This window comes from Cherax quadricarinatus, chromosome 1 (assembly GCF_038502225.1).
Source record: "Cherax quadricarinatus isolate ZL_2023a chromosome 1, ASM3850222v1, whole genome shotgun sequence".
Lineage (NCBI taxonomy): Eukaryota > Metazoa > Arthropoda > Malacostraca > Decapoda > Parastacidae > Cherax > Cherax quadricarinatus.
The window spans coordinates 17,939,336-18,066,636 of NC_091292.1; the positions used below are offsets into that span (position 1 = coordinate 17,939,336).

At 39.8% G+C, this 127,301-nt stretch overlaps 2 protein-coding genes across 4 annotated transcripts in view; one reads left to right on the forward strand and one right to left on the reverse strand.

The window, feature by feature from the left end:
* The window catches only part of LOC128687518 (protein hu-li tai shao), a gene marked incomplete at its 3' end in the record, with an annotated part of 303,546 nt that extends 290,832 nt beyond the window's left edge, over positions 1-12,714 (reverse strand). The window contains 1 exon segment of the mRNA XM_070100411.1: positions 12,549-12,714.
* Positions 12,715-25,605: 12,891 nt separating this feature from the next.
* On the forward strand, positions 25,606-121,104 carry LOC128687501 (WD repeat-containing protein 3; the record flags this gene model as incomplete). Of its 3 annotated transcripts, XM_070100534.1 has the most annotated exon segments (9): positions 25,648-25,991; positions 49,504-49,705; positions 63,513-63,672; positions 90,661-90,755; positions 104,822-104,992; positions 116,141-116,237; positions 116,349-116,476; positions 118,615-118,808; positions 120,870-121,104. In XM_070100534.1, coding segments are annotated over 8 exon segments (1,248 nt in total), but the record flags the coding sequence as incomplete, so codon positions are not given.
* Positions 121,105-127,301: the final 6,197 nt, after the last annotated feature.

Genomic DNA, 127,301 nt, shown 5'->3' on the forward strand with positions numbered 1-127,301 from the left:
CATGTTGCCCTGGGTTGTGTAACTGATGGGTTTCTAGATGGGTGGTGATCTTGCTTCTTAGGACTCTTTCAAAGATTTTTATGATATGGGATGTTAGTGCTATCGGTCTGTAGTTCTTTGCTGTTGCTTTACTGCCCCCTTTGTGGAGTGGGGCTATGTCTGTTGTTTTTAGTAACTGTGGGACGACCCCCGTGTCCATGCTCCCTTTCCACAGGATGGTAAAGGCAGGTGAACAGGAAAAAATGCCTGGAACTAGTGCTCATATTGGTGAATTTAAGGCCAGCAAAGGTTGGTTTGAGAGATTTCAAAAATTGTAGTGGCATACACAGTGTGATAAGACATGGCGAAGCTGAAAAATTCCATCTCCAACAAGTGTTCAACTGTGACGAAACAGGCCTGTTCTGGAAGAAAATGCCAAACAGGACCTACATTACTCAGGAGGAAAAGGCACTCCCAGGACACAAGCCTATGAAAGACAGGCTAACTCTCATGTTTTGTTGTAATGCTAGTGGGGATTGCTAAGTGAAGCCTTTACTCATGTATTAATCTGAAAATCCCAGTGTGTTCAAGAAAAAAAGTGTCTCATCACTCATCAATACTCTTCAATAAAGGTAAGTGTCATTTTAGTATTTATTTATGTATTTATTGTGCATGTCTCTGTTTTATGTGTAGGACTATGTATACATTTCATGTAAAAAAAAAACTTTTTTTAATACTTTTGGCTCTGGAAGGGGATTAATTGGATTTCCATTATTTCTTATGGAGAAAATTAATTCGGCTAATGATAAAATCGGTTAAGGCCAAGCTCTCTGGAACGGATTAAAATCGTTACCCGAGGGTTCACTGTATTGTAGGAAGCTAGAATAAATGAAATATGGGTATAATTGAAAACTGCTGTATTAGCAAAAAGTGAGAAAATGGGCCCCACCTGTATATACTTGCTGGTAGTTAAATGGCCAGTTTGTGCTAAATCAGAAGAACAAAGTGTACTAACAAAATAGCCAGAAAATAGGCAAGAGCCATGCAACTGGCCTAAAATAGGCCTCAAATTGGGTGAAATTGCCTATGCATAAATTGCCTCCAGACCCTCAAATTCATATCTGTAATTCCATAAGCTTTCCATCAAATTTTGAATTTTTTGTTTCATCTTTAGGGACAAAAAAAAAAAATCATAACTATCCTAGAAAAAACCTTCAGGCTCATGTACCTTGCTAGGACTATGTCCAAATACACAGTCATTCTCAATGAATGAATTTTACTGCATATCTTAATAGTGTATCTTATGTACTTACATATTAAATACTATCTCCTCACATTCTGTAAGAATACAGGTAGCTAGTTTCACTGGTATTGTAATTTTATTAGAGATTTATTTTGAATTAACAGAATAATCTTCATGCAATTTAAGTGTTTTTATTCCAAAGTAACTTCTGATTTTATCTGCTTCATATATATACATTTGTTTAATATTCATTAACCCTTAAACTGTCCAAACGTATATCTACGTTCACGTGTGTAGCTCTCCAATCTTTATTTTCTCCATTTGAAAGCACGTAAAAAAAAAAAACAGAGATCTATACTTGGAACATTACACACATGAACATAGATCTACATTTGGACAGTTTAAGGGATAACCCTTTGACTTTCAGTCGTATATATACGTCTTACGAGCCACCATGTTTGACGTATATATACTCAAATTCTAGCGCCTTCAAATAATGCAGGAGAAAGCTGGTAGGCCCGCATGCGAGAGAATGGGTCTGTGTGGTCAGTGTGCACCATATACAAAAAATCCTGCAGCATGCAGCACATGAGAAAAAAAAAACTGACCATTTTTTTTAATTAAGATGCCGACTTTGTGGTCTATTTTTGTATAGTATTTATGGTTGTATTCTCGTTTTCTCTGTCTCATTTGATAGAATGGAAAACATATAATAGAAATAGAGGTGATTTTGACTGGTTTTACTAGAAAAAGAACCTTAAAATGGAGTTCAAAGTAGGGGAAATGTTTGATTTTTGTCGATGTTCGAAAGTAAACAAATGATGTCATTTTCCAATAAATGTCCAAGTAACCACTCTAATATGCAGTCATGAATGGGTTGACATTATTTGTACAATTACAATATTGCAGTAGTCTGCATAACAGTAAATCTTCAATTTTTTGTTTGAATAAAAATTAAAAACAGAAAGCAAGAGTAATATCAAAGGGGTCTGGAGACATGACTGATGAACAAAGAAAATGTTATTTTAAAGCCAGGAATGTCTGCATTGTTCATTCTGGACCTTATTTTCAAATTGTTATATTTTTTAATTTTCATGAAATTGGCCAAATTGCAAATTTCTGACAACGTTATTGGGTAGTTGAAATCAGTAAATTGTGATGTAGTTCAGCTGGGCTTGTGAGGTCTCTGGGGAGACCTAATTATATGGTCACACCTTGCCTTGGCAAAAGTCTGTCAGCCACGCCTTTTCAGCTTAAGACCGAGGTCTTTTGTTCTGGACAGCATCAGACCTCGGTGTCAGGTTCAAAACACATGGTGCACACCCCATTGTGGGGGGTGCTCTCGGAACAATATAAGCCCAAGGAACAACTGAGGAAGGAGACTTCGAGCAGAGTTGCTGCTGTGTGCATAGCTCAGGAGGAGCTGCTGCTGGGGTGCAGGGCTCTGGAGAAGGCTGCTGAAGTCTCGGGAGGAGACTGTTGGAGACATTGGGCAGAGTACTGGTTTGAAGCAGTACTCGTGCTGTGTAGGTCTTGAGACCTGTGGCTTAGTTCCTGTGGTGAACTGTCCTCTGAACTATATTGTAAGTTATGTTCATTTTGGTCAAGTTGACTGTATTCCCTGTCTCGCTGCTTATACACACCACCCCATTTATCTAAACACAATAATGTACTCCTGTTCCCAAATATATTATTGTACAAAGATTTAATAATAAACTGTGAGTAGAATAGTAATATTCACTGTCCCCGTTATTGTATTTCTATTTGCTCTTTTATTCATTATTTTATTTCAAGTAGTGAGAGGGTGAGTAGGGTGGTGGGTAGAGTAATGAGAGGTGAAGATGTAGTCACCAGTGACCTCACATTACCTACCTCAGCTAATCATCTCTCCTACCACCTCGCCTGCCTACCAACTCCCTACGTTTACTCCCATATTCCCCAAAATTCGTTACGTTCCAATACCCCCCTACATGACAAAATGGGTAGTTTCTTGTACTCAATCGATAGAAAAAATGGAGTTCTAAAGAAATAGCTATGAGTTTGGTCGACTGGAACCATGGAATAAACCAAAAATAGGGCTCAAAGTGGGCGAAATTGCCGATCTGTAAATATTGCCGAGGTTGCTAACTTCGCGAGAGCGTAATTCCATCAATTTTCCATCAAATTTCGTTCTTTTGGTGTCATTACAATCGGGAAAAGGTTCTCTATCATTTCATAAGAATTTTTTTTTTTTTAGGGGGGGGGGATTTTGAGACACCAGGAGACACCTCAGAATTGGGGGTTGCGACAGTCAAGGGGTTAAATCTATTTTATTGTTGAAATTGTCTTGTATAGTCCTCCACACAAAAAACATTTAATCAATCAATTAAAACTAAGAGCTAAACCAATACAGGTCATTAAGGTTTAAGCTTGTTCAAATAAGATGTGTGTAAGAAAAAAAGATAGCCCCCATGAATGTAACTCAAGTTGGCTTATTGTCAGTGACAAATATCTACCATTCTTAGCACTTTCCCCTCTGTACACCTGAAAATAAAAATGAAATCTCAGAAATCAATAATTATACATCAGTAGCCAAATAAATTACGTAATACTGAAGTCCCGAGTGACATGGTCCTTGAAAACTAAAAAAGTTAAACCTGGGTCCTAACGAGCTGTATTCAATGGTTCTTTAGGAATGTAAAGAGGAGCTTAGCAAACCATTAGCTAAACTCAAGAAATCACTACAAACTAGTTCAATGGAAAACAACAAATGTGATGCCTATTTATAAAACAGAAGATACATCCTAGCCTTTAATTGCAAAAGCAATTCAAAGCCACGTTGAAAAAGTAGAATTTAATGAATGAATCACGAGACTTTTATAAAAGGAAATTCTTGCCTTACAAATTTAATATTAACCTTTTCTACCAATATACTGAGGTGGTAGACCATGATAAAGAACAAAATACTGTGCATATGGACTACAGTAACATAAGGCTTGTAAAGGAGTTCCACAGAGACAAAGAAACTAACAGCATATGGTATAGGAGACATTATCTCTTGAATCGAGGTATGGTTCACTGAAAAGCAACAGTTTGCATAAGTGGGGAGAAATAAGAACAGTAAGCTTTTATAAACAGTGTGCCACAATGATCACACTGGGCCTCTTGTTCACAACATATTAACAAAATAGATCAGAGAATAAACAGCACCATAAACAAGCTTGCCAATGACACTAAAATAGGCATTCAAATTTCTGATATCACTAATGGATGCTTTGGATAGACTCATGCTGTGGTTGGAGAAGTGGCAAATACAATTTACTGCAGCAAATTTAAGGTTCTAATCCTTGGGTAGTGTAGATTTTAGCTATACTGAAAGCAAAAGACTCAAGTTCTGTCTAGCAGCAGTCTAAAACCAAGAATTACTGTATCGAACAGCCGAGTTGGGTACTCCTAGCAGAAGAGTATACCAGTTAGTAATTCCACAGTCACTAGTGAATGTAGCCTTACAGCTAGTTCACGATGTACCAGGTGTTGCACACCCTGGTATGGATCGTTCAGTAAAACAAGCCAGATTGAAATACTTTTGGCCTCGTATGGCAACTGATATTTCTGAGTATGTTAAGAAATGTAGTGTCTGCATGCAACATAAAGGTAATGCTAATGGTCCTAATCCAATCCAAGTATATCCAACTACTAGCGAACCGTGGGAAAGAGTTGCGCTAGATTTGTTAACTAATTTCCAATGTTCCCTCCAAGGTAACAAACATCTGTGTGTTATGGTAGACCATTTCACCAGATATTGTGAGTTAGTTCCTATTGCAGATAAGACTGCCGAGACAGTAGCTAAAGCGTTTAAAGAACGCATTATCTGCAGGCATACCACCCCTAAGTCACTAGTAACAGATAATGGAGGTGAATTCTTAATGAGATTCTTGAAAATTTGTGCACCTTGTACAAGATCTCTAAATCCACCATTGTTCCTCATCATCCTGCCAGCAATGGGTTAGCGGAACGAACCAATAAGAAAGTACTTGATGTCTTGAGAGCCACTATCAATCCCAACAGTGAAACTTGGGATGAAGTTATACCTGATGTGCAGTGTGCTATAAATTCTGCTTACAATGTTTCTATAAGTGACACTCCACATTATGCATTGTACGGTGTAGATAAACGTTTGCCTTATGAGTTGTTATATTCTAATCCGAAACCAAATTACAACCCTGATGATTTCATAGCAACTCGTACCAGCTTAGCTCAAAGTGTTTTTAGAAGAATCCGTGAAACACTTTATAAATCAACAGCTGAATTTACAAGAGTCGCAAACACTCGTGCAAAGCCGTCCAAAATCAAAGTAGGTTCGAGAGTTATGCTGATTAACTTTAACAAAACGTCCAGAGAGGTTAAACAAACACAAGTCTGAGAGGTTAAACAAACACAAGTGGAAGAAGCTTGATCAAAAGTTTGTTGGTCCTTATCGAGTAGTTGAACATATCACTGGTAATAAGTATAAGGTTAGAGAGATTAGTACTGGTCAGTATAAAGAATCGCATTTAGATCATATGAAGTTAGTATGTGATGATAATGATGTTCCAACCCAGACTAATGTGACAGACTAACAATCCTCCTGATCCTGTACTCTCTTCCTCTGATACTCAGTCAGACGATCAACCTGAATGTCGTTATTCCCTACGTACACGACAGGTATTGAGAAATCCTCAAGTATCATTTGTAACTTCCAATTCAGATTTGCCTCAAATACAGCATGAGTTAGCCAATGCCACAGAGTTTGATCCTCCCAGAGATGACACCCATTCTGCATATGTCAATCTCACCCTAGCAGAGTTGGGGTTAAATGTAAATAACCTGTATAGATGAATAATTACAGTATCAACTTATCAGTATTCAAGAATTTTTTTTTGTGTTCATGTTCTCTCCGCATTCTGAGAGTTAACAGTCTAGATTTGAGTGCACCGAATCTGCCTTTCTGTTAAACCTTTCTTTGTATATATTCCTCCCTCAGAATCCGTAGATCACATGAATACAGATCGATCGATCAAATTTTTTTTTATCACTTCTATTGTGTAATCTCAACGTTGAGTTTTAAGTTGTGCTATATTATACCTTGTATTGCATTACAGTTTCAGTTACGTAAGCTTCCATTCCAATGTTCTACTTATGTATGTTATAATGTTTAATTGTTGTGTACTTTGACATTGTATAGAATCAGCCCAAGCCGTACACCTGCCATCTCTAGTTTGTATTAGTTGTAGGGAAACAAGTGTAGTCAAAGATAAGATAAAACCAATATTGCAAACTAGAAATACCGCAGGAAATAGCAAACAAGAGGACTCCAATAGCAATAGTGAGGATAAATTACCAAAAACAACTGGTGGGAGCTCCATTGTTGGTGCTAGGGAGGATAGGAGTAAGACAGGGAAACATGCACCAACAGGGAATACAGTCACAGAAACCCAAGGCAAACGGAAACCAAGCCTGTGCACATACTATGCACTTGGTATCTGCTGGCATGGGAAATCTGGAAAAACAGATGGGACATGCAACTATGACCACCCTAGAAAATGTCATGCCCATATGACAACAGGAAAATGCAAACTCCCTTCCTGTAAGCTTTTTCACCCTGAAATGTGTACCTCTTCAGTACAGGAAAGACTGTGCTATAACTTAAATTGCCAGGCATACCATCTAAAGGGGACAAAAAGATACAAAACATCCAGGCCATGGGAAAACCTGGGTAGCCACAGCCACTCAAGAGGGAGAGGTTTTTTAGTGCCAGGAAGGAAAAAAAACTGGCAGGAAATGGCAGAAATCGTACACCAAATCCAGTCATTCCTGGAGTGGAACCACAGTCGATGGCCTCCACTCCAAACCAACAGATACAGATACTAATGCCGGAAAAAAAATCCCCCCCCAGTACCAACAATACCACCAGTCCGATAACATTCTTCTTTGCAAATATACAGGGTCTAAAGCCAGCAACAAACAACAAAATACCTTTCATCCGTGGACTGCTTGCAGAGGCAAAGGCAATGTTCGCGGCTTTCACTGAGACCCACATAAAGGATCACTTGGACAACGAAATATGGATCCCAGGTTACAACCTATACAGATGTGACAGAGTGAACAGGCAAAAGGGGGGGGTTGGCCTGTACATTGCAGAGTCACTTGTTTGCACAGAACTGCTTAATGCCTCAAATGACGTAGTGGAAGTTTTAGCAGTAAAGGTCGAGAACCAAAACCTAGTCATTGTGGTAGTCTACAAGCCTCCGGATGCAACATCCCAGCAATTCCAGGAACAGCTGTTAAAAATTGACCACTGTCTGGAAAATCTTCCAGCTCCTGCACCCAACATCTTGCTCCTGGGGGATTTCAACTTAAGGCACCTAAAATGGAGGAATATAGCAAATAATATTGTTGCAGTAATAACACCAGGAGGCAGCTCTGATGAAAACTCACACTCACACGAGCTTTTAAATCTCTGCACAAAATTCAATTTAAACCAGCAAATAATAGAGCCTATTAGACTGGAGAATACACTAGACCTCATCTTCACTAACAATGATGATCTGATAAGAAATGTCACCATATCAAAAACAATATACTCAGATCACAACATAATTGAGGTTCAGACATGTATGCGTGGAGCCCCAGACCGACAAAATGAGACTAGTCACGAGGGAGCATTCACCAAATTCAACTTCAATAACAAAAACATAAAGTGGGACCAAGTAAACCAAGTCCTAACCGATATAAGCTGGGAAGATATACTAAGCAACACAGACCCAAACTTATGCCTAGAACAGATTAACTCGGTGGCACTCGATGTATGCACAAGGCTTATTCCTCTAAGAAAAAGGAGGAGTAGATGTGAAATAGAAAGAGACAGGCGCTCCCTTTACAGGCGACGGAAAAGAATAACAGAGCGGCTAAAAGAGGTCAATATATCTGAAATGCGCAGGGAGACACTGGTCAGAGAAATAGCAAGCATCGAACTTAAGCTAAAAGAATCCTTTAGGAGTCAGGAATCGCGGGAAGAACTAAAAGCCATAAATGAAATCGAAAGAAACCCAAAGTATTTCTTCTCCTATGCCAAATCAAAATCAAGAACAACGTCCAGTATTGGGCCCCTACTTAAACAAGATGGGTCCTACACAGATGACAACAAGGAAATGAGTGAGCTACTCAAGTCCCAATATGACTCAGTTTTTAGCAAGCCGCTAACCAGACTGAGAGTCGAAGATCAAAATGAATTTTTTATGAGAGAGCCACAAAATTTGATTAACACAAGCCTATCCGATGTTATCCTGACGCCAAATGACTTCGAACAGGCGATAAATGACATGCCCATGCACTCTGCCCCAGGGCCAGACTCATGGAACTCTGTGTTCATCAAGAACTGCAAGAAGCCCCTATCACGAGCCTTTTCCATCCTATGGAGAGGGAGCATGGACACGGGGGTCGTCCCTCAGTTACTAAAAACAACAGACATAGCCCCACTCCACAAAGGGGGCAGTAAAGCAACAGCAAAGAACTACAGACCAATAGCACTAACATCCCATATCATAAAAATCTTTGAAAGGGTCCTAAGAAGCAAGATCACCACCCATCTAGAAACCCATCAGTTACACAACCCAGGGCAACATGGGTTTAGAACAGGTCGCTCCTGTCTGTCTCAACTACTGGATCACTACGACAAGGTCCTAAATGCACTAGAAGACAAAAAGAATGCAGATGTAATATATACAGACTTTGCAAAAGCCTTCGACAAGTGTGACCATGGCGTAATAGCGCACAAAATGCGCGCTAAAGGAATAACAGGAAAAGTCGGTCGATGGATCTATAATTTCCTCACTAACAGAACACAGAGAGTAGTCGTCAACAGAGTAAAGTCCGAGGCAGCTACGGTGAAAAGCTCTGTTCCACAAGGCACAGTACTAGCTCCCATCTTGTTCCTCATCCTCATATCCGACATAGACAAGGATGTCAGCCACAGCACCGTGTCTTCCTTTGCAGATGACACCCGAATCTGCATGACAGTGTCTTCCATTGCAGACACTGCAAGGCTCCAGGCGGACATCAACCAAATCTTTCAGTGGGCTGCAGAAAACAATATGAAGTTCAACGATGAGAAATTTCAATTACTCAGATATGGTAAACATGAGGAAATTAAATCTTCATCAGAGTACAAAACAAATTCTGGCCACAAAATAGAGCGAAACACCAACGTCAAAGACCTGGGAGTGATTATGTCGGAGGATCTCACCTTCAAGGACCATAACATTGTATCAATTGCATCTGCTAGAAAAATGACAGGATGGATAATGAGAACCTTCAAAACTAGGGAGGCCAAGCCCATGATGACACTCTTCAGGTCACTTGTTCTATCTAGGCTGGAATATTGCTGCACTCTAACAGCACCTTTCAAGACAGGTGAAATTGCCGACCTAGAAAATGTACAGAGAACTTTCACGGCGCGCATAACGGAGATAAAACACCTCAATTACTGGGAGCGCTTGAGGTTTCTAAACCTGTATTCCCTGGAACGCAGGAGGGAGAGATACATGATTATATACACCTGGAAAATCCTAGAGGGACTAGTACCGAACTTGCACACGAAAATCACTCACTACGAAAGCAAAAGACTTGGCAGACGATGCACCATCCCCCCAATGAAAAGCAGGGGTGTCACTAGCACGTTAAGAGACCATACAATAAGTGTCAGGGGCCCGAGACTGTTCAACTGCCTCCCAGCACACATAAGGGGGATTACCAACAGACCCCTGGCAGTCTTCAAGCTGGCATTGGACAAGCACCTAAAGTCAGTTCCTGATCAGCCGGGCTGTGGCTCGTACGTTGGTTTGCGTGCAGCCAGCAGCAACAGCCTGGTTGATCAGGCGCTGATCCACCAGGAGGCCTGGTCACAGACCGGGCCGCGGGGGCGTTGACCCCCGAAACTCTCTCCAGGTAAACTCCAGGTATGTCGGGACGACATACGTTAGCGTCGCCGAGCTCTCAGTAGTAGTAACCAGTTACCAGTAACCAGTGTACCGGTGGTTGACTCACTGCCAACCGTCTCTGCCTGAGTCACTGTCTGAACTCATATTGTGCTGACCTAGCACTATTCAAAGACCCCCTCACATATGGGTACTGTGGGCGGCCAGTCAGTCAGTCATACGAGAGTGAGCAGAGAGATAGGCAGGCTGTCGGGCGCACCCCACATTATCTGTAATTATACGTACTACCAGCCTACGCGAGTATTATTTTACCCAATCCACGTGTTCGAACTCCCACATGATAAAAAAGCTAATATAATTCTTGGCTTTCTTATCACGAAGCAAAACAAATCCAATAAATTTAAATCTAAAAATGATATAGGGATGCACTGGTTTAACAGTAGCACTTAAAGAAGAGTGGAATAAACTCCATAAATATCACTGAACGTTCTCACTGCAGTGAGCACTGACTGCCTACATCACTTAATCAAAAAAAAAATATATACAAATTACAGTAACAAAAAAAATTAATAAAAGCAATGAACAAACAACAAAGACTGCCATATCAAGTTAAAATAACAAGCATCAGTGAAAAATCCCATCAAATTATTTATGTGCCTTCAGGACCTGGAGGTCATGAAGGCACCCCAGCAACTATAAAAGCCATGACAAAGGTGGAAAGGCCCAAACCATGGGCAACATACAATAATGTTCCAGTCAGCGGAACATCACAAACTACACAAAAGGGACAGGAGCATCTGCAAACAGGTAGCTATGGGTCAGGCAAGTGCCCCCAATGAGAACCCTGGGTGTGAACTAGACCTGTCTCACAAACCGGTAGGTCTACTGCGTGACCCAATGTCCTTATGTAAGTTTATTTAGGTACTGGTACACAATTACAGTTGCACAAGTTTAAGTGAATACAATTGTCATAGATAGTACCATGTGCTTAAATTACCTAAGAGAAGCCAAAACAGTTAAACAAAGTGACTTATTTCCATATTTGCATTAAGCATATTATTATAATTATTGTTATTTTATATTATATTATATTATTATTATATTATATTATTATTACACATTATATTACATATTATTATTATGTATTATATTATGATGTAATATATTATTATTATTATTATTATTATTATTATTATTATTATTATTATTCAGAGGGCTGAGAAAGGGTTATTGAGGTGGTTCGGACATGTACAGAGGATGGAACGAAATAGAATGACAGTATAAATCTGTAGTAGAGGGAAGGTGGGGTAGGGATCGGTCTAGGAAAACTTGGAGGGAGGGGGTAAAGGTTTTGTGTGCGAGGGGCTTGGACTTCTAGCAAGCATGCATGAGCATATTTGATACGAGTGAATGGAGACAAATGGTTTTTTAGGACTTGACGTGTTGTTGGAGTGTGACCATGGTAACATTTATGAAGGGATTCAGTGAAACCGGCAGGCCGGACTCGAGTCCTGGAGATGTGAAGTACAGTGCCTGCACTCTGAAGGAGGGTCATTAATGTTGCAGTTTTATAACTGTAGTGTAAGAGCATGTATGCTTCTGGCAAGACAATGGAATGAATGATGAAAGTTTATCTTTTATGGGCCACCCTGCCTTAGTGGGAAATGGTCAATGTATTAATAAAAAAATCATTATTATTATTATTATATGCATTTCCAAGATTATTATTATAATCAAAAAGAAGTGCTAAACCATAAGGGCTATACAGCGCTGCTGCATTCGCAAGTTTTAAACAGATTTTATGCTGGAAGCACATAAATGTATGGAAATGCAAGGCAATTCATAGTTTTACAGAAATTAATACTTTATTAGTATTATCATCATTATTACGATCATAACTGAGCACTAAACCCACTAAGGTCATGCAACAATTATCATTATCATCTGGGAGGAAGCGCTGAGACTGTATGGGTCACAGAGCATATAGCGAATGGGGGAAGAGTTAAATCTAGGGATGAGGACAAATCTAATTCCTTGACTGAAGAGCCCTTCACCAGGAAGCAGGAACCACCTTTAAGGGTACAAGTGGTTATCAAAGGGTAGTTATTATAGTAGCCGGGTGGCTTCCCCCGACACACCCCCACGGGGACTCCGGCCACAAAATGGAGCTCACACATCCTTCACCACTGCCTCCCCACAAAACCAGCAGGTCCTCTCTCCCTCTCCTTTATGTGTATTAGAGAGGATTAGCCACTGGGTAGTAGGGGTGAGTTGAGGGCATGTGGGTGTATAGTGAGGGTGTGACTATGACACGCCCAGCTCCACCACCCCCGCCCACCTCCCTCTCTCACTCACTCATCTCTCACACTTACCTCTCACTAGCTGCACCAAGATACTAGCTGCCAGGGAACAAGGTGCGTTGCACGTTATGAGAGTATTTACATAAACATTGATGTTAACAACAGCAACAACAGCAGCTACAGCACCACAGCAGCCCTCACAGCAGCAGTGTCAAGCAGCTATGACACGCACCTCCACCTCCTTCCCTGCTGCTGCTCTTATACTTTTTTCATTTTCCATACCTCAACACTTTTATACTAACCTTTACCTTAACAATAAACATTAAAGTAATATACCATAAAACAACCACTTCTAACAAAATTGTATTAAATGTTATCTGAAATGCATAGCGCTTTATTTCATTCAATTATTTAATAATTTAGATGTGAAAGTGTCTGAAAATTTATGTATCGTTAACTTCTAAATATATAATAATGAGCAATTGTAATACATCGTCCTCAAGTTACTATGCTTTGTAGTCTCAATATAAATGAAAACTATATCTTACAAATCTGATTGCAAACTCAACTTTGCTCTGTTGTCTTTTTCATATACATGTTCATATATCTGAAGAGAAGCATTTTTTGAAGGGCAAATTTATTTATTTATTTATTTATTATTATTTACACATGATACAAGGTTGTACAAAGAAATATAGTGGTTGGGTGTACATGCCAAAAAGCCCCTTGTATGCAGAGCATTATGGGCAGGCTGAAAATTAACTTAAGATTAACTAAGCAATGATATATTCAGTGGTAAAATTACAGTAAATAAATTAAAACATGAAGAACAAATGAGTATTTCAAATAAGAAGCTTTATAGTTGTACAAATTTGTAGCACAATAATTTATAATATAATCGGTCAAATCGAATAAAATCAATGATTTGTAGTGCAGAAACAGGTCATATGGCCATTAGATGAGTTACTGTACATTCAAGAGAATGGAGTATTCTATTACCTGGACCTGGAGTTTACCTGGAGAGAGTTCCGGGGGCCAACGCCCCCGCGGCCCGGTCTGTGACCAGGCCTCCTGGTGGATCAGAGCCTGATCAACCAGGCTGCTACTGCTGGCTGCACGCAAACCAACGTACGAGCCACAGCCCGGCTGATCCGGAACTGACTTTAGGTGCTTGTCCAGTGCCAGCTTGAAGACTGCCAGGGGTCTGTTGGTAATCCCCCTTATGTGTGCTGGGAGGCAGTTGAACAGTCTTGGGCCCCTGACACTTATTGTATGGTCTCTTAACGTGCTAGTGACACCCCTGCTTTTCATTGGGGGGATGGTGCATCGTCTGCCAAGTCTTTTGCTTTCGTAGTGAGTGATTTTCGTGTGCAAGTTCGGTACTAGTCCCTCTAGGATTTTTATGATATGGGATGTTAGTGCTTTTGGTCTGTAGTTATTTGCTGTTGCTTTACTGCCCCCTTTGTGGAGTGGGGCTATGTCTGTTGTTTTTAGTAACTGTGGGACGACCCCCGTGTCCATGCTCCCTCTCCATAGGATGGAAAAGGCTCGTGATAGAGGCTTCTTGCAGTTCTTGATGAACACAGAGTTCCATGAGTCTGGCCCTGGGGCAGAGTACATGGGCATGTCATTTATCGCCTGTTCGAAGTCATTTGGCGTCAGGATAACATCGGATAGGCTTGTGTTAATCAAATTTTGTGGCTCTGTCATAAAAAATTCATTTTGATCTTCGACTCTCAGTCTGGTTAGCGGCTTGCTAAAAACTGAGTCATATTGGGACTTGAGTAGCTCCCTCATTTCCTTGCTGTCATCTGTGTAGGACCCATCTTGTTTAAGTAGGGGCCCAATACTGGACGTTGTTCTCGATTTTGATTTGGCATAGGAGAAGAAATACTTTGGGTTTCTTTCGATTTCATTTATGGCTTTTAGTTCTTCCCGCGATTCCTGACTCCTAAAGGATTCTTTTAGCTTAAGTTCGATGCTTGCTATTTCTCTGACCAGTGTCTCCCTACGCATTTCAGATATATTGACCTCTTTTAGCCGCTCTGTTATTCTTTTCCGTCGCCTGTAAAGGGAGCGCCTGTCTCTTTCTGTTTTACATCTACTCCTCCTTTTTCTTAGAGGAATAAGCCTTGTGCATACATCGAGTGCCACCGAGTTAATCTGTTCTAGGCATAAGTTGGGGTCTGTGTTGCTTAGTATATCTTCCCAGCTTATATCGGTTAGGACTTGGTTCCTAAAACTGTATTCCCTGGAACGCAGGCGGGAGAGATACATGATTATATACACCTGGAAAATCCTAGAGGGACTAGTACCGAACTTGCACACGAAAATCGCTCACTACGAAAGCAAAAGACTTGGCAGACGATGCAACATCCCCCCAATGAAAAGCAGGGGTGTCACTAGCACGTTAAGAGACCATACAATAAGTGTCAGGGGCCCGAGATTGTTCAACTACCTCCCAGCATACATAAGGTGGATTACCAACAGACCCCTGGCAGTCTTCAAGCTGGCACTGGACAAGCATCTAAAGTCGGTTCCTGACCAGCCGGGCTGTGGCTCGTACGTTGGTTTGCGTGCAGCCAGCAGCAACAGCCTGGTTGATCAGGCTCTGATCCACCAGGAGGCCTGGTCACAGACCGGGCCGCGGGGGCGTTGACCCCCGGAACTCTCTCCAGGTAAACTCCAGGTAAACTCTCACCAACCTTTTCACTTTGATGTTATCCACCTGTTGCACTGTCAATAAAAATCTTAACATATCTTCACAAACCTGCAGGTCCTTACCACTCCACCATTTACGTGCCTCCTCCATAACTTTTCCTATGTTAGCTCCCCTCACACCCCCTTCCCTAATATACCTCCGCTTGATATATATAGCCATTACTCTCTGTCCTAAAGGCATCAAATCTAAGCCCCCTCTTTGAACATCCGTCATAACTACCTCCTTACTTAACCATGCCCTCCCAAATCCCCACACAAACTTTAGCACCCTCCTCTGCATTTCCACAATGTCCTGTACTTCTAAGGGAAAAACCTCTGCCTCCCCCCCCCCATACCTTGCTATAGACAAGTGAATTTACCACCACTACCCTCTGATGTAAAGTTAGGTCCCTCGCATTTAAACCTCCCAGTCCACCTAATGCCTTACCCGTGACAGACTCCGAATTTACCCTTCTGCAGGCCTGCATCCCCTCCATATACCATATTACACATACCCTGATTCTATCAACCACTGTCCATCCTAACCCCAACCCCAAGCATCCCCCTATCCAATTACCCACCTCTGGAGTTTACCTGGAGAGAGTTCCGGGGGTCAACGCCCCCGCGGCCCGGTCTGTGACCAGGCCTCCTGGTGGATCAGAGCCTGATCAACCAGGCTGTTGCTGCTGGCTGCACGCAAACCAACGTACGAGCCACAGCCCGGCTGATCAGGAACTGACTTTAGGTCGTCCCTCAGTTACTAAAAACAACAGACATAGCCCCACTCCACAAAGGGGGCAGTAAAGCAACAGCAAAGAACTACAGACCAATAGCACTAACATCCCATATCATAAAAATCTTTGAAAGGGTCCTAAGAAGCAAGATCACCACCCATCTAGAAACCCATCAGTTACACAACCAAGGGCAACATGGGTTTAGAACAGGTCGCTCCTGTCTGTCTCAACTACTGGATCACTACGACAAGGTCCTAAATGCACTAGAAGACAAAAAGAATGCAGATGTAATATATACAGACTTTGCAAAAGCCTTCGACAAGTGTGACCATGGCGTAATAGCGCACAAAATGCGCGCTAAAGGAATAACAGGAAAAGTCGGTCGATGGATCTATAATTTCCTCACTAACAGAACACAGAGAGTAGTCGTCAACAGAGTAAAGTCCGCGGCAGCTACGGTGAAAAGCTCTGTTCCACAAGGCACAGTACTAGCTCCCATCTTGTTCCTCATCCTCATATCCGACATAGACAAGGATGTCAGCCACAGCACCGTGTCTTCCTTTGCAGATGACACCCGAATCTGCATGACAGTGTCTTCCATTGCAGACACTGCAAGGCTCCAGGCGGACATCAACCAAATCTTTCAGTGGGCTGCAGAAAACAATATGAAGTTCAACGATGAGAAATTTCAATTACTCAGATATGGTAAACATGAGGAAATTAAATCTTCATCAGAGTACAAAACAAATTCTGGCCACAAAATAGAGCGGAACACCAACGTCAAAGACCTGGGAGTGATTATGTCGGAGGATCTCACCTTCAAGGACCATAACATTGTATCAATCGCATCTGCTAGAAAAATGACAGGATGGATAATGAGAACCTTCAAAACTAGGGAGGCCAAGCCCATGATGACACTCTTCAGGTCACTTGTTCTATCTAGGCTGGAATATTGCTGCACTCTAACAGCACCTTTCAAGGCAGGTGAAATTGCCGACCTAGAAAATGTACAGAGAACTTTCACGGCGCGCATAACGGAGATAAAACACCTCAATTACTGGGAGCGCTTGAGGTTTCTAAACCTGTATTCCCTGGAACGCAGGAGGGAGAGATACATGATTATATACACCTGGAAAATCCTAGAGGGACTAGTACCGAACTTGCACACGAAAATCACTCACTACGAAAGCAAAAGACTTGGCAGACGATGCACCATCCCCCCAATGAAAAGCAGGGGTGTCACTAGCACGTTAAGAGACCATACAATAAGTGTCAGGGGCCCGAGACTATTCAACTGCCTCCCAGCACACATAAGGGGGATTACCAACAGACCCCTGGCAGTCTTCAAGCTGGCACTGGACAAGCACCTAAAGTCAGTTCCTGATCAGCCGGGCTGTGGCTCATACGTTGGTTTGCGTGCAGCCAGCAGCAACAGCCTGGTTGATCAGGCGCTGATCCACCAGGAGGCCTGGTCACAGACCGGGCCGCGGGGGCATTGACCCCCGAAACTCTCTCCAGGTAAACTCCAGGTGCTTGTCCAGTGCCAGCTTGAAGACTGCCAGGGGTCTGTTGGTAATCCCTCTTATGTGTGCTGGGAGGCAGTTGAACAGTCTCGGGCCCCTGACACTTATTGTATGGTCTCTTAACGTGCTAGTGACACCCCTGCTTTTCATTGGGGGGATGGTGCATCGTCTGCCAAGTCTTTTGCTTTCGTAGTGAGTGATTTTCGTGTGCAAGTTCGGTACTAGTCCCTCTAGGATTTTCCAGGTGTATATAATCATGTATCTCTCCCTCCTGCGTTCCAGGGAATACAGGTTTAGGAACCTCAAGCGCTCCCAGTAATTGAGGTGTTTTATCTCCGTTATGTGCGCCGTGAAAGTTCTCTGTACATTTTCTAGGTCGGCAATTTCACCTGCCTTGAAAGGTGCTGTTAGTGTGCAGCAATATTCCAGCCTAGATAGAACAAGTGACCTGAAGAGTGTCATCATGGGCTTGGCCTCCCTAGTTTTGAAGATTCTCATTATCCATCCTGTCATTTTTCTAGCAGATGCGATTGATACAATGTTATGGTCCTTGAAGGTGAGATCCTCCGACATAATCACTCCCAGGTCTTTAACGTTGGTGTTTCGCTCTATTTTGTGGCCAGAATTTGTTTTGTACTCTGATGAAGATTTAATTTCCTCATGTTTACCATATCTGAGTAATTGAAATTTCTCATCGTTGAACTTCATATTGTTTTCTGCAGCCCACTGAAAGATTTGGTTGATGTCCACCTGGAGCCTTGCAGTGTCTGCAATGGAAGACACTGTCATGCAGATTCGGGTGTCATCTGCAAAGGAAGACACGGTGCTGTGGCTGACACCCTTGTCTATGTCGGATATGAGGATGAGGAACAAGATGGGAGCGAGTACTGTGCCTTGTGGAACAGAGCTTTTCACCGTAGCTGCCTCGGACTTTACTCTGTTGACGACTACTCTCTGTGTTCTGTTAGTGAGGAAATTATAGATCCATCGACCGACTTTTCCTGTTATTCCTTTAGCACGCATTTTGTGCGCTATTACGCCATGGTCACACTTGTCGAAGGCTTTTGCAAAGTCTGTATATATTACATCTGCATTCTTTTTGTCTTCTAGTGCATTTAGGACCTTGTCGTAGTGATCCAATAGTTGAGACAGACAGGAGCGACCTGTTCTAAACCCATGTTGCCCTTGGTTGTGTAACTGATGGGTTTCTAGATGGGTGGTGATCTTGCTTCTTAGGACCCTTTCAAAGATTTTTATGATATGGGATGTTAGTGCTATTGGTCTGTAGTTCTTTGCTGTTGCTTTACTGCCCCCTTTGTGGAGTGGGGCTATGTCTGTTGTTTTTAGTAACTGTGGGACGACCCCCGTGTCCATGCTCCCTCTCCATAGGATGGAAAAGGCTCGTGATAGGGACTTCTTGCAGTTCTTGATGAGTCTGGCCCTGGGGCAGAGTGCATGGGCATGTCATTTATCGCCTGTTCGAAGTCATTTGGCGTCAGGATAACATCGGATAGGCTTGTGTTAATCAAATTTTTTGGCTCTGTCATAAAAAATTCATTTTGATCTTCGACTCTCAGTCTTGTTTGCGGCTTGCTAAAAACTGAGTCATATTGGGACTTGAGTAGCTCACTCATTTCCTTGCTGTCATCTGTGTAGGACCCATCTTGTTTAAGTAGGGGCCCAATACTGGACGTTGTTCTCGACTTTGATTTGGCATAGGAGAAGAAATACTTTGGGTTTCTTTCGATTTCATTTATGGCTTTTAGTTCTTCCCGCGATTCCTGACTCCTATAAGATTCCTTTAGCTTGAGTTCGATGCTTGCTATTTCTCTGCAGGTCAGGGAATTTTGCAAGGGGTAGCCGTGCATCCAACGTATGATTGGGGGGTTATTTGGAAGGATTTTAGTAAGTTTAGGATACCGGCTAGGGTAAGAGAATTAGTGTTCCGTTTCATCATGGGGATTCTGGCCTTCAAGGAGGTGTTAAGACGTATGGGGTTGGTGGAAGAGGCTTTTTGTCAGTTTTGTGATGTTGAAACGGCGTTTCATGTGGTCTTTTTTTGTCCCTCCTTGGAGGGGGTGAGATCATGGATGGGTGGGGTTATCAGATTGTTGGGGGGGGGGGACGTTTGCCGCTTTTATGGGCTTTACTATTAGATGTAAGGGGAGTGCCTAGGGACGTGGGGCGGGCTATAATGTATGTCATAGTAGATTATCTGTATATCTCATGGGGAATGAGGGAATTAAGGGGTGATGCGAGGATAAAAGCGTTGGCGGCTAGATTCTATAGGAGAAAGTGTAGGAATATGCTGGTTTATGGGGCGTCCTGGGAAAAAAGTTTTCCGGAAGGTTATAGGAACCTCACTGTGGGTTCCCTTTGTCAGGGTACCTGAGAATGGGCAAAGGGTGGTCTCCTTCTGGGGGAATGTAAAGGGGGGTGGGGGGGGTTGTGTTTGACGCTGGATATTTTGTGGTGTGTAAGAGGAAGGTAGTGGCAGTTTGGTATGGATGGTAAGCTATGTTTCACGGGAATGTTTGTCATAATGAGATATAAGAGTAGCTTACAAGGTTAACTTTTCTAAACCTGATGGTTATGTTCACTGTGTAAGAAATCTTCCTTGTGCATGGGGCTCAACAACAATTAACCATCTCAGACCACTAATTACCCAACAAAAGGCTGCAGTTAGAATGATAACAAATTCTCACTACAGGCAGCACACTCCACCAATATTCAATACACTAAACCTACTCACCATACAAAACATCCATACTTATTACTGCACCTATTACATACATAGAACACTTAACTCTGATATTAACCCTCCCCTCAAACATCTCCTTGCCAACCTCAACAGAACACATGACCATAACACAAGGCACAGATCACTCTTTGATGTTCCTCGTGTCCATCTCACACTATGCAAAAACTCAATGCACATAAAAGGCCCTAAAATCTGGAATTCATTACCTGTAAATATAAAAGAAACACAACCTGTTTATAAATTCAAGTCTCTTCTCAAAGATTACTTACTCACCCAAAACCAAATAAATACTGAATAACTGAACATTATAAATTGTATATCTTAAATGTTTCTCACAATTATATCACATAAATGCTAAACCTAAAACCCAATCTAACTTATTATTTTTTAAATACACTACCTAACAGAATCACTACCTAACTGAATGCAACCATATGACCTGTCTTTGTAATACTCACTTGTGCTTTATAGTTATCTGTTTACATTAATGTTTTATCACTGATTTCATCATTGCTTAGTAGCAGCGCTGTATAGTCCTTGTGGCTTAGCGCTTCTTTTTGATTATAATAATAATAATAATCATTGCTTAGTTAATCTTAAGTTAATTTTAAGCCAGCACGTAATGCTATGCATAGTATAAGTGGCTTTGGCATACTGCTCTTATCTGTATTTTTTTTGTACCTCTGTATGTGTGCACAAATTGGAAATAAATAAATAAATAAATAAATAAATAAATAAATAGCCAGGATACCGAGCCCTTAGGATCTCAGGTTTAAGTAATCAGATATGGTAAGTTGGTTTCAACAAATTTTTCTGAGGTACATTTGGGACGGACAAGATACAGCGGCCCTTATACTTACTACTTGTCTTGTATTATGTTTAACTTTAATTGTTCGTTGGAGGTTCTGTGGTAATTCTTAAGAGTATGTATAGGTCTCGGGTCTATACCATGTTTATTATGGGGTTTATACCTAAATTTTTTGTGGACAAGAGTTTCGGTTTATATACATATGTGGGAGGTTTAATTTCTGTGTAGGGTTTGGTATTTAAACCCTTTTGATGTGCTGAGTTTTATAATATTGTGAAAGCTTGTATTGGGGTTTATTTTATTTTATTATTTTATGTTACATGTATGTTGTTCTGTTTTCTGCACAAGAATTATTGTACTTGATGGTCTAACATTTTAATAATATTAAAATACTGTTTTTCCATGGTTATTGTGTATAAGGAATCATACGTTCCTTCAGAATCCCTATTGGTTAGGCTATAATGTAACAACTTTAATCAATACTCTGTACCCTGTCATAGCGGGTATGTTCGGGTGTTGTGTCTGTTTTATAGCTGTTATGGTAGCTTTAGTAAGGGTCTTTTTACTTTACTGACATGATTTGTGTTGTATATATATTGTGTGTTAAAGGTGGTTATGGCTTTAGTCATGTGTTACAACTTTACCTTTAGTAACCTTGTGATGTTGTGCATTGTATGTTGTTTATTGTTGTAATAGGTTATGACAAGTACTTTTTATTTTGTAAAAATTTTCTTTTGGTGTTTCTTTGGTCACATTTTGCGTGGCGGTGCCTATAAATGATTAATACTTAGTGAGTCTTATTTTAGCGTGTACTGTTTGCAGGGCTTAATACACAAAGATACTCTTAAACACTGTTCATCAGCTCTCACCAAAGTAATAAAAAAAGCCAAACAACTATACTACTCCAGTAGATTCACAGACACTAGAGGAGATATAAAAAAAGACCTGGAAAACACTCTCTCAGATTCTAGGGACCCACAAACTGAGAAAAACCAAGAATATTGTCCTAACTAAACCTAATGAAACACCACTACATCCCACTGACACAGCTAACAAGATAAACGACTTCTTCTCAAACATAGGATCTAATCTCGCCAGTAAAATCCCACATTGCACACGAAAATCACTCACTACGAAAGCCTTGGCACCAACTAGCACGTAGAGACCATACAATAAGTGTCAGGGGCCCGAGACTGTTCCCCTATAAGGGGGATTACCAACAGACCCCTGGCAGTCTTCAAGCTGGCACTGGACAAACACCTAAAGCAGTTCCTGAGGGACTACCTAGATGGTAATTGACCCCCGAAACTCCTCTAATTCCTTCTATCTTGCACCAACTGAGCCCACGGAAGTCATTGGGATCATAAAGTCACTTAAAAATAACTCGGGGAATCTGTCTCATGTCCCACCATTACTGTACAAGCGAGCGGCCCATGTCCTTTCGCATGCTATTTCATTACTTTTTAACAAGTCAATAGAGACTAGCACCTTCCCGAAACTACTCAAGATGGCAAGGGTTACACCAATACATAAAGGTGGTGACCCTACAGACTTAAACAACTATAGGCCAATATCTAACTTACCATTGCTATCCAAAATCTTTGAGAAACTCGTGTACAAGAGACTGTATTCATTTATAACGGCTCAAAACATACTCAACCCCTGCCAGTTTGGATTCAGGAAAAATAAAAGCACTAATGATGCAATCATAAAAATGCTAGATCTGCTTTACACAGCATTGGAAAATAAGGAATATCCACTAGGAATTTTTATTGACCTAAGAAAAGCTTTTGACACAGTAAACCACCAAATCCTACTCCACAAACTTGACCACTACGGTATAAGAGGCCATGCGCTTGCTTATTTCAAATCTTACATTACTAATAGGTATCAGTACGTCACCATTAAAGACACAGCATCAGCAACACGGCCACTTGATACTGGAGTTCCGCAGGGAAGTGTCCTTGGTCCCCTGCTCTTCCTCATATACATCAATGACCTTCCAAACGTATCCCAACACCTGAAACCCATTCTCTTTGCTGATGACACGACTTACGTCATCTCTCACCCTAATCTTGCCACCCTCAACACCATTGTGAATGAGGAGCTGATTAAAATATCGACTTGGATGACAGCCAATAAACTTACGCTTAACACTGACAAAACTTACTATATTATGTTTGGTAGCAGAGCAGGAGATGCACAAATTAACATTAAGATTGACAACACTCTAATTACCAGAAATAATGGGGGAAAATTCCTAGGCTTATACCTTGACAACAACCTGAATTTCAGCACCCATATCCAGCATATAGCCAAAAAAGTATCCAAAACGGTTGGGATCCTCTCCAAGATACGATACTACGTGCCGCAAAATGCCCTTCTCACACTATACCACTCACTTATTTATCCATACCTCACCTATGCTATTTGTGCTTGGGGATCAACTGCAGCAACACACCTAAAGCCAATAATAACCCAACAAAAAGCTGCAGTAAGAATAATCACTAAATCCCATCCCTGGCAGCACACCCCCCCACTCTTCAAAGATCTAAACTTACTCCCAGTTCAGTACATCCACACTTACTACTGTGCAATCTATATCTACAGGGCCTTAAACTCTAATATCAACCTTGACCTAAAACGCTTTCTTGATAGTTGTGACAGAACCCACAGGCATAACACCAGACACAAACATCTCTATGACATTCCCCGTGTCCGACTAAACCTTTACAAAAATTCAATGTATGTCAAAGGCCCTAAAATCTGGAATACCCTACCTGAGAACTCTAGAACTGCAGACACATTCATCACCTTCAAAACTACCATTAGAAAACATCTTATCTCCCTGATACACCCCGTCAACTAACTACACGAATACCACCTGGTGGTTCACACTTACACTCGCTCACTCATTTGACCATAAACAGAAATATTAATCTCAGTCTTAAAATAATGAATCCTGTGATACTCCAATACTGAAACTATATACTGTGCCAAAACAAAAGCATTCACATTGCTAAACTCATAAACTAGTATTTAGTCACTTAGCCATAATACCAACTTACCTCATAATTTGTAATATTTTACAATTAAGAATAAAACTAAGTATGCCCGAAATGCCTAGCCATGCTAAGCGTTCTAGTGGTACACTCTGTAATCACAATTTTACTACATGTAAACCAAACAATAACCAAATTTCTGTAAACTCAGCATTGTAATCCTTATAGAGAATAACAGGATGTTGTTATAATACTTGTTACCTACAGGAATAACCTGGTACTAGTAGCGTAAAAGATTTTTTTTTTGTATTCATGTACTCTAATTAACTTGCTCAGCTATCAAAACTTGGGAGTCCAGTCCCTGTACCCATTATATTCCTCTGTAATCTTTTGACTACCGCCCACAGGATGGGGATGGGGTGCATAATAAACATATTAAACTAAAAAAGAAAGGGAGGAGAATGATTTTTTATTTTTTTTTAGCGAGCACACATGTAAATAACTCTTTTTACTTTAAGAGATAAGATAAGATAAGATTTCGTTCGGATTTTTAACCCCGGAGGGTTAGCCACCCAGGATAACCCAAGAAAGTCAGTGCGTCATCGAGGACTGTCTAACTTATTTCCATTGGGGTCCTTAATCTTGTTCCCCAGGATGCGACCCACACCAGTCGACTAACACCCAGGTACCTATTTGCTGCTAGGTGAACAGGACAACAGGTGTAAGGAAACGTGTCGAAATGTTTCCACCCGCCGGGAATCGAACCCGGGCCCTCCGTGTGTGAAACGGGAGCTTTAGCCACCAGGCCACCGGGCCTATAATAATAAGATATCTCCTACATTGTATAATAATAAGGTATTAAAAGGACCCCAATGGAAATAAGTCACTTTTTTTGGTTATACTAGGTTCTCTACATATATGCTGCTATGTATGATAATCTATGTAACTGTATTTATGTATACCTGAATAAACTTACTGAATGAATATTAAAATGGTATAAAATACCGACAGATTGTTAGGTAAGACACATATGCAACAGTTAGGTATCTTTATTTCGAAACGTTTCGCCTACACAGTAGGCTTCTTCAGTCGAGTACAGCAAAGTTGATAGAAGCAGAAGATACTTGAAGACGATGTAATCAGTCCATCACCCTTAAAGTTTTGAGGTGGTCAGTCCCTCAGTCTGGAGAAGAGCATTGTTCCGTTGTCTGAAACAATATGAAGTTGAAGTGACAGGATGGAGCCTTATATAGTGCCAGGAGGTGAGACGTAGGTTGCTTTGGGAGGGCAGGTCCCTCTCAAACCCAGCCGTTCTCACTAGTAGAGGTTGTCGAAGTTGATGGTCTGTACCAAGATACCCTTGTGTTGCAGTGTCTGACAGAATGAATATTAAAATGGTATAAAATACCGACAGATTGTTAGGTAAGACACATATGCAACATATGCTGTACTCGACTGAAGAAGCCTACTGTGTAGGCGAAACGTTTCGAAATAAAGATACCTAACTGTTGCATATGTGTCTTACCTAACAAACTTACTGAAGATCAGGAGTTGAGATAATGAGTCCCTCAGCCTGGAGTCGATGACCATCGACTCCAGGGAGGGACTTGTTACCTCAAATTCCTTCTGATCTTCACCACTCTTCTTTGTATTGAAATAATGAAGGCATCATGTGGTGAAACGTTTTTTTCATAAAGATTACCAAGTGTTGCACATGTCTAATTGATCAAGGACGGTAGTGTTGACACGGCTCCTCGAGACACAGTCTCTTACACCCAGCAACACGAGTCAACGTGGTTGCTTGGATCCCAAAATATTAAACGCTGTCACAATATTTACGTCTTGTTAATGAAGAAGAGGACCTCAACCACACTGCTGGCACCATAAAGAAGGAATAAATGCATATTTCGTGTATCGTAAAGGAGAATATACATTCAGTTCACCAGACGCCAAGAACACGTGCCACATCTTGGACATTTCTTCATGTGTAAGTTAAAATGAGAGAAAATTTATCTGGGAACCCCACCCTTGGGAGTAACTAACTTATTCAGGTACAGTTACACAAATACAGTTGCATAAATTATCATACATAGCGGTATATTTGTAGGTTACCTAGGATAAAAAAAAAAGGGGGGTTTTTGATTCAAGAAATTGGATCTGCCCTTCTCTTCCTTTGACAGAATACTCTGAATATATTATTGTATTTCTTTTGTAATAATCTTGCTGCATCTTCATTTGTGTTCAGTCACTCCACAAGCTTTACTTAATAGTAAGTAAATAAATGTATTTTGGTACAGGTGAATAATAATAATAATAATAATAATCTTTATTTACTACAGGTACATGTACAAGGTATACAGTCCTAGCTGACAACAATAACATACTACTACATAGAAAGCCACTTGTTATGCTGAGCATCTCGGGCAAATTAGGTCAGTGTCCCAGGATGCGACCCACACCAGTCGACTAACACCCAGGTACCCATTTTACTGATGGGTGAACATAGACAACAGGTGGAAAGAAACACGCCCAATGTTTCTACTCTGGCTGGGAATCGAACCCAAGCCCTCGCTGTGTGAAGCGAGAGCTTTAACCACCAGGCCACCAGAGCCCTTGATCTAATATAATAATAATATCTATTTACTACAAGTACATATACAAGGTATACAGGTCTAGCTGACATCAGTGACATACTACAATACAGAAAAACCCTTTATGCTGAGCACTTCGGGCAAATTAGGTCAGTTTTATCCCAGGATGCTACCCACACCAGTTGACTAACACCCAGGTACCCATTTTAAACTGATGGGTGAACATGGACAGGGACAGCAGGTGTCTTAGAGAAACACGTCCCTAATGTTTTCAAGCCATACCGGAGAAGATTTGAACCCCGGAGTTTGTGTGGGGCTACTGGGGGAGAGGGTCGTCCACCTCATATTTATTTATTTATTTATTTATTTATTTATTTATTAACAATTTGAGCACACATACAGAGGTACAAAAAAATACAGATAAGAGCAGCATGCCAAAGCCACTTATACTATGCATAGCATTATGGGCTGGCTTAAAATTAACTTAAGATTAACTAAGCAATGATGAAATCAGTGATAAAACATTAATGTAAACAGATTACTATAAAGCACAAGTGAGTATTACAAAGACAGGTCATATGGTTGCATGCATTGTTGTACATTCAGTCGTATGGAGTATTCTGTTAGGTAGTGTATTTAAAAAATAATAAAGTTAGATTTTGCTAATTTTATTTCGCTATTTCGTGATATCTTTTTTGTTCCCATATACTTCGTCATCAAGTGTTTCCTCAGAGTTTTGTACACCTGGGTTTTTGTAACGTCCGAAGAGGCTTTTCAGGTAGAAGGCACTGGGCCGAAGAATTTGTCTAAGGAAGTTTGCACCGTTTTTCTCTTCTCGTCATTTATAAGACGGTAGCATGAAATATAATTGTTAACACCAGTTGAAACCTTTGAGAATCTCTTGATATTGGGGTCCTGAAGCTCAAACATACAGAGACCTCTCTATAAAAGAAAATGCCTTGGCCATCATTTTTGTCTCAAACTTTTTAGAAGGAACAGCTTCATCTTGATCCTCTTGCTCTTCCTTACGCTGCATCTCTTCCAGCTCCATCAAATCTTCATTTGTCAGCTCCGTTGACTTCGGTGCTGCCTGGCATGGGTTGCGGCATAATGTTGTACCACTCAGAAGGTGTGCAACTCAAAATTCAGATTTGCAGAAGTATTGCAACTGAAACTAAATTACCAACTAATTACCAACTCTCCGATGTCATCAACAACTTCCAAGACCATAATGACCAACATTACCTATCTGATGCTGTTGTAGTTAATAGCAACCATCTCCCACCTACAGTCACCCAAGAGACATGCATGGAGGCCACCCTACAGCTTATCAAGGACCACCTTCACCTAAACATACGTAGTGATGATGTCAAAGATTGCAAACTGATGGACTACCAGTCTGGGAAAAAACAGTTCTATTAAAATCCAACACCAGCTTGCAAAGAAATAGCCTGTTAAAAACATCCATATCTATGAAATCTGAGGTATATGTTAATGAGTGCCTTACCAAAACAAGGCAAAACCTCCTTTATTGACTAAGAAAATTACACCACAACCAAAAAATCCATCAGTGTTTTGTGAGGGACAGTAAAATTGCAGTTAGGAAAGAACCCACTGGGAAGAGGTACTTCATCTCTACAGAATATGAACTAAAAAAATTCCTTAGTGAGGCTGGTTTAACTGACTCAGAATAAAGTGCAATTTATTTATTTATTTTATTTTATTTAGTAATTTGAGCATACATACAGAGGTACAAAAAAATACAGGTAAGAGCAGCATGCCAAAGCCACTTATATGCATAGCATTACGGGCTGGCTTAAAATTAACTTAAGATTAACTAAGCAATGATGAAATCAGTGATAAAACATTATTGTAAACAGATAACTATAAAGCACAAATGAGTATTACAAAGACAGGTCATATGGTTGCATGCATTGCTGTACATTCAGTTGAATGGAGTATTCTGTTAGGTAGTGTATTTAAAAATAATATAGTTAGATTGGGTTTTAGGTTTAACATTTATGTGATACCCACCATCCACAAATAGTATTATGAACTACTCTGTAACTGTTATATACTGTTATTTATTTATTTATTTATTTATTTATTTATTTATTTATTAACAATTTGAGCACACATACAGAGGTACAAAAAAATACAGATAAGAGCAGCATGCCAAAGCCACTTATACTATGCATAGCATTATGGGCTGGCTTAAAATTAACTTAAGATTAACTAAGCAATGATGAAATCAGTGATAAAACATTAATGTAAACAGATTACTATAAAGCACAAGTGAGTATTACAAAGACAGGTCATATGGTTGCATGCATTGTTGTACATTCAGTCGTATGGAGTATTCTGTTAGGTAGTGTATTTAAAAAATAATAAAGTTAGATTGGGTTTTAGGTTTAACATTTATGTGATATAATTGTGAGAAACATTTAAGATATACAATTTATAAGGTTCAGTTATTCAGTATTTATTTGGTTTTGGGTGAGTAAGTGATCTTTGAGAAGAGACTTGAATTTATAAACAGGTAGTGTTTCTTTTATATTTACAGGTAATGAATTCCAGATTTTAGGGCCTTTTATGTGCATTGAGTTTTTGCATAGTGTGAGATGGACACGAGGAACATCAAAGAGTGATCTGTGCCTTGTGTTATGGTCATGTGTTCTGTTGAGGTTGGCAAGGAGATGTTTGAGGGGAGGGTTAATATCAGAGTTAAGTGTTCTATGTATGTAATAGGTGCAGTAATAAGTATGGATGTTTTGTATGGTGAGTAGGTTTAGTGTATTGAATATTGGTGGAGTGTGCTGCCTGTAGTGAGAATTTGTTATCATTCTAACTGCAGCCTTTTGTTGGGTAATTAGTGGTCTGAGATGGTTAATTGTTGTTGAGCCCCATGCACAAATTCCATAGGTGAGATAGGGGTAAATAAGAGAGTGATAAAGGGCCAGGAGGGCTGACTGTGGAACATAGTACCGTATCTTCGATAGTATGCCTACAGTCTTGGAAATTTTCTTAGAAATTTGTTGTATATGTGTATGAAATTTGAGTCTATTATCCTTAACCCTTAAACGGTCCAAACAGATCGACGTTCAAATTCGTAATGCTACAAAAGTAGATCTACCTTTTTTTACATATTTTCAAATATAACAAAAAAAAAATGTAGATAAAAGTTTTTTTACATGTTTTCACATGTAAAACAACAAAAAAAGATCTACATTTTTTTACATGCTTTCAGATGTTGAAAAAACGTATATATACGTTTGGACCATTTAAGGGTTAAATTCTAATACCTTAATACTACTTTTGTATTTCACTCTTGTATTCATTTACCACTCTACCTTGTAGTCTTAATTATTTTTAATCACTACAAAATTTTTCTTTATTATTTCTACTACTTTTTTGTGTAATTGTAATTTACCATATCATTGCCCTATTTTATTTTATACTTTTTTTTAAAATCTGTTGCCAAATATTCCAATTTACAATCTTTTATATCTGTTATTAATATCTGTTGTTTACCATCTTATCATATCACTGCTGAAATCCATTTACTTTTTAATTTAAAATTGCACATTTTATTCTACTGTCGGTTATTGCCAAATATTCCCATTTACAGTTTATAAATACCTGTTGTTTACCATCTTATAATTATAGCACTGCAAAAACTCACATAGTCTTTAAATTAGAACTGTGCACATATTATTCTACTATCTATTGTAAACAACTTATGTTAACTTTAGTGCAATTACAGGTCACAGTCTTGTGCTACATTATTTTATAATTTTATCTTAATAGTTTATACCTAGTTAATGCTCTAGTTCATTTTAGATTAATACATAGTCAACACTAAGTTCATTATGTTTATTAGTTTCTACACTACTTTACCAGCATATATTAGCTATCTACTTGTCCAAACATCCCCCTAATACAGATATCAGTACTGTAACTCGACACACTATACGTGATATAAAAAAGTACCATTTAACCAAAATGACGAATAATCTCATCGACCCAGATCTAAACCTATACGTATAATCTTACTCCCAATCAAATTTTAATGGATAGCAACTGCCTCTGTTACACAGCATCACAAGCCAACAATGTCCTAAAAATATTACAGTTCTTAACTACAATATCAGGTCCCTAAGCAAACACTATGATAACCTCCTGGCACTCCTTGATTCCTTGAAGACAACCTTCTCCTGTATTATTCTTACTGAAACCTGGCTTAAGCAGGACACAATAGATATCTACTCACTACCAGGATACACAGCAATCCACAACTGCAGACCATACCAAGCTGGAGGTGGTATTGCAATCTATTACTCTAATAAACTATCTTGTTATAACACTACTTGCTATAGTGATGAATGTGGAGAATATATTTTTGCAAATTTTACTGCAAAAAACCTCAAGACTCCTATGACAATCAGTGCCATTTACCGAATGCCTCATACAAAAATCCCAAATTTTAGCAATAAATTAAAGACACTAATAACATACAACCAAATGAACAAGCACCATCTTCTCTTAGCTGGAAACTTCAGCATCAACCTTGGCCTAACAGATGATCAGCCTGTAACTGATTTCATCAACAATATGAACAACACGCTTCTCATACCAACTATTACTAACCAACCAGGCTGACTGAGACAGGTGCAACCATAATTGACCATATATGGACCAATATACTAGCCCCCTTTAACCCCTTGACTGTTGAACCCCAAATCCTGAGGTGTCTTCTCGTGTCAAAAAATAATAATAATAATAAAAAAAAAAAAATTTTCTCATGAAATGATAGAGAATCTTTTCCTTATGGTAATGACACCAAAAGAACGAAATTTGATGGAAACCTTAAGGAATTACGCTCTCGCGAAGTTAGCGGCCTTAGCGATATTTACAAATCGGCGATTTTGTCCACTTTGAGCCCTATTTTCAGCTAATTCCATTGTTCCAGTCGACCAAACTCATAGCTATTTCTTTAGAACTCCATTTGTTCTATCGATTGAGTACAAGAAACTGCCCATTTACCGATTTCAACTACCCAATAACGTGGTCAGAAATTTTCAATTTGGCCAATTTCATGCAAATTAAAAAAATATGCCAATTTCAAGATAGGGTCCAGAATGAACAATGCAGACACTCCTGGCTCAAAAATAACATTTTCTTTGTTTATCAGTCACATCTCCAGGCCCCTCTGATATTACTCTTGCTTTCTATTTTGAATTTTTATTCAAACAAAAAATAGAAGATTTACGGTTATGCAGACTACTGCAATATTGTAATAATTATATAAATAATGTCAACCCATTTGTGACTGCACATTAGAATGGCTAGTTGGATGTTTATTGGACAATGACATCATTTGTTTACTTTTGAACATCTGCAAAAATCAAACATTTCCCCTACTTTGAGCTCCATTTCAAGGTTCTTTTCATAGTAAAACCAATCAAAATCACCTCTATTTCTATATTATGTTTTCCATTCTATCAAATGAGACCAAGAAAACGAGAATACACCCATAAAACTATAGGAAAATGCACCACAAAGTCGGCGTTTTAATCCAAAAAAACGATCGGAGTTTTTTTTTTCTCGTTATGCACTGCATGGTGCACACTGACTACACAGACCCATTTTCTCACATGTGGGCCTACCAGCTTTCTCCTGCTTGATTTAAAGCTGCCAGAATTTTTGAGTATACTGTATATACTTCAAACATGGTGGCTTGTAAGACGTATATATATGACCGAAAAAGTCAAAGGGTTAAATCAGGGATAATCACAGACAGCACCACAGGAATACATCAAAGTTTCTTTTAGACTCCATGATGAGGTCTCAATAAGTAACTTCACAGCAGAGCTAGGGATGGTTGACTGCCCTACAGAATTCTCCAATGCCAATGGTATCGATGACTGGATAGACATACAGTGGACCCCCGGTTATTGGCCGGTTCAGTTATTGGCCAACTCGGTTATCGGCCAGTTTTTTGGCGCCCGGTTATCGGCCAGTTTTTTGGCGCCCGGTTATCGGCCATTTGGGAGGCATCCATCTGCCGGCTGGGGCCGCTTGCAATTCAGTTTGGCTTTGTCTCTGGGCGAGTGAGGAAGCTTCTGCTCATTCATCCAAACATTTTGCTATAATCCATTGTTTTTGGGGGTTATTGATCGAGTACAACTGCAAAATAAGCAACCATGGGCCGAAAGAAACACCTTACATAGTATATGAAAACATGCAATGTTTATATGTGATGTATATTTAATAATAATCACTCGTACATTTAATGTCTTATTTTACGTTAATATAGACATTTTCATTAATCCATCTATTATATCTTCTTCAAAATTGTATAAGAAACATGTTACATATCATGTAGCATATAAACATGCAATGTTTATATGTTATCAAGTGGAAAGTGGGATGGAGAGTAAACATTACGTTTTCTCTGATGCAGCGTTAGGGAAAACTGTGATAGAGAAAACTGAATCTGGCGACTGGTGCAGTAACTGCCCTTCATATGCATTTGTTTACAATTCTTGGCTTGAATTATTCATTACTTCTCCCTTTGTTTATGATGGCATGTAAAGGTAATTGTTAGAAATTATTAAACTCGGTGAACATGGTAATAATATGGCTGTGTAGTGTAAAAATATGTCTGTGTATTGTAATATAGCTGTGTAGTGTAGCCCGGGGGGGGAGGATCACATACGTGTACTGTGCCTACATCTACTGCTACCTACGCTGACTTCCTACAAATAAATACTACTCACCTCTTGCCCTACATTAAGACTACAAATATTTTAAGATTAGTAATGAATGTACTGTAGCAGTAAATTACAGATTAAAGAGGTGTGTGCAATGTGGACTAGGGTGCAAGCTTTTGTAGAGAAACACCACCCTGACCAAGGTGAAACAAGCCATATCTGCAACATGTTCAGTGACAAAACCCTGTCCCACTTCAGGGAAATCTTAGAGAGACACCAGAAACAGACCTCTATGGACAGATTTGTTGTGAGACAGGGGTCCAGTGACTCTCAAGTTGGTCCTAGTAGCATTAAAATTCAAAGAAGGGAAGCAACCCCAGAGAAGGCTTTGCTATCTGAAGTCTTTATGGAGGGGGATTCCCCTTCTAAACACTAACTCCTCCCTCTTTCCTCTTCCCTATCTTACAGAAGCCAGCATTAGCCTTCAATAAAGGTATGTAAAACTTACATAATTGTTAAAAAAAATTATTTTTTTGTAAATATTTTTTTCTGGAACGGATTAATTGTATTTCCATTAATTCTTATGGGAAATATTAATTTGGTTTTCGGCCATTTCGGTTATCAGCCGACCTTCTGGAATGGATTACGGCCGATAACCGAGGGTCCACTGTATTTCTTAATAAATTACCTAGAATATAGTAAGTAAGTAAGTAAGTAAAGTAAGTAAATTTATTCAGGTATACACAATACATACATATAATAAACATTGTCCCATGAAAACAAAACATCAGTATGAAAAGCAATATAGACAGGGCTTAACCCTTTGAGGGTTTCGGCCGTACTAGTACGGCTTACGACCCAGGGTTTTTGACGTATGTACTAGTACGCCTAAATTCTAGCGCCCTCAAATCTAGTGGGAGAAAGCTGGTAGGCCTACATATGAAAGAATGGGTCTATGTGGTCAGTGTGCACAGTTTAAAAAAAATCCTGCAGCACACAGTGCATAATGAGAAAAAAAAAACTTTGACCGTTTTTTTGGAATAAAACAGCGAATTTGCACTGTATTTTCGTATGGTATTTATTGTTGTATTCTAGTTTTCTTGGTCTCATTTTATAGAATGGAAGACATATTACAGAAATTGAGATGATTTTGACTGGTTTGACAATGAAAAGTACCTTGAAATTGAGCTCAAAGTAGCAGAAATGTTCGATTTTTACCAAAGTTCAAAAGTAAACAAATCGTGCCAAGCATCCAATACACGTCAACTGGTGAGTCTAATATTCTTTCATAAGTGCGCCAATATTATTTATACCATTTTTTACACTAATGCAGTAGTCGGCATAACAGTAAATCTTCTATTTTTTGTGAGAATAAAAATTCAAAGTGGAAAGCAAAAGAATGTAAGAGGGGCCTTGAGATGTGACTAATGAACAGAGGAAATGTCATTTTAGTGCCAGGAATGTCTTTCTTGTTTATTCTGGACCCTATTCGGAAATTGGCATCTTTTGAAATTTGTATGAAATTGGCAAAATTGCTAAATTCTGACCACTGTACTGGATAGTTGAAATTGGTAAATGGGTGGTTTCTTGCACTCATTCGATAGAAAAAATGGAGTTCTAGCGAAATATTCATGTTTTTTGTCGACTAGTACAGTGGAATTGACCGAAAATGGGGCTCACAGTGGGCAAAATCGCTGATGCGTAAACATCGCCGAGACTGCTAACTTCGCGAGAGCATAATTCCGTAAGTTTTCCATCAAATTTCATACTTTTGGTGTCATTATGATCGGGAAAAGATTCTCTATCTTTTCATGAGAAAAAAATTATTTTTTTTTTAAATTTGGCCGACCCTGAGAACGAGTCTCGGAGAGGGCCAGACTAATAAGAAAGGCCAAGCAATTGTACAATTCCAGCAGATTCACCAAAACAAGAGGAGATATAAAAAAGACCTGGAAAACACACTCAGATTATGGACATCCACAAACTAAAAAAAACTAGGGATGTTGTCCTACCTAAACTGAATGAAACAGAACTACAGCCAATTGATACAGTAACAAGATAAATGACTTCTCAGCCATAGGATCAAATCTCACCAGTAAAATCCCGGGTACCAATGCCCGAGCAAGTGATTACTTAGATGGGAATTTCCCAACCTCCTCCTATCTTGCACCTACCGAGCCCACTGAAGTCACCGTGATTATCAAGTCACTTAAAAATAAATCGGGGAATCTGTCTCAAGTCCCACCATTATTGTACAAGCGAGCGGCTCATGTCCTTTTGCCTGCTATTTCATTACTTTTTAACAAATCACTAGAAACTAGCACTTTCCTGACACTACTCAAGACAGCAAGGGTTACACCAATACACAAAGGTGGTGACCCCACAGATGTAAATAACTACTGGCCAATATCAGACTTACCATTGCTATCCAAAATCTTCGAGAAACTCGTGCACAAGAGATTATATTCGTTTATAACAGCACAAAGCATTCTCAACCCCTGCCAATTTGGCTTCAGAAAAATCGAAAGCACAAACGATTCTATTGTAAAAATGCTAGAGCTGCTTTACACAGCACTGGAAAATAAGGAATACCCATTAGGACTTTATTGACCTAAGGAAAGCTTTTGATACAGTACACAAACTTGACCATTATGATATAAGAGGCCATGCACTTACATATTTCAAATCCTACCTTATTAACAGGTATCAATATGTCTCCATTAACCCTTTCGGGGTTTCCGACGTACTAGTATGGCTTACGCGCCAGGGTTTTTGACGTACTAGTAGCATAAATTCTAGCGCCCTCAAATCTAGCAAGAGAAAGCTGGTAGGCCTACATATGAAAGAATGGGTCTTTGTGGTCAGTGTGCGCAGTATAAAAAAAATCCTGCAGCACACAGTGCGTAATGAGAAAAAAAAAACTTTGACCGTGTTTTTGGTTTAAAACAGCGACTTTGCACTGTATTTTCATATGGTATTTATGGTTGTATTCTAGTTTTCCTGGTCTTATTTTATAGAATGGAAGACATATTACAGAAATTGAGATCATTTTGATTGGTTTCACAATGAAAGTATACCTTGAAATTGAGCTCAAAGTAGCAGAAATGTTCGATTTTTGCCAAAGTTTAAAAGTAAACAAATCATGCCACGCGTCCAATACACGTCAACTGGTGAATCTATTTTTTGTGAGAATAAAAATTCAAAGTGGAAAGCAAAATAAATGTAAGAGGGGCATGGGGATGTGACTAATGAACAGAGGAAATGTTATTTTAGTGCCAGGAATGTCTTTCTTGTTTATTCTGGACCCTATTTGGAAATTGGCATCATTTGAAATTTGTGTGAAATTGGCAAAATTGCTAAATTCTGACCACTTTATTGGATAGTTGAAATCGGTTAATGGGTGGTTTCTTGTACTCATTCAATAGAAAAAACGGAGTTCTAGCAAAATAGTTATGATTTTTGTCGACTAGTACACTGGAATTGGCCGAAAATAGGGCTCAAAGTGGGCAAAATATCCGATGCGTAAACATCGTCGAAACCCCTAACTTTGCGAGAGCATAATTCCGTAAATTTTCGATCAAATTTCGTACTTTTGGTGTCATTATGATCGGGAAAAGATTCTCTATCTTTTCGCAAGAAAAAATAATTTTTTTTTTTTTGAAATTTTGGCGACCCTGAGAATAAGTCTGTGAGAGGGCCTGGCGACCCTCAAAGGGTTAAGGACACAACCTCATCAACATGACCAATTGATACTGGAGTGCCACAGGTAAGTGTCCTTGGTCCTCTACTCTTCCTCTTATACATCAATGATCTTCCCAACATATCACAACACATGAAACCAGTTCTCTTTGCTGATGACTCTACTTATGTCATCTCCCACCCAAATCTTGCATCACTCAACACCATTGTTAATAAAGAGCTACTAAAAATATCAACCTGGATGACTGCCAATAAACTTACACGTAGTTTTGACAAAACCTGTATTATGTTTGGTAACAGAGCAGGTGTTACACAACTGAACATTATGATTGACAACACTCTTATTGCTAAACATAATGAGGGCAAATTCCTGGGCCTACATCTCGACAGCAACCTGAAATTTAGCACCCATATCCAACACATAACAAAAAAGTATCCAAAACAGTTGGGATCCTCTCTAGGATGCATTACTACATACCACAATCAGCCCTACTCACACAATACTATTCACTCATCTATCCCTACCTCACCTATGTCAATAGTACTTGGGGATCAACAGCAGCAACCCACCTAAAGCCAATAATCCAACAAAAAGCCATGGTAAGAATTATCATGCAATCCAATTCTAGGCAAACCCCATCCCCCCCCCCACTCTTCAAAGATCTAAACTTACTCACTGTACAGAACATCCACACTTACTACTGTGCAACCTACATTTACAGAACCATAAATTACAATACATAACCCTGAACTAAAACACTTTCTTGATAGTTGTGACAAAACCCATAGGCACAATACCAGACACAAAAATCTCTATGATATTCCCCGTGTTCGACTAAATCTATACAAAAATTCAGTGTACATAAAAGGGCCTAAAATCTGGAACTCCCTGCCTGAAAACTCTAGTAATGCGTTATGCGACTCAACCACCATTTTCAAAACTGCTGTTAAAAAACATCTTATCTCTCTAACACCTCCCCCACCGTCAGCTGACTACATGAAAACCACCTATTCTCTTACTTGTATCATGCACACATCCAAAACAAATAGACTTACTCTCGATATCTGTGATTCCCCCTAATTTACACTTACACTCTCAAAAATGACTGTAAACATAAATTTCTGAATATAGCTAGTCATAAGTTTGCCTGAAATACTCCAATATAGAAGCTTTAATAGAAACTGTATATCATGCAAAAAACCATTCTCATTACTAAATTTACAAATTGTTATATTCTTAAATGTTTTGAACTTCCTCACTATTGTAAATCGATTTAATCACTACAGTTATTTAACTTTAATATCAGTATGCTCCATAACCTTTGTCGATATAAAGTAAGAATTAGGATTAGTCTGCCCAAAATGCCTAGGCATGCTAGTGGCCTTCTTTGCAATTAATATTTTATAATATGTAAACCACACATTGTAATTAATATTTCACAATATGTAAACCCCACATTGTAATCTTTATAGAGAAATAAACATTTCAGTTTTGATTTCGATGTCTTATACACATACACGTAAAATACTATCTCGTTACATTCTGTAATAATACTGGTAACTAGTTTCACTCTTGTAATCTTTATTAGATTTTTATACTGAATTGGCAGAATAATCTTAATATAGTAAAATCTAGGTGTTATGATTTTTTCTCTCATATATATTTGCTTAAGATTCATGTAATCTTTTTATTTTGAAAATCATTATTGTCTTCTATACATATATATAAAATACTCTAGTCCTTCTAGCTGTAAGTTAGGCTCAAGCTTTCCCAAAATACTCTGTATACTTAAGGGGCTTTCCATGTAAGAGATGTAATGTCATCCAATTTTGTACAACAATTTATTGTGGAAATAAATTGATTGATTGTCCTTAGCCACTGCATGACCCCTACAATATTAGCTAGTGCTTCCTTTTGAATGTAAAAGTTACACTTCTTTGCAATATTGAAATATAAGGAGTTAGTCAATTCACATACTGAGTGCACATGGTTTGATCCCTGGCATGGGTGGAAACGTTGGGTATGTTTCCATACACCTGCGGTCCCTGTTCACCTAGCAGCAAGTAAGTACCTATTGTTGGTCAACAGGTGTAGGTCTCATCCTGGAGGACAAGATTAAAGGATCCCAGTGGAATTAAGACAGACAGTCCCTGGTGATGCACTAACTTTATTAGGTTATCCTGGGTAGCTAATCCTACGGGTTAAAAATATGAACATATCTTAATTCCTTCACTAGAGAAGGGATGTGAGTGCTAGTGAATGGCTCTCGATCAAAAGATTTTGGACTACGTTCCTCTACCTCAGACCAAATTTGGTTACCTCCTTTTCCTTAGGTACTGTATGATCTCTCTAGGTACTTCCCCATGAATGTAATAATTGTAGTAGGGTGTCAGTGCCCATTTGCATTCTTATCCAGAAAATACAACATAATCTTCACAAATGTTGAAGGGTACATCTCTCTGGTTCTGTATATTGTATTCTGTATATACCTATCGAGTTTAACACTTAATTTGATAAAATATTAAAGATTAAAAAAGTATTTATACGTTGTATTTAAGTCAAGTTTGGTAGGAGTACCATTGTTAAATTTCAACTTTCATTATTGCAAATAACTTTACCCTTTTCTTATATAGGCATTTTCTCAGTTTATTTTGCTTTTATTGTTAACCCTTTCAGGGTCCAAAGGCCAAATTTCAAAGTGCACACCAGTGTCCAAGAATTTTCAAAAAAATCATTTTATTTTTTCTTATGATATGGTAGAAAATCTTTTTCTGAAGGTAATAAAACAAAAAGTACAAAATTTGATGGAAAATTGACGAAATTATGCTCTCGTGAATTTTGATGTGTTAGCAATATTTACGCATCAACGATTTTGCCGACTTTGACTCCCATTTTAGGCCAATTACATTATTCCAGTCAACCAAATTCTTAGCTATTTCATTACTATTACTTCTATTCTATCGATTGAGCACAAGAAATCACCAAGTCAACTGTTTCAACTACAAAGTAAAGTGATCGGAAATTGGTAATTTGGCCAATTTAATGCAAAGTTCAAAATATTCTAATTTCAAAATAGGGTCCAGAATAAACAATGCAGGCATTCCTGGACCTAAGCTAACATTTCCTCGGTTCATTAGTTATGTTTTCAGGCTTTACAAATGAATTCCATTTTGATTTTTTATTCACATAATGAATTTTTATTCAAACCAAAAAATAGAAGATTTGTTGTTATGCAGTACTGTAATACGTAATTGTATAAATAATATCATCACATTTGTGAACGTATATTAGACCCACCAGCTGGCGTGTATTAGATGTGTGGGATCATTTGTTTACTCTTGAACATCGACAAAAATTTAACATTTCTGCTATTTTGAACTCAGTTAGATTATGTATTGGTAGATAAAAGACTGTTGAGTAGACTTCAGGATGTACATGTTTATAGAGGGGCCACAGATATATCAGATCACTTTCTAGTTGTAGCTACACTGAGAGTAAAAGGTAGATGGGATAAAAGGAGAATAGAAGCATCAGGGAAGAGAGAGGTGAAGGTTTATAAACTAAAAGAGGAGGCAGTTAGGGTAAGATAAAAACAGCTATTGGAGGATAGATGGGCTAATGAGAGCATAGGCAATGGGGTCGAAGAGGTATGGGGTAGGTTTAAAAATGTAGTGTTAGAGTGTTCAGCAGAAGTTTGTGGTTACAGGAAAGTGGGTGCGGGAGGGAAGAGGAGCGATTGGTGGAATGATGATGTAAAGAGAGTAGTAAGGGAGAAAAAGTTAGCATATGAGAAGTTTTTACAAAGTAGAAGTGATGCAAGGAGGGAAGAGTATATGGAGAAAAAGAGAGAGGTTAAGAGAGTGGTGAAGCAATGTAAAAAGAGAGCAAATGAGAGAGTGGGTGAGATGTTATCAACAAATTTTGTTGAAAATAAGAAAAAGTTTTGGAGTGAGATTAACAAGTTAAGGAAGCCTAGAGAACAAATGGATTTGTCAGTTAAAAATAGGAGAGGAGAGTTATTAAATGGAGTGTTAGAGGTATTGGGAAGATGGAGGGAATATTTTGAGGAATTGTTAAATGTTGATGAAGATAGGGAAGCTGTGATTTCGTGTATAGGGCAAGGAGGAATAATATCTTGTAGGAGTGAGGAAGAGCCAGTTGTGAGTGTGGGGGAAGTTCGTGAGGGCAGTAGGTAAAATGAAAGGGGGTAAGGCAGCCGGGATTGGTGGGATAAAGATAGAAATGTTAAAAGCAGGTGGGGATATAGTTTTGGAGTGGTTGGTGCAATTATTTAATAAATGTATGGAAGAGGGTAAGGTACCTAGGGATTGGCAGAGAGCATGCATAGTTCCTTTGTATAAAGGCAAAGGGGACAAAAGAGAGTGCAAAAATTATAGGGGGATAAGGGAGCGCACAGGAGTAACATATCGACTTCTTTATTTTTCAACCGATTATGTTCATTTTTGGTGTACTATTAGAAGCTTATATCAAATATCCTGTGCTGAAGTTTCAATCATATCGGCCAAAAAGGAAATGAAATATGCAAAATTTACGAAAAATTGCATTTGGCAGGGGAGTCCTTCTCAGTGGTACTTGGAAAAGTGGTTTTGACACTTGCTGCTGATAAAACACCTCTAATTCCATCACTGTAAGTGTACCTATTCTAAAATAAACCTTATCTTCATGCTAAAAAAAAATAAGTTTCATAACTTTTTTGACATATTGGAAGATGTCGGTCTTGTTGCCCACATAAATCTAAAAATATTTGGGATAGTTCAGAAAGGTACACTCCACCTTGTAAAGCAATCATTCTCCTATGTTTGTTGTGAAAATCAAGTCAATTCAATCATAAATAAAGATGGAGTGCCCCTAAATAGGTAAATAAGTTACTTTCGAGATATAGGCCGAAGCGCGCGGCACCCCAGCTGCCTGGGAAATAATTTTTTTCCCCAAAAAATTCGCTTTATTTTACACTTTTTGCGTGACCTACGAGTGTTTATTACAGTTAACCATTGTAAATTCGTTTTCTCTCATCACTTGTAAGAGATAACGAAACTTCAGAGGATACACCGATAGAAATTTTTCCCTCTTGGGCATCATATTATGCTATATATTATTTTTTACGGTGTGCTTTTTATGTTTATATGCTATTACGTATTATATTGCATTATGTCATAATAGATCAATTGTGATAGATAAATAAGCCTTATAATTGATATTAGCGTGGGTATGGAATATTTATGGAATATTTTGTTGGCTGGAGGTGTCGGCCATTTTGGGTACTATACCCAGGGTACCTGACTGGTTACTTGACCATATAGCTCCACCCGCTCGGGCATGATCTCAGACAGTGAATTTGTATTATATTAGACATAAAGATATAAGAAAACGATAAAAATAACAAGGGGGAAAAACGTAAACAAAGCCGCGTCAGCGCTTCTTACACAGTATGACGCGTCAGCGCTGTCACCATGCCTGTTATAAATGGCTGTAATTCCTTTTAGAAACATCGTACAAGGATAATAATTATACCAGAGTGTAGCCAGAAAGTTCAGCTATTTTTTGGTAACAATAACTCCATTTTCATATTTTTTCGAATTGTTTTTTGCTCCGCGCGCGTGAACCTGAGCGCTGAGTGCAAAAATTATAGGGGGATAAGTCTGTTGAGTATACCTGGTAAAGTGTATGGTAGAGTTATTATTGAAAGAATTAAGAGTAAGATGGAGAATAGGGTAGCAGATGAACAAGGAGGCCTTAGGAAAGGTAGGGGGTGTGTGGACCAGGTGTTTACAGTGAAACATATAAGTGAACAGTATTTAGATAAGGCTAAAGAGGTCTTTGTGGCATTTATGGATTTGGAAAAGGCGTGTGACAGGGTGGATAGGGGGGCAATGTGGCAGATGTTGCAGGTGTATGGTGTAGGAGGTAGGTTACTGAAAGCAGTGAAGAGTTTTTACGAGGATAGTGAGGCTCAAGTTAGAGTATGTAGGAAAGAGGGAAATTATTTCCCAGTAAAAGTAGGGCTTAGACAAGGATGTGTGATGTCAGCGTGGTTGTTTAATATATTTATAGATGGGGTTGTAAGAGAAGTAAATGCGAGGGTCTTGGCAAGAGGCGTGGAGTTAAAAGATAAAGAATCACACACAAAGTGGGAGTTGTCACAGTTGCTCTTTGCTGATGACACTGTGAAGAGAAGTTGCAGAGATTGGTGGATGAATTTGGTAGGGTGTGCAAAAGAAGAAAATTAAAAGTGAATACAGGAAAGAGTAAGGTTATGAGGATAACAAAAAGATTAGGTGATGAAAGACTGGATATCAGATTGGAGGGAGAGAGTATGGAGGAGGTGAATGTATTCAGATATTTGGGAGTGGACGTGTCAGCGGATGGGTCTATGAAAGATGAGGTGAATCATAGAATTGATGAGGGGAAAAGGGTGAGTGGTGCACTTAGGAGTCTGTGGAGACAAAGAACTTTGTCCTTGGAGGCAAAGAGGGGAATGTATGAGAGTATAGTTTTACCAACGCTCTTATATGGGTGTGAAGCATGGGTGATGAATATTGCAGCGAGGAGAAGGCTGGAGGCAGTGGAGATGTCATGTCTGAGGGCAATGTGTGGTGTGAATATAATGCAGAGAATTCGTAGTTTGGAAGTTAGGAGGAGGTGCGGGATTACCAAAACTGTTGTCCAGAGGGCTGAGGAAGGGTTGTTGAGGTGGTTTGGACATGTAGAGAGAATGGAGCGAAACAGAATGACTTCAAGAGTGTATCAGTCTGTAGTGGAAGGAAGGCGGAGTAGGGGTCGGCCTAGGAAAGGTTGGAGGGAGGGGGTAAAGGAGGTTTTGTGTGCGAGGGGCTTGGACTTCCAGCAGGCATGATAGGAGTGAATGGAGACAAATGGTTTTTAATACTTGACGTGCTGTTGGAGTGTGAGCAAAGTAACATTTATGAAGGGATTCAGGGAAACCGGCAGGCCGGACTGAGTCCTGGAGATGGGAAGTACAGTGGACCCCCGCATAACGATTACCTCCGAATGCGACCAATTATGTAAGTGTATTTATGTAAGTGCATTTGTACGTGTATGTTTGGGGGTCTGAAATGGACTAATCTATTTCACAATATTTCTTATGGGAACAAATTCGGTCAGTACTGGCACCTGAACATACTTCTGGAGTGAAAAAATATCGTTAACCGGGGGTCCACTGTACAGTGCCTGCACTCTGAAGGAGGGGTGTTAATGTTGCAGCTTAAAAACTAGTGTAAAGCACCCTTCTAGCAAGACAGTGATGGAGTGAATGATGGTGAAAGTTTTTCTTTTTCGGGCTATCCTGCCTTGGTGGGAATCGGCCAGTGTGATAATAAAATAAAAATTGCAACCCATTTCCATTATTAAATCCAATCAAAATCATCTCTATTTCTGTAATATATCTTCCATTCTATCAAATGAGACCAAGAAATTGCAAATACAGTGGAACCTCTACTTGTGAGCGTGTCCACGTGCGAGTTTTTCCAAATACGATCAGTCGATGGGTCAGTTGTTTGCTTCCATACGCGAGCAAAATTTCCACAAGCGAGCAGACCTCAAGGTAGGTTCCTTGACACTGGTGAGGGGCTCTTGCTCTTGATCTTGGGAATTGTATCTCATTTGTTTGTTGGACTATCTTATTGAAACTTGGGCAATGTATGATGGAAAGATGCTTCTTAACGTACACCAAAAATGAAAGAAATCTAAGCATAAATAATGGAGTTCACTTCTCAGCAATTAGCCACCCCTTAGTGGTAATTTCGAATGGTTTTTATGGTTGTATTCTCGTTTTTTTGGTCTCATTTGATAGAATGGAAGATATATTACAGAAATAGATATGATTTTGATTGCTTTCACAACGAAAAGTGCCTTGAAATTGAGCTCAACCTAGGAGAAATGGTCCATTGCTTGGCTGTTTCAGTGTAAACAAATAACGTCACTGTCCATTCCAATATGCAGTCGTGAATGGTTTGACATATTTATACAATTATTGCAATAAGGAATAACGGTAAATCTTATATTTTTTGTGTGAATAAAAATTACAAATAATTTGTATAATAATAATAATATGTATAATAATAATATGAATAATAACAATACATATAATAATAATAATAATAATAATAGTATAATACAATAAAAATAATAATAATAATAATATAATATGTATAATAATACTACATATATAATAATAATGTACTACATATAATAATTATAATAATAGACGGCTTCAAAAGGCCGTCACTAGATGGCAGTGTTTACCACATCAAAGAGGGAACGGCTGTGGCCGCCTCCACCTGTTACATAATGACATATTTTATTCATTCTAGAGTATATATTGTGTTTCTATGTTATTTATATTGTCTGTTATGTCATATTAGATGAGCTGTGGTATATAAATAAGCCGTATAGATGATATTAGTGAAATTATTCATGAAGTATTTTGCCCGATTTCCAGACAAACTCTCGTCCACCGCCGACACTGCCCATACCACTACATGAATGACATATTTTATTCATTCTAGAGTATATATATCATGTTTCTATGTTATTCATATTGTTTGTTATGTCATACTAGATGAACTGTGATAGATAAATAAGCCGTATAGATGATATTAGCAAAATTATTCATGAAGTATTTTGCCCGGTGTCCAGACAAACTCTCCTCCACTGTTGACACCGCCCATACCACTACATGAATGACATATTTTATTAATTTTAGAGTATATACCAGGTTTCTATGTTATTTATTTTGTTTATTATGTCATATTAGATGAAGTGAGATAGATAAATAACCCGTAGAGTTGATATTAGCGAAATTATTGAAGTACGCACAGAATTCCACTGGAACGGATTATGTAATTGCATTTCAGTTAATTTAAATGAGGAAAATTGACTCTGCAAACGAGCAAATCCAGTTGCGAGCAAGGCCATGGAATGGATTAAACTCACAAGTAGAGGTTCCACTGTACAACTATAAAAAACATACGAAAAAACGGTGCAAAGTCACTGTTTTAATCGAAAATTACGGTCTCATTTTGTTTTCTCTCATTATGCACTGTGTGCTGCAGGATTTGTTTTATGTGGTGCACACATACCACATAGATGTATTCTCTCATATCTAGGCCCAAATTTATTACTCACAGCTTATCAGAGTGAGCTGAGCTCATGGCGTAGATCTACGGTTTGGACCCTCAACGTATAGCCGAAGATCTACGGCATGGACCCTCAAAGGGTTAATAATCATGTCTGTTTTTTGTTGTAACTAATACATAGGCTGCTAATACATGTACTGTACATGTATTTAGGTATTAGAAGTACCCAGTGAAAATAAGCCACTGACTTTTTTGGGGGGTTGTCCTAGCTAATGTGCATATAGAGAAAAGAACAAGAAGACACAGTACCATGACTGGAACAATACACAAATAACCTGCACATAGGAGAGAGAAGCTATGATGACATTTCGGTCCTACTTGGACCAAATTAGTCCAAGTTGGACCAAAATGTTATCATCACTTTTCTCCTGTGTGCAGGTTATTTGTGTAGTGTACATATAAATTATCACATAAAACAATTGTAATCATCCAAAATTGTGTAATTCTATCCAAATGAACTTGCTTGCATATTAAAATATATAAATCATGCCACATTTGTTTGACCATTTATACATTGTAACCAAAATCTATTCTGTAAGAATAGTAAAACAAACTATACAGTACTGTATTAGCATTTTTGGGCTAAAGTTTACAACTACAGCCTCTGCTCACTTAGTGACATACTTGTTTACTAATGACTCAAACTTAAGACAGTCTCTCTGACCAGTATGCATACCTAAATAATGTATGTTAACCCTTTGATTGTTTCGGTCGTATATATACATCTTATGAGCCAATGTGTTTGACGTATATATACTCAATAATTCTAGCGGATTCAAATCAAGCAGGAGAAAGCTGGTAGGCCCACATGTGAGAAAATGGGTCTGTGTGGTCAGTGTGTGCAGTATAAAAAAAATCCTGCTGCACGCAGTGCATAATGAGAAAAAAAAAATCCGACCCTGTTTTTGGACTAAAACCCCAACTTTGAGGTGTATTTTTGTATAGTTTTCATGGTTATATTCTCATAGTCACATTTGATAGAATGGAAAACATATTATAGAAATGGAGGTGATTTTTGATTGGTTTTACTACAAAAAGACCTTGAAATGGAGCTCGAAGTAGGGGAAATGTTTGATTTTTGATGTTCATTGTCCAATAAATGTCCAGCTAGCCATTCTAACATGCAGTCATGAATGGGATGATGTTATTTATACAATTATTACAATATTGCAGTAATCTACATAAAAGTAAATCTTCTATTTTTTGTTTGAATAAAAATTCAAAATAGAAAGCAAGAATAATATCAGAGGGGCCTGGAGATGTGACTGATGAACAAAGAAAGTTTTATTTTAGAGCCAGGAATGTGTGCATTGTTCATTCTGGACCCTATTTTGAAATTGGCATATTATTTAATTTGCATGAAATTGGGCAAATTGCCAAATTCTGACCACTTTATTGGGTAGTTGAAATCGATAAATGGGCAGTTTCTTGTACTCAGTGGATAGAACAAATGGAGTTCTAAAGAAATAGCTATGAGTTTGGTCGACTGGAACAATGGAATTAGCTGAAAATAGGGCTCAAAATGGGCGAAATGGCAGATTCGTAAATATCGCTGAGGACGCTAACTTCGCAACAGCTTAATTCCATAAGTTTTCCATAAAATTTGTTACTTTTGGTGTCATTACCATCGGGAAAAGATTCTCTATCATTTCAAAAGGAAATTTTTTTTTTTTTTTTCAAATATTTTACGACACCGGGAGACGCCTCAGGATTTGGGGTTGCGACAGTCAAAGGGTTAAAGCTGATTTCTTCTATTCTGTTTATTGCAATATGTATGCAGAACACTTCTGTATAAACATTTAACCCTTTCGGGGTTTCGGCTGTACTAGTACGGCTTATACACCAGGGTTTTTGACGTACTAGTATACTCATAAATTCTAGCACCCTCAAATCTAGCAAGAGAAAGCTGGTAGGCCTACATATGAAAGAATGGGTCTATGTGGTCAGTGTGCACAGTATAAAAAAAATCCTGCAGCAAACAGTTCATAATGAGAAAAAAAAACTTTGACCGTGTTTTTGGTTTAAAACAGCGACTTTGCACTGTATTTTTGTATGGTATTTATTGTTGTATTCTAGTTTTCCTGGTCTCCTTGTATAGAATGGAAGACATTACAGAAATTGAGATGATTTTGACTGGTTTTACAATGAAAAGTACCTTGAAATTGAGCTCAAAGTAGCAGAAATGTTCGATTTTTACTAAAGTTCAAAAGTAAACAAATCATGCTAAGCGTCCAATACACGTCAACTGGTGAGTCTAATATTCTTTCACAAGTGCGCTGCTATTATTTATACCATTTCTACACTAATGCAGTAGTCTGCATAACAGTAAATCTTAATTTTTTTGTGAGAATAAAAAATCAAAGTGGAAAGCAAAAGAAATGTAAGAGGGGCCTAGGGACATGACTAATGAACAGAGGAAATGTTATTTTAGTGCCAGGAATGTCTTTCTTGTTTATTCTGGACCCTATTTGGAAATTGGCATCTTTTGAAATTTGTGTGAAATTGGCAAAATTGCTAAATTCTGACCACTTTATTGATTGGATAGTTGAAATTCTGTAAATGGGTGGTTTCTTGTACTCATTCAATAGAAAAAAAGGAGTTCTAGCAAAATATTTATGATTTTTGTAGACTAGTACACTGGAATTAGGCGAAAATAGGGCTCAAAGTGGGCAAAATCGCCGATGCGTAAACATCGTCTAGACCGCTAACTTCCCAAGAGCATAATTCCGTAAGTTTTCCATCAAATTTCATACTTTTGGTGTCATTATGATCGGGAAAAGATTTTCTATATTTTCATAAGAAAAAAATAATTTTTTTTTTTTAAATTTTGGCGACCATGAGAACAAGTCTCTGAGAGGGGCTGGCGACCCCCAAAGGGTTAAAAATATACCAGATATGTTATAAATGGTGCAAAGGTGTTATTAAAACAATATCAGAGCTGGTTGACACAAACCCACTACCATTATAGTATGCTCCTCACTTAGCGACGACTCCGTTTACCAACGTGGTCTTAGGAATGGAACTCTGTCATTAGTGAGGAGAGGCAGTACTATTGAGGAGAGGCTGTACTACTCAGCAGAACTTGGGCATTTGTCTACTTTTTGCAACATGTACAACCAATGTATGCCACTATGTACACAACAAAATATTATCTCTACAGAAAAACAAATTTAATATTGTACAGTTCAAACTACAATTAATGGCTGATGTCTGCTGAGTAGATATTGTGTACTTTTACCCATTTCTGTAACAGCAGTATATGTTATCATTGCTCTATTTAACTACTGTTTTAATTTCATTTTTATCAATTTTTTTTCAGGTAGTATAAGATTTTTTCATAAGGCTTTACCATCATGGTCAAAACAACTCAGTACCTGCGTTATGTGCCTGGGTCAGTATTTGGACTGGTTGGCACCGGCAGATGTGTGCGGTTTGTCACTAGGTTCAGCCAGACAGCAAAGTATGTGGCAGTTCCTGCTTGTGAGCGTGTCCTTGTTTGGGATATTAGAAGAGCTACTAAGGTATATAATTATATTTGTTATGTGTGATAAAGCTTACAGTATCACTATTGTATTATTCCCTTCAAGGAGGTGTTATGATGTAGGTGAAAGGCTCTTGAGCTAAAGAATTGGAGCTGCTACTCCCTTTCCTTGGCAGGAAACTGATTGCTTCCCATTGCCCTGGCACTGTATGAATGTAGTAATAATAATAATGCTGCATACTGTATATACTATTCTGCATATAAAATAAAGCTTACATTTACAGTGGAACTTCGGTATGCGACCTTAATTCATTCCAGAAGGCTGTTCGAGTGCCGCTCCGTTTGAGTATCGAACAAGTTCTTCCCAACCAGTTTTCTGTTTGGTTGGCTGTTATCACTAATCATAGTAGGCTCCATGGTGACTTATTTACACAAATAATACAAAAAACACCAAAAAATGTGAAGAAATGCGAAATAGTTTACAGTGAAGTTCTGGCAAGTCGTATTTGTTTGGTCAAGTGCCGAGCTTTGTTTGAGTAGGGAGCTGGTTGTATGCTGAGGTTCTACTGTATACTCATACTTAGGATATGATTACTAAAATCTAAGCTGTGCAGTAGTTGCACTTTTGATTCTCAAGTTTTAACTTTCAGTGGCTCTCGTGTAGAATTACGTCATTGAGGCCAGAGTCCCAGAATGTAGTTGTGTGCCATGAGCTCAGCTCATTTACACAAGCTGTGAACTGTAACTTTTGGCCTAGATATAAGAGAACAGGTCTGTGTGGTGAGTGTGCAGAGTATAAAAAAAAATCCTACCCCTAAGTGGTGAATGATGGGAAAAGCAAAACCTTGAAAATGTGTTTAGTTTAAAATAGCCACTTTGAGTGTTTTTTAGGATGGATTTTATGGTTTTATTGGTGATTTCTTGGTGTCATTTGATAGAATGTAAGACATAATACTGAAATACAACATGAATTTGGTTGGTTTCAGGACCAGCAACAGGGTGGCTGACCAAGCAGTCAACAGAGAAGCCTGGTTACAGGATGTGCTGCGAGAGTAGGAAAACTCTTGAAACTGGTCATTGGTAAACTATTTACAGGCATGTTAGCCATCAGCATAGCAGTAGGTAGAATATTTGTATTCAGATATTAGTGCCAGGAAAAAAGACCCCCCCCCATACCATCAATATGATAACATTCATCTTTGCAAATATAGAGCCTAAAGCCAGCAGTGAGCAACAAAACACCTTTCATCCATGGACTTCTTACAGAGCCACATGCAATATTCATGATTTTCACTGAGACCCACGTAAAGGATCACTTTGACAATGAAATATGGATCCCGGGTTATAACCTATTCAGATTCGACAGTGAACAGGCAACAGGGGGAGCGGGGGGGATGCGGCCTGTATGTCAGTCACTGATATGCTCGGAACTACTAAACACCTCAAATGATGATGATGATGTTTTGTTAGTAAAGATCAAGAACCAAAACCTGGTCATTGTGGTTGTATACAAAGCCTCCGGAGGCAACTTCCCAACAATTTCAGGAACAGCTTTTGAAAATAGACCACTGTCTGGAAAATCTCCCAGTTCTTGCCCCAAACATCTTGCTCCTGGGGGAATTCAACTTAAGGCACTTAAAATGGAGGAATGTAGCAAATAATGCTGTAGCAGAGACAACCCCAGGGGGCAGCTCAGATGAAAACTTGCACACGTGAGCTTTTAAATCTCTGCTCCAAATTCACCTTAAACCAGCAAATAATAGAGCCAACAATATTGGAGAATACACTGGACCTCATCTTCACTAACAATGATGATCTGATTTGAAATACAGTGGAACCTCAACCAATGATATTAATCCGTTACAGAGAGCTTGTTGTTAGTTGAATTTCTTGTTAGTCAAGTTAATTTTCCCCATAAGAAATAATGGAAATGCAATTAATCTGTTCCAGACACCCAAAAGTATGAATTTTTTTTTTTCACATGCAATATACATTTTCCTACACAGAAAAAGGATACATGCACAATAAATACACGTACTGTACTAAATGAAGAATAAGTGACACTTACCTTTATTGAAGATTTAGTGATGTGTGATGAGATGGGAGGAGGGGAGATGGAGGTGTATTTTGGAAAGGGAATTTCCTTCCATAAGGACTTTAGGTACCAAGTCCTTTTCTGGGCTTACTTCCCTTCTTTCTTTAATGGCACTGGGAACAACTGAGAGTCACTGGACCTCCGTTGCACCAAAAATCTTTCAGTAGAGCTCTATACCTCACGTTCTTTTAAGATTTTCTTAATATGGGCCACAACGTTGTCATTGTAAAAGTCACCAGCACGGCTTGCAGTAGCTGTGTCAGGGTGATTTTCATCCATAAAGGTTTGCACGTCAACCCACTTTGCACAAATTTCCTCAATCTTTGAAGAAGGCAACTTCCTTCATTTCTCTCTCCCCTCCTCTGAAGCAATTTCCTTAGTTGTGTCCTTTTCCTGTTGCAGATGCTCTTGCAGCTCATCAGTGGTTAGTTTTTCATTGTCGTCCTCCACCAACTCTTCCACATCCTCCCCACTAACCTTCAACCCCATGGACTTCCCCAATGCCACAATAGATTCCACAACTGGCATAGGCTTCTCAGGGTTAGCCCCAAGCCCTTCAAAATCCCTCTCTTCTACACATTCTGACCACAGTTTCCTCCAAGCAGAGTTTAAGGTCCTGTTAGTCACTCCCTTCCAAGCCTTGCCTATAAGGTTTATGCAATTGAGGATACTAAAGTGATCTTTCCAAAAGTCTCTTAGGGTCAGTTGAGTGTCTGAGGTCACTTCAAAGCACTTTTGAAACATTGCTTTGGTGTACAGTTTTTTGAAATTTGAAATGACCTGCTGGTCCATGGGCTGGAGGAGAGGAGTGGTATTAGGAGGCTAGAATTTCACTTTGATAAAACTCAAGTCCTCTGAAGGATGAGCAGGAGCATTGTCTAATACCAGGAGGCACTTAAGGTCCAGTTTATTTTCCAGGAGGTAATTTTTCACAGTAGGGCCAAACACATGATAAAACCAATCATAGAAAATGTCCCTAGTGACCCATGCCTTCCACATCACACACAAATTAGCCTTGACATTGTTTTTCTTGAAAACACTGGGAGTTTGAGTGATACACAAGTAGAGGCTTCACTCTGCAATCCCCACTAGCATTACTACACAACATTAAAGTAACCCTGTCCTTCATAGGCTTGTGTCCTGGGAGTGCTTTTTTCTCCTGTGTAATGTAGGTCCTGTTTGACATTTTATTCCAAAACAGGCCTGTTTCGTTACAATTAAACACTTGTTGGGGTTTTAATCCTTCAGCCTCTATGTACTCCTTGAATTCCTGCACATATTTTTTAGCCGCTTTTTGGTCCGAACTGGTAGCCTCACCATGCCTTACCACACTGTGTATGCCACTACGATTCTTAAACCAACCTTTGCTGGCCTTAAATTCACTCACATCACCGCTAGTTGCAACTGCCTTGCCTTTTCACATATGATTGATTGAGAGATGCTATCTCCTGATATCTGTTTTACGTTTATCCACACCAATAACAGTCTCTCAACATCTTCGAGTACTTGCGATCTGTGTTTTGAAAACATACTTGCACCTTTCGCAATAACAGCTTCCTTGATTTCCTTTCTGTTGGCAAAGATAGCAGCGATGGTTGATTGGGGTTTGTTATACAACCTGGCCAGCTCGGAGACACACACTCCAGTTTTATACTTTGTGATTATCTTCATTTCAATTGTAATTCTCACCCTTTTTACCACAGGGTTGGCACTAGAAGCTTTCTTTGGTCCCATGGTGGCTTATTAAGCAGTTACAAGCACTAAAAACACTGGACTAATACAAAATGTACCGAATGTATGCGTGGAAGCAACCACACTGGCTCGTAAACATTGGCACACTAACTGAAGGCAGGGCAGCTAAGGTGCAGTCAGGCCACAAGGCCGCGTGGATGCTTTCGGGACGAATGATGTTAGTCAGGTTTTTCATCATTGGTCGGGCCAAAAATTTTACGCTAAAACGCTTTGTTAGTCGATTTTATCGTTAGATGATGCCTTCGTTGGTTGAGGGTCCACTCTATTACCATATCAAAACAATGTACTCAGATCACAACATAATAGAGGTTTAGACATGTATGTGCGAGGCCCCAGACCAACAAAATGTCATCAGTCATGAGGAAGCCTTCACCAAATTCAGCTTAAGTAAGAAAAACATAAGGTGGGACCAAGTCAGCCAGGTCCTAAATGATATAAACTGGGTAAGTATCCTAAGCAACATGGATCCAAACCTATGTCTAGAAAAAATTAACTTAAAACTTAAAGGAATATGCTCAAGGCATATTCCTTTAAGGAAAAGGAAGAGAAGATGTAAACTAGAAAGAGAAAGGCTCTTCTGTACAGGTGAAGACGAAGAATAAGAGTGTGGCTAAAAGAGGCCAGTATATCTAATACGAAGGAAGGCACTGGTCAGAGAAATAGCAAGCATTGAACTTAAGCTAAAGGAATCTTACAGGAGTCGAGAAACACTGGAAGAACTAGAGGCTATAAATGAAATTGAAAGAAACCCAAAATATTTCTTTTCTTATGCCAAATCTAAGTCGAGAATAGCATCCAGTATTGGGCCCCTACTTAGATGAGATGGGTCCTGCACAGATGACAGCAAGAAAATGAGTGAGCTACTCAAGTCTCATTATGACTCGGTTTTTAATGAGCCACTAACCAGCCTGAGAGTCGAAGACCTAAATGAATTTTTTATGAGCAAAACACAGAATTTGGTAGATTTAAACCTATCTGATATTATCCTGACACCAAATGACTTTGAAAAGGCAATAAATGACATGCCCATGCACTCTGCCCCAGGCCCAGACTCTGGAAACTCTGTGCTCATCAAGAACTACAAAAAACCTCTATCATGTGCTTTTAACATCCTAATGAGAGGGAGCATGGACAAGGGTTGCAGCAGCACAGCTGCTAAAAACAACAGACAGCCCCACTCCACAAAAGGGGCAGTAAAGCAATAGCAAAGAACTACAGACCAATATCACTTCTTCTTATGACCAGAGCTTTGGTAAGATGGGTAAGGATAGAAATCTTGGAAAAGGGTGGGAGGGGGGAGAGAGGTAGGATATAAAAGATAAGTGGCCCAACCACTTTGGTGTAATTTAAAAAGTGTATGTGGAATAATATAATATTCTTGAAGGGGTATAATACTAACCCATCAGTGTCACATAGATATAACAGATATATAAGTACATGACTCTGAATTGGTAGTAAATATACAAGTTGCAATTGCTTTTTTTTTTTTTGCACAACGGATATTTAACCCTTTGACTGTTTTCGACGTATAAATACGTCTTACGAGCCAATGTTTCTGACGTATATATACTCAATAATTCTAGCGGCTTCAAATCAAGTGGGAGAAAGCTGGTAGGCCCACATGTGAGAGAATGGGTCTGTGTGGTCAGTGTGCACCACATAAAAAAAATCCTGCAGCACACATTGCGTAATGAGAAAAAAAAAACTGATCGTTTTTTTGGAATAAAACGCCGACTTTGAGGTGTATTTTCGTATAGTATTTATCGTTGTATTCACGTTTTCATGGTCTTAGGTGATAAAATGGAAAACATATTACAGAAATAGAGATGATTTTCATTACTTTTACGATGAAAACGACCTTGAAACTGAGCTCAAAGTAGCGGAAATGTTCGATTTTTACCAATGTTCAAGAGTAAATAAATCACACCACACGTCCAATACACGTCAACTGGGGAGTCTAATATTCTTTCACTAGTCCACTGATATTATTTATACCATTTTTACAATAATGCAGTCGTCTGCATAACAGTAAATTTTGTATTTTTTTGTATGAATAAAAAATCAAAATAGAAAGCAATAATAATATAAGAGGGGCCTAGAGATGTGACTAATGAACAGAGCATATGTTATTTTAGTGCCACGAATGTCTACCTTGTTTATTCTGGACCCTATTTTGAAATTGGCATCTTTTTTATTTTGCGTGAAATTGGCCAAATTGCCAATTTCTGACCACCATATTGGGTAGTCCAAATTAGTAAATGGGAGGTTTCTTGTACTCAGCTGATAGATAAAATGGAGTTCTAAAGAAATAGCTATGAGTTTGGTCAACTGGAACAATTGAATTGGCTGAAAATAGGGCTCAAAGTCGGCGAAATCGCCGATTCGCATATGTCGCCGAGACCGCTAACTTCGCGGGAGCATAATTCCACGAGTTTTCGACCAAATTTCGAACTTTTGGTGTCATTACCATCGGGAAAAGATTCTCTATCATTTCATAAGAAAAAATAATTTTTTTTTTTTTCAAAAATTGAGCGACATAGAATGACAGTTTCAGAGAGGGGCCTGAAACAGTCAAAGGGTTAAACGACAATGAAGGCAAAAATTTTCTGGCTAGTTTATAAAGAATTACTTGATACAATAGCTTCTTACAAGGTGGTGTCCCGCCATAGTAAATGTAGCATAATTTTAACAGTAGAATATTATACAAGAGGTCTCCCTAATTGGGGGTGATGATTTTCTTAGTAAACATAGAAGGGTTCTGGTGTTACCCAATCATCTTCATTTGCAGGGAGGTTGCTCAATATCATTGGTCGATGGTAATCGTCTTTATGGATAAAACGACGGACCCTCTGTGGGAGAGTCATTCTTTGAGCCCTGTGAGGAGGAGTATTGATGATATAATCCGTGGTATTTTCAACTTGGAGAGGATGTTCTCTATCTGGCATGTAGGTTCTTGCATTGCATAGAGTTGTTTCTTCTTCAGGGTGTCAAGGCATACATTTAAGGCAGTTATATCTTGTTGTACATGTAAATCTGCCATTTTAACTCTGTCTCTCCTCCTGGTGCCCGTAATGAAGCGGAGAGCTCTATTCTGCACCCGTTGCAACCATAGCATATTGGTCTTTGTTGTTAATGACATTGGGACACATGGGTATTCGAGTACGTATAGGTCTTATTATCATTTTATACAGATGTTTTTTGACATGTGGAGGGGCTTGATTAAATCTAAAGAGACTGTTAAGACCGGCTTTGGCTACGTTGATCTTTTTATTTACATGAGATGTTGAATGGAGTAGCCTGTCTATTTCATATCCCAAGATCTTGTTGGGGTTTGGGATGGCTACAGGTGTACCTCTGATGGAGATACCCCCTTTATCTTCGATGGTTGATGCAAAACATCTTATCGTGCTAACAAGGACTTTGTCAGGATTAGTTGTAATTCTCCATTTCTTTTCCCAATTAGATGTTCGACGAAGTTCAATATTCATTTTTTCTATGACTCTCATACTTGTATTTTCCTGTTACCGGAGTTGATGAGACGACATGGATAACATCATCTGCAAATTACGTTATAATTGTATCATTAAACTCTGGTTGAGGAAGGTCATTCACATAAATGTTGAATAGAATTGGACTAAGACAAGAACCTTGTGGGACACCAGCTGTTGGTATAAAAGGCTCTGTCGACTTGCCGTGAAAGGTGGGAATGATTTTTCTTTGAGTTAAGAAGTTATATATTAATCTGAGAAAGGTCCAGTTATGGTCTGGTAGGTCAATAAGTTTGTATAAAAGACCATCATGCCATAAGCTGTCAAAAGCTTTATGAACATCTCTGGTGGCAATTAGGGCAAGATTGCCCTGATGTTTTAGACTTGCTACAGTATTGAAAATAATATTTATTGCATTATGGGTACCTCTATGTGTTCTCAAGCCAAATTGTTTTTCAGTAAAAAGGTGATTAAACTCCATATAGTAGTTCAGTCTGTTGGAAATGATCTTCTCAAGAACTTTTCCAGTGACTTCAAGTAAAGATATAGGTCTATAGTTCTTTGGTTGATGGATGTCTTTATTGGGCTTAGCAAGAAAGATCATCCTAGCAGTCTTAAAAACAACTGGAAAATGTCCTGAGGCCAAGATGGCATTAAAGATATTAACCAAAGACTGTTTGCAATTTCTGGGTAGGAACTTTTTGGTTTCATTGTTACTCCAGAGAGACCAGGGGCTCTGTTTCGCATTCTTCCAATAATCTGACTCATCTTGAGTAATGTAATAGGTCTAGTAAGCGGGTGGGCATCTTCAAGAGTTGATGTATCGATGGAAGGTAGTGGTTCTAGATCATCTAAGTTCTCATCTCTCCATTCATTTACCAACTGATAGTGATTATTGTTAAATCGACGACTGTTATTGTGGGAGAGAATTTTCTCCCATACATCACCCATCAAATTAGCCTGGTCCTGTGGATCATCAAGTTTAATCTCGACATCTTCATCATCCTCGTCAGTGAAGGTATGAATTAGGTAGTTAGGAGCCTTGTGCTTTGCCCCTAAAAGTTGTCAGATCTTACTCCAAAATTTTGCTGGCTTACGTTTATACTGATTAGCTTGGAGAACTAGCAATTTCCATAAGTCATGTTTGTGATGACTAATCATGTTAATTAATTCTTGCCTTAATCTGTGCAGTGTAGCTACTGGTGGTTGTCGCGTTTGAAGATGCCTTCGACATTCTGTTTGATAACTTCTCAAAGCGTCTTTAATTTCCCTCGTAGGTTTATATTGTTGGTAATCTTTGTGGAAGCTAATTGGCAAGTTGCATTAGTAGCATCAATTATTCGATTGGGAAGGGACCTGATTGCATCGTCAATTGCAGTGGAAGGTAGATTTTCCAGCGACACAATTTCATCGTCACCCAGAAATGCCCTGAAGGGGTCAAATCCTAGGGTGTTGAGATTGGGCTTAGGAGGTACAGGTATTCTAAATGGAGAAGTTTGTAGTTGTATTAAAACCGGGATATGGCCAGAACCTACGTTTCCACCAGGAGAGATACGACAATGAAAGAGGTCACAGTCTGTTTGTCAGGACTATATCTGGTGTCCCTGGATGAGGACCAAAATACGATTTAAAGAATGGGCCTTGAAATGATAAGTTTCTGGCTGTCATGATATTAAATAGTTGTTTTCCTTTCAAGTCACCCAGTGGAATACCAGCTCCACAGTTAAAGAGGGCAGGGTGATGAGCATTAAAATCTCCCACTAGAATTGTTGGAATATTTTTGCTTAATATCCTATGTAGAGGAATTGACTCTATATATTGTTGTCTTGGGGGAAAATATCCAGTTCCTATCACTAGTTGGCCATGAGACGTCATCATTTCTATTGCAAGAATGTTATATTCATCAACATGAATATTTTTAAATGCATAGCTTAATTTAACTAAGTTGGCTACGCCACTATAGGGTCCTCTCGATTTCTCCACAGTAGAGTAACCACGTAATTTAATACGTTGATCAACTCTTGCAGCTGTCTCATTCAAGAGTATAACATCGGGATTGTAATTATGTAGTTCAACTTCAAGGAAGTAACGGTTATTAAAGAAATATTGAACATTAAGTTGGAAAATTGTAATCCCCATTATTTCTTGCACTTCGCACATGTACTGCGGTCTGAACGCCTGCAAGTAATGTCATGTTTGGTATCCACACTATCCCTGCTGGACTCGTCAAGGGGAGGAGGGAAATTCTGCGTAGTTGCTTGTGTATTAAAAGTGTCATCATCCTCACTAGAATTGGTAATATTAACAGAATCATTAGTCATCATCATAAAACTGAGGCGTGATAGTCCCAGTTTCAGGAAGCAGAGGCTCGTGAGAGTTAATGGGAGACTGTGGAGGCTCCAAGGGAAAATTTGGTAGGCCAGGTGAATTACCCTGGGAAAGTTCCTGTTCAACAGGATCAGCTGCAATAGCGGAAGAATAAGCACCAATCTCTGGGGCATCGTTGGGGTCAGGTATTGACTCATCGGGTTGAGGGGAGTTGACAAACTGGGTATGCGAGATGGGTGATCCCTGGACAAGGGATGACTTAGGCTTATTTGTAGAAGTAGAGTAGGGTACATACTTCTTGTTATGAGAAGGCTGGGCCATAATAACCTTAACATTATCTGGGATAGTAATGGGAGTGATCCCATTAGCCATTAACAAATCATTTAAAATCTTAGAGCAGAGTTGAATGTCACCACCTGCTATGTCCTTGGCCATCATATACATTAGTTGCGCTCTCGTCATATCTCCGGCTGAGGATACCTGAGACATGGGAGATGAGACTGAACCTTGTTGTTGTGTTTGCGTATGTTGTAGGTGAGGGTTAGATTGGGGCACTCCAAGAGGGGCAGAATTCCAAACATTGGAACCAGTGGGAGGGACCTGAGGAGTCCCACTAGATCCAGGCAAAGCTGGGAAGGAAGTTTGGGACATTGTTGGAGGTGCCTTGGGAGTGTTCTTCTTAGAATTGGACAGTTTCTTAGCTTCAAGAATTTTCTGCATTTCCTTTTTCCTCTCGGGACAGATAGCAGAAACAGCATGATGTTTACCATTGCAGAGGACACATTTGGGTTTAGTTTTGTTATTACAATCTTTAAAAGAATGTTGCCCAGAGCATATGCTGCAAATCAGTGCTTGGGTACTGCATTTGTTGGTGGTATGACCAAATGCGTAACATTTGTAACATTGTGTAATACTGACAAACCCGCTCAAGAGATATTTGGTCAGGTGTACATCTGGTGCCAAAACATTTGAAGCCATTTTGACACACTAGTTTGGCTTCTTCAGGTGTCTCAAGTATTAACTTTAATGTTTCCTGGTTGTTGCCAGGTTTAGAAAATTTATGTGCTTGGACAGCATGAAATTCTGAATTCTCTGCATTAACGTCAGCAAGAAGTTCATTCACTGTGCTGTCTCTCATGATGCTGTTAATTCTGGCAACAAACACAGTTCGCTGAGCTTGATAGCTTTCAGGTGCAATTGGATGGATACCAAAAGTCTTCAATTTGTCCAGGACGTCCTGCTTAAGTAGTTGAAGTAACTTCTTCTTCAGAAGAGAGGAGAAGTACTACCCCAGCGAGAGTTGTAAAAACATCCACTGGAGCAACAGTTGAATTCGAGCAAATACGTGCTAGAATTTCTTTCACCGACTTTTGGTTGCCATCAACATGTAATCTTACTCTTATCTGTGCCATGATGTCCAGGAAGGTACATCTGGCACAGAAGTAGCTTTACAAAAAGTGGTCTTTCCTTAGAGTTAGTCTAACATCCTATGTCAGCTGACTTATGAAGGTCAGCCCCTAAGATAGCCTACCCTCGAGTAGTGAGGGGAAAAGGGCCCAAGGCAAAGATCGGCCGGATTTTAAAAAACCACATGGGCTACCGGATGGTCAAAATGCCTTGTGTTAACTCGCCAAAGTGAAGTTGCCGAAAAAGAAGAAGATAGGAAAGTCAGAAGGATAGCAATGTATGTAGTGTGTTAGTGTGTGGGCCAGTGTAGATGTTTGGGTGAGGGGAGGATGGGGAAGGATGGGGGGGATGGGGAAGAGAGGGGTGAACAAGCAAGTCACCGCCTTACCCTCTTCATGGGATGGGGCTCGAAGTGACTGCAAGCAAGTTTCCTCTCAGCTCTGGTCAAGAACTACTCAGGATAACCCAAGAAAAATCTTGAGTAACAGTGTTCAGAGTTGCTCTGCTCGAGAATTACTCAGGATAACTGAAGAGCAGGAACGACGATGTCTTCTCTCCACGGCGGCTGGGCGGCTTCTGTCGATGATTCCGTGTCTGTCTGCGTCACCAATATCACTAACATCTCATATCATGAAAATCTTTGAAAGGGTTCTAAGAAGCAAGATTGCCATTCATCTAGATACCCATCAGTTACACAACCCAGGGAACATAGGTTTAGAGCAGGTCACTCCTGCCTGTCCCAACTACTGGACCACTATGACAAGGTCCTGAGTGTTCTAGAAGACAAACAGAATGCAGATGTTGTGTACACAGGCTTTGCAAAAGCCTTTGACAAGTGTGACCCTGGAATAATAGTGCACAGAATGCGTGATAAAGGAATAGCAGGAAAAGTTGGTAGATGATCTATAATATCCTAACAAATAGAACACAAAGAGTGGTAGTAAACAGAGTAAAGTCTGAGGTGGCTACTGTGAAAAGCTCTGTTCCAAAAGGCACAGTACTCACTCCCATCCTGTTCCTCATCCTCATATCTGACCTAGACAGGGATGTAAGCCACAGCACCGTGTCTTCCTTTGCAGATGACACCTAAATTTGCATGCCAGTGCCCTCCATTGAAGACTCTGCAAGACTCCAGGCAGACATCAGTCAAATCTTTAAATGGACCGCAGAAAACAATTTGAAGTTCAATGATGATAAATTTCAATTACTCTGATATGAAAAAACGTGAGGAAATTAAAACTGTCTTGGAGTATAAAACAAATTCCAACTACAAAATAGAGCAAAACTATTGTAAAAGACCTGGGAGTGATAATGTCAGAGGATCTCACTTTCAAAGACCACAACATTGTATCAGTCGCATCTGCTAGAAAAATGACAGGATGGATAATGAGAACCTTCAAAAATAGGGATGCCAAGTCCATGATGACACTCTTCAGGTTATTTGTTCTATCTAGGCTGGAATATTGCTGCACACTAACAGCACCTTTCAAGGCAGGTGAAATTGCTTACCTAGAAAATGTACAAAGAACCTTCACGGCACACACAAGTGCGATAAAACACCTCAGTTACTGGGAACGCTTGAAGTTCCTCAACTTGTACTCCCTAGAATGCAGCCAGGAGAGATATATGATTAATGTATATACATTTGGAAAATCCTAGAGGGATTATAGTGGACCCCCGGTTTACGATATTATTTCAATCCAGAAGTATGTTCAGGTGTCAGTACTGAATGAATTTGTGCCCATAAGGAATATTGTGAATTAGATTAGTCCATTTCAGACCCCCAAACATACACGTACAAACGCACCTACATAAATACACTTACATAATTGGTCGCATTGGGAGGTGATCGTAAACCGGGGGTCCACTGTAGTTCCAAATTTGCACACGAAAATCACTCCCTATGAAAGCAAAAGACTCGGCAGACAATGCAACATCCCCCCTCCAATGAAAAGCAGGGGCACCACTAGCACGATAAGAGACAACACAGTAAGTGTCAGGGCCCCAAGACTGTTCAGCTGATTCCCAACATACATAAGGAGGATTACCAATAGACCCCTGGCTGTCTTCAAGAAGGCACTAGACAGGCACCTAAAGTTAGTACCTGACCAGCCAGGCTGTGGTTCTTATGTAGGTTTGTGTGTGGCCAACTGTAATAGCCTGGTTGATCAGGCCCAGATCCACCATGAGGCCTGATCAAAGATTGGGCCGCGGGGGCGTTGAACCCCGCGGCCCAATATTTTTGTGTGTGTCATGCATAAACTGGTTTGAAGATTTATTCTTAAAGAGGATGGAAAAAATATGCACTTTACAGAAAAAGCTTTATTGGGACAATGTTTTGTAAAGATCTTTATCAAGTAGTGGCTTATAAAGATTTTAGTGACATTAATTGAAAATTTCTCCCACTAAAAGCTTGTTCTGTAAAGTGTCTTTTTCACTATTGTTGGTAACCATGTAATTCTTGAAGGATGTTTGCTTTATTTTTAAAGGACTGTATTTTTTTTTTTTTACAAACCGGCTGTGTCCCACTGAGGCAGGGTGACCTAAATTGAAAAATGATAGTTTTTCTTTTTAAATTTAGTAATTGATACAGGCGAGAGGGGTTATAGTTTTTCTTTTTAAATTTAGTAATTGATACAGGCGAGAGGGGTTACTACCCCCTTGCTCCCAGCATTATAGTCACTTCTTACGACAAACATGTTGAACTATATATGTATATATTTTTTTTATAGAATTTCTTTTTTTTTTTTTATTAAAATTTATGTAATACTCGACAGGTTTTAACTTTAGATGCAGAAGTGTGTGGGAGTGTAACAGTTCTAGAGCCTCGACCTTCTACCCCTGGGTCTCTTGATAACACTCATATTGCAGTTGGATACTCTGACGGTTCTCTTGCTGTGTTTGACCTTACACTTGGCCAACCTTTAAAGTTTACTGGTAAGATTATATTGCTTATTTGTACAGCCTCTCCTCACTTAGTGATGTACTTGTTTACCAGTGACTTGGACTTATGATAGGGTCTCTGACCAGTATACATACCTAAATAATGTATATTTGAGCTGATTTCCTCTTACTCTGTTTATTACAATACAGCCTCTCCTCACTGACGGAGTTCCGTTCCTAAGACCATGTTGGTAAACAAATTCATCACTAATTGAGGGATCACCCCTTACTGACATTTCAAAAGTGTCACCACCCAAAATTAAAACATTCAATTTTCTGTTTGCTGGGAAATTCATTTCAATCTGTTTAATATTAATTGTAATACAACATGAAATAGGTCAATGACTTACTTCCGAGATATTCCAGGAAATGTATATACAGCTGATTACTTGGGATTTTTTTTTTTTTGAGAAAAATCACACTTTTTTCAGTCTTTGCATAGGATAAGAGTAATAGTTACCCTTCAGGCACATGGCACGTAACGTTTTCTGTAATGGTCGCGGTCACTTTTTTTTTTTTATCCCTCCACCCTACGGTACCTCTCTATATAATGTCAGTTTTTATTAGTTTGGGTGTCTTTATCATGCTTCTGTGTTATTTTTGTTATACCTAATATTATTCTGGAATAAATGTGATAGGTAGATAACCTTTATTGATAATAGTATAATTATACAATATTTTATAGTGCCAAGAGGGACGCCCCACCACATGTCATGGGCGGTCATGAGTTACTGAGATACTGCTTCCTTTTCCCTCTGCTATACCTCTGCCCACTTTGTAACGATGCCAAATGGTGAATTAAATATGTGTATTAGAAAGAAAAAATAAAAATGAAACTTCAATTTGATAACTTTATTTTAATTTGCATAACTCTTATATGTTACAGAAAACAGTAAAAAAGTAAAATACAGTGGACCCCCGCATAACGATATTAATCCGTTCCTGAGAGCTCATTGTTATGCGAAATTATCGTTATGCGAATGAATTTTCCCCATAATAAATAATGGAAATCAAATTAATCCGCGCAAGACACCCAAAAGTATGAAAAAAAAAATTTTACCACATGAAATATACATTTTCCTACACACAAAGAGAAGGATACATGCACAATAGTAGAGTAGTACATGCACAGTATATATTGTGCATGTGGTACTCTACTAAATGAAGAATAAATGACACTTACCTTTATTGAAGATGCAGCAATGACTGATGAGACACTGTGTCCTGGGAGTGCCTTTTCCTCCTGAGTACTGTAGGTTCTGTTTGGCATTTTCTTCCAGAACAGGCCTTATCACACTGTGTATGCCACTACGATTCTTAAATCTCTCAAACCAACCTTTGCTGGCTTTAAATTCACCAATATGAGCACTAGTTCCAGGCATTTTTCCCTGTTCACCTGGGTGTTAGTCGACTGGTGTGAGTTGAATCCTGGGAGACAAGATTAAGGACCCCAATGGAAATAAGTTAGACAATCTTTGATGACACTGACTTTTTTGGGTTATCCTGGGTGGCTAACCCTCTGGGGTTAATTGTTTCTTGGTATTCTCAATAAGCCACACCAACAACGGTGCTACAGCAGCAGCAGCAGCAGCTGACAGTGCTACAGCAGCAGCTGACAGTGCTACAGCAGCAGCAGATGGTGCTACAGCAGCAGGAGATGGTGCTACAGCAGCAGCAGATGGTACTACAGCAGCAGCAGCAGCTGACGGTGGTACAGCAGCAGCAGCAGCAGCTGACGGTGCTACAGCAGCAGCAGCTGACAGTGCTACAGCAGCAGCAGCAGCAGCTGACAGTGCAGCAGCAGCAGCAGCTGACAGTGCTACAGCAGCAGCAGCAGCAGCTAACAGTGCTAGAGCAGCAGCTGACAGTGCTACAACAGCAGCAGACGGTGCTACAGCAGCAGCAGACGGTACTGCAGCAGCAGCAGCAGCTGACGGTGGTACAGCAGCAGCAGCAGCAGACGGTGCTACAGCAGCAGCAGACGGTACTACAGCAGCAGCAGCAGCAGCTGACGGTGGTACAGCAGCAGCAGCAGCTGATGGTGCTACAGCAGCAGCAGCAGCTGACAGTGCTACAGCAGCAGCATCAGCAGTTGACCATGGTACCACAGTATTTTGATAATATTTCTCACCCTTTTTACCACAGGGTTGGCACTAGAAGCTTTCTTGGGGCCCATGGTCACTTATTTTGCAGATAAAATCACCAAAAACGCTGTAATAATATGAAATGTTCCGATTGTATGCTTGGATGTTACCGCGGAGGCTGGCTTGTAAACAATGCCACCGGCGGAACATGTGAGGCTGGCTCGGGCCACACATTAGACGCGTCTCGGACGAATAGCGTTGAGCAGGTTTTTTAGCAGTATGCGAGGCAAAATCTTAGCGATAAAATGTATCGGTATGCGGATTTAACGTTATGTGATGCCAACGGTATGCGGGGGTCCACTGTACACATACAATGAGTTAAGCTTACAGAAAAATAGCTTAAGAATCTGGCAACATTTTGGTATAAGTATCATCTTTGTACCATGTTTCTACAAAGAATAATAGTCATTTTACAACAATTATTTTTATGATGTGGTGAGTAATATACATCTGAACATGTAGTGAATTTTCAGAATTTTTTCTGATTTTCTTTTAATTTTTTTTTTAATTTTTCTATCTAATACATTAAATTCACCATCTAACATCGTTACGAAATGGGAGGAGCTATAGGAGCAAGGGAGAGGCCAGGAGCAGCATTCAGTATCTGGCGAATCGTCATGGGTGTTGGATGTTAGTTGTGGCGCTAATAAAGTTGTGTAATTACACTAATAATAGTAATAAAGGTTATCTGTCTATTACATTTATTCCAAATTGATATCAGAAACACAATAAATACCCTAGAACTGCAATAAAGATGCTGAAATGAATATTATATGCCATATGTGAGTGGGGTAATAGGCGGAGGCTTCTCTCATCTGTACCTCTGGTCTACAACAAAAGAAAATGGTGTTTTCATCAGGGCAAACACTCCTAGATCACTCTTATCAAAAGAAAAAATGCAAAAATAGTGCAATTTTTCATGATTTTTTTTCTGAGTCATATGCTATGTTCTTTGTCTCATGGCATTTTAACCCTTAAGCCTTTCACTGTTGGTGCCATAGTACTACGGCTTACGAGCCAGTATTGGTGCCAAAATTCTAGAGGCTTCAAATCTAACAGGAGAAAGCTGGTAGGCCTACATGTGAGAGAATGGGTCTTCGTGGTCAGTGTGCTCAGTATAAAAATCGGGGAGCCAGTGGTGCATTGTCTAAGTAACTTATTTCTATGTGGGTGGTAGGGAAGACAGCATGCTTGTTATGAAAGATAGTGTGGGTAATGGGTGGTGGTGATTTTGTAATGCGTCATTGTGACACCAGCCACGCCGCTCTCAGCACATCCACAATAAGGCCACGCACACACATCAACTTTCCACAAGCTGTAGCAGTTCTAGGAACGTATCCAGTGACTATATATGTGTACGTATATATATTATAGAACAATAGTTGGTTTGTGTAAACAGGTTTTGTAAACATTGTGATGACATTTGCGTGGTTAATGTGTTGCTTACAACGAGTGGATATACAGTGGACCCCCGAGTTTCGTGAGCCTTGCGCTTCGTGAATTTTGACTTTTGGCAACTTTTTTCGCCTTTGTGTATGCCCGGCCTCCCAGCGGCCGGGCGTACACAAAGGCTCCCACACACCATTCAGAGTCAGTGTAGCATTGTTTCTGGGCGAGTGACCATCACCCCACGCGTTCATACAATACATTTCATAATAATCCGTTGTTTTTTGTGCTTGCAACTGCTAAATAAGCCACCATGAGCCAAAATAAAGCTCCTAGTGCCAGCCCTTCTGTAAAGGAGGCGAGAAACACAATAGAATTCAAGAAAAAACACACCAGCCAGGGTACTTCCCCACACACATGATTTGATTTGAGTGGGACTTGTGCATGAGTGAGTAGAATTATCAAAGCTTATTGCTTGGGGAGCATTGAAAATATGGTTGGGCAAATATTCTGTTAGTGGGATGGTTTGTGAAGGACCTGCCTGGTATGGGCCAACAGGTTTGCTGCCGTGTTCCTGCTTTCTTATGTTCTTATGTACACTAGCCAGGGTACTTCCCCACACACACGATTTGATTTGAGTGGGACTTGCACATGAGTGAGTAGAATTATCAAAGCTTGTTGCTTGGGGAGCATTGAAAACATGGTTGGGCAAATATTCTGTTAGTGGGATGGTTTGTGAAGGACCTGCCTGGTATGGGCCAACAGGTCTGCTGCAGTGTTCCTGCTGTCTTATGTTCTTACGTACACTAGCCAGGGTACTTCCCCACACACACGATTTGATTTGAGTGGGACTTGCACATGAGTGAATGGAATTATCAAAGCTTATTGCTTGGGGAGCATTGAAACTATGGTTGGGCAAATATTCTGTTAGTGGGATGGTTTGTGAAGGACCTGCCTAGTATAGATCAACAGGTCTGCTGCAGTGTTCCTGCTTTCTTATGTTCTTATGTATATCAGCCAGGGTACTCCCCCACACAAACCAGCCAGGGTACTTCCCCACACACCAGCCAGGGTACTTCCCCACACACACAAATTTCCTGTTTGTTTTCCTCTTGGAAGAGGAAAAACAAACAGGAAATTTGTACGAATATGTAGTTTTGGAGACTGCGAAAACTAGTGTACGGAGTGGCTATAGGAAGGAGATTCAGATGCTTGATGCTGAGATGCTGCGCTGTCCATTCAGGACCCAAGTTCTCGTTCATTATATAATAACGAATTGTCAGAGAGCTCGTTGTAACTCTGAGTTGTCGGTAAACGACTACGTTGGTAAGTGAGGAGAGGCTGTATATAGTACACCACTGTATAAACATTTTAAAATATACCAGAAATGTTATAAATGGTGCAAAGGTGACATTAAAACATTATCAAAGATGGTTGACATAAACCCACCACCTTTGTAGTATGCTCCTCACTTTGTGACGAATTCATTTACCGACGTGGTCTTAGGAACGGAACTGTCGTTAAGTGAGGAAAGGCTGTAGTGTAATGTAAAATGTTATGAGTGCCATCATAAGTACATATTCTTTAACCCTTTTACTGTCAGAAGCCCCCAAATTAAGTGTTAACAGTGTCTAGAAAATAAAAAAAAAATTGTTCTGAAATGGTGGAGAATCTTTTTCTGAAGATAATAGCCCCAAAAATTAGGAATTTGATGGAAAACTTAGAGAATTATGCAGGCACAAAGTTAGCAGTCTGGGCACTAAATATGCATCAGTACATTCACCCACTTTGAGTCGTATTTTAAGCTAATTTTATTTCTTAGTTTGACCAGCTTAGCGATTTCATTAGCATACCTTCCTTTCTATCGATTGAATACAAGAAACCACCCATTCAGCCATTAGAACTTTTATAAAAAAATGCACAGTAGTCAGTAATTTGACCAGTTTTACTCAAAAAAAAATTCAGTTTAAAAACAGTCCAAAATAAACTGTAAACAAACCAGCTACTAAATCAATATTTCCTCTGTTCATGAATCATGTCCCCAGGTCTCTCCTGTATTAAACTTGCCTTCCATTTTAAATTCATCATCATACAGAAAATGAATGGTTTACCTTATTTCTCAGATAATGAAATATAACTAGGAACGATTTGTAATAGTTAAGGGTGTCCCAAAAATTGAAGCAGATCTAGTAAAAAGTCATAAAACAGACCTACAGACCTGGGAGGTGTGAGGGGCTTTACCTATCCTCAAGAAAATTGTCAAGTGTCAAATATGCTCGATTTCAAGCTACTACCAGTCCTGAAATCCAGCAAAATCATCTCTGTTTCAGTAGTATGTTTTCCTTTCTATCAGTTGATAATAAGAAGCAACCAATAAAACCATAAAAAACCGTCCTAGGAAACTTATTAAATTTTTTTTTTTAACATGTCAGCCGTTTTCCACCAAGGCAGTGACACAAAAAGAAAGAAAAGCCCAAAAAAGAAAGAGAAAAAAACTTTCATCATTCGACACTTTCACCATCATTCATACATTATCATTGTCTTCGCAGAGGCCCTCAGATATGACAGTTTGGATTCACTCCTAACTGCCAATATTTCAAACTCATCTTTTAACCCTTTGACTGTCGCAACCCCAGTTCCTGAGGTGTCTCCTGGTGTCTCAAAATATTTGAAAAAAAAAAAAAAAAAAAAAAAATGTGAAATGATAGGGAATCTTTTCCCAATGGTAATGAAACCAAAAGTTCGAAATTTGATGGAAAACTTACAGAATTACGCTCTTGTGAAATTAGCGACCTCGGCGATATTTACGAATCGGCGATTTTGCCCACTTTGAGCCCTATTTTCAGCTAATTCCATTATTCCAGTCGACCAAACTCATAGCTATTTCTTTAGAACTCCATTTGTTCTATCGATTGAGTACAAGAAATTGCCTATTTACCGATTTCAACTACCCATTAAAATGGTCAGAATTTGGCAATTTGACCAATTTCATGCAAATTAAAAAGTATGCCAATTTCAAAATAGGGTCCAGAATGAACAATGCAGACATTCCTGGCTCTAAAATAACATTTTCTTTGTTCATCGGTCACATCTTCAAGCCCCTCAGATATTACTCTTGCTTTCCATTTTTAATTTTTATTCAAACAAAAAAATAGAAGATATACTGTTATGCAGACTACTGCAGTATTATAATAATTGTATAAATAATGTCAGCCCATTCATGACTGCATATTAGAATGGCTAGTTGGACATTTCTTGGACGATGATGTCATTTGTTTACTCTTGACGTCATTTGTTTACTATTGAACATTTCCTCTACTTTGAGGTCCATTTCGAGGTCCATTTCATAGTAAAACCAATCAAAATTGCCTCCATTTCTATAATATGTTTTCCATTCTATCAAATATGAATATGAAAACGAGAATATAACCATAAAAACTATACAAAAATACACCTCAAAGTCAGCGTTTTAATCCAAAAACACTGCTTTCTGCAGGACTTTTTTTTATACTGCACACACTGACTACACAGACCCATTCTCTCACATGTGGGCCTACCAGCTTTCTCCTGCTTGATTTGAAGCCGCTAGAATTTTTGAGTATATATATGTATATATAGGTAGTAGGTTGGTATACAGCAACCACCCAGGGAAGTACTACAGTCCTGCCAGATGACTGTGAAACAGAAACCTGTAACTGTTTTGCATGATGGTAGGATTGCTGATTTCTTTTTCTGTCTCATAAACACGCTAGATAACAGGGATATCTTGCTACTCCTTCCTACACTTTGGTCACACTTCACAGACACGCACATGCATATATATATATACATACATCTAGGTTTTTCTCCTTTTTCTAAATAGCTCTTCTCCTCCTTTATTTCTTCTATTGTCCATGGGGAAGTGGAAAAGAATCTTTCCTCCGTAAGCCATGCATGTCATATGAGGCAACTAAAATGTCGGGAGCAATGGGCTAATAACCCATTCTCCTGTAGACATTTACTAAAAAAGAGAAGAAAAACCTTATAAAACTGGGATGCCAATATCCCAAACCCCTCCTTTAAAGTGCAGGCATTGTACTTCCCATTTCCAGGACTCAAGTCCGACTATATGAAAATAACCGGTTTCCCTGAATCCCTTCACTAAATATTACCCTGCTCACACTCCAACAGATCATCAGGTCCCAAGTATCATTCGTCTCCATTCACTCCTATCTAACACGCTCATGCACGCTTGCTGGAAGTCCAAGCCCCTCGCCCACAAAACCTCCTTTACCCCCTCTTTCCAACCCTTTCGAGGAATACCCCTACCCCTCTTTCCTTCCCCTATAGATTTATATGCTTTCCATGTCATTCTACTTTGATCCATTCTCTCTAAATGACCAAACCATCTCAACAACCCCTCTTCTGCCCTCTGACTAATACTTTTATTAACTCCACACCTTTTCCTAATTTCCACACTCCGAATTTTCTGCATAATATTTACACCACACATTGCCCTTAAACAGGACATCTCTACTGCCTCCAACCATCTCCTCGCTGCTGCATTTACCACCCAAGCTTCACACCCATATAAGAGTGTTGGTACTACTATACTTTCATACATTCCCTTCTTTGCCTCCATAGATAATGTTTTTTGACTCCACATATACCTCAATGCACCACTCACCTTTTTTCCCTCATCAATTCTATGATTAACCTCATCCTTCATAAATCCATCCGCCGACACGTCAACTCCCAAGTATCTGAAAACATTCACTTCTTCCATACTCCTCCTCCCCAATTTGATATCCAATTTTTCTTTATCTAAATCATTTGACACCCTCATCACCTTGCTCTTTTCTATGTTCACTTTCAACTTTCTACCTTTACACACATTCCCAAACTCATCCACTAACCTTTGCAATTTTTCTTTAGAATCTCCCATAAGCACAGTATCATCAGCAAAAAGTAACTGTGTCAATTCCCATTTTGAATTTGATTCCCCATAATTTAATCCCACCCCTCTCCCAAACACCCTAGCATTTACTTCCTTTACAACCCCATCTATAAATATATTAAACAACCATGGTGACATTACACATCCCTGTCTAAGACCTACTTTTACCTGGAAGTAGTCTCCCTCTCTTCTACACACCCTAACCTGAGCCTCACTATCCTCATAAAAACTCTTTACAGCCTTTAATAACTTACTACCTATTCCATATACTTGCAACATCTGCCACATTGCTCCTCTATCCACTCTATCATATGCCTTTTCTAAATCCATAAATGCAATAAAAACTTCCCTACCTTTATCTAAATACTGTTCACATATATGCTTCAATGTACACATCCCCTACCCACTCTGAAACCTCCTTGCTCATCCGCAGTCCTACATTCTGTCTTACCTCTAATTCTTTCAATTATAACCCTACCGTACACTTTTCCTGGTATACTCAGTAAACTTATTCCTCTATAATTTTTACAGTCTCTTTTGTCCCCTTTCCCTTTATATAAAGGGACTATACATGCTCTCTGCCAATCCCTAGGTACCTTCCCCTCTTTCATACATTTATTAAACTAAAGTACCAACCACTCCAACACTGTATCCCCCCCTGCTTTTAACATTTCTGTCATGATCCCATCAGTTCCAGCTGCTTTACCCCCTTTCATTTTACGTAATGCCTCACGTACCTCCCCCACACTTACATTCTGCTCTTCTTCACTCCTAAAAGATGGTATACCTCCCTGACCAGTGCATGAAATTACTGCCTCTGTTTCTTCCTTAATCCTTTGAGGGTTTTCGTCGTACTAGTACGTCTTACGCGTAGGGGTTTTTGATGTACTAGTACTCATAAATTCTAGCGGCCTCAAATCTAGTGGGAGAAAGCTGGTAGGCCTTCATATGAAAGAATGGGTCTATGTGGTCAGTGTGCACAGTCTAAAAAAAATCCTGCAGCACACAGTGCATAATGAGAAAAAAAAAACTTTGACCATTTTTTTTTAATAAATCAGCGACTTTGCAGTGTATTTTCGTATGGTATTTATTGTTGTATTCTAGTTTTCTTGGTCTCATTTTATAGAATGGAAGACATATTACAGAAATTGAGATGATTTTGACTGGTTTTACAATGAAAGGTGCCTTGAAATTGAGCTCAAAATAGCAGAAATGTTCAATTTTTACCAAACTTCAAAAGTAAACAAATCGTGCCAAGCGTGCAATACACGTCAACTGGTGAGTCTAATATTCTTTCACAAGTGCACCAATAATATTTATACCATTTTTTACACTAATGCAGTAGTCTGCATAACAGTAAATCTTATATTTTTTGTGAAAATAAAAATTCAAAGTGGAAAGCAAAAGAATATAAGAGGGGCCTTGAGACATGACTAATGACTAGAGGAAATGTCATTTTAGTGCCAGGAATGTCTTTCTTGTTTATTCTGGACCCTATTCGGAAATTGGCATCTTTTGAAATTTGTGTGAAATTGGCAAAATTGCTAAATTCTGACCACTGTACTGGATAGTTGAATTTCATAAATGGGTGGTTTCTTGCACTCATTCGATAGAAAAAATGTAGTTCTAGCGAAATATTCATGTTTTTAGTCGACTAGTACAGTGAAATTGGCCGAAAATGGGGCTCAAAGTGGGCAAAATCACCGATGCGTAAACATCTCCGAGACCGCTAACTTTGCGAGAGCATAATTCCGTAAGTTTTCTATCAAATTTCAAACTTTTGGTGTCTTTATGATCGGGAAAAGATTCTCTATCTTTTCATAAGAGAAAATAATTTTTTTTTTTTTAAATTTGGCCGACCCTGAGAACGAGTTTCGGAGAGGGCCTGTCGACCCTCAAAGGGTTAACATTTAAAAGTTCCTCAAAATATTCTCGCCATCTACCTAATACCTCCATCTCCCCATCTACTAACTCCCCTACTCTGTTTTTAACTGACAAATCCATACTTTCCCTAGGCTTTCTTAACTTGTTTAACTCACTCCAAAAATTTTTCTTATTTTCATTAAAATTTCTTGACAGTGCCTCTCCCACTCTATCATCTGCTCTCCTTTTGCACTCTCTCACCACTCTCTTTACCTTTCTTTTACTCTCCATATACTCTGCTCTTCTTATAACACTTCTGCTTTGTAAAAACCTCTCATAAGCTACCTTTTTCTCTTTTATCACACCCTTTACTTCATCATTCCACCAATCACTCCTCTTTCCTCCTGCCCCCACCCTCCCATAACCACAAACTTCTGCCCCACATTCTAATACTGCATTTTTAAAACTATTCCAACCCTCTTCAACCCCCCCACTACTCATCTTTGCACTAGCCCACCTTTCTGCCAATAGTCGCTTATATCTCACCCGAACTTCCTCCTCCCTTAGTTTATACACTTTCACCTCCCTCTTACTTGTTGTTGCCACCTTCCTCTTTTCCCATCTACCTCTTACTCTAACTGTAGCTACAACTAAATAATGATCCGATATATCAGTTTCCCCCTCTATAAACATGTACATCCTGGAGCCTACCCATCAACCTTTGTTGCGGCCCCCTGCCAAACTAGCGGTTAAATAGTTAACCTGCCGGCCGGCAGTACCACTGGGTACGTCATCAAACCCAATGTGGGGACTGCTGAGCCGGCCTTAGAGCAGTAAGTGCCTGAGCGCCTCCCGGTACGCACCTAAGCAGTAGGTACCTGACCACCTAAGGGTACACGTCTACTGGCTTTAGAAACATTATGTACCTGAGCGCCTCACTGCACGCACCTAAGCAGTAGGTACCTGACCATATAAGGGTACACGTCTACTGGCTTCCGCAACAGTAAGTTCCTGAGTGCCTCACGGTGCACATCTAAGCAGTAGGTACCTGACCACCTAAGGGTACAGTCTACTGGCTTTAGTAACAGTATGTACCTGAGCGCCTCAGGATACGCACCTAAGCAGTAGGTACCTGCACACCTAAGGGTACACGTCTACTGGCTTCAACATTAAGTACCTGAACTCCTCAGGGTACACGTCTATGCAGTAGGTACCTGACCACCGAATCGTACCTATCTACTGGCGTTAGAAGAACCGCTCACCGCAGCTCACTGAGTCTGTTGGCCTCAGTTACTTGACGGCCGCATTCAGTGAGCTTGCAGCATGGTGTTCGGCTAGCGGTGTGTCAACCGCCTTTGGAGAGGATTTAATGGACTACCGGTGATGTCTGTGGACTCACCGTCTACGTTGATCAACTGTGGGCCGGAATCATCAGATGCTGTTTGGTGGGACATTACATGAAGAAAAGGTTGGAGTGTTACACTGAACTGGGCCAGGACCGTAGTGTGACACTTAGGAACGTATGATGGAGTGGAACACTGAGATATGCACAGGACCGTAGTGGAACACTGAGATGAAAAGGGTGTCGTGGGACACTGAAGATGGCCTGGTTGTAGTGTACACTGAATAGTATCGTGTGACTGGCCTCGTGTCGTGAGAAGCAGTTGATTGTAATTTATTATTATACAAATGTTATTTATAATTTATTATTTTAGCATAGAGATATATATATATATAGTGACACAATAGTGTCAAGAGTTGTACCCTGTGTAGGGTTATTAATTATTTATTATTTTAGTAAAATGCTGATTATAATTTATTATAGTAACATGTACATATTATTATTATATCATAGTTCAAATACCTCTAGACCAAAGATAGTTGATTTTTATATATTAAAGATTAATTTATTAATATTGTGTATTTATGTATCCCGAACTCTTTATTACAAAAGGAGTAAATCTAATACCATCTTCTTTTAAAAATTACTTTTTTGTAATAACCTTTTATCCACAAATACATAATCTAATAAACTACTTTCATTACGTGCTACATCATACCTTGTATATTTATTTATCCTCTTTTTCATAAAATATGTATTACTTATTACCAAATCTCTTTCTACACATAGCTCAATTAAAGGCTTCCCATTTACATTTACCCCTGGCACCCCAAATTTACCTACTACTCCATCCATAACATTTTTACCCACTTCAGCATTGAAATCCCCAACCACCATTACTCTCACACTTGATTCAAAACTCCCCACGCATTCACTCAACATTTCCCAAAATCTCTCTCTCTCCTCTACACTTCTCTCTTCTCCAGGTGCATACACGCTTATTATAACCCACTTTTCACATCCAATCTTTATTTTACTCCACATAATCCTTGAATTAATACATTTATAGTCCCTCTTTTCCTGCCATAGCTTATCCTTCAACATTATTGCTACTCCTTCTTTAGCTCTAACTCTATTTGAAACCCCTGACCTAATCCCATTTATTCCTCTCCATTGAAACTCTCCCACCCCCTTCAGCTTTGTTTCACTTAAAGCCAGGACATCCAGCTTCTTCTCATTCATTTTTGTAATATTGTTTACCAGTATTGTTTACTACAATAAACATGCACAAATGTTGTATATTACTAATGTTCTATTATATATTTACATATGTACAGTCACTGGACATGTTTCTAGAATTGCTGCAGTCTGTGGAAGTCCTTGAAACAAGGTATCATGCACAGAGGTACCTTACATTCCTCGCACATAAACTGAGTGTCTTTGCATCTTTGTTCCTGTCGTTTTGTTTGTGCACAGACGACACATCTTTTCTGAGCAAATTTCTTCTTAGTTGCAGGAAGCTGTATTATGAAGTGATCACCTTCCCTCCTCAAACGCTTGGGTATTTCCTGAGGAGTTCGAGGACAGTTTTGTATAGCAGGTGTTGTTACCTGGTACTTCATTATGAGTTGTCTGACAACTGACAGACAAAATTCACCATACGGTGGTCTGTTGCCGGTCTTTATTTGGTACATATTATATGCATTGAGCATTGAAATGTCCATGAGATGGAAGAAAAGTATCATGTACCACTTGTAACTCTTACAAACACAATCGACAAAGCCAATCTGCATGTCACATTTGTCAACCAAACGCATATTTTGTGTATAATCAATCACTGTTACTGGTTTTCGAATATATTCATTAGTCACTCTATCAACTTTTCCATTGTCTTTCATTTCATTAGGGTGTATGGTTGTCAACAATGTGACATCTCGTTTGTCATGCCACTTAATGCCATGATGTCATTGGCAGTAAACACCTGCACCTCACCAGCACGAGTGCCTGCGTTGAACCTGGACATATGTTTACGATTAGAACGCACTGTGCCACACACATGTGTCATGTTCACTCGCAAGAAATCACTGAGTAAAGGGCTTGTGTACCAGTTATCAGTATATAATGTATACCCCTTACCAAGATAAGGTGCCATCATGTTTCTCACTACGTCACTTGAAATACCCAATATCATCCTGGTCTCTTTCAATTTTACTTCCCGTGTATACAGTAATATCCAATACCAGGCCACTGTCACAGTCACAGAATACACAGTTTTGCTCGGTATATACTACTTGAACGACAGTCTACCTTTGAACAAAATCAAAGACTCGTCAGTTACAAGATTCTTGAATGGATAAAAGTACATGTTGAACTTCTGTTTCAGATACATAAAAACATTTCTAATCTTGTATAACCTGTCACTTCTGTCAGGCCTGGTTTTGTCAGAGAAGTGCAACATACGTAACAGTAAGATAAACCTGTTCACTGGGATGATTTCACTGAAGGCCGGGGTACAAATTAGCCGATCTGTAGACCAGTATGATTTTATATTATGCTTATAGACATGAGGCATAAGCATTATTGTTGCAAAAAGCAAATACATTTCAGCCACAGTTGTCTCCACCGGTGTAGTCTTCACTGTGGTGATATGATTGTATTTGCCATTGTGTACTCAAAGTACTTGTTACTTTCCGTGACAATAATTTCCATCAAGGGCTGGTCAAAGAATAGTTCAAAGAATTTCAGTTCATTTGCAGTGTTTCCAAGGGAACAAGCTGGTAGGATTCCACTTTGAGAGTCATCAAACTGATTGGGATTGGGAACAAAATTGGGATTTTGCTGCCAATCCCAGATGCGGTTTGCTGATGGATACTGGACATCATAAGCTGGTTGTGGTTGTAGTGATGCAGTGGTGGATGTAGTGGTGGATGACGCTCCGCTTTGTCCTTGAGCTGAGGGGTCAGTGGTGTGGGTCCCAGCCTGGGCTGGCGAGTTATGCATGGCTGTGACACTACCACCACTACCACCACCAATACCACCACCTACTGTTGCCTGTGGTCTATCCATGCCAAGTGTAGGCACATCATCCTCACTTTCACTGTCTATTCCTGGTGTAGGGCCATGGGATGTACTCTGTCCCCTGGGCACTGCATAGGGAACACTACCCGAGTGCATGCAGTGGTGTATATACCGATGCTTCACTGGTGAATATGATTCATCACTATCACTACTCGAATGATCATCAAGAGCAATAAAATCACAGTCCACATCACTATCATCATCATTACCGAAGTCCGACGCCTGGCCACGCGAAAATATTAGTTTTCTCTTGTGACGAGGTACAACTGAACGTGACTGAGACGTGCCCACACCAGAGGTAGAAGGTTGAGGATTGTCAGGATTTTCTGCACTATATTGGATATCCTCGTCATTGCTTTCGGTCACTAATCGATCAAAGCCATAGAATTCTTCTTCTTTTCCACTTCCATCAGAGTCAGAACTATCAGTTAGAAAGAGGAGAGTCCCAGTTCGCCTCAGAGTGAGAGCTGCCTTGCGGTGAGGCATGGTGAATGAAGCTTACTGAGGCGGTGTTCCCACAATGCCATGCGGGCGCCTAGAGTTTTTGTTTATGGCGCACACATACCATGCAGACCTGTTCTCTCAGATGTAGGCCTACCAGCGTTCTCGCGCTAAATTTGACGCCGCTAGAATTTTGGTGTAGTTCTACGGTTTGGACCTTCATTGTAAAGCTGTAGATCTATGGCACGGACCCTGAAAGGGCTAAAGGCTAGTGTGTTGGAAGGCAGGAAACCCCAAAGGAAACCGGTCTCATAAGTGTTATAAAGTTGGGATATAAGGAGCTTCTCACTGCCTATCACCTCATTTAACATTAATCTGAACAGTTCAACTTTATTTGTGGATGAGCTAGTAGCCTTGCCATAAGTCTTCACATTACTCAAGCTATGACGATTATTGAAATGAAAAGACCAACCATCACTTGCTTGAAATTATATGTTCATATTCTTTGCTGGCTTATGAAAGCAGCAGAGTGAAGATCAACACCATGAACATTAACACCAACAAAATGATATTGAACATATCTTTATGCACTGTTCCTTCAAGCTTTTTATCATGGGCTGTTTTCATATGGTTTTTATCGCCAACTGTTGAACCTTTAAGACAAGCTTAAGAGCATAGGCTGTAAGTTTGTCCATGCTTTTATGGATATCAGACACCTGGGGTCTACCTGGAGGATGTTCCATGGGTAAACGCCCTTGCAGCCCAGGCCCTGACCAGGCCTCCCGGTGGATCATTGCCTAATCAACCAGGCTGTTACTGCTGACTGCACATAGTCCAACATATGAGCCACAGCCTGGCTGATCGGGCACTGACTTTAAATATCTGTTTAGCTCCCTCTTGAGGGCAGCTGGGGGTCTATTGTTAATTCCTCTTATGCCTGGTGGGAGACTGTTGAACTGTCTTGGGCACTGGACAGGAGTGTGTATCAGTGTACTAATGGCACCACTACTTTTCATTAGGGAGTATATTGCACCGTCTGCCCAGTCTTTTGCTTTCATAGGGAATGATTTCTGTGTGCATATTTGGAACCAGTCCCTCCAGAGTTTTCCAGGTGTAGATTATGATATATATCTCACCTGCACTCCAGTGAGTACAAGTCAAGTGCTTCCAAGCATTCCCAGTAGTTAGAGTGTTTGAAGGAACTTATATGTGCAGTAAAAGTACTCTGTACATTCTAGATCTGCGATTTCACCTGCCTTGATTGAAGATGGGATAGGGATGCTGTTATGATCCTTTAAGGTGAGATCCTCTGACATTATCACTCCCAAGTCCTTCACACAACTTTTCTGCTCTCTTGTATGATTAGAGTTTGTAGTATACTCAGTTCTAGCTATTATTTCCTCCAGTTTTCCATTACAGTACATGTATTTGGAATCTGTAATCATTGAACATCATATTGTTTTCTGTTTCCATTTCTTAACATCAGATTCTTTATATATCCATGCCAGTGAGACACCAGATTAAATCATTTTTATTCAGATGTCTGCTTAACATTAAGAACCACACATTGTTAGCTGCACATTTCTTAATTATATTTTTTTTTATAAACATATCAGCTGATTCCCACCAAGGCAGGGTGGCCCATAAAAGAAAAACTTTCATCATCATTCACTCCATCACTGTCTTGCCAGAGGAGTGCTTTACACTACAGTTATAAAACTGCAACATTAACACCCCTCCTTCAGAGTGTAGACACTGTACATCCCATCTCCAGGACTTGAGTCCGGCCTGCTGGTTTCCCTGAATCCCTTCATAAATGTTACTTTGCTCACACTCCAACAACACATCAAGTATTAAAAACCCTTTGTCTCCATTCACTCCTATCGAATACGCTCACACACGCTTACTGGAAGTCCAAGCCCCTCACACACAAAACCTCCTTTAGCCCCTCCCTCCAACCCTTTCTAGGCCAACCCCTTCCCCGCCTTCCCTCCACTACAGATTTATATACTCTCGAAGTCATTCAGTTTTGTTCCATTCTCTCTGCAAGTCCGAACCACCTCAACAACCCCTCCTCAGCCCTCTGGATAATAATTTTGGTAATCCCACACCTTCTCCTAATTTCCAAACTATGAATTCTCTGCATTATATTCACACCACACATTGCCCTCAGACATGATGTTACAAAAAACACGATTTCTAATAAGCCTAGAGATCTCCAGTGAATACTAGAAAGGACTGCCCTTCTAGCATTCAGCCTGTTACTGGGTTTTCGTAACAGTTAGTCAGTATCCTGGTCCAGTTATCCAATGGAATTCAAAAAGAATTATTAGTGCTTCAGGATTACAACTGGTAGGCTACTAACTAGAGAAATTAAAATTTAATAAATTTATTAATAACGAAAATGTCTAGGAGTATACAGTAGACCCCCGCTTTACAATCACTTCCCAATGCGACCAATTATGTAAGTGTATTTATGTAAGTGCGTTTGTATGTGTATGTTTGGGGGTCTGAAATGGACTAATCTAATTCACAATATTCCTTATGAGAACAAATTCGGTCAGTACTGGCACCTGAACATACTTCTGGAATGAAAAAATATCGTAAACCGTGGGTCCACTGTATTATAAAATTAAATTAAATTAATCACAGTAATCAAAATAATAATAATCACTTCTCTCGTGTACAGAAATATTGTGCTGAAGGCACATATCACATTTATGTCTTAAGTACCGTCTGGTACATTGTTAACATTCAGTAAAAAAAAAAAAAAAAAAATCTCTCATGTACAGAAATATTGTGCTGAAGGCACATATCACATTCATATGTCTTAAGTACCGTCTGGTACATTGTTAACATTCAATAACCTAATACATATACAGTGGACCCCTGCATAACAATCACCTCCGAATGCGACCAATTATGTAAGTGTATTTATGTAAGTGCGTTTGTACGTGTATGTTTGGGGGTCTGAAATGGACTAATCTACTTCACAATATTCCTTATGGGAACAAATTCGGTCAGTACTGGCACCTGAACATACTTCTGGAGTGAAAAAATATCATTAACCGGGGGTCCACTGTATATACAAATAAGTTTGTGTGTATGTGTGTAAGTGCTCTAAGTAGTTCGCTATGTCTCACGACTCGACTAGACTTAAACCAGTGACTGACAAAGTCCTCACATAATCTAACTTCTTGATCACCTGGCAATCAGAACAGCTTGCTTGAACAATAAACGACCGCTAAGCCCAATAGCAATATAACAAGCAACTGCGACACAGAATCAGGATCAAGGAGATAATATAACCACACTAAGTAGGGACCATCTGCAGATCCTCCACAAAAGTCACAAAACTCCCATACTACTGAATCTAAGTTCAGCATAAGAAAATCCCTGACTGTGACAGTACACAGATACCAGTACAAGTTAGGTCAGAAGCTACAGCTCAGGACCTGAGTTGCTCAGTGTCCACGCGACACACAACCTCAGTACAACGTCGAAAATCACTAAGTCTAGACAATGTTCTGTGAACAGCTCTACAGAACCAACAACAAGAAAGCGACAGACGATTCTCCAACAAGGGCCCACAAGAGAGGAGTGTGGGGCGTCTGGCCAGGAGAACGTCCAACCGACAAGAGAGTCTAGCCCAGACTGACTACTTCAGGCGAGGTGTGATCACCCCCCCCCCTCGATCACGTGATAGCTCCGTGGACAGTTGCTGCACAGCAACAGAGAAGCCGGCAGAATAACGAGCAATGAGCGATAATTACAGTTCAAGACTTCAAGACTTGAACTATGAGCACATAATAATAATATATGAATGTTACATCCTACCTAACAAAAGTAACTAAGTCAAATAATAATATAAAGCAATATATTTACGATTGAGCTATTATCGCAAATATAAGCAATATAAAATTAGTATATGAAAAGGTAATATACATTATGACCCATTCAGGGGTTGCAACACATGACAACTCCGCTGCCTCCAGCCTTCTCGTTGCAACATTCATCACCCATGCTTCACACCCATACAGGAGTGCTGGTACAACTATACTCTCATACATTCCCCTCGTTGCTTCCACAGACAAAGTTCTTTGTCTCCACAGACTCCTAAGTGCACCACTCACCCTTTTCCCCTCATCATTTCTATAATTCACCTCATCCTTCATAGACCCATCTGCTGACACGTCCACTCCTAAATATCTGAATACATTCACCTCCTCCATACTCCCTCCCTCCAATCTGATATCCAATCTTTCGTCACCTAATCTTCTTTTTTTTTTTCCTCAACAAACCGGCCGTATCCCAACAAGGCAGGGTGGCCCAAAAAAGAAAAACGAAAGATTATCTTTTTACATTTAGTAATTTATACAGGAGAAGGGGTTACTAGGCCCTTGCTCCTGGCATTTTATTCGCCTCTTACAACATGCATGGCTTACGGAGGAAGAATTCTGTTCCACTTCCCCATGGAGATGAGAGGAAATAAACAAGAACAAGAACTAGAAAGAAAATAGAAGAAAACCCAGAGGGGTGTGTATATATATGCTTGTACATGTTTGTGTAGTGTGACCTAAGTGTAAGTAGTAGCAAGATGTACCTGAAATCTTGCATGTTTAAGAGACAGAAAAACAGACACCAGCAAACCTATCATCATGTAAAGCAATTACAGGATTCCGTTTCACACTAACTTGGCAGGACAGTAGTACCTCCCTGGGCGGTTGCTGTCTACCAACCTACTACCTACTACCTAATCTTTTTGTTATCCTCATAACCTTACTCTTTCCTATATTCACTTTTAATTTTCGTCTCTTACATACCCTACCAAATTCATCCGCCAACCTCTGCAATTTCTCTTCAGAATCTCCCAAAAGCACAGTGTCGTCATCAAAGAGCAACTGAGACAACTCCCACTTTGTGTTTGATTTTTTATCTTTTAACTCCTCACCTCTTGCCAAGACCCTCGCATTCACTTCTCTTACAGCCCCATCTATAAATATATTGAACAACCACAGTGACATCACACATCCTTGTCTAAGGCCTACTTTTACTGGGAAATAATCTCCCTCTCTCCTACGTACTCTAACCTGAGCCTCACTATCCTCGTAAAAACTCTTCACTGTTTTCAATAACCTACCTCCTATACCATACACCTGCAACATCTGCCACATTGCCCTCCTATCCACCCTGTCATATGCCTTTTCCAAATCCATAACTGCCACAAAAACCTTTTTACCCTATCTAAATACTGTTCACCTATATGTTTCACTGTAAACTCTTAATGTACACACCCCCTACCTTTCCTAAGTCCTCCTTGTTCATCTGCTTTCCTACTCTCCATCTTACTCTTAATTCTTTCAATAATAACTACCATACACTTTACCAGGTATACTCAACAGACTTCTTCCCCTATAATTTTTGCACTCTCATTTATCCTCTTTGCCTTTATACAAAGGAACTATGCATGCTCTCTGCCAGTCCCTAGGTACGTTACCCTCTTCCATGCATTTATTAACCCTTTGACTGTTTCGGCCGTATATATACGTCTTATGCAACACTGTTTCTGACATAAATTCTATCGGCTTCAAATCAAGAGGGAGAAAGCTGGTAGGACCACATGTTAGAGAATGGGTCTGTGTGGTCAGTGTGCACCACATAAAAAAATCCTGCAGCATGCAGTGCGTAATGAGAAAAAAAAAACTGACCGTTTGTTTTGGATTAAAACGCCGAATTTGATGTGTATTTTTGTATAGTATTTATCGTTGTATTTTCGTTTTCATAGTCTCAGGTGATAAAATGGAAAATGTATTACAGAAATAGAGATGATTTTGATTACTTTCATGATGAAAACGACCTTGAAATTGAGCTCAAAGTAGCGGAAATGTTCGATTTTTACCAATGTTCAGGAGTAAGCAAATCACACCACACGTCCAATACACTTCAACTGGGGAGTCTAATATTCTTTCACTAGTACACTGATGTTATTTATACCATTTTTACAATAATGCAGGAGTCTGCATAACAGTAAATTTTTGTATTTTTTTGTATGAATAAAAAATCAAAATAGAAAGCAATAATAATGTAAAAGGGGCCTACAGACGTGACTGATGAACAGAGGATATGTTATTTTAGTGCCGAGAATGTCTACGTTGTTTATTCTGGACCCTATTTTGAAATTGGCATCTTTTTTAATTTGTGTGAAATTGGCCAAATTGCCAATTTCTGACCACTTTATTTGGTAGTTCAAATCAGTAAATGGGCAGTTACTTGTACTGAGCTGATAGAAAAAATGGAGTTCTAAAGAAATAGCTATGAGTTTGGTCAGCTGGAACAACGGAATTGGCCAAAAACAAGGCTCAAAGTCGGCGAAATCGCCAATGCTTATATGTCGCTGAGACTGCTAACTTCGCAGGAGCGCAATTCCATGAGTTTTCGACCAAATTTCGTACTTTTGGTGTCATTACCATCGGGAAAAGATTATCTATTTCACGAGAAATTTTTTTTTTTCCAAAAGTTTATCAACATAGAATGACAGTGTCAGAAAGGGGCCTGCGACAGTCAAAGGGTTAAATAATAGCACCAACCACTCCAAAACTTTATCCCCACCTGCTTATAACATTTCTTTATCCCATCAGTCCCAGCTGCCTTTACCCCCTTTCATTCTACCCACTGCCTCACAAACTTCCCCCACACTCACAACTGGTTCTTCCTCACTCCTACAAGATGTTATTCCTCCTTGCCCTATACACGAAATCACAGCTTCCCTATCTTCATCAACATTTAACAATTCCTCAAAATATTCCCTTCATCTTCCCGATACCTCTAACTCTCTATTTAATAACTCTCCTATTTTTAACTGTCAAATCCATTTGTTCCCTAGGCTTCCTCAACTTATTAATCTCACTCCAAAACTTTTTCTTATTTTCAACAAAATTTGTTGATAATATCTCACCCACTCTCATTTGCTCTCTTTTTAGATTGCTTCGCCACTCTCTTAACCTCTTTTTCTCTCCATATACTCTTCCTTCCTTGCATCACTTCTACTTTGTAAAAACTTCTCATATGCTAACTTTTTCTCCCTTACATCATCATTCCACCAGTCATTCTTCTTCCCTCCCACACCTACTTTCCTGTAACCACAAACTTCTGCTGAACACTCTAACACTACACTACCTACCCCATACATCTTTGACCCCATTGCCTATTCTCTCATTAGCCCATCTATCCTCCAATAGTTGTTCATATCTTAACCTAACTGTCTCCTCTTTTAGTTTATACACCTTCACCTCTCTCTTACTTCCTGCTTCTATTTTCCTTGTATCACATCAACTTTTTACCCTCACTGTAGCTACAACTGGAAAATGATCTGATATATCTCTGGCCCCTCTATAAACATTTACATCCTGAAGTCTACTCAACAGTCTTTTATCTACCAATGCATAGTCTAACAAACTCCTGTCATTACACCCTACATCATATCTTATATACTTATTTATCCTCTTTTTCTTAAAATATGTATTACCTATAACTAAACCCCTTTCTATACACAGTTCAATCAAAGGGCTCCCATTATCATTTACACCTGGCACCCCAAACTTACCTACCACACCCTCTCTAAAAGTTTCTCCTACTTTAGCATTTAGGTCCCCTACCACAATTACTCTCTCACTTGGTTCAAAGGTTCCTATACATTCACTTAACATCTCCCAAAATCTCTCTTCTTTACACTCCTCTCTTCTCCAGGTGCATACATACTTATTATGACCCACTTTTCACATTTGACCTTTATTTTAACCCTTTCAGGGTCCAGAGGCCAAATTTCAAAGTGTGCACCAGGGTCCAAGAATTTTCAAAAAATAATTTTGTTGTTTTTGTCTTATGAAATGGTAGAGAATCTTTTTCTGAAGGTAATAAAACAAAAAGTACGAAATTTGATGGAAAATTGACGAAATTTTGCCCTCGCAAATTTTGATGTGTTGGCGATATTTACGCATTGGCAATTTTGCCGACTTTGACTCCCATTTTAGGCCAATTACAGCATTTCAGTCAACCAAATTCTTAGCGATTCCACTAGTATTACTTGTATTCTATCGATTGAGCACAAGAAATCACCAAGTCAACTGTTTCAACTACAAAATAAAGTGGCTGGAAATTGGTAATTTGGCCAATTTAATACAAAGTTCAAAATATTCAAATTTCAAAATAGGGTCCAGAATAAGCAATGCAGGCATTCCTGGCACTAAATTAACATTTCCTCTGTTTATTAGTTACGTTTTCAGGCTTTACAAATGAATTCTAATAAATGTATGGAAGAGGGTAAGGTACCTAGGGATTGGCAGAGAGCATGCATAGTTCCTTTGTATAAAGGCAAAGGGGATAAAAGAGAGTGCAAAAATTATAGGGGGATAAGTCTGTTGAGTGTACCTGGTAAAGTGTATGGTAGAGTTATAATTGAAAGAATTAAGAGTAAGACGGAGAATAGGATAGCAGATGAACAAGGAGGCTTTAGGAAAGGTAGGGGGTGTGTGGACCAGGTGTTTACAGTGAAACATATAAGTGAACAGTATTTAGATAAGGCTAAAGAGGTCTTTGTGGCATTTATGGATTTGGAAAAGGCGTATGACAGGGTGGATAGGGGGGCAATGTGGCAGATGTTGCAAGTGTATGGTGTAGGAGGTAGGTTACTGAAAGCAGTGAAGAGTTTTTACGAGGATAGTGAGGCTCAAGTTAGAGTATGTAGGAAAGAAGGAAATTTTTTCCCAGTAAAAGTAGGCCTTAGACAAGGATGTGTGATGTCACCGTGGTTGTTTAATATATTTATAGATGGGGTTGTAAGAGAAGTAAATGCGAGGGTCTTGGCAAGAGGCGTGGAGTTAAAAGATAAAGAATCACACACAAAGTGGGAGTTGTCACAGCTGCTCTTTGCTGATGACACTGTGCTCTTGGGAGATTCTGAAGAGAAGTTGCAGAGATTGGTGGATGAATTTGGTAGGGTGTGCAAAAGAAGAAAATTAAAGGTGAATACAGGAAAGAGTAAGGTTATGAGGATAACAAAAAGATTAGGTGATGAAAGATTGAATATCAGATTGGAGGGAGAGAGTATGGAGGAGGTGAACGTATTCAGATATTTAGGAGTGGACGTGTCAGCGGCATTTTTATTTTTTATTTATATAATGAATTTTTATTCAAACCAAAAAATAGAAGATTTGCTGTTATGCAATAGGAGTGAATGGAGACAAATGGTTTTTAATACTTGACGTGCTGTTGGAGTGTGAGCAAAGTAACATTTATGAAGGGATTCAGGGAAACCGGCAGGCCGGACTTGAGTCCTGGAGATGGGAAGTACAGTGCCTGCACTCTGAAGGAGGGGTGTTAATGTTGCAGTTTAAAAACTGTAGTGTAAAGCACTTCTGGCACTGTAATAATTGTATAAATAATATCACCACATTTGTGAATGTATATTAGACCCACCAGCTGTCATGTATTAGACTTGTGAGGTCATTTGTTTACTCTTGAACATCGGCAAAAATTTAACATTTCTGCTACTTTGAGCTCAGTTTCAAGCCATTTCCAGTACTAAAAACCAATCAAAATCTATTTCTGTAGTATATCTTCCATTCTATCAATGAGACCAAGAAATTGCAAATACAACTATAAAAAACATAGGGAAAAACACGGCAAAGTCGCTGTTTTAATAAAAAATTACGGTCTCGGTTTTTTTTCTCTCTCATTATGCATTGTGTACTGCAGGATTTGTTTTATGTGGTGCACACATACCACATAGATGTATTCTCTCATATCTAGGCCCAAATTTACTGCTCACAGCTTAGAGTGAACTGAGCTCATGTCGTAGACCTATGGTTTGGACCCTGAACATAAAGCCGTAGAACTACGACACGGACCCTGAAAGGGTTAATCCACATAATCCTTGAATTTGCACATTTATATTCCCTCTTCTCCTTCCATAACTTGTCCTTCAACATTATTGCTACCCCTTCCTTAGCTCTAACTCTCTCAGATACTCCTGACTTAATCCCATTTATTTCTCCCCACTGAAACTTGCCTACCTCCTTCAGCTTTGTTTTGCTTAGGGCCAGGACATCCAACTTCTTTCCATTCATAACATCAGCAATCATCTCTTTCTTATCATCCACACTACATCCATGCACATTCAAGCATCCCAACCTAATATGTTATTAAAATCATATAAAAAGCTCTGAATCCAGAGGAAAATTAGAGACTGAATGATGAGCATACGTGTGAGCGAGCACAAACAATAAATCAACACAAGTGGCCTACAGCTCAGGAAACAAAATGAAAACAGACAGGTCTTGGATGTGGCCACTTTGGCCTGTACTGAACAAAATATTGGGTCCTGGGTGCAGCTGCTCTGGCCTTTACCAGACAAACATTGGAGAAAGGCTTAACATTGGAGTTATTAGACTTGGCCCGATGTGTCAGAAGACAACTGGACATTCACTATGGACAGAATTTGGAATTTTAGACTTATCCATTTTGTCTGATAATTAGAACATTTTTCTGACCAATTTTTTGTTCAAAATTGCTGCAGTCCGTTGATGAGAGGTCTGTTAATGAAAGGTGTTTACCGTACTGTCATACATGAGAGAGTGGGCAAGTGAGACAGGGCTATCATCTACACCACATTACTCTATCTTATATAGAGGTGGAGTGAAACAACCTCCATGCCTGTCATTACCATGAGGACTTTCTAAGAAACCTTGCTTTTCTCCTGAATCTTAACTTCCTTTTAGAAGAAAATTTATATTACAATTTTTTAATTATGTTAGACACTTGCAGCAATATGATTTGCAATCATGATCAGTCTTACTCTGTTCCTAACTTTTATGCAATGGGAAGGCATTCAGTAGAAAAGATGAATAGGTAGTGTAGTAAAATTGCCATTCGACAAAATAACAGTAGAATTCATTTAGATTTAATTAAAGAGGATAAATCTTTTCACCCTGCCTCGGTGGGAGACGGCCAATGTGTTAAAAAAAAATCCTTTCACAGTTAAGTGCTGTACTATCTGTACTTTGTAGCATCATGGGCAAATATATGTACCCATTATCCTAACAAACTGACACTAGTAGTAACAGCTGTGTTATAGAGTATTGTAGGTACACCTATCATCCGACTTATGACCTGCTCAACTTACGACCACTCGACTTACGACCGTGTTTTTTATGCCAAATTTCTGGGAAATAAACAACTATTTGTGTTGTACACAGTGTTTATCCTAAACCTTACAGTATAAAATACATTACTTACAGCATAAAAAGTAAAGTAAAACATGAAATACCAAAATAAAACAATAAAATAAAGTCATTACAAAAATGTTTTGTTGATATTCAGTAGTAAAGTTTGACTTACGACTGGTTTCTCGGAACCGAACTCGGTCGTAAGTCGGATGGTAGGTGTATATAGCAGTGTTTATCAAACAGTTTGCCATGCAAACATTGCATCAGTTGTAACTCTTGTTGTTTACTTTAGTAATATTTGAGTTCTGTAATCCTTAGATAATGCAAGCCCTTTCAAAAGCAGCACTGCATGACCTAGACAGCTTTTTATTATTAAATAATTTGCCAGACAACCCACCATTTTCTGTGAGTGTTACAGTCATGGCTAAACAAACTCTGTCACCATAATTGGCATTGCTGGCCTACCACTACTACTTCCCCCCCATCCAATATCTGTTAAGTTGAAGGTTTACTATTGTAGAATCTGACTGGTTCTTAGACTTATTCACCAGGTCACACATGCTCTTTCAGGACATCGTGGTGCAGTGTCAACATTATCATGGGATCCACAGGGTATGAGAGTGGCATCTGGAAGCAGTGATGGTGAAATTGTTATTTGGGATGTGGTGAGTTAATGTGATCAGTTGCTATTTATTTTGAGCTAAACTATATAAATCTTTTTTGATAGTGCATTTTGATTGCAGCAGATATATATTTTGAATATCTAAAGTCATCTTCTTTATTGGACTGAATTTTTTTATTTTTTTATTTATCATCACACTGGCCAATTCCCACCAAGGCAGGGTGGCCCAAAAAAGAAAAACTTTCACCATCATTCACTCCATCACTGTCTTGCCAGAAGGGTGCTTTACACTACAGTTTTTAAACTGCAACATTAACACCCCTCCTTCAGAGTGCAGGCACTGTACTTCCCATCTCCAGGACTCAAGTCCAGCCTGCCGGTTTCCCTGAACCCCTTCATAAATGTTACTTTGCTCACACTCCAACAGCACGTCAAGTATTAAAAACCATTTGTCTCCATTCACTCCTATCAAACACGCTCACGCACGCCTGCTGGAAGTCCAAGCCCCTCGCACACAAAACCTCCTTTACCCCCTCCCTCCAACCTTTCCTAGGCCGACCCCTACCCCGCCTTCCTTCCACTACAGACTGATACACTCTTGAAGTCATTCTGTCTCGCTCCATTCTCTCTACATGTCCGAACCACCTCAAGAACCCTTCCTCAGCCCTCTGGACAACAGTTTTGGTAATCCCGCACCTCCTCCTAACTTCCAAACTACGAATTCTCTGCATTATATTCACACCACACATTGCCCTCAGACATGACATCTCCACTGCCTCCAGCCTTCTCCTCGCTGCAACATTCATCACCCATGCTTCACACCCATATAAGAGTGTTGGTAAAACTATACTCTCATACATTCCCCTCTTTGCCTCCAAGGACAAAGTTCTTTGTCTCCACAGACTCCTAAGTGCACCACTCACCCTTTTCCCCTCATCAATTCTATGATTCACCTCATCCTTCATAGACCCATCCGCTGACACGTCCACTCCCAAATATCTGAATACATTCACCTCCTCCATACTCTCTCCCTCCAATCTGATATCCAGTCTTTCATCACCTAATCCTTTTGTTATCCTCATAACCTTACTCTTTCCTGTATTCACTTTTAATTTTCTTCTTTTGCACACCCTACCAAATTCATCCACCAATCTCTGCAACTTCTCTTCAGAATCTCCCAAGAGCACAGTGTCATCAGCAAAGAGCAACTGTGACAACTCCCACTTTATGTGTGATTCTTTATCTTTTAACTCCACGTCTCTTGTCAAGACCCTCGCATTTACTTCTCTCACAACCCCATCTATAAATATATTAAACAACCACAGTGACATCACACATCCTTGTCTAAGGCCTACTTTTACTGGGAAATAATTTCCCTCTTTCCTACATACTCTAACTTGAGCCTCACTATCCTCGTAAAAACTCTTCACTGCTTTCAGTAACCTACCTCCTACACCATACACCTGCAACATCTGCCACATTGCCCCCCTATCCACCCTGTCATACGCCTTTTCCAAATCCATAAATGCCACAAAGACCTCTTTAGCCTTATCTAAATACTGTTCACTTATGTTTCACTGTAAACACCTGATCCACACACCCCCTACCTTTCCTAAAGCCTCCTTGTTCATCTGCTATCCTATTCTCCGTCTTACTCTTAATTCTTTCAATAATAATTCTACCATACACTTTACCAGGTATACTCAACAGACTTATCCCCCTATAATTTTTGCACTCTCTTTTGTCCCCTTTGCCTTTATACAAAGGAACTATGCATGCTCTCTGCCAATCCCTAGGTACCTTACCCTCTTCCATATATTTATTAGATAATTGCACCAACCACTCCAAAACTATATCCCCACCTGCTTTTAACATTTCTATCTTCATCCCATCAATCCCGGCTGCCTTACCCCCTTTCATTTTACCTACCGCCTCACGAACTTCCCCCACACTCACAACTGGCTCTTCCTCACTCCTACAAGATGTTATTCCTCCTTGCCCTATACACAAAATCACAGCCTCCCCATCTTCATCAACATTTAACAATTCCTGAAAATATTCCCTCCATCTTCCCAATACCTCCAACTCTTCATTTAATAACTCCCCTCTCCTATTTTTAACTGACAAATCCATTTGTTCTCTAGGCTTCCTTAACTTGTTAATCTCACTCCAAAACTTTTTCTTATTTTCAACAAAATTTGTTGATAACATCTCACCCACTCTCTCATTTGCTCTCTTTTTACATTGCTTCACCACTCTCTTAACCTCTCTCTTTTTCTCCATATACTCTTCCCTCCTTGCATCACTTCTACTTTGTAAAAACTTCTCATATGCTAACTTTTTCTCCCTTACTACTCTCTTTACATCATCATTCCACCAATCGCTCTTCTTCCCTCCCGCACCCACTTTCCTGTAACCACAAACTTCTGCTGAACACTCTAACACTACATTTTTAAACCTACCCCATACCTCTTCGACCCCATTGCCTATGCTCTCATTAGCCCATCTATCCTCCAAAAGCTGTTTATATCTTTCCCTAACTGCCTCCTCTTTTAGTTTGTAAACATTCACCTCTCTCTTCCCTGATGCTTCTATTCTCCTTGTATCCCATCTACCTTTTACTCTCAGTGTAGCTACAACTAAAAAGTGATCTGATATATCTGTGGCCCCTCTATAAACATGTACATCCTGAAGTCTACTCAACAGTCTTTTATCTACCAATACATAATCCAACAAACTACTGTCATTTCGCCCTACATCATATCTTGTATACTTATTTATCCTCTTTTTCTTAAAATATGTATTACCTATAACTAAACCCCTTTCTATAAAAAGTTCAATCAAAGGGCTCCCATTATCATTTACACCTGGCACCCCAAACTTACCTACCACACCCTCTCTAAAAGTTTCTCCTACTTTAGCATTCAGGTCCCCTACCACAATTACTCTCTCACTTGGTTCAAAGGCTCCTATACATTCACTTAACATCTCCCAAAATCTCTCTCTCTCCTCTGCATTCCTCTCTTCTCCAGGTGCATACACGCTTATTATGACCCACTTCTCGCATCCAACCTTTACTTTAATCCACATAATTCTTGCATTTACGCATTCATATTCTCTTTTCTCCTTCCATAACTGATCATTCAACATTACTGCTACCCCTTCCTTTGCTCTAACTCTCTCAGATACTCCAGATTTAATCCCATTTATTTCCCCCCACCGAAACTCCCCTACCCCCTTCAACTTTGTTTCGCTTAGGGCCAGGACATCCAACTTCTTTTCATTCATAACATCAGCAATCATCTGTTTCTTGTCATCCGCACTACATCCACGCACATTCAAGCATCCCAGTTTTATAAAGTTTTTCTTCTTCTCTTTTTTAGTAAATGTTTACAGGAGAAGGGGTTACTAGCCCATTGCTCCCGGCATTTTAGTCGCCTCATACGACAGGCATGGCTTACGGAGGAAAGATTCTTTTCCACTTCCCCATGGACAATAGAAGAAATAAAGAAGAACAAGAGCTATTTAGAAAAAGGGGAAAAACCTAGATGTATGTATATATATATGCATGTGTGTGTCTGTGAAGTGTGACCAAAGTGTAAGTAGGAGTAGCAAGATATCCCTGTTATCTAGCGTGTTTATGAGACAGAAAAAGAAACCAGCAATCCTACCATCATACAAAACAGTTTCATGTTTCTGTTTCACAGTCATCTGGCAGGACGGTAGTACTTCCCTGGGTGGTTGCTGTCTACCAACCTACTACCTACTGAATATCTAATTTAAATAAAAGTACTGTACAATTCACCAAAAGTACTTGAACAGTTTACCAAAAACCCACAATTAGGAGGTGAACCTTATGACTACATTTCAGTCCATCCTAGACAATTATCAAGTCACATTAAGATGAGAAAAGAAGACCAGAAACATGATCATAAGGTTCTTCTTTTAATGACCAGTTATTGGTGAATGAAGCATTGTATATTTTTTTATTGTCCCTTGAATCAATGTGAAAGAAGTTTGTAATGAGTACAATTAATAGGGTAAATATTATGTTCTTATGGTGTTTCATTTTTGAGTAACATACTGCCCTGTCTGAAATATGGCCCCCAACTACGAACAGCTGCTGAATAATAACCCTTTCAGGGTCCAGAGGCCAAATTTCAAAGGGTGCACCAGTGTCCAAGAATTTAAAAAAAAACAATTGTTATTTTTTCTTATGAAATGGTAGAGAATCTTTTTCTGAAGGTAATAAAACAAAGAGTACTAAATTTGATGGAAAATTGACGAAATTATGCTCTCGCGAATTTTGATGTGTCAGCGATATTTACGAATTGGCGATTTTGCCTACTTTGACTCCCAATTTAGGCCAATTACATTATTCCAGTCGACCAAATTCTTAGCTGTTTCACTAGTGTTAGTTCTATTCTATCGATTGAGCACAAGAAATCCCAAAGTCAACTGTTTCAACTACAAAATAAAGTGATTGGAAATTGGTAATTTGGCCAATTTAACACAAAGTTCAAAATATTCCAATTTCAAAATAGGGTCCAGAATAAACAATGTAGGTATTCCTGGCACTAAACTAACATTTCCTCTGTTCATTAGTTACATTTTGAGGCTTTATAAATGAATTCCATTTTGATTTTTTATTCACAATGAATTTTTATTCACACCAAAAAATAGAAGATTTACTGTTATGCAATATTGTAATAATTGTATAAATATCATCACCACATTTGTGAATGTATATTAGACCCACCAACTGGCGTGTATTAGACGTGTGAGGTCGTTTGTTTACTCTTGAACATCGGCAAAAATTTAACATTTCCATTACTTTGAGCTCAGTTTCAAGCCATTTCCACTGCTAAAACCAATCAAAATCATCTCTATTTCTGTAATATGTCTTCCATTCTATCAAATGAGACCAAGAAATCGCAAATACAACTATAAAAAACATGAAAAAACACTGCAAAGTCGCTGTTTTAATCGAAAATCACGGTCTCAGTTTTTTTCTCTCATTATACACAGTGTACTGCAGGATTTGTTTTATGTGGTGCACACATACCACATAGATGTATTCTTTCATATCTAGGCCCAAATTTACGGCTCACAGTTTATCAAAGTGAGCTGAGCTCATGGTGTAGATCTACGGTTTGGACCCTGAACGTAAAGCCGTAGATCTACGGGACGGATCCTGAAAGGGTTAACATAACCATCTTGTAATATTTACCAAGATATAAAAGACTATAGGTTTATAGAGGATAATCAAAACAAAGCAGCATGAGATTATTTGTATTTTTTTTTGTTAGAAAGAGTAGTTAAACTAAGTATTGCTAGTATCATCCAAAATTTATACAAAATGTTTTACTGGGGTAATAAAAAGCTTATGTATTGGTAAGTAGAAATGCAAAACTGCAAATATGATTACCATAAATTTTGAGTGGTGAGAGAGTGCAAAAGGAAAGCAAATAATAGAGTGGGAGAGGCACTGTCAAGAAATTTTGCTGAAAATAAGAAAAATATTTGGAGTGAGATAAACAAGTTATGAGAGCCTAGGGAACAAATGGATTTGTCAGTTCAAAACAGAGTAGGGGAGTTAGTAGATGGGGAGCTGGAGGTATTGGGTAGATGGCGGGAATATTTTGAGGAACTTTTAAATGTCAATAAAGAAAGGGAGGCGGTAATTTCATACACTGGCCAGGGAGGTATAACATCTTTTAGGAGTGAAGAAGAACAGGATGTGAGTGTAAGGGAGGTGCATGAGGCATTACGTAGAATGAAAGGGGGTAAAGCAGCTGGAACTGACGGGATCATGACAGAAATGTTAAAAGCAGGGGAGATATAGTGTTGGAGTGGTTGGTATTTTTGTTTAATAAATGTATGAAAGAGGGGAAGGTACCTAAGGATTGTCAGAGAGTGTGTATATTTCCTTTATATAAAGGGAAGGGGGACAAAAGAGATGGTAAAAATTATAGGGGAAGAAATTTCTGAGTTATAGGTAGTAGGTTGGTAGACAGCAACCGCCCAGGGAGGTACTACCGTCCTGCCAAGTGAGTATAAAATGGAAGCCTGTAATTGTGTTACACAATGGTAGGATTGCAGGTGTCTTTTTTTTCTGTCTCATACACATGCAAGTAATTAGTAATTATTACAGGAAAAGGGGTTACTAGCCCATTATTCCCAGCATTTTAGTTGACTTTTACAACACGCATGGCTTACGGAGGGAAGATTCTTATTCCACTTCCCCATGGATATAAAAGGAAAAGTAATAAGAAACAAGAACTATTAAGATAAAATCAAAGAAAACTCAGGTGAGTGTGTTTAGATAAACATGTACATGTATGTGTAGTGTGACCTAAGTGTAAGTAGAAGTAGCAAGACATGCCTGTAATTTTGCATATATATGAGACAGACAAAAGACACCAGCAATCCTACCATCATGTAAAACAATTACAGGCTTTCGTTTTACACTCACTTGGCAGGACGGTAGTACCTCCCTGGGTGGTTGCTGTCTACCAACCTACTACCTACAGGGGTTTGGGATATTGTGTTTTTTTTTTTTTCAACAAGTCGACCATCTCCCACCGAGGCAGGGTGACCCAAAAAGAAGGAAAATCCCCAAAAAGAAAATACTTTCATCATCATTCAACACTTTCACCTCACTCACACATAATCACTGTTTTTGCAGAGGTGCTCAGACCACAATAGTTCAGAAGCATATACGTATAAAGATACACAACATATCTGTCCAAACTGCCAATATCCCGAACCCCTCCTTTAGAGTGCAGGCATTGTACTTCCCATTTCCAGGACTCAAGTCTGGCTATATAAAAATAACCAGTTTCCCTGAATCCCTTCACTAAATATTACCCTGCTCACACTCCAACGGATCGTCAGGTCCCAAATACCATTCGTCTCCATTCACTCCTATCGAACACGCTCATGCATGCCTGCTGGAAGTCAAAGCCCCTCGCCCACAAAACCTCCCTTACCCCTTCCTTCCAACCTTTTCAAGGACGACCCCTACCCCACCTTCCTTCCCCTACAGATTTAAACGCTCTCCATGTCATTCTACTTTGATCCATTCTCTAAATGACCAAACCACCTCAACAATCCCTCTTCAGCCCTCTGACTAATACTTTTATTAACTCCACACCTCCTAATTTCCACACTCCGAATTTTCTGCATAATATTTACACCACACATTGCCCTTAGACAGGACATCTCCACTGCCTCCAACCGCCTCCTCGCTGCTGCATTCACAACCCAAGCTTCAGACCCATATAAGAGTGTTGGTACTACTATACTTTCATACATTCCCTTCTTTGCCTCCATAGGTAACGTTTTTTTTTGTCTCCACATATACCTCAACGCACCACTCACCTTTTTTCCCTCATCAATTCTATGATTAACCTCATCCTTCATAAATCCATCCGCGACACGTCAACTCCCAAGTATCTGAAAACATTCGCTTCTTCCATACTCCTCCTCCCCAATTTGATATCCAATTTTTCTTTATCTAAATCATTTGATACCCTCATCACCTTACTCTTTTCTATGTTCACTTTCAATTTTCTACCTTTACACACACTCCCAAACTTGTCCACTAACCCTTGCAATTTTTCTTTAGAATCTCCCATAAGCACAGTATCATCAACAAAAAGCAACTGTGTCAATTCCCATTTTGTATTTGATTCCCCATTATTTAATCCCACCCCTCTCCCGAACACCGTAGCATTTACTTCTTTTACAACCCCATCTATAAATATATTAAACAACCATGGTGACATTACACATCCCTGTCTAAGACCTACTTTTACTGGGAAGTAGTCTCCCTCTCTTCTACACACCCTAACCTGAGCCTATCCTCATAAAAACTCTTTACAGCATTTAATAACTTACCACCTATTCCATAAACTTGCAACATCTGCCACATTGTTCCCCTATCCACTCTATCATATGCCCTTTCTAAATCCATAAATGCAATAAAAATTTCCCTACCCTTATCTAAATACTGTTCACATATATGCTTCAATGTAAACACTTGATCTACACATCCCCTACCCACTCTGAGACCTTGTTGCTCATCTGCAATCCTACATTCTGTCTTACCTCTAATTCTTTCAATTATAACCCTACCTTTCAAGGCAGGTGAAATTGCTGACCTAGAAAATGTACAGAGAACCTTCACGGCACGCATAACGGAGATAAAACACCTCAATTACTGGGAGCGCTTGAGGTTCCTAAAACTGTATTCCCTGGAATGCAGGTGGGAGAGATACATGATTATATACACCTGGAAAATCCTAGAGAGACTAGTACTGAACTTGTACACGAAAATCACTCACTACGAAAGCAAAAGACTTGGCAGACGATGCAACATCCCCCCAATGAAAAGCAGGGGTGTCACTAGCACGTTAAGAGACCATACAATAAGTGTCAGGGGCCCGAGACTGTTCAACTGCCTCCCAGCATACATAAGGGGAATTACCAACAGACCCCTGGCAGTCTTCAAGCTGGCACTGGACAAGCACCTAAAGTCGGTACCTGACCAGCCGGGCTGTGGCTCGTACGTTGGTTTGCGTGCAGCCAGCAGCAACAGCCTGGTTGATCAGGCTCTGATCCACCAGGAGGCCTGGTCACAGACCGGGCCGCGGGGGCGTTGACCCCCGGAACTCTCTCCAGGTAAACAGTACACTTTTCCTGGTTATTTTTTTTTTATTATCACACTGGCCGATTCCCACCAAGGCAGGGTGGTCCGAAAAAGAAAAACTTTCACCATCATTCGCTCCATCACTGTCTTGCCAGAAGGGTGCTTTACACTACAGTTTTTAAACTGCAACATTAACACCCCTCCTTCAGAGTGCAGGCACTGTACTTCCCATCTCCAGGACTCAAGTCCGGCCTGCTGGTTTCCCTGAACTCCTTCATAAATGTTACTTTGCTCACACTCCAACAGCACATCAAGTATTAAAAACCATTTGTCTCCATTCACTCCTATCAAACACGTTCACGCATGCCTGCTGGAAGTCCAAGCCCCTCGCACACAAAACCTCCTTTACCCCTCCCTTCTGTATAGTCCTTGTGGCTTAGCGCTTCTTTTTGATTATAATAATAATTTACCCCCTCCCTCCAACCTTTCCTAGGCCGACCCCTACCCTGCCTTCCTTCCACTTCAGACTGATACACTCTTGAAGTCACTCTGTTTCGCTCCATTCTCTCTACATGTCCGAACCACCTCAACAACCCTTCCTCAGCCCTCTGGACAACAGTTTTGGTAATCCCGCACCTCCTCCTAAATTCGAAACTACGAATTCTCTGCATTATATTCACACCACACATTGCCCTCAGACATGACATCTCCACTGCCTCCAGCCTTCTCCTCGCTGCAACATTCATCACCCATGCTTCACACCCATATAAGAGTGTTGGTAAAACTATACTCTCATACATTCCCCTCTTTGCCTCCAAGGACAAAGTTCTTTGTCTCCACAGACTCCTAAGTGCACCACTCACCCTTTTCCCCTCATCAATTCTATGATTCACCTCATCTTTCATAGACCCATCCGCTGGCACGGCCACTCCCAAATATCTGAATACATTCACCTCCTCCATACTCTCTCCCTCCAATCTGATATCCAATCTTTCATCACCTAATCTTTTTGTTATTCTCATAACCTTACTCTTTCCTGTATTCACTTTTAATTTTCTTCTTTTGCACACCCTACCAAATTCATCCACCAATCTCTGCAACTTCTCTTCAGAATCTCCCAAGAGCACAGTGTCATCAGCAAAGAGCAACTGTGACAACTCCCACTTTGTGTGATTCTTTATCTTTTAACTCCACGCCTCTTGCCAAGACCCTCACATTTACTTCTCTTACAACCCCATCTATAAATATATTAAACAACCACAGTGACATCACACATCCTTGTCTAAGGCCTACTTTTACTGGGAAATAATTTCCCTCTTTCCTACATACTCTAACTTGAGCCTCACTATCCTCGTAAAAACTCTTCACTGCTCTCAGTAACCTACCTCCTACACCATACACCTGCAACATCTGCCACATTGCCCCCCTATCCACCCTGTCATATGCCTTTTCCAAATCCATAAATGCCACAAAGACCTCTTTAGCCTTATCTAAATACTGTTCACTTACATGTTTCACTGTAAACACCTGGTCCACACACCCCATACCTTTCCTAAAGCCTCCTTGTTCATCTGCTATCCTATTCTCCGTCTTACTCTTAATTCTTTCAATAATAACTCTACCATACATTTTACCAGGTATACTCAACAGACTTATCCCCCTATAATTTTTGCACTCTCTTTTGTCCCCTTTGCCTTTATACAAAGGAACTATGCATGCTCTCTGCCAATCCCTAGGTACCTTACCCTCTTCCATACATTTATTAAATAATTACACCAACCACTCCAAAACTATATCCCCACCTGCTTTTAACATTTCTATCTTTATCCCATCAATCCCGGCTGCCTTACCCCCTTTCATTTTTACCTACTGCCTCACGAACTTTCCCCACACTCACAACTGGCTCTTCCTCACTCCTGATGAGTGGATAGAGTTATCAGAGCTTATTTCTTGGGTAGCATTGAGGACTAGGTTGGGAAAATGTTTCGTTAGTGGGATGAATTGTAAAGGACCTGCCGAGCATGGGCCAACAGGCCTGCTGCAGTGATCCTCCTTTCTTATGTTCATCAACCACTCTCACAACTGCTTCCACTCTACCACCACCATCTTTGTATTTTTCTACAAACTTTTTCATAAATTATGTGTTTCTCACATTCTTTACCGAAGGGCTGGCACTAGAAGCTTTATTTGTAGCCATGGTAGCTTATTTAGCACTTGCAAGCACTAAAATCAATGGAATATTATGAAATATTTCGTAGGAGCATGTGAGGGGACCGTCACTCACTGGTAAACAATGGCACACTGGCTGGGAAGGAAAGGCCGAGGCGGCTCAGAGTGTGAGTATGCGTCCGGGACGAAGGACTGTTAGGACTATTAGCGAGTTACTGGACCATTTGCGAGCCAATATTTTGACGAAAAAACAGGACTATTTCCGAAATGGACGACTTTCAGGCCGGACAATTATTGAGGGACCACTGTACCTTCCCCTCTTTCATATATTTATTAAACAAAAATACCAACCACTCCAACACTATATACCCCCCCCTGCCCTGCTTTTAACATTTCTGTCATGATCCTGTCAGTTCCAGCTGCTTTACCCCCTTTCATTCTACGTAATGCCTCATGCACCTCCCCCACACTCACATCCTGTTCTTCACTCCTAAAAGATGGTATACTTCCCTGGCCAGTGCATGAAATTACCGCTTCCCTTTCTTCGTCAACATTTAAAAGTTCTTCAAAATATTCTCGCCATCTACCCAATCTACTAACTTCACTACTCTGTTTTTAACTGACAAATTCATTCGTTCCCTAGGCTTTCTTAACTTGTTTAACTCCGAAATTTTTTCTTATTTCCATTAAAATTTCTTGACAGTGCCTCTCCCACTCTATCATCTGCTCTCCTTTTGCATTCTCTCACCACTCTCTTCACCTTTCTTTTACTCTCCATATACATACTCTACTCTTCTTATAACACTTCTGCTTTGTAAATACCTCTCATAAGCTACCTTTTTCTCTTTTATCACACCCTTTACTTCATCATTCTACCAATCACTCCTCTTTCCTCCTTCACCCACCCTCCTATAACCACAAACTTCTGCCACACATTCTAATACTACTGCATTTTTAAAACTATTCCAACCCTCTTCAACCCCCCCACTACTCATAATTGCACCAGACCAGCTTTCTGCCAATAGTTGCTTATATCTCACCCATACTTCCTCCTCCCTTAGTTTATACATTTTCTTGTTGTTGCCATTTTCCTCTCTTCCCATCTACCTCTTACTTTAGCTGTAGCTACAACTAGATAATGATCCAATATATCAGTTGCCCCTCTATAAACATGTATATCCTGGATCCTACCCATCAACCTTTTATCCACCAATACATAATCTAACAAACTACTTTCATTACGTGCTATATCATACCTTGTATATTTATTTATCCTCTTCATAAAGTATGTATTACTTATTACCAAACCTCTTTCTACACATAGCTCAATTAAAGGCTCCCCATTTTCATTTACCCCTGGCACCCCAAATTTACCTACTACTCCCTCCATTGCTATCCAAAATCTTCGAGAAACTCGTGCACAGGAGACTGTATTCATTTATATCAGCACAAAACATACTCAACCTTTGCCAGTTTGGATTCAGGAAAAATAAAAGCACTAATGATGCAATTGTAAAAATGCTAGATCTGCTTTACACAGCATTGGAAAATGAGGAATATCCGCTAGGAATTTTTATTGACCTATGAAAAGCTTTTGACACAGTAGACCACGGCATCCTACTCCACAAACTTGACCATTATGGTATAAGAGGCCATGCGCTTGCATATTTCAATTCCTACCTTACTAATAGATATCAGTATGTCACTATTAAAGACACAGTATCATCATCACGGCCACTTGATACTAGAGTTCCGCAGGGAAGTGTCCTTGGACCCCTGCTCTTCCTCATTTACATCAATGATTTTCCAAACGTATCCCAACACCTGAAACCCATTCTCTTTGCTGACGACACGACTTATGTCATCTCTCACCCTAATCTTGCCACCCTCAACTGCATTGTTAATGAGGAGCTGCTCAAAATATCAACTTGGATGACAGTCAATAAACTTACGCTTAACACTGACAAAACCTACTTTATTATGTTTGGTAGCAGAGCAGGTGCTGCGCAACTAAACATTAAGATCGACAGCACTCTAATTGCCAGACATAATGAGGGCAAATTCCTAGGCCTATACCTCGACAACAACCAGAATTTCAGCACCCATATCCAACACATATCAAAAAAAGTATCCAAAACAGTTGGGATCCTCTCCAAGATACGATACTACGTGCTGCAAAATGCCCTTCTCACACTATACCGTTCGCTCATTTATCCATACCTCACCTATGCTATTTATGCTTAGGGATTAACTGCAGCAATACACATAAAGCCAATAATAACTCGACAAAAAGCTGCAGTAAGAATAATCACTAAATCCTATCCCTGGCAACACCCCCCCACTCTTCATAGATCTAAACTTACTCCCTGTTTAGAACATCCACAGTTACTACTGTGCAATCTACATATACAGGACCTTAAATTCCAATATTAAACTTGACCTAAAATGCTTTCTTGATAGTTGTGACAGGACCCACAAGCATAACACCAGACACAAACATCTCTACGACATTCCCCGTGTCTGACTAAACCTTTACAAAAATTCAATGTACATGTATGTCAAAGGCCCTAAAATCTGGAACACCCTACCTGAAAACTCTAGAACTACAGACACATTCATCACCTTCAAAACTACTGTTAGAAAACATCTTATCTCCCTGATACACCCCGTCAACTAACTACGTAAAAACCACCTGGTGGTTCACACTTACACTCACTCACTCACCCATTTGACTATAAGCACTGAAATATGTATCTTAATCTTAAAATAATGATTCCTAACTAATCACAAGTTTGCCTGTGATACTCCAATAGAGAAACTATGTATTGTGCCATAACAAAAAGAGTTCACATTGCTAAACTCACAAACTAGTATTTAGTTATTTAGTATTTAGTCACTTAGTATTTAGTCAACTTACTCCACAATTTGTAATAATTTAGGGTTCAGAATTAATCTAAGTTTGCCCGAAATGCCTAGCCATGCTAGGTATTCTAGTGGCCCCCTCTGTAATTAGTATTTTATTACATGTAAACCACACAATAACCAAAATCTGTAAACCCCGCATTTGTAATCCTTATCGAGAATAAACTTTGATTTGATTTGATTTGATGTGGTCTTGGGAACGGAACTCCATCGTTAAGTGATGAGAGGCAATAATCTACTGCATTAGGAATAACGTAGCATGGACAATATACAGAAACTTCTTTTCTTTTGTTATAAATGATATGTATTTTATCATTTTCCTATGAATTTGTCATAATTTTTACTTTATTTTGTAAAAATTTCAGGTTTCTGAGCGTGGAATGGTCCGCCTAAAAGGGCACAAAGGAAAGATAACCAGGATCCGCTTCTTACAGAATCGCAATGTAATTGTATCATCTTGTATTGATTCTTTCATTAAATTCTGGGATATAGATGTGAACCATTGTTTTAGAACTCTGACTGGACATCGTGCTGAGGTAAGTGAATTTCCTTTTGAAATTTATTGTCTCAATAATGTCTGTGTAAATTTCTGTATGCTTACTTTTTACTTAAAGCATTAAACCCCGTGTGGGTCATTCAGGGTGGTGATTGATGGAAGTTCAATCCTCCTTCAGCTAATTGTGACTCAATATTCACTATGTATTTTCAGTTTCGAGGGCATATATGAATATTGGCAACAATTTCTGTATAACTTAAAATAAGGACATCAGTATTTTGTTGTTTTACATGATGGTAGGATTGTTGGGGTCTTTTTTCTGTCTCATAAACACACAGGATAACAGTATATCTTGCTACTTCTACTTACACTTAGGATGCATACATGCACGCACACACACACTGGGTAGTAGGTTGGTAGTCTGCATCTGCCCAGGGAGGTACTACTGTCCTGACAAGTGATCATAAAATGAAAGCCTGTAATTGTTTTACATAATCAGGATTGCTGGTGTCTTTTTTCTGTCTCATAAACATGCAAGATTTCAGATACATCTACTTACACTTAGGTCTCGCTACACATGCATGTACAAGCATATGTATATATACACTCCCCTCTGGCTTTTCTTCTATTTTCATACTTGTTCTTGTTTATTTCCTCTTATCTCCATGGGGAAGCGGAGCAAAATTCTTCCTCCGTAAGCCATACGTGTTATAAGAGGTGACTAAAATGCCGGGAGCAAAGGGCTAGTAACCCCTTCTCCTGTATACATTACTAAAGTTAAAAAGAGAAACTTTTGTTTTTCTTTTTGGGCTACCTTGCTCAGTGTTAGGCTTGCCGACACTAACAATGCTCTTTTCTGTCACGTCTGAGATCACAGCCCTCCTATTGACTGGTCTTCTGCTAAAACTGTCTTCCCTACTTCCAACTTAAACAGTCTCCGTCTGGTTGAATCCTCCCTAATACACAACTTTCCTTGTATGAATCTTAGTTGTGGCTTTGTCTCTGTAGATGCCTTCCCCTCCCACTACATTGTAAAATGCTCCAAACTTCAGAACACCCGTGACTTAACCTGATTTCTCCTTTTTTCTTCTTCTCTCTCTTTCCCTTTCCTCTTTCCTTTTTTTCTCTTCTGGGTTATCTTTCTTTCTTCTGCCTTGTGTTTCTGTTCCTTCATTGTTTATTTCATTATTGCCCCTCCCCCCCTCTATGTTCTTGCTCTCCCTCTGTGGGCACCTAGCTCCCTTGCAGTGCTTCCCTTTCTTTGTACAGTGGACCCCCGGTATACGATGGCATTGGTATACCTTAAATCCGGTATACGATACATTTTAACGCAAAAATTTTGCCTCGCCACTCATTAAAAAACCCGCCACACGCGATTCGTCTGGGATGCGTCCACATGTGGCCTGAACTGCTTTCCATTATTTCTGATTTCCATTATTTCTTATGGGGAAAATTAATTCGCCTTCCGATAATTTTGGCATACGATGAGCTCTCAGGAATGGATTAATATCGTATATCGGGGATCCACTGTATTTGACTGGCTCCTCCTCCTTACTTCCCCATTTCTACTTCCATCTCTGCCACCACTACTACCACTACTACCACTACTACCACTACTACCACTACTACTACTACTGCTACCACTGCTACCACTGCTACCACTGCTACCACTACTACCACTACTACCACTACTACTACTACTACTACTACTACTACTACTACTACTACTACTACTACTACTACTACTACTACTACTACTACTACTACCACTACTACCACTACTACCACTACTACCACTACTACCACTACCACTACTACAACCACTACTACTACCACTACTACTACCACTATTACTACCACTACTACTACCACTACTACTACCACCACTACTGCTACCACCACTACTGCTACTACCAATACTGCTACCACTACTACTACCACTACTACTGCTGCTGCCGCTGCCGCTGCCGCTGCTACTGCCACTGCCACTACCACCTCCTCCTCCTCCTCTTGCCTATATACAGCAGGGCCCCGCTTTACGGCGTTTCGCTTTACGGCGTTCCGCTAATACGGACATTTCAAATTACGACCAAAACTCGCTATACGGCTCCCCCCACCTGTCTTTCTAATACGGTCACAGCGGCCCACCGAGTTTGTTTACATTCTCCCTGAGCACATCTCCTTATTATGTCTGGAAACTTTCCAAAATTTCAAGTGTTTTAAAGTTATTGTATATTTTATATGTATTGTACTTGATAATTAAACTTGTGTACACCTGTACCTAAATAAACTTACACACTGTGCTGGCATGTAGGTACACATTAAAATCACTAAGAGTCTCTCTACTCTTGATGCAATAATAATAATAATAATAATAATAATAATCTCTTGGGCGCATTAATGTCGCACATTACGTTAATATAGACATTTCCCTTAATCTATGATATTTTTTTCAAAATTATATAAGAAACACATTATGTAACACACAAACATGATACATGCACCCACAGTATAAAAATTTATACAAATATATATGAGGTGTTTACCAAACAGTTTGTAGAAGTGTCGGAAGAATTACGTTTTCTCTAGCCCGTCACCTGTTACTAGCGATAACTGTAGGAAAATATTCCTTTCGTATGCCTTCACTTTATAGCTATAATTCTGTACTAACTTGTACACAGTGTAAGAGTATTTGTTTCGTGATTTAATTATTATAATAATAATAAAAATATTATAAGGTAAAAGTTTCACAAACTCTTACAAATGTACATGAATGAACTAAAACTGGACACGTATTAATACCGTCTATTTCGCCTGACCGAGTGATTGTCCACAACCTGTTCAGTTTGTTTGTTTACGCTGTCTGAGCTCGGTGTATCATTAAATGTTGTATATTACGTTAATATACACATTTTCATTAATCCATCCATGATATTTTTTTCAAAATTATATAATAAACACGATACATAACATAAATACATAACAACATATGTGTAGAGAACCTAGGATAACCCAAAAAAGTCAGAGTGACTTACTTCCATTGCCTTCACTCAGAGCATCATTTCTTCTCAAAATGATGTTACATGAGAATGGGAGTGTTCTTCTTTATTTATTCTACCGTATCAATGTAGAGACAACCTGTACACAATGTAACTTGTACACAAACCAGACGTGTACACTGTTTACAAAACTTACCTTTGCCTGGTTTGTGTACATAACTCTGCGCCTGTCCTCTCTCATGCACTCATTCTTTCTCTCTGGTATGGTAGCCTAGCTGACTACCATACATACCACACTTGATTTTTTACAATAAATACTACTCATCTCACCCTATATTTTAAGGTAAGTAATGAGTGAACTGTATATACATTTTATCGCTCTGGGATGCTTAAATATCATAGAATAGTATGTGTGGGTGGGGTGGCCTGGTATGGTAGCCTGGCTGACTACCATACATACCACACTTGATTTTTTACAATAAATACTACTCATCTCACCCTATATTTTAAGGTAAGTAATGAGTGAACTGTATATACATTTTATCGCTCTGGGATGCTTAAATATCATAGAATAGTATGTGTGGGTGGGGTGGCCTGGTATGGTAGCCTGTCTGACTACCATACATACCACACTTGATTTCTTACAATAAATACTACTTGTCTCACCCTAGATTAAGACTATAAATATTTTAAGGTAAGAAATGAGTGCACTATGTGTGTATTGTACTTTTTTATTGTTTTTTGATGCCTGGTTCTATTGCTAACATAATATATGTTAATGTAAACTTGTTATCTAGTGTTTGTATGCATTTGTAAGTGGAAAAAAAGGGTGTTCCACTTTACGGCGGTTTCCGCTTTATGGCGGTAGCCTGGAACCTAACCCGCCGTATAAGTGGGGCCCTCCTGTATACCCGTCCTGCTATACTTCTCGTCAGTGTGAATTTGTAAATGGTCCAAGTCGGAACGAAACGTCATCTTCTGTGTGCTGGTTATTTGTGTACCTTGCTTTGGTGGGATACGGCCAGTTTGTTGAAAGAAGAAGAAATACACACCCTTCTGGGCTTTTTATTTTATTTTTTTTTTTACACAGGGTTTGACAAGGTTAGGTTAAGGATCCCTAGCTTTATTGACAAAGCTTTTTACAGGTTAAGGATTCCTAACTTTATTGACAAGCTAAGAGCTGTTACCTACATCAGCTCATTTGAAAGCATTTTTATTGTTATGAAACATACAAATAGGGAACAGGATGAAGTTGGAGCCATCTGTGGGGCAGCATTTTCATCTGATCAACTGGAGAAGGGTACAGCCAGAGTGAAGTTGCTGCTTTCTGCCTGTCTTGTGGCATAAAAGCTTGTTTCATGCTGTCCTCGAAGTGGATCCAAGTGTGGTACTTTGACAATATTGGCTTTGTACATAACAGTAAGGCCACCCACATCCCTCCTGTGTTGAAGGCTCTGCTGAAATGACAGATCTATTCAGGATGGGTCCAGGCGAGAGATGAGACGTCTTGCTCTGTTCTCTACTCTGTCAAGCAGTCGCAGATGAGAGGGGCAGCAGGCAAACCAAGAAAGTGGAGCATACTTGTGCCTCATACAGAATCTTGCAACCCCTACCGTCAAGCAGATGTGAGATACAGCAAAGTGCTGTAAGCTTCCTGGCTGTCTTGTTTGCAAGATTTACAACATGGTTCTTCATGGTTAATTTGGAGTCAGATTTCACCCCAAGGATATCAACTTCTCCAGGTGCCAACACCCTGCCATTCATCCTTACTACTGCATCAGCATTACCATCATGGTGCCTAGAGACCATCATCATTTGCATTTTCTGAGGTGCAAATGTTACTTGCCATCTATTTCCCCAAGCTGATGTAGCTCTTAGCTGGTGATTGTTGTAGCTTAGAGCAGCTGGCCTATCTTCTCTTGGATAAGTGAATGTCAGTGTACAGTCGTCTGCATATGCATAGGATTCTGGGATGAGATGAAGGTCGTTGAAGTAGACATTCCATAACAATGGTCCCAGCACGCGTCCTTGTGGAACACTTGCCCCAATAGGATGTCTTGCTGATTCCGTTCCATTGAGAACTATCCTTAGAGATCTACCATGAAGGTAATCACTGAGGAGACATAACATAGAGCCTGGAATTCCCAGTGCTTGAAGTTTTGCAAAGAGGCCCTGGTGCCACACCCAGTCGAAAGCACCAGCAATGTCCAGTGCTACCACACAGCTGACTTTGGATTCATTATATTGGATTCTTCATAGCTTTTATTCTTCTTTATTTCCTCTTATCTACATGGGAAAGTGGAGCAGAATTCTTCCTCCTCAAGCTGTGTGTGCCATAAGAGGAGACTAAAATCTAGGAGCAAGGGGCTTGTAACCCCTTCTGTATAAATTACAAAATTTCAAAAGAAAAACTTTTGTTTATCTGTTTAGGTCACCCTCCCACATTGAGATATGGCTGGTTTGTTGAAAAAAAAAATAAAATTACAGTGGACCCCCAGTATTCAATATTAATCCGTTCCTGACAGCTCATCGAATACCGATAATATCGAAAACCGAATCAATTTTCCTCATAAGAAATAATGAAAATCAAATTAATCCGTGCAAGACACCCAAAAGTATGAAAAAAAAATTTTACTACATGAAATATTAAGTTTAATGCAATAGAGTAATTACAATAACAATAAAATAATTGACACTTACCTTTAATGAAGATCTGGTGATGATTGATGGGATGGAAGGAGGGGAGAGGTGTTAGTGTTTAGAAGGAGAATCCCCTTCCATTAGGACTTGAGGTAGCAAGTCCTTTTCCAGGGTTACTTCCCTTCTTCTTTTAATGCCACTAGGACCAGCTTGAGAGTCACTGGACCTCTGTCGCACAACAAATCTGTCCATAGAGCTCTGTACCTCCCGTTCCTTTACGATTTGTCTAAAATGGGCCACAACATTGTCATTGTAATAGCTGTGTTAAGGTGATTTTCATCCATGAAGGTTTGCACTTCAACCCACTGTGCACACATTTTCTTAATTTTTGAAGTAGGCACAATGTATTCCACAACTGGTATAGGCTTCTCAGGGTTAGCCCCAAACCCTTCAAAATCTTTCTTAATTTCCATACTAATTCTCACCCTTTTTACCACAGGGTTGGCACTAGAAGCTTTCTTGAGGCCCATGGTGACTTATTTTGCAGAAACAAGCACCAAACACAGTGATAATATGGATAATATGGAGTGTACCGAATGTATCCTTAGATGCGCGCACACTGGCTGGCTTGTAAACACTGGCACACAAGGGGCAGTTCAGGCCACATGTGGACAGGTCTCGTACGAATTGTATTGAATACCGGGTTTTCAATTGAATACCGAGGAAAATTTTTTGCGATATAATGCATCGAATACCGGATTTATCGAATACCGATGCCATCGAATACCGGGGGTCCACTGTATTGCATTCATGGGGAAGTATTTAATCCATAGGAGTTATAGATTGCCTGGAGAATGGGAAGTAATCAGGTTTGAGTCAAGGAGGCAAGAGTAACTCTCTACACTGAATGGAGTAAGTTTTTAGGCCTACTTTGAGCTTTTGCAGAGCCTAATCAATGGACAGGAAATTTTTTAAGATTTCTGTGAGCCAATAGAGTTGTGATATAAAGTACTGTAGTTCTAGGTCTGGGAAAGCGTATTATTCAGTTATTTACAGTTGCTTGTAAATACAAATAATGACTGGGCTCTCAAAAATTCATGAAAAAAGCTTTCTTCTTTCAACAAACCAGCTGTATCCCAGTGAAGCAGGGTGGTCCAAAAAGAAAAATAAAGTTTCTCTTTTTAACTTTAGTAATGTATACAGGAGAAGGCATTACTAGCCCCTTGCTCCTGGCATGTTAGTCACCTCTTACGACATGCATGGCTTACGAAGGAAAAATTCTGTTCCCCTTTCCCATGGTGATAAGAGGAAATAAACAAGAACAAGAACTATTAAGAAAATAGAAACCCCCCCAGAGCTCTCTGTGTGCGTGTGTGCGTGTGCGTGCGTGTGTGCATGCGTGTGTGCATGCGTGTGTGCGTGTGCGTGCGTGCGCATGCGTGTGTACTCACCTAGTTGTACTCACCTAGTTGAGGTTGCGGGGGTCGAGTCCGAGCTCCTGGCCCCGCCTCTTCACTGATCGCTACTAGGTCACTCTCCCCGAGCCGTGAGCTTTATCATACCTCTGCTTAAAGCTATGTATGGATCCTGCCTCCACTACATCGCTTCCCAAACTATTCCACTTACTGACTACTCTGTGGCTGAAGAAATACTTCCTAACATCCCTGTGATTCATCTGTGTCTTTAGCTTCCAACTGTGTCCCCTTGTTACTGTGTCCAATCTCTGGAACATCCTGTCTTTGTCCACCTTGTCAATTCCCCTCAGTATTTTGTATGTCGTTATCATGTCCCCCCTATCTCTCCTGTCCTCCAGTGTCGTCAGGTTGATTTCCCTTAACCTCTCCTCGTAGGACATACCTCTTAGCTCTGGGACTAGTCTTGTTGCAAACCTTTGCACTTTCTCTAGTTTCTTTACGTGCTTGGCTAGGTGTGGGTTCCAAACTGGTGCCGCATACTCCAATATGGGCCTAACGTATACGGTGTACAGGGTCCTGAACGATTCCTTATTAAGATGTCGGAATGCTGTTCTGAGGTTTGCTAGGCGCCCATATGCTGCAGCAGTTATTTGGTTGATGTGCGCTTCAGGAGATGTGCCTGGTGTTATACTCACCCCAAGATCTTTTTCCTTGAGTGAGGTTTGTAGTCTCTGACCCCCTAGACTGTACTCCGTCTGCGGCCTTCTTTGCCCTTCCCCAATCTTCATGACTTTGCACTTGGTGGGATTGAACTCCAGGAGCCAATTGCTGGACCAGGTCTGCAGCCTGTCCAGATCCCTTTGTAGTTCTGCCTGGTCTTCGATCGAGTGTATTCTTCTCATCAACTTCACGTCATCTGCAAACAGGGACACCTCAGAGTCTATTCCTTCCGTCATGTCGTTCACAAATACCAGAAACAGCACTGGTCCTAGGACTGACCCCTGCGGGACCCCGCTGGTCACAGGTGCCCACTCTGACACCTCGCCACGTACCATGACTCGCTGCTGTCTTCCTGACAAGTATTCCCTGATCCATTGTAGTGCCTTCCCTGTTATCCCTGCTTGGTCCTCCAGTTTTTGCACCAATCTCTTGTGTGGAACTGTGTCAAACGCCTTCTTGCAGTCCAAGAAAATGCAATCCACCCACCCCTCTCTCTCTTGTCTTACTGCTGTCACCATGTCATAGAACTCCAGTAGGTTTGTGACACAGGATTTCCCGTCCCTGAAACCATGCTGGCTGCTGTTGATGAGATCATTCCTTTCTAGGTGTTCCACCACTCTTCTCCTGATAATCTTCTCTATGATTTTGCATACTATACATGTCAGTGACACTGGTCTGTAGTTTAGTGCTTCATGTCTGTCTCCTTTTTTAAAGATTGGGACTACATTTGCTGTCTTCCATGCCTCAGGTAATCTCCCTGTTTCGATAGATGTATTGAATATTGTTGTTAGGGGTACACATAGCGCCTCTGCTCCCTCTCTCAATACCCATGGGGAGATGTTATCTGGCCCCATTGCCTTTGAGGTATCTAGCTCACTCAGAAGCCTCTTCACTTCTTCCTCGGTTGTGTGCACTGTGTCCAGCACTTGGTGGTGTGCCCCACCTCTCCGTCTTTCTGGAGTCCCTTCTGTCTCCTCTGTGAACACTTCTTTGAATCTCTTGTTGAGTTCTTCACATACTTCACGGTCATTTCCTGTTGTCTCTCCTCCTTCCTTCCTTAGCCTGATTACCTGGTCCTTGACTGTTGTTTTCCTCCTGATGTGGCTGTACAACAGTTTCGGGTCAGATTTGGCTTTCGCTGCTATGTCATTTTCATATTGTCTTTGGGCCTCCCTTCTTATCTGTGCATATTCGTTTCTGGCTCTACGACTGTTCTCCTTATTCTCCTGGGTCCTTTGCCTTCTATATTTCTTCCATTCCCTAGCACACTTGGTTTTTGCCTCCCTGCACCTTTGGGTAAACCATGGGCTCATCCTGGCTTTTTCATTACTCCTGTTACCCTTGGGTACAAACCTCTCCTCAGCCTCCTTGCATTTTGTTGCTACATATTCCATCATCTCATTAACTGGCTTCCCTGCCAGTTCTCTGTTCCACTGAACCCCGTTCAGGTAGTTCCTCATTCCTGTGTAGTCCCCTTTCTTGTAGTTTGGCTTCATTCGTCCTGGCCTTCCTGCTTCTCCCTCCACTTGTAGCTCTACTGTGTATTCGAAGCTTAAAACCACATGGTCACTGGCCCCAAGGGGTCTTTCATATGCGATGTCCTCGATATCTGCACTACTGAAGGTGAATACTAAGTCTAGCCTTGCTGGTTCATCCTCTCCTCTCTCTCTTGTAGTGTCCCTTACGTGTTGGTACATGAAGTTCTCCAGTACCACCTCCATCATCTTAGCCCTCCATGTATCTTGGCCCCCATGTGGGTCCAAGTTCTCCCAATCGATCTCCTTGTGGTTAAAGTCACCCATGATCAGGAGCTTTGCCCTGCATGCATGAGCTCTTCTGGCCACTCTAGCCAGTGTCAACCATCGCTCTATTGCTCTCGTCGTACTCTTGCCTTGGCCTCCTGCTGTTCTGTGGTGGGTTATACATCACTGCTATTACCACCTTGGGACCTCCAGAGTGAAGTGTTCCCACTATGTAATCACTTTCTTCTCCGCTATCTCCTCTCTCCAGCTCATCAAAATTCCAGCGATTTTTGATCAGCAACGCCACTCCTCCACCCCCCCTGTTCCCTCTGTCTTTCCTCAGGATTTGGTATCCCGTTGGAAAGATGGCATCTGTTATCATACCTGTAAGCTTGGTTTCTGTAAGAGCTATGATGTCCGGTGATGCTTCTTTGACCCTTTCGTGCCACTCCTCCCGCTTATTTGTTATTCCATCAGCGTTTGTGTACCATACCTTCAGTTTCCTTTCCAACACTGTGGATTGGGGGGCCTGTGGGGGTGGGAGACCTGGTGGCATACTGTGGGATTCTATAGCTCGATGTTGGGTGGAGGCTGTGGGTATGGATTGTAGTGTGTGTTGGGATGGTGTGATAGGTTGTATGGTTCTGAGAGTAGTTGTGTGTGTGCTTGCCCTTGCTGTTCTGTCCTGCTCTGACTGACCTCTGCTGATTCCCTCCTTGTCTCTTTTCCTAGCTCCTTTCGTTTTTTTGTCCTCTCCCTCAGCTGCTGTCGTTCTGATTTTGTTCTGTCTCTGTCTAGGAACACCCTCTTGTACTCTTCCGAGTATTTCAATCGTGGTTTCTCTTGGAGGATCCTGTTCCGCACTGTTTCCGTGCGCGAGTGCGTGCGTGCGCATGCGTGTGTGCACGAGTGCGTGCGTGCGCATGCGTGTGCGCGCGAGTGCGTGCGTGCGCATGCGTGTGCGCGCGAGTGCGTGCATGTGTGCGTGTACGCATGTGTGCATGCATGTGTGCGTGTGCACATGTGCGTGCGTGCGTGCGTGCGTGCGTGCGTGCGTGCGTGTGTGTGTGTGTGCGTGTGTGCGTGCGTGTGCGTGCGTGCGTGCGCGTGCGTGCGTGTGCGTGCGTGTGCGTGCGTGTGCGTGCGTGTGCGTGCGTGTGCGTGTGCGTGTGCGTGTGCGTGTGCGTGTGCGTGTGCGTGTGCGTGTGCGTGTGTGTGTGTGTGTGTGTGTGTGTGTGTGTGTGTGTGTGTGTGTGTGTGTGTGTGAATGTGTGTGCATATGTACGTACATACGTGGTTGTACATGTAAGTGTAGTGTATCCTAAGTGTAAGCAGAAGTAGCGAGATGCATCTGAAGTCTTGCATGTTTATGAGACAGAAAAAAAGACACCAGCAGTCCTACCATCATGTACAACAATTACAGGCTTCCATTTTACACTCACTTGGCAGGATGGTAGTACCTCCCTGGGTGGTTGCTGTCTACTAACCTACTACCTAACATGAAAAAAACTATCAAGAGTAAAAAGGCCCTGAAATGGGCAATTCTGTAATATACTAGAAGTTTATATTTCTTCAGTTCTAAGTCAGTGTTGTTGACATTATAAATCCATTGTTTTATTTAGCTTTTACTATTTTAAAATAACCGATACTGTAATATCTCTTTGTTTTAAAGGTGTGGGACTTTGTGTTGCTGAGAAATGATACAAGGTTGATCTCAGGAAGCAGTGATGCAGAGCTGCGAGTATGGTCACTTCGATTCACTGATGCCGGTATAATACTCTTAAATTGTTCTTAAAATTATAACTTTTCTATTTTTATTTTAGTAATTTTTCTCTCTTTTACTTAGAAAATGCATTTTATTTATAATTTTCCCTTTTCAGATATTAAAACTACAAAGGAGACAATTGAAGAGAAATCAGATGAGCCGTCAAATAAAATACTTCATATTGACACCCAAGGGATGCAGTCTTCTACAGCAGACCAGGAAGACAAAGTAGAGGATGATGCTGTGAGTACATGACTTATTATGTATATAATCGCTATAAGTTCTAGAAATGTATGATTGTTGATTTTATATAACATATAGATGAGTTGTAAAATAAGTTAATGCTAAGACGTTGAGGAGAAAAATGGGATTTAAAGATAATGAATCTGAAGGAGGGGTGTTAATGTTGCAGTTTTATAACTGTAGTGTAAGTGTGCCTCTGGCAAGACAGTGCTGGAGTGAATAATGAAATTTTTTTTTTTCGGGCAACTTGCCTTGGTGGGAAACGGCTGATGTGTTAATAATAATAAAATAGAATCTGATACAGTGTGGGACTTGCTACAGTTACTTATTGCTGATCACATGGTTTGTTTTCGAGATTCTGAAGAGAAGTGGCAAAAGTTGATGGATGAATTTAGTAGAGCATAAAAAAGAATGAAATTAAAAGTAAAAATCAAGGTGATAAATGAGAGTAACTAAAATGTCTATGCAGTGTAAGATTGGATGTCAAATTAGAGAGAGGGAATATGGAGGAAGTAAATGTTTATATATTTGGGAATGGTCTTATCATCAGGTGGATCTGTGAAAGATGAGGTGAACTATAAAACAGATGAGGGGAAAAAAGACACAATGAATTTTCAGGCAGATATAAATCAAAGTCTTCAATGAGGACAAGGTTCATTTACTCTGCTATGGAAGAATAAAGGATATAAAGACTGACAGTACAGGACAGTCTTAAATAATTCAGTAGTTAAAGTCTCACATAAGAAATTTAAGAGTAATGATATCAGTAGATCTCACATTCAAGGATCACAATAACATTGCCATTGCTACCACAATGAAAATGATAGGCTAGATAACTAGAACTTTCAAGACAAGATGCTGAGCCAATGATACTCTTTAAGTCACTCGTTCTGTCTAGGCTGGACTACTACAGTATACTGATGACACCCTTCAAAACTGGTGAGATTGCTGAACTGGAAACCATACAGAAAACTTTTACTGCTCATATACTCTCAGTCATGCATGTAAACTTCTGGGAGTCTCTTCAGGCATGTAAACTTCTGGGAGTCCTTGGAATGTAGATGAGAACGGTACATAATAATATATACCTAAAAAATTCTGGAGTGACTGCTTCCAAACCTGTACACTGAAATTGCTCCAAATGACAACAAGAGACTTGGCAGATGGTGCAAAAATACCTCCACTAAAAAACAGGGGCATGACGAGTAAATTAAGAAAGAACTCGGTGAGTTCTTGATGCATACGGGGAATTACCAATAAACCCTTGTGATCTTCAAGAGGTAACCGGACAAGTTCCAGTTTCCTCTTGAAGATCACCAGCCACTCTGGTTTGTATGTTGGACTCTGTGTGACTAGCAGTAATAGCCTGGTTGATCAGGCCATGATCCTCCAGGAAGCCTGGTCTGGGACTGGGCTATTGACGCCCAGAAACACACTTCAGGTATCCTTCAGGTGTGTTACGGCATCTGTGGAAAGAAGGAAGTTTATCTCTTGGGGCAATAAAGGAGAATGTTAGAGTATAGTCATATCAACACTTTTATATAGGTTGAGGCATGGGCTTGAAGCATTGCAGTGAGGAGGCTAGAGACAGCGGAGATATCATGTCTGAAGTATAGAAAATGGAAGTCAATGTTGGTTACCAAAGTTATAATTCAGAGGGCAGTGGATGGGTTATTATGGTGGTTTGGGCATTTAAAGAGGAAGAAGCAGAATAAGATGACCAGAAGGGTGTATAAATCTGGGGTCGAGGGTAGGAGGGATATGGGGGTAGAGGTGATTTTGAGTGCTTGGGGTTGAGCATCCAGCAGGTTTTTGTGTGTAAGTTAGATCAGAGTTTTTTTTATGTTGGAATGTAAGCAGTGTAATAGATGCAAGGGGAGACTGGTCAACTGGACTTTGAGTCTAGAAGATGGAAAGTACAGTACCTGTCCTGTATTCTGAAAGGAGGGGTGAGATGTTACACATCATTGGGCCATTTGTGATGTCAGTGCACTTCTGGCAAGACACTTGTTGAGTAAGTGATGGTGAATGGGTTTCATTTTTGAGTTGCCCTACTTTTGTGGGAGTTGGTTGATGTTTTAAAAAAGATTGTTTATGTAAAAAATAATTGTAATTCATATTATTTTATTTTCTTGCAGAGTATTTTAGAAATTGTAAGATTGGGAAGTGTACTTCGCTCTCGTGGTGATCGAGTATGTGGTTTACATACCAATGACCGAGTGGTTGTTTGCCATGGCAAGTCTCCAGTTATGGACCTTTTTGTCATTTTGACAGATGAAGAGGTAGAGACTAAAGTTGCAAAGAGACTTAAAAAAACACGGAAACGAGCAAGGTATGTAATGGTTCATTAACCCTTTGAGGGTCCGTCCCGTGGTTCTGTGGCTTTGAAGCCAGGGTCCAAGCCGTAGTACTATGCCATGAGCTCAGCTCACTCAGATAAGCTGTGAGTGGTAAATTTGGGCCTAGATATGAGAGAATACTGTACATCTATGTGGTAAGTGTGCACCACATAAAACAAATCCTGCTGCACGCAGTGCATAATGAGAAAAAACTGCGACTGTATTTTAGGATTACAACAGCAACTTTGCGATGTTTTCTTGTATGTTTTCTACAGCTGTATTCACAGTTTTGTGGTCTCAATTGATAGAATGGAAGATATTTTACAGAAATAGATATGATTTTGATTGGTTTTAGTAATGAAAATGGCTTGAAACTGAGCTCAAAGTAGCGGAAATGTTCGATATGTGCTGATGTTAAGAGTAAACAAATGACATCACATGTCCAGTACATGTTGGCTGGTGGATCCAATTTGCATTCATGAATGTGCTGATATTATTTATACAATTATTACAATATTGCATAACAGTAAATCTTCTACACACCTTCTACTACCTCCACCTCTTCCTGCCTATATATAGCCGTCCTGCTCCACCTCTGTTAGTGTGACTTTGTCAATGGTCCAAGTCGGACCGAAACGTCGTCGTAAGCTTCTCTCTTTTATGTGCGGGTTATTTGTGTATCGTTCCAGTCACGGTATTGTGCCTTTTTGTTATTTATTTAGTAAATCTTCTGTTTTTTGGTGTGAATAAAAATTCATTATGTGAATAAAAAATCAAAATGGAATTCATCAGTATAGCCTGGAAACATAACTAATAAACAGAGGAAATGTTATTTTAGTGCCAGGACTGCCTGCATTGTTTATTCTAGACCCTATTTTGAAATTGGAATATTTTGAACTTTGTGTGAAATTGGCTAAATTACCACTTTCCGATCACTTTATTGGGTAGTTGAAACAGTTGACTGGGTGATTTCGTGTGCTCAGTCGATAAAATAAAAGTAATACTAGCGAAATAGGTAAGATTTAGTCGACTGGAATACTGCATTTGTCCTAAAATGGGAGTCAAAGTTGTCAATTCAAATTCAAATTCATATTCAAAGTTTATTCTCTATAAGGATTACAATGCAGAATTTGGTTATTGTGTGGTTTACATGTAGTAAAATAATAATTACAGAGTGTACCACTAGAACACCTAGCATGGCTAGGCATTTCGGGTAGACTTATATTAAATCTTAAGTTTAAAATATTACAAAATTATGAGGTAAGTTGGTATTATGGCTAAGTGACTAAATACTAGTTTGTGAGTTTAGCAATGTGAGTGCTTTTGTTTTGGCACTATACATAGTTTCAGTATTGGAGTATCACAGGCCAACTTATGACTAGTTAAGATTCATTATTTTGAGATTGAGATTGTCAGTGTTTAAATATCTCTGACGCAGGAAAATTCATTAGTGTAATTTCATCAGTTTTCTATCAAATTTTGTACTTTTTGTTTTATTACTACCAGAAAAAGATTCTCTACCATTTCATAAGAAAATCATTTTTTTTTTTAAATTCTTGGACCCAGTGGACAAGTTTCAAATCGGGGGTCTGGACCCTGAAAGGGTTAATAAGAGAATGTATAGTTTTAAAAACATAGAGAAAGCTAATCTTGTATAGTAATTGGATTATCAATTATGGTTACCATGACTTACACTATTTATTATATTTAGTGGTGACTACAAACCTGTAGAAGGTAATACAAAGCATTGAGTAATTGAAGGCAGTCAGGCTCAATCCATGGAAAGGGTGAACGATTTTAATTCCTTGCATCAAAAAATCCTCTCACTAGCATCAGGGAACCTTCTCTAAGGGTACCATGACTTAGTTATTTGTCTTAGATTTTAAATTATAGCTAACATGGGTATGAAAAGCATACATATTTATTCTATAAAAATATTGGTACATACCTTAATCTTTTGTACTGTACTTGCTCCAAAAGTAATTTTTTTTTCCTTAAAACTTGTCATATGGGGTAGTATACTCATGTTATTGATTACTCTTGTGTCTCCATAGAGAGGCAACTACTGTTGTTGAAGGACATGAAGCACCCCAACTTGCTGATGAAATAAGAAAACTGCCAGCATTGCGAGCAGCCAATAAATTGCTGGGATTGGACGTCTTCTCTGAGAAAATGGGTAATATGAAGATCGTTGCACTTCATGTGGATAACAGCCTGGTGGTGTATGGATCCAGTCTCCAGGCTAAAGAAAATAAAGCCCAGATTCACTGTAAAGAAACTTCAAAAGCTGTAAGTTTGATTTTTATATTTAATTTTTTTTTTTTAACATACCGTCTGTCCCACTGAGGCAGGGTGATCTGAAAAAGAAGAAAACTTTATAACTCTTTTCTTCTTTCTACATTTAGTAATTTATATAGGAGGAGTTACTAGCTCCTTGTTACTGGCATTTTAGTCCTCTTATGACATGCATGGCTTATGGAGGAAAGATTCATCCCCACTTTCTCATGGAAAATAATTTAGAAATATTTTTTTCAGCATGACTATTAAATAATCACGCAGAAGCATGATGGGAAGGGAGCCAGTGTAATTATGAGAGGAGGTAGGGACAGGGGAACAAAGGAGATAGTAGAAAAAGGTAAAAGTTGTAGTGGAAGTAGTAGGAAGTAGTGCAGTAGTGGCAGAAGTGGTAAAAAGGGAGTAGTGATAGTGACACTAGTCAGTGGAGTGTAAGCGAGGCAAAAAGAATAAGAAGCACTGCAGAAGAGCTAATCTCTCGTGAGGGTGGGACCAAAAACATGGGGATAAATTCAGGGGATAAAGCTCACCTCTGCAGAAGAAAGGAAAGGCAAAGAAAATAAAGGAAAAGAAAGGAGATAATGATCAGGTCAAGTTACAAGTGTTCTGAAGTTTAGAGCATTTGACAGTGTAATGAGAAAAAAAGACATTTACAGAAATAAAGCTAGGACTAAGTTTCATATTATGAAAACTGTGTATAAGGGATGGTTCAGCATCTGTAAAGGCTAGAAAAATGTTAGACAGTTTTGGCAGAAACCATTTGTCAAACTAGGCTTGCAGCCTACCCAGATCCCTTTGTAGTCTTTCCTGATCCTCGTCTGCTTGTATTCTCATTAGTTTCACCTGTGACTCTATCCCTTCTGTCATGTCATTCATATTTACAAGAAACAGCACTGGCCCTAGGACTGACCCTTGTGGAACCCCACTCATCACATGTGCCCACTCTGATACCTCATCACATAGTATCAGTGGAAGATGCCTAATGTGTATATTTTTTTTTTAACAAGACGGCCGTCTCCCACCGAGGCAGGGTGACCCACGAAGAAAGAAAATCCCAAAAAAAGAAAATACTTTCATCATCATTCAACACTTTCACCACACTCACACAATCACTGTTTTTGCAGAGGTGCTCAGAATACAACAGTTTAGAAGTATATACGTATAAAAATACACAATATATCCCTCCAAACTGCCAATATCCCAAACCCCTCTTTAGAGTGCAGGCATTGTACTTCCCATTTCCAGGACTCAAGTCTGGCTATATAAAAATAACTGGTTTCCCTGAATCCCTTAACTAAATATTACCCTGCTCACACTCCAACAGATCGTCAGATCCCAAATACCATTCGTCTCCATTCACTCCTATCGAACACGCTCATGCACGCCTGCTGGAAGTCCAAGCCCCTCGCCCACAAAACCTCCCTTCCTTCCAACCTTTTCAAGGATGACACCTACCCCGCCTTCCTTCCCCTACAGATTTATATGCTCTCCACGTCATTCTACTTAGATCCATTCTCTCTAAATGACCAAACCACCTCAACAACCCCTCTTCAGCCCTCTGACTAATACTTTTATTAACTCCACACCTTCTCCTAATTTCCACACTCTGAATTTTCTGCATAATATTTACTCCACACATTGCCCTTAGACAGGACATCTCCACTGCCTCCAACCGCCTCCTCGCTGCTGCATTCACAACCCAAACTTCACACCCATATAAGAGTGTTGGTACTACTATACTTTCATACATTCCCTTCTTTGCCTCCATAGATAACATTTTTTGTCTCCACATATACCTCAATGCACCACTCACCTTTTTTCCCTCATCAGTTCTATGAGTAACCTCATCCTTCATAAATCCTTCTGCCAACATGTCAACTCCCAAGTATCTGAAAACATTCACTTCTTGCATACTCCCCCTCCCCAATTTGATATCCAATTTTTCTTTATCTAAATCATTTGACACCCTCATCACCTTACATAAGAACATAAGAAAGAAGGAACACTGCAACAGGCCTACTGACCCATGCGGAGCAGGTCCATGCCCCCCACCCCCAGGATTAACCCAGTGACCCCCCCACCCGGATTAGCCCAATGACCCACCTAGTCTGGTCACCTCTACTCAAGGATGGAGCACATGCTAGTAAGGTCCAACTCACACCCACTCACATATTTATCTAACCTATTTTTAAAACTACACAACGTTTTAGCCTGAATAACTGTACTCGGGAGTTTGTTCCACTCATCCACGACTCTATTACCAAACCAGTGCTTTCCTATATCCTTCCTGAATCTGAATTTTTCCAAATTGAAACCATTGCTGCGAGTCCTGTCTTGGCTGGAAATTTTCAGCACACTATTTACATCCTCTTTATTTATTCCTGTTTTCCATTTATACACCTCGATCATATCCCCCCTAGTTCTATGCCTTTCGAGAGAGTGCAGATTCAGGGCCCTCAGTCTAGCCTCATATGGAAGATTTCTGATACATGGGATCATCTTTGTCTTCCTCCTCCGTACATTTTCCAGAGCATTTATACCCATTCTGTAATACGGTGACCAGAACTGAGCAGCATAGTCTAAATGAGGCCTAACTAAGGATATACATGTATAGAGTTGAAGAACAACCTGAGGACTTCTATTATTTATACTTCTAGATATGAAGCCAAGAATTCTGTTAGCTTTATTGCGAACACTAATGCACTGTTGTCTTGGTTTTAGATTACTGCTAACCAGAACTCCTAAATCCTTTTCGCAATCAGTAGTATTAACCCTTTGACTGTCGCAGGCCCCTTTCTGAAACTGTCATTCTATGTCGCAAAATATTCGAAAAAAAAAAAAATTATTTTTTCTTATGAAAATGTTAAGATTATTTTTCTGAGTGTTTTGGTCCAAAAAAATTTTTTTTGCCATCAGTACTTACCGAGATATAGAGGTGTGAAGTTTGTAGAAAATGAGCCGCGTATGGCAACAGCGGCGACTGCCGCTCACCCGGTAAACTTTGGTTTACTTGTATTTGAAGGTTTGTTTTTTTTTTTCACTATTTTATTTTTTCACATAACTTATGTGGCCTATGAGACCAAAGTAAGGTGCAATGTACATATATACACTCGTTGTATACGACACAATAAGCACACATACATAATTATCAATATATTGTTTACAAAACTTGTTTACAAAAACAAACAATACAAAATTTTTATTACTATTGTTCTAATATATATATACCAATGTACAGTCACCGAACATATTCCTAGAAGTTTTGCAGCTTGTGGAACTCTTTGAAACATGTTTTCATACACAATGGTGTTTTACACTCCTCACACATAAAACCAGTGTGTGTGCATTTTTGTGGACTTTTTTTTTTATGTGCAAAGACAAAACACCTCGTCTGAGCAGTTTTCTTCAAAGTATTAGCAGGCAGTTGTGTTATGTAGTTTTTTTTTTTTTTTTCAACAAGTCGGCCGTCTCCCACCGAGGCAGGGTGACCCAAAAAAGAAAGAAAATCCCCAAAAAGAAAATACTTTCATCATCATTCAACACTTTCACCACACTCGCACATTATCACTGTTTTTGCAGAGGTGCTCAGAATACAACAGTTTAGAAGCATACACATATAAAGATACACAACATATCCCTCCAAACTGCCAATATCCCAAACCCCTCCTTTAACCCTTTCAGGGTCCGTCCCGTAGATCTACGGCTGGTCGGTGAGTGTCCAAACCGTAGATCTACGCCAAAATTCTAGCGCCGTCAAATTTAGCGCGAAAGCGCTCATAGGCCTACATATGAGAGAATGGGTCTGCGCCGTGGGTGTGCGCCGTAAACAAAAAATCTAGGCGCCTGCATAGCATTGTGGGAACGCCGGCTCAGTCACCCTTGTTCACCATGCCTCGTCGCAAGTCAGCTCTCACTCCCCGGAAAATTGGGACTCTCCTCTTCCTGTCTGATAGTTCTGACACTGATGGAAGTGGAAATGAAGACGAATTCTACGGCTTTGATAAGTTAGTGACCAAAAATAATGACCAGGATATCGATAATAGTGCAGAAAACCCCGACGATCCTCGACCTTCTACCTCTGGTGTGGGCACTCGTGACTCACCGTCGGGTGTTCCTAAACGTAAGAGAAAAACTAATATTTTCCCGTGGCCTGGCCTCTGACTTCAGTAATGACGATGATTCTGACGTGGATTGTGATTTTATTGTGCTCGACGATCATTCGAGTAGTGATAGTGAGGAAACATATTCACCAGTGAAGCGTCGGTATGTCCGCTGCCGCATGCGCTCGGGTAGTGTACCCTATGCTGTGCCCAGGGGACGGAGTACATCCCGGAGTACATCCCGTGGCCCTACACCCATTTTAGGTAGTGATAGTGAGGATGATGTGGCTACACTTGGCATGGATGGGCCACAGACATCAGTGGATGGTGTTAGTGGGGCTGGTGGTGGTAGTGGCACCGCCATGCGTGACTCGCTGTGCCACGCGGGAACCCACGCTGCTGACTCGTCAGTTCAAGGACAAAGCGGAGCATCACCCACCAGCCCGCCACAACCACCCGTACAACCAGCCTATGATGTCCAGTATCCACCAGCAAACCGTATCTGGGATTGGCAGCAAAATCCCAATTTTGTTCCCAGCCCTCACCACTTTGATGACTCGCAAAGTGGAATTCTACCTACCTGTCCCCTTGGAACCACGGCCAATGAACTGGAATTCTTTGAATTATTCTTTGACCAGCCATTGATGGAAATTATTGTCAGGGAAAGTAATAAGTATTTTCAGTACACCATGGCAAATACGATCTTATCACCACAGTCAAGACTACACAGGTGGAAAGAGACGACTGTTGCAGAAATGTATTTGCTTTTTGCAACAATAATGCTTATGCCTCACGTCTATAAGCATAATATAAAAGCATACTGGTCCACAGATCGGCTAATTTGTACCCCATCCTTCAGTGAAATAATACCAGTGAACAGGTTTATCTTACTGTTACGTATGTTGCACTTCTCTGACAAAACCAGGCCTGACAGAAGTGACAGGTTATACAAGATTAGAAATGTTTTCATGTATCTCAAACAAAAGTTCAGGATATACTTTTATCCATTCAAGAATCTTGTAATTGACGAGTCTTTGATTTTGTTCAAAGGTAGACTGTCATTCAAGCAGTATATACCGAGCAAGAGGAACCGCTTTGGTATAAAATTGTTTGTACTCTGTGATTGTGACAGTGGCCTGGTGTTGGATATTGTTGTATACACGGGTAGTAAAACATTGAAAGATACCAAGATGTTATTGGGTATATCAGGTGACGTAGTGAGAAACATGATGGCACCTTATCTTGGTAAGGGCCATACATTATATACCGATAACTGGTACACAATCTCCATGGGGAAGTGGAACAGAATTCTTCCTCCGTAAGCCATGCGTGTTGTAAGAGGCGACTAAAATGCCGGGAGCAAGGGGCTAGTAACCCCTTCTCCTGTATATATTACTAAATTTGAAAGGAGAAACTTTGGTTTTTTCTTTTGGGCCACCCCGCCTCGGTGGGATACGGCCGGTGTGTTGAAAGAAGAAGAAAGAACTGGTACACAAGCCCATTACTCAGTGATTTCATGCGAGTGAACAAGACAGATGTGTGTGGCACAGTGCGTTCTAATCGTAAACATATGCCCAGGCTCAACGCAGGTGTTCGTGGTGATGACGTGCAGGTGTTTACTGCCAATGACATCATGGCATTACGGTGGCATGACAAACGAGATGTCACATTGTTGACAACCATTCACCGTAATGAAATGCAAGACAGTGGCAAAGTTGATCGAGTGACCAATGAACGTATTCGAAAACCAGTGACAGTGATTGATTATACACAAAACATGCGCTTGGTTGACAAGTGTGACATGCAGATTGGTTTTGTTGACTGTGTTCGTAAGAGTTACAAGTGGTACATGAAACTTTTCTTCCATCTCATGGACATTTCAATGCTGAATGCATATAATATGTACCAAATAAAGACTGGTAACAGACCACCGTATGGTGAATTTTGTTTGTCTGTTGTCAGACAACTCATAATGAAGTACCAGGCAACAACACCTGCAATACAACATGGTCCTCGAATTCATCACAATATACCCAAGCGTTTGAGAAGAGAAGGTGATCATTTCATAATACAGCTTCCTTCAACTCAAAA